This window comes from Lathamus discolor, chromosome 7 (assembly GCF_037157495.1).
Source record: "Lathamus discolor isolate bLatDis1 chromosome 7, bLatDis1.hap1, whole genome shotgun sequence".
NCBI classification, from domain to species: domain Eukaryota; kingdom Metazoa; phylum Chordata; class Aves; order Psittaciformes; family Psittacidae; genus Lathamus; species Lathamus discolor.
The window spans coordinates 23,515,290-23,659,468 of NC_088890.1; positions in this window are offsets into that span (position 1 = coordinate 23,515,290).

Here is a 144,179-nt window from a genome sequence, read left to right on the forward strand (position 1 = left end):
CTGGGCGTCTTCAGCACTCAGTGAGCTTTGCAAGGGTGACACACACATTGCTGTCTCTACTGTCTTTCTACCTGAAAGTGCATTTGAATCCAACATCTTTGGAGCCTGGTGCTCTCTCAGCACAGCAGAGTAAAGCACGAGCGTTTAAACACTGCTCCCACAGTAAAAGGGGCAGGAATGAAAGATGTTGCTGAGGATCTTCAGCACACAGGGAGCACTGCAAGGGTGACACACACATTGCTGTCTCTCCTCCCCTCCTACCTAAAAGTGCGTTTGAATCCAACATCTTTGGTGCCTGGTGCTCTCTGAGCACAGCAGAGTAAAGCACGAACGTTTGAACTCTGCTCCCACAGCCAAAGAGCCAGGAGTGAATGATCTCTCTCGCCAACTTCAGCACCCAGTGAGCTTTGCAAGGGTGACACACACATTGCTGTCTCTCCTCACTTTCCTACCTCAGAGTGCATTTGAATCCAACATCTTTGGTGCCTGGTGCTCTCAGAGCACAGCAGAGTAAAGCACGAACGTTTAAACTCTGCTCCTACCGGGAAAGAGGCAGGAATGAAAGATGTTGCATTGCAATTTCAGCAGACAGTGAGCTTTGAAGAGCGACACACACATTGCTGTCTCTCCTCAATCCCTACCTCAAAGTGCATTTGAATTCAATATCTCCGGTGCCTATTTCCAGCTGAGCACAGCAGAGTAAAGCACGAACGTTTGAACTCTGCTCCCAGAACCAAAGAGGCAGGAGTGAAAGATGTTGCTGGGCACCTTCAGCACACAGGGAGCACTGCAAGGGTGACACACTCATTGCTGTCTCTCCTCCCTTCCTACCTAAAAGTGCGTTTGAATCCAACATCTTTGGTGCCTGGTGCTCTCTGAGCACAGCAGAGTAAGGCACGAACGTTTGAACTCTGCTCCCACAGCCAAAGAGCCAGGAGTGAAAGATCTCTCTCGCCATCTTCAGCACCCAGTGAGCTTTGCAAGGGTGACACACACATTGCTGTTTTTCCTCACTTTCCTACCTCAAAGTGCATTTGAATCCAACATCTCCGTTTCCTGCCGTCGGCTGAGCTCAGCAGAGTGAAGCATAAACTTGTGAACTCTGCTCCCACAGGAAAAGAGGCAGGAGTGAAAGATGTGTCTGGGCATCTTCTGCACACAGTGCGCTTTCAAGGGTGACACACACATTGCTGTCACTCCTTACTTCCCTACCTCAAAGTGCATTTGAATCCGACATCCGTGGAGTCTGGAGCTGCCTGAGCAGAGCAGCGTAGGAAACGAATGTTTGAACTCTGCTCCCAGAGCAGAAGATCCAGGTGCGAATGATGTTTCTGGGCGTCTTCAGCACTCAGTGAGCTTTGCAAGGGTGACACACACATTGCTGTCTCTACTGTCTTTCTACCTTAAAGTGCATTTGAATCCATCATCTTTGGTGCCTGGTGCTCTCAGAGCACAGCAGAGTAAAGCACGAACGTTTTAACTCTGCTCCTACCGGAAAAGAGGCAGGAATGAAAGATGTTGCATTGCAATTTCAGCAGACAGTGAGCTTTGAAGAGCGACACACACATTGCTGTCTCTCCTCAATCCCTACCTCAAAGTGCATTTGAATTCAATATCTCCGGTGCCTATTTCCAGCTGAGCACAGCAGAGTAAAGCACGAACGTTTCAACTCTGCTCCCAGAACCAAAGAGGCAGGAGTGAAAGATGTTGCTGGGCACCTTCAGCACACAGGGAGCACTGCAAGGGTGACACACTCATTGCTGTCTCTCCTCCCTTCCTACCTAAAAGTGCGTTTGAATCCAACATCTCCGGTGCCTGGTGCTCTCTGAGCACAGCAGAGTAAGGCACGAACGTTTGAACTCTGCTCCCACAGCCAAAGAGCCAGGAGTGAAAGATCTCTCTCGCCATCTTCAGCACCCAGTGAGCTTTGCAAGGGTGACACACACATTGCTGTTTTTCCTCACTTTCCTACCTCAAAGTGCATTTGAATCCAACATCTCCGGTTCCTGCCGTCGGCTGAGCTCAGCAGAGTGAAGCATAAACTTGTGAACTCTGCTCCCACAGGAAAAGAGGCAGGAGTGAAAGATGTGTCTGGGCATCTTCTGCACACAGTGCGCTTTCAAGGGTGACACACACATTGCTGCCACTCCTTACTTCCCTACCTCAAAGTGCATTCGAATCCGACATCGGTGGAGTCTGGAGCTGCCTGAGCAGAGCAGCGTAGGAAACGAATGTTTGAACTCTGCTCCCAGAGCAGAAGATCCAGGTGCGAATGATGTTTCTGGGCGTCTTCAGCACTCAGTGAGCTTTGCAAGGGTGACAGACACATTGCTGTCTCTACTGTCTTTCTACCTGAAAGTGCATTTGAATCCAACATCTTTGGAGCCTGGTGCTCTCTCAGCACAGCAGAGTAAAGCACGAGCGTTTAAACACTGCTCCCACAGTAAAAGGGGCAGGAATGAAAGATGTTGCTGAGGATCTTCAGCACACAGGGAGCACTGCAAGGGTGACACACTCATTGCTGTCTCTCCTCCCTTCCTACCTAAAAGTGCGTTTGAATCCAACATCTTTGGTGCCTGGTGCTCTCTGAGCACAGCAGAGTAAAGCACGAACGTTTGAACTCTGCTCCCACAGCCAAAGAGCCAGGAGTGAATGATCTCTCTCGCCATCTTCAGCACCCAGTGAGCTTTGCAAGGGTGACACACACATTGCTGTCTCTCCTCACTTTCCTACCTCAGAGTGCATTTGAACCCAACATCTTTGGTGCCTGGTGCTCTCAGAGCACAGCAGAGTAAAGCACGAACGTTTTAACTCTGCTCCTACCGGAAAAGAGGCAGGAATGAAAGATGTTGCATTGCAATTTCAGCAGAGAGTGAGCTTTGAAGAGCGACACACACATTGCTGTCTCTCCTCAATCCCTACCTCAAAGTGCATTTGAATTCAATATCTCCGGTGCCTATTTCCAGCTGAGCACAGCAGAGTAAAGCACGAACGTTTGAACTCTGCTCCCAGAACCAAAGAGGCAGGAGTGAAAGATGTTGCTGGGCACCTTCAGCACACAGGGAGCACTGCAAGGGTGACACACTCATTGCTGTCTCTCCTCCCTTCCTACCTAAAAGTGCGTTTGAATCCAACATCTTTGGTGCCTGGTGCTCCCTGAGCACAGCAGAGTAAGGCACGAACGTTTGAACTCTGCTCCCACAGCCAAAGAGCCAGGAGTGAAAGATCTCTCTCGCCATCTTCAGCACCCAGTGAGCTTTGCAAGGGTGACACACACATTGCTGTTTTTCCTCACTTTCCTACCTCAAAGTGCATTTGAATCCAACATCTCCGGTTCCTGCCGTCGGCTGAGCTCAGCAGAGTGAAGCATAAACATGTGAACTCTGCTCCCACAGGAAAAGAGGCAGGAGTGAAAGATGTGTCTGGGCATCTTCTGCACACAGTGCGCTTTCAAGGGTGACACACACATTGCTGTCACTCCTTACTTCCCTACCTCAAAGTGCATTCGAATCCGACATCGGTGGAGTCTGGAGCTGCCTGAGCAGAGCAGCGTAGGAAACAAATGTTTGAACTCTGCTCCCAGAGCAGAAGATCCAGGTGCGAATGATGTTTCTGGGCGTCTTCAGCACTCAGTGAGCTTTGCAAGGGTGACACACACATTGCTGTCTCTACTGTCTTTCTACCTGAAAGTGCATTTGAATCCAACATCTTTGGAGCCTGGTGCTCTCTCAGCACAGCAGAGTAAAGCACGAGCGTTTAAACACTGCTCCCACAGTAAAAGGGGCAGGAATGAAAGATGTTGCTGAGGATCTTCAGCACACAGGGAGCACTGCAAGGGTGACACACTCATTGCTGTCTCTCCTCAATCCCTACCTCAAAGTGCGTTTGAATCCAACATCTTTGGTGCCTGGTGCTCTCTGAGCACAGCAGAGTAAAGCACGAACGTTTGAACTCTGCTCCCAGAACCAAAGAGGCAGGAGTGAAAGATGTTGCTGGGCACCTTCAGCACACAGGGAGCACTGCAAGGGTGACACACTCATTGCTGTCTCTCCTCCCTTCCTACCTAAAAGTGCGTTTGAATCCAACATCTTTGGTGCCTGGTGCTCTCTGAGCACAGCAGAGTAAGGCACGAACGTTTGAACTCTGCTCCCACAGCCAAAGAGCCAGGAGTGAAAGATCTCTCTCGCCATCTTCAGCACCCAGTGAGCTTTGCAAGGGTGACACACACATTGCTGTTTTTCCTCACTTTCCTACCTCAAAGTGCATTTGAATCCAACATCTCCGTTTCCTGCCGTCGGCTGAGCTCAGCAGAGTGAAGCATAAACATGTGAACTCTGCTCCCACAGGAAAAGAGGCAGGAGTGAAAGATGTGTCTGGGCATCTTCTGCACACAGTGCGCTTTCAAGGGTGACACACACATTGCTGTCACTCCTTACTTCCCTACCTCAAAGTGCATTCGAATCCGACATCCGTGGAGTCTGGAGCTGCCTGAGCAGAGCAACGTAGGAAACGAATGTTTGAACTCTGCTCCCAGAGCAGAAGATCCAGGTGCGAATGATGTTTCTGGGCGTCTTCAGCACTCAGTGAGCTTTGCAAGGGTGACACACACATTGCTGTCTCTACTGTCTTTCTACCTGAAAGTGCATTTGAATCCAACATCTTTGGAGCCTGGTGCTCTCTCAGCACAGCAGAGTAAAGCACGAGCGTTTAAACACTGCTCCCACAGTAAAAGGGGCAGGAATGAAAGATGTTGCTGAGGATCTTCAGCACACAGGGAGCACTGCAAGGGTGACACACTCATTGCTGTCTCTCCTCCCTTCCTACCTAAAAGTGCGTTTGAATCCAACATCTTTGGTGCCTGGTGCTCTCTGAGCACAGCAGAGTAAAGCACGAACGTTTGAACTCTGCTCCCACAGCCAAAGAGCCAGGAGTGAATGATCTCTCTCGCCATCTTCAGCACCCAGTGAGCTTTGCAAGGGTGACACACACATTGCTGTCTCTCCTCACTTTCCTACCTCAGAGTGCATTTGAACCCAACATCTTTGGTGCCTGGTGCTCTCAGAGCACAGCAGAGTAAAGCACGAACGTTTAAACTCTGCTCCTACCGGAAAAGAGGCAGGAATGAAAGGTGTTGCATTGCAATTTCAGCAGAGAGTGAGCTTTGAAGAGCGACACACACATTGCTGTCTCTCCTCAATCCCTACCTCAAAGTGCATTTGAATTCAATATCTCCGGTGCCTATTTCCAGCTGAGCACAGCAGAGTAAAGCACGAACGTTTGAACTCTGCTCCCAGAACCAAAGAGGCAGGAGTGAAAGATGTTGCTGGGCACCTTCAGCACACAGGGAGCACTGCAAGGGTGACACACTCATTGCTGTCTCTCCTCCCTTCCTACCTAAAAGTGCGTTTGAATCCAACATCTTTGGTGCCTGGTGCTCTCTGAGCACAGCAGAGTAAGGCACGAACGTTTGAACTCTGCTCCCACAGCCAAAGAGCCAGGAGTGAAAGATCTCTCTCGCCATCTTCAGCACCCAGTGAGCTTTGCAAGGGTGACACACACATTGCTGTTTTTCCTCACTTTCCTACCTTAAAGTGCATTTAAATCCAACATCTCCGTTTCCTGCCGTCGGCTGAGCTCAGCAGAGTGAAGCATAAACTTGTGAACTCTGCTCCCACAGGAAAAGAGGCAGGAGTGAAAGATGTGTCTGGGCATCTTCTGCACACAGTGCGCTTTCAAGGGTGACACACACATTGCTGTCACTCCTTACTTCCCTACCTCAAAGTGCATTCGAATCCGACATCCGTGGAGTCTGGAGCTGCCTGAGCAGAGCAACGTAGGAAACGAATGTTTGAACTCTGCTCCCAGAGCAGAAGATCCAGGTGCGAATGATGTTTCTGGGCGTCTTCAGCACTCAGTGAGCTTTGCAAGGGTGACACACACATTGCTGTCTCTACTGTCTTTCTACCTGAAAGTGCATTTGAATCCAACATCTTTGGAGCCTGGTGCTCTCTCAGCACAGCAGAGTAAAGCACGAGCGTTTAAACACTGCTCCCACAGTAAAAGGGGCAGGAATGAAAGATGTTGCTGAGGATCTTCAGCACACAGGGAGCACTGCAAGGGTGACACACTCATTGCTGTCTCTCCTCCCTTCCTACCTAAAAGTGCGTTTGAATCCAACATCTTTGGTGCCTGGTGCTCTCTGAGCACAGCAGAGTAAAGCACGAACGTTTGAACTCTGCTCCCACAGCCAAAGAGCCAGGAGTGAATGATCTCTCTCGCCATCTTCAGCACCCAGTGAGCTTTGCAAGGGTGACACACACATTGCTGTCTCTCCTCACTTTCCTACCTCAGAGTGCATTTGAACCCAACATCTTTGGTGCCTGGTGCTCTCAGAGCACAGCAGAGTAAAGCACGAACGTTTAAACTCTGCTCCTACCGGAAAAGAGGCAGGAATGAAAGGTGTTGCATTGCAATTTCAGCAGAGAGTGAGCTTTGAAGAGCGACACACACATTGCTGTCTCTCCTCAATCCCTACCTCAAAGTGCATTTGAATTCAATATCTCCGGTGCCTATTTCCAGCTGAGCACAGCAGAGTAAAGCACGAACGTTTGAACTCTGCTCCCAGAACCAAAGAGGCAGGAGTGAAAGATGTTGCTGGGCACCTTCAGCACACAGGGAGCACTGCAAGGGTGACACACTCATTGCTGTCTCTCCTCCCTTCCTACCTAAAAGTGCGTTTGAATCCAACATCTTTGGTGCCTGGTGCTCTCTGAGCACAGCAGAGTAAGGCACGAACGTTTGAACTCTGCTCCCACAGCCAAAGAGCCAGGAGTGAAAGATCTCTCTCGCCATCTTCAGCACCCAGTGAGCTTTGCAAGGGTGACACACACATTGCTGTTTTTCCTCACTTTCCTACCTTAAAGTGCATTTAAATCCAACATCTCCGTTTCCTGCCGTCGGCTGAGCTCAGCAGAGTGAAGCATAAACTTGTGAACTCTGCTCCCACAGGAAAAGAGGCAGGAGTGAAAGATGTGTCTGGGCATCTTCTGCACACAGTGCGCTTTCAAGGGTGACACACACATTGCTGTCACTCCTTACTTCCCTACCTCAAAGTGCATTCGAATCCGACATCCGTGGAGTCTGGAGCTGCCTGAGCAGAGCAACGTAGGAAACGAATGTTTGAACTCTGCTCCCAGAGCAGAAGATCCAGGTGCGAATGATGTTTCTGGGCGTCTTCAGCACTCAGTGAGCTTTGCAAGGGTGACACACACATTGCTGTCTCTACTGTCTTTCTACCTGAAAGTGCATTTGAATCCAACATCTTTGGAGCCTGGTGCTCTCTCAGCACAGCAGAGTAAAGCACGAGCGTTTAAACACTGCTCCCACAGTAAAAGGGGCAGGAATGAAAGATGTTGCTGAGGATCTTCAGCACACAGGGAGCACTGCAAGGGTGACACACTCATTGCTGTCTCTCCTCCCTTCCTACCTAAAAGTGCGTTTGAATCCAACATCTTTGGTGCCTGGTGCTCTCTGAGCACAGCAGAGTAAAGCACGAACGTTTGAACTCTGCTCCCACAGCCAAAGAGCCAGGAGTGAATGATCTCTCTCGCCATCTTCAGCACCCAGTGAGCTTTGCAAGGGTGACACACACATTGCTGTCTCTCCTCACTTTCCTACCTCAGAGTGCATTTGAACCCAACATCTTTGGTGCCTGGTGCTCTCAGAGCACAGCAGAGTAAAGCACGAACGTTTAAACTCTGCTCCTACCGGAAAAGAGGCAGGAATGAAAGGTGTTGCATTGCAATTTCAGCAGAGAGTGAGCTTTGAAGAGCGACACACACATTGCTGTCTCTCCTCAATCCCTACCTCAAAGTGCATTTGAATTCAATATCTCCGGTGCCTATTTCCAGCTGAGCACAGCAGAGTAAAGCACGAACGTTTGAACTCTGCTCCCAGAACCAAAGAGGCAGGAGTGAAAGATGTTGCTGGGCACCTTCAGCACACAGGGAGCACTGCAAGGGTGACACACTCATTGCTGTCTCTCCTCCCTTCCTACCTAAAAGTGCGTTTGAATCCAACATCTTTGGTGCCTGGTGCTCTCTGAGCACAGCAGAGTAAGGCACGAACGTTTGAACTCTGCTCCCACAGCCAAAGAGCCAGGAGTGAAAGATCTCTCTCGCCATCTTCAGCACCCAGTGAGCTTTGCAAGGGTGACACACACATTGCTGTTTTTCCTCACTTTCCTACCTTAAAGTGCATTTAAATCCAACATCTCCGTTTCCTGCCGTCGGCTGAGCTCAGCAGAGTGAAGCATAAACTTGTGAACTCTGCTCCCACAGGAAAAGAGGCAGGAGTGAAAGATGTGTCTGGGCATCTTCTGCACACAGTGCGCTTTCAAGGGTGACACACACATTGCTGTCACTCCTTACTTCCCTACCTCAAAGTGCATTCGAATCCGACATCGGTGGAGTCTGGAGCTGCCTGAGCAGAGCAGCGTAGGAAACGAATGTTTGAACTCTGCTCCCAGAGCAGAAGATCCAGGTGCGAATGATGTTTCTGGGCGTCTTCAGCACTCAGTGAGCTTTGCAAGGGTGACACACACATTGCTGTCTCTACTGTCTTTCTACCTGAAAGTGCATTTGAATCCAACATCTTTGGAGCCTGGTGCTCTCTCAGCACAGCAGAGTAAAGCACGAGCGTTTAAACACTGCTCCCACAGTAAAAGGGGCAGGAATGAAAGATGTTGCTGAGGATCTTCAGCACACAGGGAGCACTGCAAGGGTGACACACTCATTGCTGTCTCTCCTCCCTTCCTACCTAAAAGTGCGTTTGAATCCAACATCTTTGGTGCCTGGTGCTCTCTGAGCACAGCAGAGTAAAGCACGAACGTTTGAACTCTGCTCCCACAGCCAAAGAGCCAGGAGTGAATGATCTCTCTCGCCATCTTCAGCACCCAGTGAGCTTTGCAAGGGTGACACACACATTGCTGTCTCTCCTCACTTTCCTACCTCAGAGTGCATTTGAACCCAACATCTTTGGTGCCTGGTGCTCTCAGAGCACAGCAGAGTAAAGCACGAACGTTTAAACTCTGCTCCTACCGGAAAAGAGGCAGGAATGAAAGGTGTTGCATTGCAATTTCAGCAGAGAGTGAGCTTTGAAGAGCGACACACACATTGCTGTCTCTCCTCAATCCCTACCTCAAAGTGCATTTGAATTCAATATCTCCGGTGCCTATTTCCAGCTGAGCACAGCAGAGTAAAGCACGAACGTTTGAACTCTGCTCCCAGAACCAAAGAGGCAGGAGTGAAAGATGTTGCTGGGCACCTTCAGCACACAGGGAGCACTGCAAGGGTGACACACTCATTGCTGTCTCTCCTCCCTTCCTACCTAAAAGTGCGTTTGAATCCAACATCTTTGGTGCCTGGTGCTCTCTGAGCACAGCAGAGTAAGGCACGAACGTTTGAACTCTGCTCCCACAGCCAAAGAGCCAGGAGTGAAAGATCTCTCTCGCCATCTTCAGCACCCAGTGAGCTTTGCAAGGGTGACACACACATTGCTGTTTTTCCTCACTTTCCTACCTTAAAGTGCATTTAAATCCAACATCTCCGTTTCCTGCCGTCGGCTGAGCTCAGCAGAGTGAAGCATAAACTTGTGAACTCTGCTCCCACAGGAAAAGAGGCAGGAGTGAAAGATGTGTCTGGGCATCTTCTGCACACAGTGCGCTTTCAAGGGTGACACACACATTGCTGTCACTCCTTACTTCCCTACCTCAAAGTGCATTCGAATCCGACATCGGTGGAGTCTGGAGCTGCCTGAGCAGAGCAGCGTAGGAAACGAATGTTTGAACTCTGCTCCCAGAGCAGAAGATCCAGGTGCGAATGATGTTTCTGGGCGTCTTCAGCACTCAGTGAGCTTTGCAAGGGTGACACACACATTGCTGTCTCTACTGTCTTTCTACCTGAAAGTGCATTTGAATCCAACATCTTTGGAGCCTGGTGCTCTCTCAGCACAGCAGAGTAAAGCACGAACGTTTTAACTCTGCTCCTACCGGAAAAGAGGCAGGAATGAAAGATGTTGCATTGCAATTTCAGCAGACAGTGAGCTTTGAAGAGCGACACACACATTGCTTTCTCTCCTCAATCCCTACCTCAAAGTGCATTTGAATTCAATATCTCCGGTGCCTATTTCCAGCTGAGCACAGCAGAGTAAAGCACGAACGTTTGAACTCTGCTCCCAGAACCAAAGAGGCAGGAGTGAAAGATGTTGCTGGGCACCTTCAGCACACAGGGAGCACTGCAAGGGTGACACACTCATTGCTGTCTCTCCTCCCTTCCTACCTAAAAGTGCGTTTGAATCCAACATCTTTGGTGCCTGGTGCTCTCTGAGCACAGCAGAGTAAGGCACGAACGTTTGAACTCTGCTCCCACAGCCAAAGAGCCAGGAGTGAAAGATCTCTCTCGCCATCTTCAGCACCCAGTGAGCTTTGCAAGGGTGACACACACATTGCTGTTTTTCCTCACTTTCCTACCTTAAAGTGCATTTAAATCCAACATCTCCGTTTCCTGCCGTCGGCTGAGCTCAGCAGAGTGAAGCATAAACTTGTGAACTCTGCTCCCACAGGAAAAGAGGCAGGAGTGAAAGATGTGTCTGGGCATCTTCTGCACACAGTGCGCTTTCAAGGGTGACACACACATTGCTGTCACTCCTTACTTCCCTACCTCAAAGTGCATTCGAATCCGACATCGGTGGAGTCTGGAGCTGCCTGAGCAGAGCAGCGTAGGAAACGAATGTTTGAACTCTGCTCCCAGAGCAGAAGATCCAGGTGCGAATGATGTTTCTGGGCGTCTTCAGCACTCAGTGAGCTTTGCAAGGGTGACACACACATTGCTGTCTCTACTGTCTTTCTACCTGAAAGTGCATTTGAATCCAACATCTTTGGAGCCTGGTGCTCTCTCAGCACAGCAGAGTAAAGCACGAGCGTTTAAACACTGCTCCCACAGTAAAAGGGGCAGGAATGAAAGATGTTGCTGAGGATCTTCAGCACACAGGGAGCACTGCAAGGGTGACACACACATTGCTGTCTCTCCTCCCCTCCTACCTAAAAGTGCGTTTGAATCCAACATCTTTGGTGCCTGGTGCTCTCTGAGCACAGCAGAGTAAAGCACGAACGTTTGAACTCTGCTCCCACAGCCAAAGAGCCAGGAGTGAATGATCTCTCTCGCCAACTTCAGCACCCAGTGAGCTTTGCAAGGGTGACACACACATTGCTGTCTCTCCTCACTTTCCTACCTCAGAGTGCATTTGAATCCAACATCTTTGGTGCCTGGTGCTCTCAGAGCACAGCAGAGTAAAGCACGAACGTTTAAACTCTGCTCCTACCGGGAAAGAGGCAGGAATGAAAGATGTTGCATTGCAATTTCAGCAGACAGTGAGCTTTGAAGAGCGACACACACATTGCTGTCTCTCCTCAATCCCTACCTCAAAGTGCATTTGAATTCAATATCTCCGGTGCCTATTTCCAGCTGAGCACAGCAGAGTAAAGCACGAACGTTTGAACTCTGCTCCCAGAACCAAAGAGGCAGGAGTGAAAGATGTTGCTGGGCACCTTCAGCACACAGGGAGCACTGCAAGGGTGACACACTCATTGCTGTCTCTCCTCCCTTCCTACCTAAAAGTGCGTTTGAATCCAACATCTTTGGTGCCTGGTGCTCTCTGAGCACAGCAGAGTAAGGCACGAACGTTTGAACTCTGCTCCCACAGCCAAAGAGCCAGGAGTGAAAGATCTCTCTCGCCATCTTCAGCACCCAGTGAGCTTTGCAAGGGTGACACACACATTGCTGTTTTTCCTCACTTTCCTACCTCAAAGTGCATTTGAATCCAACATCTCCGTTTCCTGCCGTCGGCTGAGCTCAGCAGAGTGAAGCATAAACTTGTGAACTCTGCTCCCACAGGAAAAGAGGCAGGAGTGAAAGATGTGTCTGGGCATCTTCTGCACACAGTGCGCTTTCAAGGGTGACACACACATTGCTGTCACTCCTTACTTCCCTACCTCAAAGTGCATTTGAATCCGACATCCGTGGAGTCTGGAGCTGCCTGAGCAGAGCAGCGTAGGAAACGAATGTTTGAACTCTGCTCCCAGAGCAGAAGATCCAGGTGCGAATGATGTTTCTGGGCGTCTTCAGCACTCAGTGAGCTTTGCAAGGGTGACACACACATTGCTGTCTCTACTGTCTTTCTACCTTAAAGTGCATTTGAATCCATCATCTTTGGTGCCTGGTGCTCTCAGAGCACAGCAGAGTAAAGCACGAACGTTTTAACTCTGCTCCTACCGGAAAAGAGGCAGGAATGAAAGATGTTGCATTGCAATTTCAGCAGACAGTGAGCTTTGAAGAGCGACACACACATTGCTGTCTCTCCTCAATCCCTACCTCAAAGTGCATTTGAATTCAATATCTCCGGTGCCTATTTCCAGCTGAGCACAGCAGAGTAAAGCACGAACGTTTCAACTCTGCTCCCAGAACCAAAGAGGCAGGAGTGAAAGATGTTGCTGGGCACCTTCAGCACACAGGGAGCACTGCAAGGGTGACACACTCATTGCTGTCTCTCCTCCCTTCCTACCTAAAAGTGCGTTTGAATCCAACATCTCCGGTGCCTGGTGCTCTCTGAGCACAGCAGAGTAAGGCACGAACGTTTGAACTCTGCTCCCACAGCCAAAGAGCCAGGAGTGAAAGATCTCTCTCGCCATCTTCAGCACCCAGTGAGCTTTGAAAGGGTGACACACATATTGCTGTTTTTCCTCACTTTCCTACCTTAAAGTGCATTTGAATCCAACATCTCCGGTTCCTGCCGTCGGCTGAGCTCAGCAGAGTGAAGCATAAACTTGTGAACTCTGCTCCCACAGGAAAAGAGGCAGGAGTGAAAGATGTGTCTGGGCATCTTCTGCACACTGTGCGCTTTCAAGGGTGACACACACATTGCTGTCACTCCTTACTTCCCTACCTCAAAGTGCATTCGAATCCGACATCGGTGGAGTCTGGAGCTGCCTGAGCAGAGCAGCGTAGGAAACGAATGTTTGAACTCTGCTCCCAGAGTAGAAGATCCAGGTGCGAATGATGTTTCTGGGCGTCTTCAGCACTCAGTGAGCTTTCAAGGGTGACACACACATTGCTGTCTCTACTGTCTTTCTACCTGAAAGTGCATTTGAATCCAACATCTTTGGAGCCTGGTGCTCTCTCAGCACAGCAGAGTAAAGCACGAGCGTTTAAACACTGCTCCCACAGTAAAAGGGGCAGGAATGAAAGATGTTGCTGAGGATCTTCAGCACACAGGGAGCACTGCAAGGGTGACACACTCATTGCTGTCTCTCCTCCCTTCCTACCTAAAAGTGCGTTTGAATCCAACATCTTTGGTGCCTGGTGCTCTCTGAGCACAGCAGAGTAAAGCACGAACGTTTGAACTCTGCTCCCACAGCCAAAGAGCCAGGAGTGAATGATCTCTCTCGCCATCTTCAGCACCCAGTGAGCTTTGCAAGGGTGACACACACATTGCTGTCTCTCCTCACTTTCCTACCTCAGAGTGCATTTGAACCCAACATCTTTGGTGCCTGGTGCTCTCAGAGCACAGCAGAGTAAAGCACGAACGTTTTAACTCTGCTCCTACCGGAAAAGAGGCAGGAATGAAAGATGTTGCATTGCAATTTCAGCAGACAGTGAGCTTTGAAGAGCGACACACACATTGCTGTCTCTCCTCAATCCCTACCTCAAAGTGCATTTGAATTCAATATCTCCGGTGCCTATTTCCAGCTGAGCACAGCAGAGTAAAGCACGAACGTTTGAACTCTGCTCCCAGAACCAAAGAGGCAGGAGTGAAAGATGTTGCTGGGCACCTTCAGCACACAGGGAGCACTGCAAGGGTGACACACTCATTGCTGTCTCTCCTCCCTTCCTACCTAAAAGTGCGTTTGAATCCAACATCTTTGGTGCCTGGTGCTCTCTGAGCACAGCAGAGTAAGGCACGAACGTTTGAACTCTGCTCCCACAGCCAAAGAGCCAGGAGTGAAAGATCTCTCTCGCCATCTTCAGCACCCAGTGAGCTTTGCAAGGGTGACACACACATTGCTGTTTTTCCTCACTTACCTACCTTAAAGTGCATTTAAATCCAACATCTCCGTTTCCTGCCGTCGGCTGAGCTCAGCAGAGTGAAGCATAAACTTGTGAACTCTGCTCCCACAGGAAAAGAGGCAGGAGTGAAAGATGTGTCTGGGCATCTTCTGCACACAGTGCGCTTTCAAGGGTGACACACACATTGCTGACACTCCTTACTTCCCTACCTCAAAGTGCATTCGAATCCGACATCGGTGGAGTCTGGAGCTGCCTGAGCAGAGCAGCGTAGGAAACAAATGTTTGAACTCTGCTCCCAGAGCAGAAGATCCAGGTGCGAATGATGTTTCTGGGCGTCTTCAGCACTCAGTGAGCTTTGCAAGGGTGACACACACATTGCTGTCTCTACTGTCTTTCTACCTGAAAGTGCATTTGAATCCAACATCTTTGGAGCCTGGTGCTCTCTCAGCACAGCAGAGTAAAGCACGAGCGTTTAAACACTGCTCCCACAGTAAAAGGGGCAGGAATGAAAGATGTTGCTGAGGATCTTCAGCACACAGGGAGCACTGCAAGGGTGACACACTCATTGCTGTCTCTCCTCCCTTCCTACCTAAAAGTGCGTTTGAATCCAACATCTTTGGTGCCTGGTGCTCTCTGAGCACAGCAGAGTAAAGCACGAACGTTTGAACTCTGCTCCCACAGCCAAAGAGCCAGGAGTGAATGATCTCTCTCGCCATCTTCAGCACCCAGTGAGCTTTGCAAGGGTGACACACACATTGCTGTCTCTCCTCACTTTCCTACCTCAAAGTGCATTTGAATCCAACATCTTTGGTGCCTGGTGCTCTCAGAGCACAGCAGAGTAAAGCACGAACGTTTAAACTCTGCTCCTACCGGAAAAGAGGCAGGAATGAAAGATGTTGCATTGCAATTTCAGCAGACAGTGAGCTTTGAAGAGCGACACACACATTGCTGTCTCTCCTCAATCCCTACCTCAAAGTGCATTTGAATTCAATATCTCCGGTGCCTATTTCCAGCTGAGCACAGCAGAGTAAAGCACGAACGTTTGAACTCTGCTCCCAGAACCAAAGAGGCAGGAGTGAAAGATGTTGCTGGGCACCTTCAGCACACAGGGAGCACTGCAAGGGTGACACACTCATTGCTGTCTCTCCTCCCTTCCTACCTAAAAGTGCGTTTGAATCCAACATCTCCGGTGCCTGGTGCTCTCTGAGCACAGCAGAGTAAGGCACGAACGTTTGAACTCTGCTCCCACAGCCAAAGAGCCAGGAGTGAAAGATCTCTCTCGCCATCTTCAGCACCCAGTGAGCTTTGCAAGGGTGACACACACATTGCTGTTTTTCCTCACTTTCCTACCTCAAAGTGCATTTGAATCCAACATCTCCGTTTCCTGCCGTCGGCTGAGCTCAGCAGAGTGAAGCATAAACATGTGAACTCTGCTCCCACAGGAAAAGAGGCAGGAGTGAAAGATGTGTCTGGGCATCTTCTGCACACAGTGCGCTTTCAAGGGTGACACACACATTGCTGTCACTCCTTACTTCCCTACCTCAAAGTGCATTCGAATCCGACATCGGTGGAGTCTGGAGCTGCCTAAGCAGAGCAGCGTAGGAAACGAATGTTTGAACTCTGCTCCCAGAGCAGAAGATCCAGGTGCGAATGATGTTTCTGGGCGTCTTCAGCACTCAGTGAGCTTTGCAAGGGTGACACACACATTGCTGTCTCTACTGTCTTTCTACCTGAAAGTGCATTTGAATCCAACATCTTTGGAGCCTGGTGCTCTCTCAGCACAGCAGAGTAAAGCACGAGCGTTTAAACACTGCTCCCACAGTAAAAGGGGCAGGAATGAAAGATGTTGCTGAGGATCTTCAGCACACAGGGAGCACTGCAAGGGTGACACACTCATTGCTGTCTCTCCTCCCTTCCTACCTAAAAGTGCGTTTGAATCCAACATCTTTGGTGCCTGGTGCTCTCTGAGCACAGCAGAGTAAAGCACGAACGTTTGAACTCTGCTCCCACAGCCAAAGAGCCAGGAGTGAATGATCTCTCTCGCCATCTTCAGCACCCAGTGAGCTTTGCAAGGGTGACACACACATTGCTGTCTCTCCTCACTTTCCTACCTCAGAGTGCATTTGAACCCAACATCTTTGGTGCCTGGTGCTCTCAGAGCACAGCAGAGTAAAGCACGAACGTTTTAACTCTGCTCCTACCGGAAAAGAGGCAGGAATGAAAGATGTTGCATTGCAATTTCAGCAGACAGTGAGCTTTGAAGAGCGACACACACATTGCTGTCACTCCTCAATACCTACCTCAAAGTGCATTTGAATTCAATATCTCCGGTGCCTATTTCCAGCTGAGCACAGCAGAGTAAAGCACGAACGTTTGAACTCTGCTCCCAGAACCAAAGAGGCAGGAGTGAAAGATGTTGCTGGGCACCTTCAGCACACAGGGAGCACTGCAAGGGTGACACACTCATTGCTGTCTCTCCTCCCTTCCTACCTAAAAGTGCGTTTGAATCCAACATCTTTGGTGCCTGGTGCTCTCTGAGCACAGCAGAGTAAGGCACGAACGTTTGAACTCTGCTCCCACAGCCAAAGAGCCAGGAGTGAAAGATCTCTCTCGCCATCTTCAGCACCCAGTGAGCTTTGAAAGGGTGACACACACATTGCTGTTTTTCCTCACTTTCCTACCTCAAAGTGCATTTGAATCCAACATCTCCGGTTCCTGCCGTCGGCTGAGCTCAGCAGAGTGAAGCATAAACATGTGAACTCTGCTCCCACAGGAAAAGAGGCAGGAGTGAAAGATGTGTCTGGGCATCTTCTGCACACTGTACGCTTTCAAGGGTGACACACACATTGCTGTCACTCCTTACTTCCCTACCTCAAAGTGCATTCGAATCCGACATCGGTGGAGTCTGGAGCTGCCTGAGCAGAGCAGCGTAGGAAACAAATGTTTGAACTCTGCTCCCAGAGCAGAAGATCCAGGTGCGAATGATGTTTCTGGGCGTCTTCAGCACTCAGTGAGCTTTGCAAGGGTGACACACACATTGCTGTCTCTACTGTCTTTCTACCTGAAAGTGCATTTGAATCCAACATCTTTGGAGCCTGGTGCTCTCTCAGCACAGCAGAGTAAAGCACGAGCGTTTAAACACTGCTCCCACAGTAAAAGGGGCAGGAATGAAAGATGTTGCTGAGGATCTTCAGCACACAGGGAGCACTGCAAGGGTGACACACTCATTGCTGTCTCTCCTCAATCCCTACCTCAAAGTGCGTTTGAATCCAACATCTTTGGTGCCTGGTGCTCTCTGAGCACAGCAGAGTAAAGCACGAACGTTTGAACTCTGCTCCCAGAACCAAAGAGGCAGGAGTGAAAGATGTTGCTGGGCACCTTCAGCACACAGGGAGCACTGCAAGGGTGACACACTCATTGCTGTCTCTCCTCCCTTCCTACCTAAAAGTGCGTTTGAATCCAACATCTTTGGTGCCTGGTGCTCTCTGAGCACAGCAGAGTAAAGCACGAACGTTTGAACTCTGCTCCCACAGCCAAAGAGCCAGGAGTGAATGATCTCTCTCGCCATCTTCAGCACCCAGTGAGCTTTGCAAGGGTGACACACACATTGCTGTCTCTCCTCACTTTCCTACCTCAGAGTGCATTTGAACCCAACATCTTTGGTGCCTGGTGCTCTCAGAGCACAGCAGAGTAAAGCACGAACGTTTTAACTCTGCTCCTACCGGAAAAGAGGCAGGAATGAAAGATGTTGCATTGCAATTTCAGCAGACAGTGAGCTTTGAAGAGCGACACACACATTGCTGTCACTCCTCAATACCTACCTCAAAGTGCATTTGAATTCAATATCTCCGGTGCCTATTTCCAGCTGAGCACAGCAGAGTAAAGCACGAACGTTTGAACTCTGCTCCCAGAACCAAAGAGGCAGGAGTGAAAGATGTTGCTGGGCACCTTCAGCACACAGGGAGCACTGCAAGGGTGACACACTCATTGCTGTCTCTCCTCCCTTCCTACCTAAAAGTGCGTTTGAATCCAACATCTTTGGTGCCTGGTGCTCTCTGAGCACAGCAGAGTAAGGCACGAACGTTTGAACTCTGCTCCCACAGCCAAAGAGCCAGGAGTGAAAGATCTCTCTCGCCATCTTCAGCACCCAGTGAGCTTTGAAAGGGTGACACACACATTGCTGTTTTTCCTCACTTTCCTACCTCAAAGTGCATTTGAATCCAACATCTCCGTTTCCTGCCGTCGGCTGAGCTCAGCAGAGTGAAGCATAAACATGTGAACTCTGCTCCCACAGGAAAAGAGGCAGGAGTGAAAGATGTGTCTGGGCATCTTCTGCACACTGTACGCTTTCAAGGGTGACACACACATTGCTGTCACTCCTTACTTCCCTACCTCAAAGTGCATTCGAATCCGACATCGGTGGAGTCTGGAGCTGCCTGAGCAGAGCAGCGTAGGAAACAAATGTTTGAACTCTGCTCCCAGAGCAGAAGATCCAGGTGCGAATGATGTTTCTGGGCGTCTTCAGCACTCAGTGAGCTTTGCAAGGGTGACACACACATTGCTGTCTCTACTGTCTTTCTACCTGAAAGTGCATTTGAATCCAACATCTTTGGAGCCTGGTGCTCTCTCAGCACAGCAGAGTAAAGCACGAGCGTTTAAACACTGCTCCCACAGTAAAAGGGGCAGGAATGAAAGATGTTGCTGAGGATCTTCAGCACACAGGGAGCACTGCAAGGGTGACACACTCATTGCTGTCTCTCCTCAATCCCTACCTCAAAGTGCGTTTGAATCCAACATCTTTGGTGCCTGGTGCTCTCTGAGCACAGCAGAGTAAAGCACGAACGTTTGAACTCTGCTCCCAGAACCAAAGAGGCAGGAGTGAAAGATGTTGCTGGGCACCTTCAGCACACAGGGAGCACTGCAAGGGTGACACACTCATTGCTGTCTCTCCTCCCTTCCTACCTAAAAGTGCGTTTGAATCCAACATCTTTGGTGCCTGGTGCTCTCTGAGCACAGCAGAGTAAGGCACGAACGTTTGAACTCTGCTCCCACAGCCAAAGAGCCAGGAGTGAAAGATCTCTCTCGCCATCTTCAGCACCCAGTGAGCTTTGCAAGGGTGACACACACATTGCTGTTTTTCCTCACTTTCCTACCTCAAAGTGCATTTGAATCCAACATCTCCGTTTCCTGCCGTCGGCTGAGCTCAGCAGAGTGAAGCATAAACATGTGAACTCTGCTCCCACAGGAAAAGAGGCAGGAGTGAAAGATGTGTCTGGGCATCTTCTGCACACAGTGCGCTTTCAAGGGTGACACACACATTGCTGTCACTCCTTACTTCCCTACCTCAAAGTGCATTCGAATCCGACATCCGTGGAGTCTGGAGCTGCCTGAGCAGAGCAACGTAGGAAACGAATGTTTGAACTCTGCTCCCAGAGCAGAAGATCCAGGTGCGAATGATGTTTCTGGGCGTCTTCAGCACTCAGTGAGCTTTGCAAGGGTGACACACACATTGCTGTCTCTACTGTCTTTCTACCTGAAAGTGCATTTGAATCCAACATCTTTGGAGCCTGGTGCTCTCTCAGCACAGCAGAGTAAAGCACGAGCGTTTAAACACTGCTCCCACAGTAAAAGGGGCAGGAATGAAAGATGTTGCTGAGGATCTTCAGCACACAGGGAGCACTGCAAGGGTGACACACTCATTGCTGTCTCTCCTCCCTTCCTACCTAAAAGTGCGTTTGAATCCAACATCTTTGGTGCCTGGTGCTCTCTGAGCACAGCAGAGTAAAGCACGAACGTTTGAACTCTGCTCCCACAGCCAAAGAGCCAGGAGTGAATGATCTCTCTCGCCATCTTCAGCACCCAGTGAGCTTTGCAAGGGTGACACACACATTGCTGTCTCTCCTCACTTTCCTACCTCAGAGTGCATTTGAACCCAACATCTTTGGTGCCTGGTGCTCTCAGAGCACAGCAGAGTAAAGCACGAACGTTTAAACTCTGCTCCTACCGGAAAAGAGGCAGGAATGAAAGGTGTTGCATTGCAATTTCAGCAGAGAGTGAGCTTTGAAGAGCGACACACACATTGCTGTCTCTCCTCAATCCCTACCTCAAAGTGCATTTGAATTCAATATCTCCGGTGCCTATTTCCAGCTGAGCACAGCAGAGTAAAGCACGAACGTTTGAACTCTGCTCCCAGAACCAAAGAGGCAGGAGTGAAAGATGTTGCTGGGCACCTTCAGCACACAGGGAGCACTGCAAGGGTGACACACTCATTGCTGTCTCTCCTCCCTTCCTACCTAAAAGTGCGTTTGAATCCAACATCTTTGGTGCCTGGTGCTCTCTGAGCACAGCAGAGTAAGGCACGAACGTTTGAACTCTGCTCCCACAGCCAAAGAGCCAGGAGTGAAAGATCTCTCTCGCCATCTTCAGCACCCAGTGAGCTTTGCAAGGGTGACACACACATTGCTGTTTTTCCTCACTTTCCTACCTCAAAGTGCATTTGAATCCAACATCTCCGTTTCCTGCCGTCGGCTGAGCTCAGCAGAGTGAAGCATAAACTTGTGAACTCTGCTCCCACAGGAAAAGAGGCAGGAGTGAAAGATGTGTCTGGGCATCTTCTGCACACAGTGCGCTTTCAAGGGTGACACACACATTGCTGTCACTCCTTACTTCCCTACCTCAAAGTGCATTTGAATCCGACATCCGTGGAGTCTGGAGCTGCCTGAGCAGAGCAGCGTAGGAAACGAATGTTTGAACTCTGCTCCCAGAGCAGAAGATCCAGGTGCGAATGATGTTTCTGGGCGTCTTCAGCACTCAGTGAGCTTTGCAAGGGTGACACACACATTGCTGTCTCTACTGTCTTTCTACCTTAAAGTGCATTTGAATCCATCATCTTTGGTGCCTGGTGCTCTCAGAGCACAGCAGAGTAAAGCACGAACGTTTTAACTCTGCTCCTACCGGAAAAGAGGCAGGAATGAAAGATGTTGCATTGCAATTTCAGCAGACAGTGAGCTTTGAAGAGCGACACACACATTGCTGTCTCTCCTCAATCCCTACCTCAAAGTGCATTTGAATTCAATATCTCCGGTGCCTATTTCCAGCTGAGCACAGCAGAGTAAAGCACGAACGTTTCAACTCTGCTCCCAGAACCAAAGAGGCAGGAGTGAAAGATGTTGCTGGGCACCTTCAGCACACAGGGAGCACTGCAAGGGTGACACACTCATTGCTGTCTCTCCTCCCTTCCTACCTAAAAGTGCGTTTGAATCCAACATCTCCGGTGCCTGGTGCTCTCTGAGCACAGCAGAGTAAGGCACGAACGTTTGAACTCTGCTCCCACAGCCAAAGAGCCAGGAGTGAAAGATCTCTCTCGCCATCTTCAGCACCCAGTGAGCTTTGCAAGGGTGACACACACATTGCTGTTTTTCCTCACTTTCCTACCTCAAAGTGCATTTGAATCCAACATCTCCGTTTCCTGCCGTCGGCTGAGCTCAGCAGAGTGAAGCATAAACTTGTGAACTCTGCTCCCACAGGAAAAGAGGCAGGAGTGAAAGATGTGTCTGGGCATCTTCTGCACACAGTGCGCTTTCAAGGGTGACACACACATTGCTGCCACTCCTTACTTCCCTACCTCAAAGTGCATTCGAATCCGACATCGGTGGAGTATGGAGCTGCCTGAGCAGAGCAGCGTAGGAAACGAATGTTTGAACTCTGCTCCCAGAGCAGAAGATCCAGGTGCGAATGATGTTTCTGGGCGTCTTCAGCACTCAGTGAGCTTTGCAAGGGTGACACACACATTGCTGTCTCTACTGTCTTTCTACCTGAAAGTGCATTTGAATCCAACATCTTTGGTGCCTGGTGCTCTCAGAGCACAGCAGAGTAAAGCACGAACGTTTAAACTCTGCTCCTACCGGAAAAGAGGCAGGAATGAAAGATGTTGCTGAGGATCTTCAGCACACAGGGAGCACTGCAAGGGTGACACACTCATTGCTGTCTCTCCTCCCTTCCTACCTAAAAGTGCGTTTGAATCCAACATCTTTGGTGCCTGGTGCTCTCTGAGCACAGCAGAGTAAAGCACGAACGTTTGAACTCTGTTCCCACAGCCAAAGAGCCAGGAGTGAATGATCTCTCTCGCCATCTTCAGCACCCAGTGAGCTTTGCAAGGGTGACACACACATTGCTGTCTCTCCTCACTTTCCTACCTCAGAGTGCATTTGAACCCAACATCTTTGGTGCCTGGTGCTCTCAGAGCACAGCAGAGTAAAGCACGAACGTTTTAACTCTGCTCCTACCGGAAAAGAGGCAGGAATGAAAGATGTTGCATTGCAATTTCAGCAGACAGTGAGCTTTGAAGAGCGACACACACATTGCTGTCTCTCCTCAATCCCTACCTCAAAGTGCATTTGAATTCAATATCTCCGGTGCCTATTTCCAGCTGAGCACAGCAGAGTAAAGCACGAACGTTTGAACTCTGCTCCCAGAACCAAAGAGGCAGGAGTGAAAGATGTTGCTGGGCACCTTCAGCCCACAGGGAGCACTGCAAGGGTGACACACTCATTGCTGTCTCTCCTCCCTTCCTACCTAAAAGTGCGTTTGAATCCAACATCTTTGGTGCCTGGTGCTCTCTGAGCACAGCAGAGTAAGGCACGAACGTTTGAACTCTGCTCCCACAGCCAAAGAGCCAGGAGTGAAAGATCTCTCTCGCCATCTTCAGCACCCAGTGAGCTTTGCAAGGGTGACACACACATTGCTGTTTTTCCTCACTTTCCTACCTCAAAGTGCATTTGAATCCAACATCTCCGGTTCCTGCCGTCGGCTGAGCTCAGCAGAGTGAAGCATAAACTTGTGAACTCTGCTCCCACAGGAAAAGAGGCAGGAGTGAAAGATGTTGCTGAGGATCTTCAGCACACAGGGAGCACTGCAAGGGTGACACACTCATTGCTGTCTCTCCTCAATCCCTACCTCAAAGTGCGTTTGAATCCAACATCTTTGGTGCCTGGTGCTCTCTGAGCACAGCAGAGTAAAGCACGAACGTTTGAACTCTGCTCCCAGAACCAAAGAGGCAGGAGTGAAAGATGTTGCTGGGCACCTTCAGCACACAGGGAGCACTGCAAGGGTGACACACTCATTGCTGTCTCTCCTCCCTTCCTACCTAAAAGTGCGTTTGAATCCAACATCTTTGGTGCCTGGTGCTCTCTGAGCACAGCAGAGTAAAGCACGAACGTTTGAACTCTGCTCCCACAGCCAAAGAGCCAGGAGTGAATGATCTCTCTCGCCATCTTCAGCACCCAGTGAGCTTTGCAAGGGTGACACACACATTGCTGTCTCTCCTCACTTTCCTACCTCAGAGTGCATTTGAACCCAACATCTTTGGTGCCTGGTGCTCTCAGAGCACAGCAGAGTAAAGCACGAACGTTTTAACTCTGCTCCTACCGGAAAAGAGGCAGGAATGAAAGATGTTGCATTGCAATTTCAGCAGACAGTGAGCTTTGAAGAGCGACACACACATTGCTGTCACTCCTCAATACCTACCTCAAAGTGCATTTGAATTCAATATCTCCGGTGCCTATTTCCAGCTGAGCACAGCAGAGTAAAGCACGAACGTTTGAACTCTGCTCCCAGAACCAAAGAGGCAGGAGTGAAAGATGTTGCTGGGCACCTTCAGCACACAGGGAGCACTGCAAGGGTGACACACTCATTGCTGTCTCTCCTCCCTTCCTACCTAAAAGTGCGTTTGAATCCAACATCTTTGGTGCCTGGTGCTCTCTGAGCACAGCAGAGTAAGGCACGAACGTTTGAACTCTGCTCCCACAGCCAAAGAGCCAGGAGTGAAAGATCTCTCTCGCCATCTTCAGCACCCAGTGAGCTTTGAAAGGGTGACACACACATTGCTGTTTTTCCTCACTTTCCTACCTCAAAGTGCATTTGAATCCAACATCTCCGTTTCCTGCCGTCGGCTGAGCTCAGCAGAGTGAAGCATAAACATGTGAACTCTGCTCCCACAGGAAAAGAGGCAGGAGTGAAAGATGTGTCTGGGCATCTTCTGCACACTGTACGCTTTCAAGGGTGACACACACATTGCTGTCACTCCTTACTTCCCTACCTCAAAGTGCATTCGAATCCGACATCGGTGGAGTCTGGAGCTGCCTGAGCAGAGCAGCGTAGGAAACAAATGTTTGAACTCTGCTCCCAGAGCAGAAGATCCAGGTGCGAATGATGTTTCTGGGCGTCTTCAGCACTCAGTGAGCTTTGCAAGGGTGACACACACATTGCTGTCTCTACTGTCTTTCTACCTGAAAGTGCATTTGAATCCAACATCTTTGGAGCCTGGTGCTCTCTCAGCACAGCAGAGTAAAGCACGAGCGTTTAAACACTGCTCCCACAGTAAAAGGGGCAGGAATGAAAGATGTTGCTGAGGATCTTCAGCACACAGGGAGCACTGCAAGGGTGACACACTCATTGCTGTCTCTCCTCAATCCCTACCTCAAAGTGCGTTTGAATCCAACATCTTTGGTGCCTGGTGCTCTCTGAGCACAGCAGAGTAAAGCACGAACGTTTGAACTCTGCTCCCAGAACCAAAGAGGCAGGAGTGAAAGATGTTGCTGGGCACCTTCAGCACACAGGGAGCACTGCAAGGGTGACACACTCATTGCTGTCTCTCCTCCCTTCCTACCTAAAAGTGCGTTTGAATCCAACATCTTTGGTGCCTGGTGCTCTCTGAGCACAGCAGAGTAAAGCACGAACGTTTGAACTCTGCTCCCACAGCCAAAGAGCCAGGAGTGAATGATCTCTCTCGCCATCTTCAGCACCCAGTGAGCTTTGCAAGGGTGACACACACATTGCTGTCTCTCCTCACTTTCCTACCTCAGAGTGCATTTGAACCCAACATCTTTGGTGCCTGGTGCTCTCAGAGCACAGCAGAGTAAAGCACGAACGTTTTAACTCTGCTCCTACCGGAAAAGAGGCAGGAATGAAAGATGTTGCATTGCAATTTCAGCAGACAGTGAGCTTTGAAGAGCGACACACACATTGCTGTCACTCCTCAATACCTACCTCAAAGTGCATTTGAATTCAATATCTCCGGTGCCTATTTCCAGCTGAGCACAGCAGAGTAAAGCACGAACGTTTGAACTCTGCTCCCAGAACCAAAGAGGCAGGAGTGAAAGATGTTGCTGGGCACCTTCAGCACACAGGGAGCACTGCAAGGGTGACACACTCATTGCTGTCTCTCCTCCCTTCCTACCTAAAAGTGCGTTTGAATCCAACATCTTTGGTGCCTGGTGCTCTCTGAGCACAGCAGAGTAAGGCACGAACGTTTGAACTCTGCTCCCACAGCCAAAGAGCCAGGAGTGAAAGATCTCTCTCGCCATCTTCAGCACCCAGTGAGCTTTGAAAGGGTGACACACACATTGCTGTTTTTCCTCACTTTCCTACCTCAAAGTGCATTTGAATCCAACATCTCCGTTTCCTGCCGTCGGCTGAGCTCAGCAGAGTGAAGCATAAACATGTGAACTCTGCTCCCACAGGAAAAGAGGCAGGAGTGAAAGATGTGTCTGGGCATCTTCTGCACACTGTACGCTTTCAAGGGTGACACACACATTGCTGCCACTCCTTACTTCCCTACCTCAAAGTGCATTCGAATCCGACATCGGTGGAGTCTGGAGCTGCCTGAGCAGAGCAGCGTAGGAAACAAATGTTTGAACTCTGCTCCCAGAGCAGAAGATCCAGGTGCGAATGATGTTTCTGGGCGTCTTCAGCACTCAGTGAGCTTTGCAAGGGTGACACACACATTGCTGTCTCTACTGTCTTTCTACCTGAAAGTGCATTTGAATCCAACATCTTTGGAGCCTGGTGCTCTCTCAGCACAGCAGAGTAAAGCACGAGCGTTTAAACACTGCTCCCACAGTAAAAGGGGCAGGAATGAAAGATGTTGCTGAGGATCTTCAGCACACAGGGAGCACTGCAAGGGTGACACACTCATTGCTGTCTCTCCTCAATCCCTACCTCAAAGTGCGTTTGAATCCAACATCTTTGGTGCCTGGTGCTCTCTGAGCACAGCAGAGTAAAGCACGAACGTTTGAACTCTGCTCCCAGAACCAAAGAGGCAGGAGTGAAAGATGTTGCTGGGCACCTTCAGCACACAGGGAGCACTGCAAGGGTGACACACTCATTGCTGTCTCTCCTCCCTTCCTACCTAAAAGTGCGTTTGAATCCAACATCTTTGGTGCCTGGTGCTCTCTGAGCACAGCAGAGTAAGGCACGAACGTTTGAACTCTGCTCCCACAGCCAAAGAGCCAGGAGTGAAAGATCTCTCTCGCCATCTTCAGCACCCAGTGAGCTTTGCAAGGGTGACACACACATTGCTGTTTTTCCTCACTTTCCTACCTCAAAGTGCATTTGAATCCAACATCTCCGTTTCCTGCCGTCGGCTGAGCTCAGCAGAGTGAAGCATAAACATGTGAACTCTGCTCCCACAGGAAAAGAGGCAGGAGTGAAAGATGTGTCTGGGCATCTTCTGCACACAGTGCGCTTTCAAGGGTGACACACACATTGCTGTCACTCCTTACTTCCCTACCTCAAAGTGCATTCGAATCCGACATCCGTGGAGTCTGGAGCTGCCTGAGCAGAGCAACGTAGGAAACGAATGTTTGAACTCTGCTCCCAGAGCAGAAGATCCAGGTGCGAATGATGTTTCTGGGCGTCTTCAGCACTCAGTGAGCTTTGCAAGGGTGACACACACATTGCTGTCTCTACTGTCTTTCTACCTGAAAGTGCATTTGAATCCAACATCTTTGGAGCCTGGTGCTCTCTCAGCACAGCAGAGTAAAGCACGAGCGTTTAAACACTGCTCCCACAGTAAAAGGGGCAGGAATGAAAGATGTTGCTGAGGATCTTCAGCACACAGGGAGCACTGCAAGGGTGACACACTCATTGCTGTCTCTCCTCCCTTCCTACCTAAAAGTGCGTTTGAATCCAACATCTTTGGTGCCTGGTGCTCTCTGAGCACAGCAGAGTAAAGCACGAACGTTTGAACTCTGCTCCCACAGCCAAAGAGCCAGGAGTGAATGATCTCTCTCGCCATCTTCAGCACCCAGTGAGCTTTGCAAGGGTGACACACACATTGCTGTCTCTCCTCACTTTCCTACCTCAGAGTGCATTTGAACCCAACATCTTTGGTGCCTGGTGCTCTCAGAGCACAGCAGAGTAAAGCACGAACGTTTAAACTCTGCTCCTACCGGAAAAGAGGCAGGAATGAAAGGTGTTGCATTGCAATTTCAGCAGAGAGTGAGCTTTGAAGAGCGACACACACATTGCTGTCTCTCCTCAATCCCTACCTCAAAGTGCATTTGAATTCAATATCTCCGGTGCCTATTTCCAGCTGAGCACAGCAGAGTAAAGCACGAACGTTTGAACTCTGCTCCCAGAACCAAAGAGGCAGGAGTGAAAGATGTTGCTGGGCACCTTCAGCACACAGGGAGCACTGCAAGGGTGACACACTCATTGCTGTCTCTCCTCCCTTCCTACCTAAAAGTGCGTTTGAATCCAACATCTTTGGTGCCTGGTGCTCTCTGAGCACAGCAGAGTAAGGCACGAACGTTTGAACTCTGCTCCCACAGCCAAAGAGCCAGGAGTGAAAGATCTCTCTCGCCATCTTCAGCACCCAGTGAGCTTTGCAAGGGTGACACACACATTGCTGTTTTTCCTCACTTTCCTACCTCAAAGTGCATTTGAATCCAACATCTCCGTTTCCTGCCGTCGGCTGAGCTCAGCAGAGTGAAGCATAAACTTGTGAACTCTGCTCCCACAGGAAAAGAGGCAGGAGTGAAAGATGTGTCTGGGCATCTTCTGCACACAGTGCGCTTTCAAGGGTGACACACACATTGCTGTCACTCCTTACTTCCCTACCTCAAAGTGCATTCGAATCCGACATCCGTGGAGTCTGGAGCTGCCTGAGCAGAGCAGCGTAGGAAACGAATGTTTGAACTCTGCTCCCAGAGCAGAAGATCCAGGTGCGAATGATGTTTCTGGGCGTCTTCAGCACTCAGTGAGCTTTGCAAGGGTGACACACACATTGCTGTCTCTACTGTCTTTCTACCTTAAAGTGCATTTGAATCCATCATCTTTGGTGCCTGGTGCTCTCAGAGCACAGCAGAGTAAAGCACGAACGTTTTAACTCTGCTCCTACCGGAAAAGAGGCAGGAATGAAAGATGTTGCATTGCAATTTCAGCAGACAGTGAGCTTTGAAGAGCGACACACACATTGCTGTCTCTCCTCAATCCCTACCTCAAAGTGCATTTGAATTCAATATCTCCGGTGCCTATTTCCAGCTGAGCACAGCAGAGTAAAGCACGAACGTTTCAACTCTGCTCCCAGAACCAAAGAGGCAGGAGTGAAAGATGTTGCTGGGCACCTTCAGCACACAGGGAGCACTGCAAGGGTGACACACTCATTGCTGTCTCTCCTCCCTTCCTACCTAAAAGTGCGTTTGAATCCAACATCTCCGGTGCCTGGTGCTCTCTGAGCACAGCAGAGTAAGGCACGAACGTTTGAACTCTGCTCCCACAGCCAAAGAGCCAGGAGTGAAAGATCTCTCTCGCCATCTTCAGCACCCAGTGAGCTTTGCAAGGGTGACACACACATTGCTGTTTTTCCTCACTTTCCTACCTCAAAGTGCATTTGAATCCAACATCTCCGTTTCCTGCCGTCGGCTGAGCTCAGCAGAGTGAAGCATAAACTTGTGAACTCTGCTCCCACAGGAAAAGAGGCAGGAGTGAAAGATGTGTCTGGGCATCTTCTGCACACAGTGCGCTTTCAAGGGTGACACACACATTGCTGCCACTCCTTACTTCCCTACCTCAAAGTGCATTCGAATCCGACATCGGTGGAGTATGGAGCTGCCTGAGCAGAGCAGCGTAGGAAACGAATGTTTGAACTCTGCTCCCAGAGCAGAAGATCCAGGTGCGAATGATGTTTCTGGGCGTCTTCAGCACTCAGTGAGCTTTGCAAGGGTGACACACACATTGCTGTCTCTACTGTCTTTCTACCTGAAAGTGCATTTGAATCCAACATCTTTGGTGCCTGGTGCTCTCAGAGCACAGCAGAGTAAAGCACGAACGTTTAAACTCTGCTCCTACCGGAAAAGAGGCAGGAATGAAAGATGTTGCTGAGGATCTTCAGCACACAGGGAGCACTGCAAGGGTGACACACTCATTGCTGTCTCTCCTCCCTTCCTACCTAAAAGTGCGTTTGAATCCAACATCTTTGGTGCCTGGTGCTCTCTGAGCACAGCAGAGTAAAGCACGAACGTTTGAACTCTGTTCCCACAGCCAAAGAGCCAGGAGTGAATGATCTCTCTCGCCATCTTCAGCACCCAGTGAGCTTTGCAAGGGTGACACACACATTGCTGTCTCTCCTCACTTTCCTACCTCAGAGTGCATTTGAACCCAACATCTTTGGTGCCTGGTGCTCTCAGAGCACAGCAGAGTAAAGCACGAACGTTTTAACTCTGCTCCTACCGGAAAAGAGGCAGGAATGAAAGATGTTGCATTGCAATTTCAGCAGACAGTGAGCTTTGAAGAGCGACACACACATTGCTGTCTCTCCTCAATCCCTACCTCAAAGTGCATTTGAATTCAATATCTCCGGTGCCTATTTCCAGCTGAGCACAGCAGAGTAAAGCACGAACGTTTGAACTCTGCTCCCAGAACCAAAGAGGCAGGAGTGAAAGATGTTGCTGGGCACCTTCAGCCCACAGGGAGCACTGCAAGGGTGACACACTCATTGCTGTCTCTCCTCCCTTCCTACCTAAAAGTGCGTTTGAATCCAACATCTTTGGTGCCTGGTGCTCTCTGAGCACAGCAGAGTAAGGCACGAACGTTTGAACTCTGCTCCCACAGCCAAAGAGCCAGGAGTGAAAGATCTCTCTCGCCATCTTCAGCACCCAGTGAGCTTTGCAAGGGTGACACACACATTGCTGTTTTTCCTCACTTTCCTACCTCAAAGTGCATTTGAATCCAACATCTCCGGTTCCTGCCGTCGGCTGAGCTCAGCAGAGTGAAGCATAAACTTGTGAACTCTGCTCCCACAGGAAAAGAGGCAGGAGTGAAAGATGTGTCTGGGCATCTTCTGCACACAGTGCGCTTTCAAGGGTGACACACACATTGCTGCCACTCCTTACTTCCCTACCTCAAAGTGCATTCGAATCCGACATCGGTGGAGTATGGAGCTGCCGGAGCAGAGCAGCGTAGGAAACGAATGTTTGAACTCTGCTCCCAGAGCAGAAGATCCAGGTGCGAATGATGTTTCTGGGCGTCTTCAGCACTCAGTGAGCTTTGCAAGGGTGACACACACATTGCTGTCTCTCCTCATTTTCCTACCACAAAGTGCATTTGAATCATCTCTGGTGCCTGGTCATCTCTGAGCACAGCTGAGTAAAGCAGGAACGTTTGCACTCTGCTCCCACAGCCAAAGAGCCAGGAGTGAAAGATCTCTCTCGCCATCTTCAGCACCCAGTGAGCTTTGAAAGGGTGACACACACATTGCTGTTTTTCCTCACTTTCCTACCTTAAAGTGCATTTGAATCCAACATCTCCGGTTCCTGCCGTCGGCTGAGCTCAGCAGAGTGAAGCATAAACTTGTGAACTCTGCTCCCACAGGAAAAGAGGCAGGAGTGAAAGATGTGTCTGGGCATCTTCTGCACACTGTGCGCTTTGAAGGGTGACACACACATTGCTGTCACTCCTTACTTCCCTACCTCAAAGTGCATTCGAATCCGACATCGGTGGAGTCTGGAGCTGCCTGAGCAGAGCAGCGTAGGAAACGAATGTTTGAACTCTGCTCCCAGAGTAGAAGATCCAGGTGCGAATGATGTTTCTGGGCGTCTTCAGCACTCAGTGAGCTTTCAAGGGTGACACACACATTGCTGTCTCTACTGTCTTTCTACCTGAAAGTGCATTTGAATCCAACATCTTTGGAGCCTGGTGCTCTCTCAGCACAGCAGAGTAAAGCACGAGTGTTTAAACACTGCTCCCACAGTAAAAGGGGCAGGAATGAAAGATGTTGCTGAGGATCTTCAGCACACAGGGAGCACTGCAAGGGTGACACACTCATTGCTGTCTCTCCTCCCTTCCTACCTAAAAGTGCGTTTGAATCCAACATCTTTGGTGCCTGGTGCTCTCTGAGCACAGCAGAGTAAAGCACGAACGTTTGAACTCTGCTCCCACAGCCAAAGAGCCAGGAGTGAATGATCTCTCTCGCCATCTTCAGCACCCAGTGAGCTTTGCAAGGGTGACACACACATTGCTGTCTCTCCTCACTTTCCTACCTCAAAGTGCATTTGAATCCAACATCTTTGGTGCCTGGTGCTCTCAGAGCACAGCAGAGTAAAGCACGAACGTTTTAACTCTGCTCCTACCGGGAAAGAGGCAGGAATGAAAGATGTTGCATTGCAATTTCAGCAGACAGTGAGCTTTGAAGAGCGACACACACATTGCTGTCTCTCCTCAATCCCTACCTCAAAGTGCATTTGAATTCAATATCTCCGGTGCCTATTTCCAGCTGAGCACAGCAGAGTAAAGCACGAACGTTTGAACTCTGCTCCCAGAACCAAAGAGGCAGGAGTGAAAGATGTTGCTGGGCACCTTCAGCACACAGGGAGCACTGCAAGGGTGACACACTCATTGCTGTCTCTCCTCCCTTCCTACCTAAAAGTGCGTTTGAATCCAACATCTTTGGTGCCTGGTGCTCTCTGAGCACAGCAGAGTAAGGCACGAACGTTTGAACTCTGCTCCCACAGCCAAAGAGCCAGGAGTGAAAGATCTCTCTCGCCATCTTCAGCACCCAGTGAGCTTTGCAAGGGTGACACACACATTGCTGTTTTTCCTCACTTTCCTACCTCAAAGTGCATTTGAATCCAACATCTCCGGTTCCTGCCGTCGGCTGAGCTCAGCAGAGTGAAGCATAAACTTGTGAACTCTGCTCCCACAGGAAAAGAGGCAGGAGTGAAAGATGTGTCTGGGCATCTTCTGCACACAGTGCGCTTTCAAGGGTGACACACACATTGCTGCCACTCCTTACTTCCCTACCTCAAAGTGCATTCGAATCCGACATCGGTGGAGTCTGGAGCTGCCTGAGCAGAGCAGCGTAGGAAACGAATGTTTGAACTCTGCTCCCAGAGCAGAAGATCCAGGTGCGAATGATGTTTCTGGGCGTCTTCAGCACTCAGTGAGCTTTGCAAGGGTGACACACACATTGCTGTCTCTCCTCATTTTCCTACCACAAAGTGCATTTGAATCATCTCTGGTGCCTGGTCATCTCTGAGCACAGCTGAGTAAAGCAGGAACGTTTGAACTCTGCTCCCAGAGCCAAAGAGGCAGGAGTGAAAGATGTTGCTGAGGATCTTCAGCACACAGGGAGCACTGCAAGGGTGACACACTCATTGCTGTCTCTCCTCCCTTCCTACCTAAAAGTGCGTTTGAATCCAACATCTCCGGTGCCTGGTGCTCTCTGAGCACAGCAGAGTAAAGCACGAACGTTTGAACTCTGCTCCCACAGCCAAAGAGCCAGGAGTGAAAGATCTCTCTCGCCATCTTCAGCACCCAGTGAGCTTTGCAAGGGTGACACACACATTGCTGTTTTTCCTCACTTTCCTACCTTAAAGTGCATTTGAATCCAACATCTCCGGTTCCTGCCGTCGGCTGAGCTCAGCAGAGTGAAGCATAAACTTGTGAACTCTGCTCCCACAGGAAAAGAGGCAGGAGTGAAAGATGTGTCTGGGCATCTTCTGCACACAGTGCGCTTTCAAGGGTGACACACACATTGCTGCCACTCCTTACTTCCCTACCTCAAAGTGCATTCGAATCCGACATCGGTGGAGTCTGGAGCTGCCTGAGCAGAGCAGCGTAGGAAACGAATGTTTGAACTCTGCTCCCAGAGCAGAAGATCCAGGTGCGAATGATGTTTCTGGGCGTCTTCAGCACTCAGTGAGCTTTGCAAGGGTGACACACACATTGCTGTCTCTCCTCATTTTCCTACCACAAAGTGCATTTGAATCATCTCTGGTGCCTGGTCATCTCTGAGCACAGCTGAGTAAAGCAGGAACGTTTGAACTCTGCTCCCAGAGCCAAAGAGGCAGGAGTGAAAGATGTTGCTGAGGATCTTCAGCACACAGGGAGCACTGCAAGGGTGACACACTCATTGCTGTCTCTCCTCCCTTCCTACCTAAAAGTGCGTTTGAATCCAACATCTCCGGTGCCTGGTGCTCTCTGAGCACAGCAGAGTAAAGCACGAACGTTTGAACTCTGCTCCCACAGCCAAAGAGCCAGGAGTGAAAGATCTCTCTCGCCATCTTCAGCACCCAGTGAGCTTTGCAAGGGTGACACACACATTGCTGTTTTTCCTCACTTTCCTACCTTAAAGTGCATTTGAATCCAACATCTCCGGTTCCTGCCGTCGGCTGAGCTCAGCAGAGTGAAGCATAAACTTGTGAACTCTGCTCCCACAGGAAAAGAGGCAGGAGTGAAAGATGTGTCTGGGCATCTTCTGCACACAGTGCGCTTTCAAGGGTGACACACACATTGCTGTCACTCCTTACTTCCCTACCTCAAAGTGCATTCGAATCCGACATCCGTGGAGTCTGGAGCTGCCTGAGCAGAGCAGCGTAGGAAACGAATGTTTGAACTCTGATCCCAGAGCAGAAGATCCAGGTGCGAATGATGTTTCTGGGCGTCTTCAGCACTCAGTGAGCTTTGCAAGGGTGACACACACATTGCTGTCTCTACTGTCTTTCTACCTGAAAGTGCATTTGAATCCAACATCTTTGGAGCCTGGTGCTCTCTCAGCACAGCAGAGTAAAGCACGAGCGTTTAAACACTGCTCCCACAGTAAAAGGGGCAGGAATGAAAGATGTTGCTGAGGATCTTCAGCACACAGGGAGCACTGCAAGGGTGACACACTCATTGCTGTCTCTCCTCCCTTCCTACCTAAAAGTGCGTTTGAATCCAACATCTTTGGTGCCTGGTGCTCTCTGAGCACAGCAGAGTAAAGCACGAACGTTTGAACTCTGCTCCCACATCCAAAGAGGCAGGAGTGAATGATCTCTCTCGCCATCTTCAGCACACAGTGAGCTTTGCAAGGGTGACACACACATTGCTGTCTCTCCTCACTTTCCTACCTCAAAGTGCATTTGAATCCAACATCTTTGGTGCCTGGTGCTCTCAGAGCACAGCAGAGTAAAGCACGAACGTTTTAACTCTGCTCCTACCGGAAAAGAGGCAGGAATGAAAGATGTTGCATTGCAATTTCAGCAGAGAGTGAGCTTTGAAGAGCGACACACACATTGCTGTCTCTCCTCAATCCCTACCTCAAAGTGCATTTGAATTCAATATCTCCGGTGCCTATTTCCAGCTGAGCACAGCAGAGTAAAGCACGAGCGTTTGAACTCTGCTCCCAGAACCAAAGAGGCAGGAGTGAAAGATGTTGCTGGGCACCTTCAGCACACAGGGAGCACTGCAAGGGTGACACACTCATTGCTGTCTCTCCTCCCTTCCTACCTAAAAGTGCGTTTGAATCCAACATCTCCGGTGCCTGGTGCTCTCTGAGCACAGCAGAGTAAGGCACGAACGTTTGAACTCTGCTCCCACAGCCAAAGAGCCAGGAGTGAATGATCTCTCTCGCCATCTTCAGCACCCAGTGAGCTTTGCAAGGGTGACACACACATTGCTGTCTCTCCTCACTTTCCTACCTCAAAATGCATTTGAATCCAACATCTTTGGTGCCTGGTGCTCTCTGAGCACAGCAGAGTAAGGCACGAACGTTTGAACTCTGCTCCCACAGCCAAAGAGCCAGGAGTGAAAGATCTCTCTCGCCATCTTCAGCACCCAGTGAGCTTTGCAAGGGTGACACACACATTGCTGTTTTTCCTCACTTTCCTACCTCAAAGTGCATTTGAATCCAACATCTCCGGTTCCTGCCGTCGGCTGAGCTCAGCAGAGTGAAGCATAAACTTGTGAACTCTGCTCCCACAGGAAAAGAGGCAGGAGTGAAAGATGTGTCTGGGCATCTTCTGCACACAGTGCGCTTTCAAGGGTGACACACACATTGCTGCCACTCCTTACTTCCCTACCTCAAAGTGCATTCGAATCCGACATCGGTGGAGTCTGGAGCTGCCTGAGCAGAGCAGCGTAGGAAACGAATGTTTGAACTCTGCTCCCAGAGCAGAAGATCCAGGTGCGAATGATGTTTCTGGGCGTCTTCAGCACTCAGTGAGCTTTGCAAGGGTGACACACACATTGCTGTCTCTCCTCATTTTCCTACCACAAAGTGCATTTGAATCATCTCTGGTGCCTGGTCATCTCTGAGCACAGCTGAGTAAAGCAGGAACGTTTGAACTCTGCTCCCAGAGCCAAAGAGGCAGGAGTGAAAGATGTTGCTGAGGATCTTCAGCACACAGGGAGCACTGCAAGGGTGACACACTCATTGCTGTCTCTCCTCCCTTCCTACCTAAAAGTGCGTTTGAATCCAACATCTCCGGTGCCTGGTGCTCTCTGAGCACAGCAGAGTAAAGCACGAACGTTTGAACTCTGCTCCCACAGCCAAAGAGCCAGGAGTGAAAGATCTCTCTCGCCATCTTCAGCACCCAGTGAGCTTTGCAAGGGTGACACACACATTGCTGTTTTTCCTCACTTTCCTACCTCAAAGTGCATTTGAATCCAACATCTCCGGTTCCTGCCGTCGGCTGAGCTCAGCAGAGCGAAGCATAAACTTGTGAACTCTGCTCCCACAGGAAAAGAGGCAGGAGTGAAAGATGTGTCTGGGCATCTTCTGCACACAGTGCGCTTTCAAGGGTGACACACACATTGCTGTCACTCCTTACTTCCCTACCTCAAAGTGCATTCGAATCCGACATCCGTGGAGTCTGGAGCTGCCTGAGCAGAGCAGCGTAGGAAACGAATGTTTGAACTCTGCTCCCAGAGCAGAAGATCCAGGTGCGAATGATGTTTCTGGGCGTCTTCAGCACTCAGTGAGCTTTGCAAGGGTGACACACACATTGCTGTCTCTACTGTCTTTCTACCTGAAAGTGCATTTGAATCCAACATCTTTGGTGCCTGGTGCTCTCATAGCACAGCAGAGTAAAGCACGAACGTTTAAACTCTGCTCCTACCGGAAAAGAGGCAGGAATGAAAGATGTTGCATTGCAATTTCAGCAGACAGTGAGCTTTGAAGAGCGACACACACATTGCTGTCTCTCCTCAATCCCTACCTCAAAGTGCATTTGAATTCAATATCTCCGGTGCCTATTTCCAGCTGAGCACAGCAGAGTAAAGCACGAACGTTTGAACTCTGCTCCCAGAACCAAAGAGGCAGGAGTGAAAGATGTTGCTGGGCACCTTCAGCACACAGGGAGCACTGCAAGGGTGACACACTCATTGCTGTCTCTCCTCCCTTCCTACCTAAAAGTGCGTTTGAATCCAACATCTCCGGTGCCTGGTGCTCTCTGAGCACAGCAGAGTAAGGCACGAACGTTTGAACTCTGCTCCCACAGCCAAAGAGCCAGGAGTGAAAGATCTCTCTCGCCATCTTCAGCACCCAGTGAGCTTTGCAAGGGTGACACACACATTGCTGTTTTTCCTCACTTTCCTACCTTAAAGTGCATTTGAATCCAACATCTCCGGTTCCTGCCGTCGGCTGAGCTCAGCAGAGTGAAGCATAAACATGTGAACTCTGCTCCCACAGGAAAAGAGGCAGGAGTGAAAGATGTGTCTGGGCATCTTCTGCACACAGTGCGCTTTCAAGGGTGACACACACATTGCTGTCACTCCTTACTTCCCTACCTCAAAGTGCATTCGAATCCGACATCGGTGGAGTCTGGAGCTGCCTGAGCAGAGCAGCGTAGGAAACGAATGTTTGAACTCTGCTCCCAGAGCAGAAGATCCAGGTGCGAATGATGTTTCTGGGCGTCTTCAGCACTCAGTGAGCTTTGCAAGGGTGACACACACATTGCTGTCTCTACTGTCTTTCTACCTGAAAGTGCATTTGAATCCAACATCTTTGGTGCCTGGTGCTCTCAGAGCACAGCAGAGTAAAGCACGAACGTTTAAACTCTGCTCCTACCGGAAAAGAGGCAGGAATGAAAGATGTTGCATTGCAATTTCAGCAGACAGTGAGCTTTGAAGAGCGACACACACATTGCTGTCTCTCCTCAATCCCTACCTCAAAGTGCATTTGAATTCAATATCTCCGGTGCCTATTTCCAGCTGAGCACAGCAGAGTAAAGCACGAACGTTTCAACTCTGCTCCCAGAACCAAAGAGGCAGGAGTGAAAGATGTTGCTGGGCACCTTCAGCACACAGGGAGCACTGCAAGGGTGACACACTCATTGCTGTCTCTCCTCCCTTCCTACCTAAAAGTGCGTTTGAATCCAACATTTTTGGTGCCTGGTGCTCTCTGAGCACAGCAGAGTAAGGCACGAACGTTTGAACTCTGCTCCCACAGCCAAAGAGCCAGGAGTGAAAGATCTCTCTCGCCATCTTCAGCACCCAGTGAGCTTTGCAAGGGTGACACACACATTGCTGTTTTTCCTCACTTTCCTACCTTAAAGTGCATTTGAATCCAACATCTCCGGTTCCTGCCGTCGGCTGAGCTCAGCAGAGTGAAGCATAAACATGTGAACTCTGCTCCCACAGGAAAAGAGGCAGGAGTGAAAGATGTGTCTGGGCATCTTCTGCACACAGTGCGCTTTCAAGGGTGACACACACATTGCTGTCTCTCCTCAATCCCTACCTCAAAGTGCATTTGAATTCAATATCTCCGGTGCCTATTTCCAGCTGAGCACAGCAGAGTAAAGCACGAACGTTTGAACTCTGCTCCCAGAACCAAAGAGGCAGGAGTGAAAGATGTTGCTGGGCACCTTCAGCACACAGGGAGCACTGCAAGGGTGACACACTCATTGCTGTCTCTCCTCCCTTCCTACCTAAAAGTGCGTTTGAATCCAACATCTCCGGTGCCTGGTGCTCTCTGAGCACAGCAGAGTAAGGCACGAACGTTTGAACTCTGCTCCCACAGCCAAAGAGCCAGGAGTGAAAGATCTCTCTCGCCATCTTCAGCACCCAGTGAGCTTTGCAAGGGTGACACACACATTGCTGTTTTTCCTCACTTTCCTACCTTAAAGTGCATTTGAATCCAACATCTCCGGTTCCTGCCGTCGGCTGAGCTCAGCAGAGTGAAGCATAAACATGTGAACTCTGCTCCCACAGGAAAAGAGGCAGGAGTGAAAGATGTGTCTGGGCATCTTCTGCACACAGTGCGCTTTCAAGGGTGACACACACATTGCTGTCACTCCTTACTTCCCTACCTCAAAGTGCATTCGAATCCGACATCGGTGGAGTCTGGAGCTGCCTGAGCAGAGCAGCGTAGGAAACGAATGTTTGAACTCTGCTCCCAGAGCAGAAGATCCAGGTGCGAATGATGTTTCTGGGCGTCTTCAGCACTCAGTGAGCTTTGCAAGGGTGACACACACATTGCTGTCTCTACTGTCTTTCTACCTGAAAGTGCATTTGAATCCAACATCTTTGGTGCCTGGTGCTCTCAGAGCACAGCAGAGTAAAGCACGAACGTTTAAACTCTGCTCCTACCGGAAAAGAGGCAGGAATGAAAGATGTTGCATTGCAATTTCAGCAGACAGTGAGCTTTGAAGAGCGACACACACATTGCTGTCTCTCCTCAATCCCTACCTCAAAGTGCATTTGAATTCAATATCTCCGGTGCCTATTTCCAGCTGAGCACAGCAGAGTAAAGCACGAACGTTTCAACTCTGCTCCCAGAACCAAAGAGGCAGGAGTGAAAGATGTTGCTGGGCACCTTCAGCACACAGGGAGCACTGCAAGGGTGACACACTCATTGCTGTCTCTCCTCCCTTCCTACCTAAAAGTGCGTTTGAATCCAACATTTTTGGTGCCTGGTGCTCTCTGAGCACAGCAGAGTAAGGCACGAACGTTTGAACTCTGCTCCCACAGCCAAAGAGCCAGGAGTGAAAGATCTCTCTCGCCATCTTCAGCACCCAGTGAGCTTTGCAAGGGTGACACACACATTGCTGTTTTTCCTCACTTTCCTACCTTAAAGTGCATTTGAATCCAACATCTCCGGTTCCTGCCGTCGGCTGAGCTCAGCAGAGTGAAGCATAAACATGTGAACTCTGCTCCCACAGGAAAAGAGGCAGGAGTGAAAGATGTGTCTGGGCATCTTCTGCACACAGTGCGCTTTCAAGGGTGACACACACATTGCTGTCACTCCTTACTTCCCTACCTCAAAGTGCATTCGAATCCGACATCCGTGGAGTCTGGAGCTGCCTGAGCAGAGCAGCGTAGGAAACGAATGTTTGAACTCTGCTCCCAGAGCAGAAGATCCAGGTGCGAATGATGTTTCTGGGCGTCTTCAGCACTCAGTGAGCTTTGCAAGGGTGACACACTCATTGCTGTCTCTCCTCCCTTCCTACCTAAAAGTGCGTTTGAATCCAACATCTCCGGTGCCTGGTGCTCTCTGAGCACAGCAGAGTAAGGCACGAACGTTTGAACTCTGCTCCCACAGCCAAAGAGCCAGGAGTGAAAGATCTCTCTCGCCATCTTCAGCACCCAGTGAGCTTTGCAAGGGTGACACACACATTGCTGTTTTTCCTCACTTTCCTACCTTAAAGTGCATTTGAATCCAACATCTCCGGTTCCTGCCGTCGGCTGAGCTCAGCAGAGTGAAGCATAAACATGTGAACTCTGCTCCCACAGGAAAAGAGGCAGGAGTGAAAGATGTGTCTGGGCATCTTCTGCACACAGTGCGCTTTCAAGGGTGACACACACATTGCTGTCACTCCTTACTTCCCTACCTCAAAGTGCATTCGAATCCGACATCGGTGGAGTCTGGAGCTGCCTGAGCAGAGCAGCGTAGGAAACGAATGTTTGAACTCTGCTCCCAGAGCAGAAGATCCAGGTGCGAATGATGTTTCTGGGCGTCTTCAGCACTCAGTGAGCTTTGCAAGGGTGACACACACATTGCTGTCTCTACTGTCTTTCTACCTGAAAGTGCATTTGAATCCAACATCTTTGGTGCCTGGTGCTCTCAGAGCACAGCAGAGTAAAGCACGAACGTTTAAACTCTGCTCCTACCGGAAAAGAGGCAGGAATGAAAGATGTTGCATTGCAATTTCAGCAGACAGTGAGCTTTGAAGAGCGACACACACATTGCTGTCTCTCCTCAATCCCTACCTCAAAGTGCATTTGAATTCAATATCTCCGGTGCCTATTTCCAGCTGAGCACAGCAGAGTAAAGCACGAACGTTTCAACTCTGCTCCCAGAACCAAAGAGGCAGGAGTGAAAGATGTTGCTGGGCACCTTCAGCACACAGGGAGCACTGCAAGGGTGACACACTCATTGCTGTCTCTCCTCCCTTCCTACCTAAAAGTGCGTTTGAATCCAACATCTCCGGTGCCTGGTGCTCTCTGAGCACAGCAGAGTAAGGCACGAACGTTTGAACTCTGCTCCCACAGCCAAAGAGCCAGGAGTGAAAGATCTCTCTCGCCATCTTCAGCACCCAGTGAGCTTTGCAAGGGTGACACACACATTGCTGTTTTTCCTCACTTTCCTACCTTAAAGTGCATTTGAATCCAACATCTCCGGTTCCTGCCGTCGGCTGAGCTCAGCAGAGTGAAGCATAAACATGTGAACTCTGCTCCCACAGGAAAAGAGGCAGGAGTGAAAGATGTGTCTGGGCATCTTCTGCACACAGTGCGCTTTCAAGGGTGACACACACATTGCTGTCACTCCTTACTTCCCTACCTCAAAGTGCATTCGAATCTGACATCGGTGGAGTCTGGAGCTGCCTGAGCAGAGCAGCGTAGGAAACGAATGTTTGAACTCTGCTCCCAGAGCAGAAGATCCAGGTGCGAATGATGTTTCTGGGCGTCTTCAGCACTCAGTGAGCTTTGCAAGGGTGACACACACATTGCTGTCTCTCCTCATTTTCCTACCACAAAGTGCATTTGAATCATCTCTGGTGCCTGGTCATCTCTGAGCACAGCTGAGTAAAGCAGGAACGTTTGAACTCTGCTCCCAGAGCCAAAGAGGCAGGAGTGAAAGATGTTGCTGAGGATCTTCAGCACACAGGGAGCACTGCAAGGGTGACACACTCATTGCTGTCTCTCCTCCCTTCCTACCTAAAAGTGCGTTTGAATCCAACATCTCCGGTGCCTGGTGCTCTCTGAGCACAGCAGAGTAAAGCACGAACGTTTGAACTCTGCTCCCACAGCCAAAGAGCCAGGAGTGAAAGATCTCTCTCGCCATCTTCAGCACCCAGTGAGCTTTGCAAGGGTGACACACACATTGCTGTTTTTCCTCACTTTCCTACCTTAAAGTGCATTTGAATCCAACATCTCCGGTTCCTGCCGTCGGCTGAGCTCAGCAGAGTGAAGCATAAACTTGTGAACTCTGCTCCCACAGGAAAAGAGGCAGGAGTGAAAGATGTGTCTGGGCATCTTCTGCACACAGTGCGCTTTCAAGGGTGACACACACATTGCTGCCACTCCTTACTTCCCTACCTCAAAGTGCATTCGAATCCGACATCGGTGGAGTCTGGAGCTGCCTGAGCAGAGCAGCGTAGGAAACGAATGTTTGAACTCTGCTCCCAGAGCAGAAGATCCAGGTGCGAATGATGTTTCTGGGCGTCTTCAGCACTCAGTGAGCTTTGCAAGGGTGACACACACATTGCTGTCTCTACTGTCTTTCTACCTGAAAGTGCATTTGAATCCAACATCTTTGGTGCCTGGTGCTCTCAGAGCACAGCAGAGTAAAGCACGAACGTTTAAACTCTGCTCCTACCGGAAAAGAGGCAGGAATGAAAGATGTTGCATTGCAATTTCAGCAGACAGTGAGCTTTGAAGAGCGACACACACATTGCTGTCTCTCCTCAATCCCTACCTCAAAGTGCATTTGAATTCAATATCTCCGGTGCCTATTTCCAGCTGAGCACAGCAGAGTAAAGCACGAACGTTTCAACTCTGCTCCCAGAACCAAAGAGGCAGGAGTGAAAGATGTTGCTGGGCACCTTCAGCACACAGGGAGCACTGCAAGGGTGACACACTCATTGCTGTCTCTCCTCCCTTCCTACCTAAAAGTGCGTTTGAATCCAACATTTTTGGTGCCTGGTGCTCTCTGAGCACAGCAGAGTAAGGCACGAACGTTTGAACTCTGCTCCCACAGCCAAAGAGCCAGGAGTGAAAGATCTCTCTCGCCATCTTCAGCACCCAGTGAGCTTTGCAAGGGTGACACACACATTGCTGTTTTTCCTCACTTTCCTACCTTAAAGTGCATTTGAATCCAACATCTCCGGTTCCTGCCGTCGGCTGAGCTCAGCAGAGTGAAGCATAAACATGTGAACTCTGCTCCCACAGGAAAAGAGGCAGGAGTGAAAGATGTGTCTGGGCATCTTCTGCACACAGTGCGCTTTCAAGGGTGACACACACATTGCTGTCACTCCTTACTTCCCTACCTCAAAGTGCATTCGAATCCGACATCCGTGGAGTCTGGAGCTGCCTGAGCAGAGCAGCGTAGGAAACGAATGTTTGAACTCTGCTCCCAGAGCAGAAGATCCAGGTGCGAATGATGTTTCTGGGCGTCTTCAGCACTCAGTGAGCTTTGCAAGGGTGACACACACATTGCTGTCTCTCCTCATTTTCCTACCACAAAGTGCATTTGAATCATCTCTGGTGCCTGGTCATCTCTGAGCACAGCTGAGTAAAGCAGGAACGTTTGAACTCTGCTCCCAGAGCCAAAGAGGCAGGAGTGAAAGATGTTGCTGAGGATCTTCAGCACACAGGGAGCACTGCAAGGGTGACACACTCATTGCTGTCTCTCCTCCCTTCCTACCTAAAAGTGCGTTTGAATCCAACATCTCCGGTGCCTGGTGCTCTCTGAGCACAGCAGAGTAAAGCACGAACGTTTGAACTCTGCTCCCACAGCCAAAGAGCCAGGAGTGAAAGATCTCTCTCGCCATCTTCAGCACCCAGTGAGCTTTGCAAGGGTGACACACACATTGCTGTTTTTCCTCACTTTCCTACCTTAAAGTGCATTTGAATCCAACATCTCCGGTTCCTGCCGTCGGCTGAGCTCAGCAGAGTGAAGCATAAACTTGTGAACTCTGCTCCCACAGGAAAAGAGGCAGGAGTGAAAGATGTGTCTGGGCATCTTCTGCACACAGTGCGCTTTCAAGGGTGACACACACATTGCTGTCACTCCTTACTTCCCTACCTCAAAGTGCATTCGAATCCGACATCGGTGGAGTCTGGAGCTGCCTGAGCAGAGCAGCGTAGGAAACGAATGTTTGAACTCTGCTCCCAGAGCAGAAGATCCAGGTGCGAATGATGTTTCTGGGCGTCTTCAGCACTCAGTGAGCTTTGCAAGGGTGACACACACATTGCTGTCTCTACTGTCTTTCTACCTGAAAGTGCATTTGAATCCAACATCTTTGGTGCCTGGTGCTCTCAGAGCACAGCAGAGTAAAGCACGAACGTTTAAACTCTGCTCCTACCGGAAAAGAGGCAGGAATGAAAGATGTTGCATTGCAATTTCAGCAGACAGTGAGCTTTGAAGAGCGACACACACATTGCTGTCTCTCCTCAATCCCTACCTCAAAGTGGATTTGAATTCAATATCTCCGGTGCCTATTTCCAGCTGAGCACAGCAGAGTAAAGCACGAACGTTTCAACTCTGCTCCCAGAACCAAAGAGGCAGGAGTGAAAGATGTTGCTGGGCACCTTCAGCACACAGGGAGCACTGCAAGGGTGACACACTCATTGCTGTCTCTCCTCCCTTCCTACCTAAAAGTGCGTTTGAATCCAACATTTTTGGTGCCTGGTGCTCTCTGAGCACAGCAGAGTAAGGCACGAACGTTTGAACTCTGCTCCCACAGCCAAAGAGCCAGGAGTGAAAGATCTCTCTCGCCATCTTCAGCACCCAGTGAGCTTTGCAAGGGTGACACACACATTGCTGTTTTTCCTCACTTTCCTACCTTAAAGTGCATTTGAATCCAACATCTCCGGTTCCTGCCGTCGGCTGAGCTCAGCAGAGTGAAGCATAAACATGTGAACTCTGCTCCCACAGGAAAAGAGGCAGGAGTGAAAGATGTGTCTGGGCATCTTCTGCACACAGTGCGCTTTCAAGGGTGACACACACATTGCTGTCACTCCTTACTTCCCTACCTCAAGGTGCATTCGAATCCGACATCGGTGGAGTCTGGAGCTGCCTGAGCAGAGCAGCGTAGGAAACGAATGTTTGAACTCTGCTCCCAGAGCAGAAGATCCAGGTGCGAATGATGTTTCTGGGCGTCTTCAGCACTCAGTGAGCTTTGCAAGGGTGACACACACATTGCTGTCTCTCCTCATTTTCCTACCACAAAGTGCATTTGAATCATCTCTGGTGCCTGGTCATCTCTGAGCACAGCTGAGTAAAGCAGGAACGTTTGAACTCTGCTCCCAGAGCCAAAGAGGCAGGAGTGAAAGATGTTGCTGAGGATCTTCAGCACACAGGGAGCACTGTAAGGGTGACACACTCATTGCTGTCTCTCCTCCCTTCCTACCTAAAAGTGCGTTTGAATCCAACATCTCCGGTGCCTGGTGCTCTCTGAGCACAGCAGAGTAAAGCACGAACGTTTGAACTCTGCTCCCACAGCCAAAGAGCCAGGAGTGAAAGATCTCTCTCGCCATCTTCAGCACCCAGTGAGCTTTGCAAGGGTGACACACACATTGCTGTTTTTCCTCACTTTCCTACCTTAAAGTGCATTTGAATCCAACATCTCCGGTTCCTGCCGTCGGCTGAGCTCAGCAGAGTGAAGCATAAACATGTGAACTCTGCTCCCACAGGAAAAGAGGCAGGAGTGAAAGATGTGTCTGGGCATCTTCTGCACACAGTGCGCTTTCAAGGGTGACACACACATTGCTGTCACTCCTTACTTCCCTACCTCAAAGTGCATTCGAATCCGACATCGGTGGAGTCTGGAGCTGCCTGAGCAGAGCAGCGTAGGAAACGAATGTTTGAACTCTGCTCCCAGAGCAGAAGATCCAGGTGCGAATGATGTTTCTGGGCGTCTTCAGCACTCAGTGAGCTTTGCAAGGGTGACACACACATTGCTGTCTCTACTGTCTTTCTACCTGAAAGTGCATTTGAATCCAACATCTTTGGTGCCTGGTGCTCTCAGAGCACAGCAGAGTAAAGCACGAACGTTTAAACTCTGCTCCTACCGGAAAAGAGGCAGGAATGAAAGATGTTGCATTGCAATTTCAGCAGACAGTGAGCTTTGAAGAGCGACACACACATTGCTGTCTCTCCTCAATCCCTACCTCAAAGTGCATTTGAATTCAATATCTCCGGTGCCTATTTCCAGCTGAGCACAGCAGAGTAAAGCACGAACGTTTCAACTCTGCTCCCAGAACCAAAGAGGCATGAGTGAAAGATGTTGCTGGGCAACTTCAGCACACAGGGAGCACTGCAAGGGTGACACACTCATTGCTGTCTCTCCTCCCTTCCTACCTAAAAGTGCGTTTGAATCCAACATTTTTGGTGCCTGGTGCTCTCTGAGCACAGCAGAGTAAGGCACGAACGTTTGAACTCTGCTCCCACAGCCAAAGAGCCAGGAGTGAAAGATCTCTCTCGCCATCTTCAGCACCCAGTGAGCTTTGCAAGGGTGACACACACATTGCTGTTTTTCCTCACTTTCCTACCTTAAAGTGCATTTGAATCCAACATCTCCGGTTCCTGCCGTCGGCTGAGCTCAGCAGAGTGAAGCATAAACTTGTGAACTCTGCTCCCACAGGAAAAGAGGCAGGAGTGAAAGATGTGTCTGGGCATCTTCTGCACACAGTGCGCTTTCAAGGGTGACACACACATTGCTGTCACTCCTTACTTCCCTACCTCAAAGTGCATTCGAATCCGACATCGGTGGAGTCTGGAGCTGCCTGAGCAGAGCAGCGTAGGAAACGAATGTTTGAACTCTGCTCCCAGAGCAGAAGATCCAGGTGCGAATGATGTTTCTGGGCGTCTTCAGCACTCAGTGAGCTTTGCAAGGGTGACACACACATTGCTGTCTCTACTGTCTTTCTACCTGAAAGTGCATTTGAATCCAACATCTTTGGTGCCTGGTGCTCTCAGAGCACAGCAGAGTAAAGCACGAACGTTTAAACTCTGCTCCTACCGGAAAAGAGGCAGGAATGAAAGATGTTGCATTGCAATTTCAGCAGACAGTGAGCTTTGAAGAGCGACACACACATTGCTGTCTCTCCTCAATCCCTACCTCAAAGTGGATTTGAATTCAATATCTCCGGTGCCTATTTCCAGCTGAGCACAGCAGAGTAAAGCACGAACGTTTCAACTCTGCTCCCAGAACCAAAGAGGCAGGAGTGAAAGATGTTGCTGGGCACCTTCAGCACACAGGGAGCACTGCAAGGGTGACACACTCATTGCTGTCTCTCCTCCCTTCCTACCTAAAAGTGCGTTTGAATCCAACATTTTTGGTGCCTGGTGCTCTCTGAGCACAGCAGAGTAAGGCACGAACGTTTGAACTCTGCTCCCACAGCCAAAGAGCCAGGAGTGAAAGATCTCTCTCGCCATCTTCAGCACCCAGTGAGCTTTGCAAGGGTGACACACACATTGCTGTTTTTCCTCACTTTCCTACCTTAAAGTGCATTTGAATCCAACATCTCCGGTTCCTGCCGTCGGCTGAGCTCAGCAGAGTGAAGCATAAACATGTGAACTCTGCTCCCACAGGAAAAGAGGCAGGAGTGAAAGATGTGTCTGGGCATCTTCTGCACACAGTGCGCTTTCAAGGGTGACACACACATTGCTGTCACTCCTTACTTCCCTACCTCAAGGTGCATTCGAATCCGACATCGGTGGAGTCTGGAGCTGCCTGAGCAGAGCAGCGTAGGAAACGAATGTTTGAACTCTGCTCCCAGAGCAGAAGATCCAGGTGCGAATGATGTTTCTGGGCGTCTTCAGCACTCAGTGAGCTTTGCAAGGGTGACACACACATTGCTGTCTCTCCTCATTTTCCTACCACAAAGTGCATTTGAATCATCTCTGGTGCCTGGTCATCTCTGAGCACAGCTGAGTAAAGCAGGAACGTTTGAACTCTGCTCCCAGAGCCAAAGAGGCAGGAGTGAAAGATGTTGCTGAGGATCTTCAGCACACAGGGAGCACTGTAAGGGTGACACACTCATTGCTGTCTCTCCTCCCTTCCTACCTAAAAGTGCGTTTGAATCCAACATCTCCGGTGCCTGGTGCTCTCTGAGCACAGCAGAGTAAAGCACGAACGTTTGAACTCTGCTCCCACAGCCAAAGAGCCAGGAGTGAAAGATCTCTCTCGCCATCTTCAGCACCCAGTGAGCTTTGCAAGGGTGACACACACATTGCTGTTTTTCCTCACTTTCCTACCTTAAAGTGCATTTGAATCCAACATCTCCGGTTCCTGCCGTCGGCTGAGCTCAGCAGAGTGAAGCATAAACATGTGAACTCTGCTCCCACAGGAAAAGAGGCAGGAGTGAAAGATGTGTCTGGGCATCTTCTGCACACAGTGCGCTTTCAAGGGTGACACACACATTGCTGTCACTCCTTACTTCCCTACCTCAAAGTGCATTCGAATCCGACATCGGTGGAGTCTGGAGCTGCCTGAGCAGAGCAGCGTAGGAAACGAATGTTTGAACTCTGCTCCCAGAGCAGAAGATCCAGGTGCGAATGATGTTTCTGGGCGTCTTCAGCACTCAGTGAGCTTTGCAAGGGTGACACACACATTGCTGTCTCTACTGTCTTTCTACCTGAAAGTGCATTTGAATCCAACATCTTTGGTGCCTGGTGCTCTCAGAGCACAGCAGAGTAAAGCACGAACGTTTAAACTCTGCTCCTACCGGAAAAGAGGCAGGAATGAAAGATGTTGCATTGCAATTTCAGCAGACAGTGAGCTTTGAAGAGCGACACACACATTGCTGTCTCTCCTCAATCCCTACCTCAAAGTGCATTTGAATTCAATATCTCCGGTGCCTATTTCCAGCTGAGCACAGCAGAGTAAAGCACGAACGTTTCAACTCTGCTCCCAGAACCAAAGAGGCATGAGTGAAAGATGTTGCTGGGCAACTTCAGCACACAGGGAGCACTGCAAGGGTGACACACTCATTGCTGTCTCTCCTCCCTTCCTACCTAAAAGTGCGTTTGAATCCAACATTTTTGGTGCCTGGTGCTCTCTGAGCACAGCAGAGTAAGGCACGAACGTTTGAACTCTGCTCCCACAGCCAAAGAGCCAGGAGTGAAAGATCTCTCTCGCCATCTTCAGCACCCAGTGAGCTTTGCAAGGGTGACACACACATTGCTGTTTTTCCTCACTTTCCTACCTCAAAGTGCATTTGAATCCAACATCTCCGGTTCCTGCCGTCGGCTGAGCTCAGCAGAGTGAAGCATAAACATGTGAACTCTGCTCCCACAGGAAAAGAGGCAGGAGTGAAAGATGTGTCTGGGCATCTTCTGCACACAGTGCGCTTTCAAGGGTGACACACACATTGCTGTCACTCCTTACTTCCCTACCTCAAAGTGCATTCGAATCCGACATCGGTGGAGTCTGGAGCTGCCTGAGCAGAGCAGCGTAGGAAACGAATGTTTGAACTCTGCTCCCAGAGCAGAAGATCCAGGTGCGAATGATGTTTCTGGGCGTCTTCAGCACTCAGTGAGCTTTGCAAGGGTGACACACACATTGCTGTCTCTCCTCATTTTCCTACCACAAAGTGCATTTGAATCATCTCTGGTGCCTGGTCATCTCTGAGCACAGCTGAGTAAAGCAGGAACGTTTGAACTCTGCTCCCAGAGCCAAAGAGGCAGGAGTGAAAGATGTTGCTGAGGATCTTCAGCACACAGGGAGCACTGCAAGGGTGACACACTCATTGCTGTCTCTCCTCCCTTCCTACCTAAAAGTGCGTTTGAATCCAACATCTCCGGTGCCTGGTGCTCTCTGAGCACAGCAGAGTAAAGCACGAACGTTTGAACTCTGCTCCCACAGCCAAAGAGCCAGGAGTGAAAGATCTCTCTCGCCATCTTCAGCACCCAGTGAGCTTTGCAAGGGTGACACACACATTGCTGTTTTTCCTCACTTTCCTACCTTAAAGTGCATTTGAATCCAACATCTCCGGTTCCTGCCGTCGGCTGAGCTCAGCAGAGTGAAGCATAAACTTGTGAACTCTGCTCCCACAGGAAAAGAGGCAGGAGTGAAAGATGTGTCTGGGCATCTTCTGCACACAGTGCGCTTTCAAGGGTGACACACACATTGCTGTCACTCCTTACTTCCCTACCTCAAAGTGCATTCGAATCCGACATCGGTGGAGTCTGGAGCTGCCTGAGCAGAGCAGCGTAGGAAACGAATGTTTGAACTCTGCTCCCAGAGCAGAAGATCCAGGTGCGAATGATGTTTCTGGGCGTCTTCAGCACTCAGTGAGCTTTGCAAGGGTGACACACACATTGCTGTCTCTACTGTCTTTCTACCTGAAAGTGCATTTGAATCCAACATCTTTGGTGCCTGGTGCTCTCAGAGCACAGCAGAGTAAAGCACGAACGTTTAAACTCTGCTCCTACCGGAAAAGAGGCAGGAATGAAAGATGTTGCATTGCAATTTCAGCAGACAGTGAGCTTTGAAGAGCGACACACACATTGCTGTCTCTCCTCAATCCCTACCTCAAAGTGGATTTGAATTCAATATCTCCGGTGCCTATTTCCAGCTGAGCACAGCAGAGTAAAGCACGAACGTTTCAACTCTGCTCCCAGAACCAAAGAGGCAGGAGTGAAAGATGTTGCTGGGCACCTTCAGCACACAGGGAGCACTGCAAGGGTGACACACTCATTGCTGTCTCTCCTCCCTTCCTACCTAAAAGTGCGTTTGAATCCAACATTTTTGGTGCCTGGTGCTCTCTGAGCACAGCAGAGTAAGGCACGAACGTTTGAACTCTGCTCCCACAGCCAAAGAGCCAGGAGTGAAAGATCTCTCTCGCCATCTTCAGCACCCAGTGAGCTTTGCAAGGGTGACACACACATTGCTGTTTTTCCTCACTTTCCTACCTTAAAGTGCATTTGAATCCAACATCTCCGGTTCCTGCCGTCGGCTGAGCTCAGCAGAGTGAAGCATAAACATGTGAACTCTGCTCCCACAGGAAAAGAGGCAGGAGTGAAAGATGTGTCTGGGCATCTTCTGCACACAGTGCGCTTTCAAGGGTGACACACACATTGCTGTCACTCCTTACTTCCCTACCTCAAAGTGCATTCGAATCCGACATCGGTGGAGTCTGGAGCTGCCTGAGCAGAGCAGCGTAGGAAACGAATGTTTGAACTCTGCTCCCAGAGCAGAAGATCCAGGTGCGAATGATGTTTCTGGGCGTCTTCAGCACTCAGTGAGCTTTGCAAGGGTGACACACACATTGCTGTCTCTCCTCATTTTCCTACCACAAAGTGCATTTGAATCATCTCTGGTGCCTGGTCATCTCTGAGCACAGCTGAGTAAAGCAGGAACGTTTGAACTCTGCTCCCAGAGCCAAAGAGGCAGGAGTGAAAGATGTTGCTGAGGATCTTCAGCACACAGGGAGCACTGTAAGGGTGACACACTCATTGCTGTCTCTCCTCCCTTCCTACCTAAAAGTGCGTTTGAATCCAACATCTCCGGTGCCTGGTGCTCTCTGAGCACAGCAGAGTAAAGCACGAACGTTTGAACTCTGCTCCCACAGCCAAAGAGCCAGGAGTGAAAGATCTCTCTCGCCATCTTCAGCACCCAGTGAGCTTTGCAAGGGTGACACACACATTGCTGTTTTTCCTCACTTTCCTACCTTAAAGTGCATTTGAATCCAACATCTCCGGTTCCTGCCGTCGGCTGAGCTCAGCAGAGTGAAGCATAAACATGTGAACTCTGCTCCCACAGGAAAAGAGGCAGGAGTGAAAGATGTGTCTGGGCATCTTCTGCACACAGTGCGCTTTCAAGGGTGACACACACATTGCTGTCACTCCTTACTTCCCTACCTCAAAGTGCATTCGAATCCGACATCGGTGGAGTCTGGAGCTGCCTGAGCAGAGCAGCGTAGGAAACGAATGTTTGAACTCTGCTCCCAGAGCAGAAGATCCAGGTGCGAATGATGTTTCTGGGCGTCTTCAGCACTCAGTGAGCTTTGCAAGGGTGACACACACATTGCTGTCTCTACTGTCTTTCTACCTGAAAGTGCATTTGAATCCAACATCTTTGGTGCCTGGTGCTCTCAGAGCACAGCAGAGTAAAGCACGAACGTTTAAACTCTGCTCCTACCGGAAAAGAGGCAGGAATGAAAGATGTTGCATTGCAATTTCAGCAGACAGTGAGCTTTGAAGAGCGACACACACATTGCTGTCTCTCCTCAATCCCTACCTCAAAGTGCATTTGAATTCAATATCTCCGGTGCCTATTTCCAGCTGAGCACAGCAGAGTAAAGCACGAACGTTTCAACTCTGCTCCCAGAACCAAAGAGGCAGGAGTGAAAGATGTTGCTGGGCAACTTCAGCACACAGGGAGCACTGCAAGGGTGACACACTCATTGCTGTCTCTCCTCCCTTCCTACCTAAAAGTGCGTTTGAATCCAACATTTTTGGTGCCTGGTGCTCTCTGAGCACAGCAGAGTAAGGCACGAACGTTTGAACTCTGCTCCCACAGCCAAAGAGCCAGGAGTGAAAGATCTCTCTCGCCATCTTCAGCACCCAGTGAGCTTTGCAAGGGTGACACACACATTGCTGTTTTTCCTCACTTTCCTACCTTAAAGTGCATTTGAATCCAACATCTCCGGTTCCTGCCGTCGGCTGAGCTCAGCAGAGTGAAGCATAAACATGTGAACTCTGCTCCCACAGGAAAAGAGGCAGGAGTGAAAGATGTGTCTGGGCATCTTCTGCACACAGTGCGCTTTCAAGGGTGACACACACATTGCTGTCACTCCTTACTTCCCTACCTCAAAGTGCATTCGAATCCGACATCGGTGGAGTCTGGAGCTGCCTGAGCAGAGCAGCGTAGGAAACGAATGTTTGAACTCTGCTCCCAGAGCAGAAGATCCAGGTGCGAATGATGTTTCTGGGCGTCTTCAGCACTCAGTGAGCTTTGCAAGGGTGACACACACATTGCTGTCTCTCCTCATTTTCCTACCACAAAGTGCATTTGAATCATCTCTGGTGCCTGGTCATCTCTGAGCACAGCTGAGTAAAGCAGGAACGTTTGAACTCTGCTCCCAGAGCCAAAGAGGCAGGAGTGAAAGATGTTGCTGAGGATCTTCAGCACACAGGGAGCACTGTAAGGGTGACACACTCATTGCTGTCTCTCCTCCCTTCCTACCTAAAAGTGCGTTTGAATCCAACATCTCCGGTGCCTGGTGCTCTCTGAGCACAGCAGAGTAAAGCACGAACGTTTGAACTCTGCTCCCACAGCCAAAGAGCCAGGAGTGAAAGATCTCTCTCGCCATCTTCAGCACCCAGTGAGCTTTGCAAGGGTGACACACACATTGCTGTTTTTCCTCACTTTCCTACCTTAAAGTGCATTTGAATCCAACATCTCCGGTTCCTGCCGTCGGCTGAGCTCAGCAGAGTGAAGCATAAACATGTGAACTCTGCTCCCACAGGAAAAGAGGCAGGAGTGAAAGATGTGTCTGGGCATCTTCTGCACACAGTGCGCTTTCAAGGGTGACACACACATTGCTGTCACTCCTTACTTCCCTACCTCAAAGTGCATTCGAATCCGACATCGGTGGAGTCTGGAGCTGCCTGAGCAGAGCAGCGTAGGAAACGAATGTTTGAACTCTGCTCCCAGAGCAGAAGATCCAGGTGCGAATGATGTTTCTGGGCGTCTTCAGCACTCAGTGAGCTTTGCAAGGGTGACACACACATTGCTGTCTCTACTGTCTTTCTACCTGAAAGTGCATTTGAATCCAACATCTTTGGTGCCTGGTGCTCTCAGAGCACAGCAGAGTAAAGCACGAACGTTTAAACTCTGCTCCTACCGGAAAAGAGGCAGGAATGAAAGATGTTGCATTGCAATTTCAGCAGACAGTGAGCTTTGAAGAGCGACACACACATTGCTGTCTCTCCTCAATCCCTACCTCAAAGTGCATTTGAATTCAATATCTCCGGTGCCTATTTCCAGCTGAGCACAGCAGAGTAAAGCACGAACGTTTCAACTCTGCTCCCAGAACCAAAGAGGCAGGAGTGAAAGATGTTGCTGGGCAACTTCAGCACACAGGGAGCACTGCAAGGGTGACACACTCATTGCTGTCTCTCCTCCCTTCCTACCTAAAAGTGCGTTTGAATCCAACATTTTTGGTGCCTGGTGCTCTCTGAGCACAGCAGAGTAAGGCACGAACGTTTGAACTCTGCTCCCACAGCCAAAGAGCCAGGAGTGAAAGATCTCTCTCGCCATCTTCAGCACCCAGTGAGCTTTGCAAGGGTGACACACACATTGCTGTTTTTCCTCACTTTCCTACCTTAAAGTGCATTTGAATCCAACATCTCCGGTTCCTGCCGTCGGCTGAGCTCAGCAGAGTGAAGCATAAACATGTGAACTCTGCTCCCACAGGAAAAGAGGCAGGAGTGAAAGATGTGTCTGGGCATCTTCTGCACACAGTGCGCTTTCAAGGGTGACACACACATTGCTGTCACTCCTTACTTCCCTACCTCAAAGTGCATTCGAATCCGACATCGGTGGAGTCTGGAGCTGCCTGAGCAGAGCAGCGTAGGAAACGAATGTTTGAACTCTGCTCCCAGAGCAGAAGATCCAGGTGCGAATGATGTTTCTGGGCGTCTTCAGCACTCAGTGAGCTTTGCAAGGGTGACACACACATTGCTGTCTCTCCTCATTTTCCTACCACAAAGTGCATTTGAATCATCTCTGGTGCCTGGTCATCTCTGAGCACAGCTGAGTAAAGCAGGAACGTTTGAACTCTGCTCCCAGAGCCAAAGAGGCAGGAGTGAAAGATGTTGCTGAGGATCTTCAGCACACAGGGAGCACTGCAAGGGTGACACACTCATTGCTGTCTCTCCTCCCTTCCTACCTAAAAGTGCGTTTGAATCCAACATCTCCGGTGCCTGGTGCTCTCTGAGCACAGCAGAGTAAAGCACGAACGTTTGAACTCTGCTCCCACAGCCAAAGAGCCAGGAGTGAAAGATCTCTCTCGCCATCTTCAGCACCCAGTGAGCTTTGCAAGGGTGACACACACATTGCTGTTTTTCCTCACTTTCCTACCTTAAAGTGCATTTGAATCCAACATCTCCGGTTCCTGCCGTCGGCTGAGCTCAGCAGAGTGAAGCATAAACTTGTGAACTCTGCTCCCACAGGAAAAGAGGCAGGAGTGAAAGATGTGTCTGGGCATCTTCTGCACACAGTGCGCTTTCAAGGGTGACACACACATTGCTGTCACTCCTTACTTCCCTACCTCAAAGTGCATTCGAATCCGACATCGGTGGAGTCTGGAGCTGCCTGAGCAGAGCAGCGTAGGAAACGAATGTTTGAACTCTGCTCCCAGAGCAGAAGATCCAGGTGCGAATGATGTTTCTGGGCGTCTTCAGCACTCAGTGAGCTTTGCAAGGGTGACACACACATTGCTGTCTCTACTGTCTTTCTACCTGAAAGTGCATTTGAATCCAACATCTTTGGTGCCTGGTGCTCTCAGAGCACAGCAGAGTAAAGCACGAACGTTTAAACTCTGCTCCTACCGGAAAAGAGGCAGGAATGAAAGATGTTGCATTGCAATTTCAGCAGACAGTGAGCTTTGAAGAGCGACACACACATTGCTGTCTCTCCTCAATCCCTACCTCAAAGTGCATTTGAATTCAATATCTCCGGTGCCTATTTCCAGCTGAGCACAGCAGAGTAAAGCACGAACGTTTCAACTCTGCTCCCAGAACCAAAGAGGCAGGAGTGAAAGATGTTGCTGGGCACCTTCAGCACACAGGGAGCACTGCAAGGGTGACACACTCATTGCTGTCTCTCCTCCCTTCCTACCTAAAAGTGCGTTTGAATCCAACATCTCCGGTGCCTGGTGCTCTCTGAGCACAGCAGAGTAAGGCACGAACGTTTGAACTCTGCTCCCACAGCCAAAGAGCCAGGAGTGAAAGATCTCTCTCGCCATCTTCAGCACCCAGTGAGCTTTGCAAGGGTGACACACACATTGCTGTTTTTCCTCACTTTCCTACCTTAAAGTGCATTTGAATCCAACATCTCCGGTTCCTGCCGTCGGCTGAGCTCAGCAGAGTGAAGCATAAACATGTGAACTCTGCTCCCACAGGAAAAGAGGCAGGAGTGAAAGATGTGTCTGGGCATCTTCTGCACACAGTGCGCTTTCAAGGGTGACACACACATTGCTGTCACTCCTTACTTCCCTACCTCAAAGTGCATTCGAATCCGACATCGGTGGAGTCTGGAGCTGCCTGAGCAGAGCAGCGTAGGAAACGAATGTTTGAACTCTGCTCCCAGAGCAGAAGATCCAGGTGCGAATGATGTTTCTGGGCGTCTTCAGCACTCAGTGAGCTTTGCAAGGGTGACACACACATTGCTGTCTCTCCTCATTTTCCTACCACAAAGTGCATTTGAATCATCTCTGGTGCCTGGTCATCTCTGAGCACAGCTGAGTAAAGCAGGAACGTTTGAACTCTGCTCCCAGAGCCAAAGAGGCAGGAGTGAAAGATGTTGCTGAGGATCTTCAGCACACAGGGAGCACTGCAAGGGTGACACACTCATTGCTGTCTCTCCTCCCTTCCTACCTAAAAGTGCGTTTGAATCCAACATCTCCGGTGCCTGGTGCTCTCTGAGCACAGCAGAGTAAAGCACGAACGTTTGAACTCTGCTCCCACAGCCAAAGAGCCAGGAGTGAAAGATCTCTCTCGCCATCTTCAGCACCCAGTGAGCTTTGCAAGGGTGACACACACATTGCTGTTTTTCCTCACTTTCCTACCTTAAAGTGCATTTGAATCCAACATCTCCGGTTCCTGCCGTCGGCTGAGCTCAGCAGAGTGAAGCATAAACTTGTGAACTCTGCTCCCACAGGAAAAGAGGCAGGAGTGAAAGATGTGTCTGGGCATCTTCTGCACACAGTGCGCTTTCAAGGGTGACACACACATTGCTGTCACTCCTTACTTCCCTACCTCAAAGTGCATTCGAATCCGACATCGGTGGAGTCTGGAGCTGCCTGAGCAGAGCAGCGTAGGAAACGAATGTTTGAACTCTGCTCCCAGAGCAGAAGATCCAGGTGCGAATGATGTTTCTGGGCGTCTTCAGCACTCAGTGAGCTTTGCAAGGGTGACACACACATTGCTGTCTCTACTGTCTTTCTACCTGAAAGTGCATTTGAATCCAACATCTTTGGTGCCTGGTGCTCTCAGAGCACAGCAGAGTAAAGCACGAACGTTTAAACTCTGCTCCTACCGGAAAAGAGGCAGGAATGAAAGATGTTGCATTGCAATTTCAGCAGACAGTGAGCTTTGAAGAGCGACACACACATTGCTGTCTCTCCTCAATCCCTACCTCAAAGTGCATTTGAATTCAATATCTCCGGTGCCTATTTCCAGCTGAGCACAGCAGAGTAAAGCACGAACGTTTCAACTCTGCTCCCAGAACCAAAGAGGCAGGAGTGAAAGATGTTGCTGGGCACCTTCAGCACACAGGGAGCACTGCAAGGGTGACACACTCATTGCTGTCTCTCCTCCCTTCCTACCTAAAAGTGCGTTTGAATCCAACATTTTTGGTGCCTGGTGCTCTCTGAGCACAGCAGAGTAAGGCACGAACGTTTGAACTCTGCTCCCACAGCCAAAGAGCCAGGAGTGAAAGATCTCTCTCGCCATCTTCAGCACCCAGTGAGCTTTGCAAGGGTGACACACACATTGCTGTTTTTCCTCACTTTCCTACCTTAAAGTGCATTTGAATCCAACATCTCCGGTTCCTGCCGTCGGCTGAGCTCAGCAGAGTGAAGCATAAACATGTGAACTCTGCTCCCACAGGAAAAGAGGCAGGAGTGAAAGATGTGTCTGGGCATCTTCTGCACACAGTGCGCTTTCAAGGGTGACACACACATTGCTGTCACTCCTTACTTCCCTACCTCAAAGTGCATTCGAATCCGACATCGGTGGAGTCTGGAGCTGCCTGAGCAGAGCAGCGTAGGAAACGAATGTTTGAACTCTGCTCCCAGAGCAGAAGATCCAGGTGCGAATGATGTTTCTGGGCGTCTTCAGCACTCAGTGAGCTTTGCAAGGGTGACACACACATTGCTGTCTCTCCTCATTTTCCTACCACAAAGTGCATTTGAATCATCTCTGGTGCCTGGTCATCTCTGAGCACAGCTGAGTAAAGCAGGAACGTTTGAACTCTGCTCCCAGAGCCAAAGAGGCAGGAGTGAAAGATGTTGCTGAGGATCTTCAGCACACAGGGAGCACTGCAAGGGTGACACACTCATTGCTGTCTCTCCTCCCTTCCTACCTAAAAGTGCGTTTGAATCCAACATCTCCGGTGCCTGGTGCTCTCTGAGCACAGCAGAGTAAGGCACGAACGTTTGAACTCTGCTCCCACAGCCAAAGAGCCAGGAGTGAAAGATCTCTCTCGCCATCTTCAGCACCCAGTGAGCTTTGCAAGGGTGACACACACATTGCTGTTTTTCCTCACTTTCCTACCTTAAAGTGCATTTGAATCCAACATCTCCGGTTCCTGCCGTCGGCTGAGCTCAGCAGAGTGAAGCATAAACATGTGAACTCTGCTCCCACAGGAAAAGAGGCAGGAGTGAAAGATGTGTCTGGGCATCTTCTGCACACAGTGCGCTTTCAAGGGTGACACACACATTGCTGTCACTCCTTACTTCCCTACCTCAAAGTGCATTCGAATCCGACATCGGTGGAGTCTGGAGCTGCCTGAGCAGAGCAGCGTAGGAAACGAATGTTTGAACTCTGCTCCCAGAGCAGAAGATCCAGGTGCGAATGATGTTTCTGGGCGTCTTCAGCACTCAGTGAGCTTTGCAAGGGTGACACACACATTGCTGTCTCTCCTCATTTTCCTACCACAAAGTGCATTTGAATCATCTCTGGTGCCTGGTCATCTCTGAGCACAGCTGAGTAAAGCAGGAAGGTTTGAACTCTGCTCCCAGAGCCAAAGAGGCAGGAGTGAAAGATGTTGCTGAGGATCTTCAGCACACAGGGAGCACTGCAAGGGTGACACACTCATTGCTGTCTCTCCTCCCTTCCTACCTAAAAGTGCGTTTGAATCCAACATCTCCGGTGCCTGGTGCTCTCTGAGCACAGCAGAGTAAAGCACGAACGTTTGAACTCTGCTCCCACAGCCAAAGAGCCAGGAGTGAAAGATCTCTCTCGCCATCTTCAGCACCCAGTGAGCTTTGCAAGGGTGACACACACATTGCTGTTTTTCCTCACTTTCCTACCTTAAAGTGCATTTGAATCCAACATCTCCGGTTCCTGCCGTCGGCTGAGCTCAGCAGAGTGAAGCATAAACTTGTGAACTCTGCTCCCACAGGAAAAGAGGCAGGAGTGAAAGATGTGTCTGGGCATCTTCTGCACACAGTGCGCTTTCAAGGGTGACACACACATTGCTGTCACTCCTTACTTCCCTACCTCAAAGTGCATTCGAATCCGACATCGGTGGAGTCTGGAGCTGCCTGAGCAGAGCAGCGTAGGAAACGAATGTTTGAACTCTGCTCCCAGAGCAGAAGATCCTGGTGCGAATGATGTTTCTGGGCGTCTTCAGCACTCAGTGAGCTTTGCAAGGGTGACACACACATTGCTGTCTCTACTGTCTTTCTACCTGAAAGTGCATTTGAATCCAACATCTTTGGTGCCTGGTGCTCTCAGAGCACAGCAGAGTAAAGCACGAACGTTTAAACTCTGCTCCTACCGGAAAAGAGGCAGGAATGAAAGATGTTGCATTGCAATTTCAGCAGACAGTGAGCTTTGAAGAGCGACACACACATTGCTGTCTCTCCTCAATCCCTACCTCAAAGTGCATTTGAATTCAATATCTCCGGTGCCTATTTCCAGCTGAGCACAGCAGAGTAAAGCACGAACGTTTCAACTCTGCTCCCAGAACCAAAGAGGCAGGAGTGAAAGATGTTGCTGGGCACCTTCAGCACACAGGGAGCACTGCAAGGGTGACACACTCATTGCTGTCTCTCCTCCCTTCCTACCTAAAAGTGCGTTTGAATCCAACATTTTTGGTGCCTGGTGCTCTCTGAGCACAGCAGAGTAAGGCACGAACGTTTGAACTCTGCTCCCACAGCCAAAGAGCCAGGAGTGAAAGATCTCTCTCGCCATCTTCAGCACCCAGTGAGCTTTGCAAGGGTGACACACACATTGCTGTTTTTCCTCACTTTCCTACCTTAAAGTGCATTTGAATCCAACATCTCCGGTTCCTGCCGTCGGCTGAGCTCAGCAGAGTGAAGCATAAACATGTGAACTCTGCTCCCACAGGAAACGAGGCAGGAGTGAAAGATGTGTCTGGGCATCTTCTGCACACAGTGCGCTTTCAAGGGTGACACACACATTGCTGTCACTCCTTACTTCCCTACCTCAAAGTGCATTCGAATCCGACATCCGTGGAGTCTGGAGCTGCCTGAGCAGAGCAGCGTAGGAAACGAATGTTTGAACTCTGCTCCCAGAGCAGAAGATCCAGGTGCGAATGATGTTTCTGGGCGTCTTCAGCACTCAGTGAGCTTTGCAAGGGTGACACACTCATTGCTGTCTCTCCTCCCTTCCTACCTAAAAGTGCGTTTGAATCCAACATCTCCGGTGCCTGGTGCTCTCTGAGCACAGCAGAGTAAGGCACGAACGTTTGAACTCTGCTCCCACAGCCAAAGAGCCAGGAGTGAAAGATCTCTCTCGCCATCTTCAGCACCCAGTGAGCTTTGCAAGGGTGACACACACATTGCTGTTTTTCCTCACTTTCCTACCTTAAAGTGCATTTGAATCCAACATCTCCGGTTCCTGCCGTCGGCTGAGCTCAGCAGAGTGAAGCATAAACATGTGAACTCTGCTCCCACAGGAAAAGAGGCAGGAGTGAAAGATGTGTCTGGGCATCTTCTGCACACAGTGCGCTTTCAAGGGTGACACACACATTGCTGTCACTCCTTACTTCCCTACCTCAAAGTGCATTCGAATCCGACATCGGTGGAGTCTGGAGCTGCCTGAGCAGAGCAGCGTAGGAAACGAATGTTTGAACTCTGCTCCCAGAGCAGAAGATCCAGGTGCGAATGATGTTTCTGGGCGTCTTCAGCACTCAGTGAGCTTTGCAAGGGTGACACACACATTGCTGTCTCTACTGTCTTTCTACCTGAAAGTGCATTTGAATCCAACATCATTGGTGCCTGGTGCTCTCAGAGCACAGCAGAGTAAAGCACGAACGTTTAAACTCTGCTCCTACCGGAAAAGAGGCAGGAATGAAAGATGTTGCATTGCAATTTCAGCAGACAGTGAGCTTTGAAGAGCGACACACACATCGCTGTCTCTCCTCAATCCCTACCTCAAAGTGCATTTGAATTCAATATCTCCGGTGCCTATTTCCAGCTGAGCACAGCAGAGTAAAGCACGAACGTTTCAACTCTGCTCCCAGAACCAAAGAGGCAGGAGTGAAAGATGTTGCTGGGCACCTTCAGCACACAGGGAGCACTGCAAGGGTGACACACTCATTGCTGTCTCTCCTCCCTTCCTACCTAAAAGTGCGTTTGAATCCAACATTTTTGGTGCCTGGTGCTCTCTGAGCACAGCAGAGTAAGGCACGAACGTTTGAACTCTGCTCCCACAGCCAAAGAGCCAGGAGTGAAAGATCTCTCTCGCCATCTTCAGCACCCAGTGAGCTTTGCAAGGGTGACACACACATTGCTGTTTTTCCTCACTTTCCTACCTTAAAGTGCATTTGAATCCAACATCTCCGGTTCCTGCCGTCGGCTGAGCTCAGCAGAGTGAAGCATAAACATGTGAACTCTGCTCCCACAGGAAAAGAGGCAGGAGTGAAAGATGTGTCTGGGCATCTTCTGCACACAGTGCGCTTTGAAGGGTGACACACACATTGCTGTCACTCCTTACTTCCCTACCTCAAAGTGCATTCGAATCCGACATCGGTGGAGTCTGGAGCTGCCTGAGCAGAGCAGCGTAGGAAACGAATGTTTGAACTCTGCTCCCAGAGCAGAAGATCCAGGTGCGAATGATGTTTCTGGGCGTCTTCAGCACTCAGTGAGCTTTGCAAGGGTGACACACACATTGCTGTCTCTCCTCATTTTCCTACCACAAAGTGCATTTGAATCATCTCTGGTGCCTGGTCATCTCTGAGCACAGCTGAGTAAAGCAGGAACGTTTGAACTCTGCTCCCAGAGCCAAAGAGGCAGGAGTGAAAGATGTTGCTGAGGATCTTCAGCACACAGGGAGCACTGCAAGGGTGACACACTCATTGCTGTCTCTCCTCCCTTCCTACCTAAAAGTGCGTTTGAATCCAACATCTCCGGTGCCTGGTGCTCTCTGAGCACAGCAGAGTAAAGCACGAACGTTTGAACTCTGCTCCCACAGCCAAAGAGCCAGGAGTGAAAGATCTCTCTCGCCATCTTCAGCACCCAGTGAGCTTTGCAAGGGTGACACACACATTGCTGTTTTTCCTCACTTTCCTACCTTAAAGTGCATTTGAATCCAACATCTCCGGTTCCTGCCGTCGGCTGAGCTCAGCAGAGTGAAGCATAAACTTGTGAACTCTGCTCCCACAGGAAAAGAGGCAGGAGTGAAAGATGTGTCTGGGCATCTTCTGCACACAGTGCGCTTTCAAGGGTGACACACACATTGCTGTCACTCCTTACTTCCCTACCTCAAAGTGCATTCGAATCCGACATCGGTGGAGTCTGGAGCTGCCTGAGCAGAGCAGCGTAGGAAACGAATGTTTGAACTCTGCTCCCAGAGCAGAAGATCCAGGTGCGAATGATGTTTCTGGGCGTCTTCAGCACTCAGTGAGCTTTGCAAGGGTGACACACACATTGCTGTCTCTACTGTCTTTCTACCTGAAAGTGCATTTGAATCCAACATCTTTGGAGCCTGGTGCTCTCTCAGCACAGCAGAGTAAAGCACGAGCGTTTAAACACTGCTCCCACAGTAAAAGGGGCAGGAATGAAAGATGTTGCTGAGGATCTTCAGCACACAGGGAGCACTGCAAGGGTGACACACTCATTGCTGTCTCTCCTCCCCTCCTACCTAAAAGTGCGTTTGAATCCAACATCTTTGGTGCCTGGTGCTCTCTGAGCACAGCAGAGTAAAGCACGAACGTTTGAACTCTGCTCCCACAGCCAAAGAGCCAGGAGTGAATGATCTCTCTCGCCAACTTCAGCACCCAGTGAGCTTTGCAAGGGTGACACACACATTGCTGTCTCTCCTCACTTTCCTACCTCAGAGTGCATTTGAATCCAACATCTTTGGTGCCTGGTGCTCTCAGAGCACAGCAGAGTAAAGCACGAACGTTTAAACTCTGCTCCTACCGGGAAAGAGGCAGGAATGAAAGATGTTGCATTGCAATTTCAGCAGACAGTGAGCTTTGAAGAGCGACACACACATTGCTGTCTCTCCTCAATCCCTACCTCAAAGTGCATTTGAATTCAATATCTCCGGTGCCTATTTCCAGCTGAGCACAGCAGAGTAAAGCACGAACGTTTCAACTCTGCTCCCAGAACCAAAGAGGCAGGAGTGAAAGATGTTGCTGGGCACCTTCAGCACACAGGGAGCACTGCAAGGGTGACACACTCATTGCTGTCTCTCCTCCCTTCCTACCTAAAAGTGCGTTTGAATCCAACATCTCCGGTGCCTGGTGCTCTCTGAGCACAGCAGAGTAAGGCACGAACGTTTGAACTCTGCTCCCACAGCCAAAGAGCCAGGAGTGAAAGATCTCTCTCGCCATCTTCAGCACCCAGTGAGCTTTGCAAGGGTGACACACACATTGCTGTTTTTCCTCACTTTCCTACCTTAAAGTGCATTTGAATCCAACATCTCCGGTTCCTGCCGTCGGCTGAGCTCAGCAGAGTGAAGCATAAACATGTGAACTCTGCTCCCACAGGAAAAGAGGCAGGAGTGAAAGATGTGTCTGGGCATCTTCTGCACACAGTGCGCTTTCAAGGGTGACACACACATTGCTGTCACTCCTTACTTCCCTACCTCAAAGTGCATTCGAATCCGACATCGGTGGAGTCTGGAGCTGCCTGAGCAGAGCAGCGTAGGAAACGAATGTTTGAACTCTGCTCCCAGAGCAGAAGATCCAGGTGCGAATGATGTTTCTGGGCGTCTTCAGCACTCAGTGAGCTTTGCAAGGGTGACACACACATTGCTGTCTCTCCTCATTTTCCTACCACAAAGTGCATTTGGATCATCTCTGGTGCCTGGTCATCTCTGAGCACAGCTGAGTAAAGCAGGAACGTTTGAACTCTGCTCCCAGAGCCAAAGAGGCAGGAGTGAAAGATGTTGCTGAGGATCTTCAGCACACAGGGAGCACTGCAAGGGTGACACACTCATTGCTGTCTCTCCTCCCTTCCTACCTAAAAGTGCGTTTGAATCCAACATCTCCGGTGCCTGGTGCTCTCTGAGCACAGCAGAGTAAAGCACGAACGTTTGAACTCTGCTCCCACAGCCAAAGAGCCAGGAGTGAAAGATCTCTCTCGCCATCTTCAGCACCCAGTGAGCTTTGCAAGGGTGACACACACATTGCTGTTTTTCCTCACTTTCCTACCTTAAAGTGCATTTGAATCCAACATCTCCGGTTCCTGCCGTCGGCTGAGCTCAGCAGAGTGAAGCATAAACTTGTGAACTCTGCTCCCACAGGAAAAGAGGCAGGAGTGAAAGATGTGTCTGGGCATCTTCTGCACACAGTGCGCTTTCAAGGGTGACACACACATTGCTGTCACTCCTTACTTCCCTACCTCAAAGTGCATTCGAATCCGACATCGGTGGAGTCTGGAGCTGCCTGAGCAGAGCAGCGTAGGAAACGAATGTTTGAACTCTGCTCCCAGAGCAGAAGATCCAGGTGCGAATGATGTTTCTGGGCGTCTTCAGCACTCAGTGAGCTTTGCAAGGGTGACACACACATTGCTGTCTCTACTGTCTTTCTACCTGAAAGTGCATTTGAATCCAACATCTTTGGTGCCTGGTGCTCTCAGAGCACAGCAGAGTAAAGCACGAACGTTTAAACTCTGCTCCTACCGGAAAAGAGGCAGGAATGAAAGATGTTGCATTGCAATTTCAGCAGACAGTGAGCTTTGAAGAGCGACACACACATTGCTGTCTCTCCTCAATCCCTACCTCAAAGTGCATTTGAATTCAATATCTCCGGTGCCTATTTCCAGCTGAGCACAGCAGAGTAAAGCACGAACGTTTCAACTCTGCTCCCAGAACCAAAGAGGCAGGAGTGAAAGATGTTGCTGGGCACCTTCAGCACACAGGGAGCACTGCAAGGGTGACACACTCATTGCTGTCTCTCCTCCCTTCCTACCTAAAAGTGCGTTTGAATCCAACATTTTTGGTGCCTGGTGCTCTCTGAGCACAGCAGAGTAAGGCACGAACGTTTGAACTCTGCTCCCACAGCCAAAGAGCCAGGAGTGAAAGATCTCTCTCGCCATCTTCAGCACCCAGTGAGCTTTGCAAGGGTGACACACACATTGCTGTTTTTCCTCACTTTCCTACCTTAAAGTGCATTTGAATCCAACATCTCCGGTTCCTGCCGTCGGCTGAGCTCAGCAGAGTGAAGCATAAACATGTGAACTCTGCTCCCACAGGAAAAGAGGCAGGAGTGAAAGATGTGTCTGGGCATCTTCTGCACACAGTGCGCTTTCAAGGGTGACACACACATTGCTGTCACTCCTTACTTCCCTACCTCAAAGTGCATTCGAATCCGACATCCGTGGAGTCTGGAGCTGCCTGAGCAGAGCAGCGTAGGAAACGAATGTTTGAACTCTGCTCCCAGAGCAGAAGATCCAGGTGCGAATGATGTTTCTGGGCGTCTTCAGCACTCAGTGAGCTTTGCAAGGGTGACACACTCATTGCTGTCTCTCCTCCCTTCCTACCTAAAAGTGCGTTTGAATCCAACATCTCCGGTGCCTGGTGCTCTCTGAGCACAGCAGAGTAAGGCACGAACGTTTGAACTCTGCTCCCACAGCCAAAGAGCCAGGAGTGAAAGATCTCTCTCGCCATCTTCAGCACCCAGTGAGCTTTGCAAGGGTGACACACACATTGCTGTTTTTCCTCACTTTCCTACCTTAAAGTGCATTTGAATCCAACATCTCCGGTTCCTGCCGTCGGCTGAGCTCAGCAGAGTGAAGCATAAACATGTGAACTCTGCTCCCACAGGAAAAGAGGCAGGAGTGAAAGATGTGTCTGGGCATCTTCTGCACACAGTGCGCTTTCAAGGGTGACACACACATTGCTGTCACTCCTTACTTCCCTACCTCAAAGTGCATTCGAATCCGACATCGGTGGAGTCTGGAGCTGCCTGAGCAGAGCAGCGTAGGAAACGAATGTTTGAACTCTGCTCCCAGAGCAGAAGATCCAGGTGCGAATGATGTTTCTGGGCGTCTTCAGCACTCAGTGAGCTTTGCAAGGGTGACACACACATTGCTGTCTCTACTGTCTTTCTACCTGAAAGTGCATTTGAATCCAACATCTTTGGTGCCTGGTGCTCTCAGAGCACAGCAGAGTAAAGCACGAACGTTTAAACTCTGCTCCTACCGGAAAAGAGGCAGGAATGAAAGATGTTGCATTGCAATTTCAGCAGACAGTGAGCTTTGAAGAGCGACACACACATCGCTGTCTCTCCTCAATCCCTACCTCAAAGTGCATTTGAATTCAATATCTCCGGTGCCTATTTCCAGCTGAGCACAGCAGAGTAAAGCACGAACGTTTCAACTCTGCTCCCAGAACCAAAGAGGCAGGAGTGAAAGATGTTGCTGGGCACCTTCAGCACACAGGGAGCACTGCAAGGGTGACACACTCATTGCTGTCTCTCCTCCCTTCCTACCTAAAAGTGCGTTTGAATCCAACATTTTTGGTGCCTGGTGCTCTCTGAGCACAGCAGAGTAAGGCACGAACGTTTGAACTCTGCTCCCACAGCCAAAGAGCCAGGAGTGAAAGATCTCTCTCGCCATCTTCAGCACCCAGTGAGCTTTGCAAGGGTGACACACACATTGCTGTTTTTCCTCACTTTCCTACCTTAAAGTGCATTTGAATCCAACATCTCCGGTTCCTGCCGTCGGCTGAGCTCAGCAGAGTGAAGCATAAACATGTGAACTCTGCTCCCACAGGAAAAGAGGCAGGAGTGAAAGATGTGTCTGGGCATCTTCTGCACACAGTGCGCTTTGAAGGGTGACACACACATTGCTGTCACTCCTTACTTCCCTACCTCAAAGTGCATTCGAATCCGACATCCGTGGAGTCTGGAGCTGCCTGAGCAGAGCAGCGTAGGAAACGAATGTTTGAACTCTGCTCCCAGAGCAGAAGATCCAGGTGCGAATGATGTTTCTGGGCGTCTTCAGCACTCAGTGAGCTTTGCAAGGGTGACACACACATTGCTGTCTCTCCTCATTTTCCTACCACAAAGTGCATTTGAATCATCTCTGGTGCCTGGTCATCTCTGAGCACAGCTGAGTAAAGCAGGAACGTTTGAACTCTGCTCCCAGAGCCAAAGAGGCAGGAGTGAAAGATGTTGCTGAGGATCTTCAGCACACAGGGAGCACTGCAAGGGTGACACACTCATTGCTGTCTCTCCTCCCTTCCTACCTAAAAGTGCGTTTGAATCCAACATCTCCGGTGCCTGGTGCTCTCTGAGCACAGCAGAGTAAAGCACGAACGTTTGAACTCTGCTCCCACAGCCAAAGAGCCAGGAGTGAAAGATCTCTCTCGCCATCTTCAGCACCCAGTGAGCTTTGCAAGGGTGACACACACATTGCTGTTTTTCCTCACTTTCCTACCTTAAAGTGCATTTGAATCCAACATCTCCGGTTCCTGCCGTCGGCTGAGCTCAGCAGAGTGAAGCATAAACTTGTGAACTCTGCTCCCACAGGAAAAGAGGCAGGAGTGAAAGATGTGTCTGGGCATCTTCTGCACACAGTGCGCTTTCAAGGGTGACACACACATTGCTGCCACTCCTTACTTCCCTACCTCAAAGTGCATTCGAATCCGACATCGGTGGAGTCTGGAGCTGCCTGAGCAGAGCAGCGTAGGAAACGAATGTTTGAACTCTGCTCCCAGAGCAGAAGATCCAGGTGCGAATGATGTTTCTGGGCGTCTTCAGCACTCAGTGAGCTTTGCAAGGGTGACACACACATTGCTGTCTCTACTGTCTTTCTACCTGAAAGTGCATTTGAATCCAACATCTTTGGTGCCTGGTGCTCTCAGAGCACAGCAGAGTAAAGCACGAACGTTTAAACTCTGCTCCTACCGGAAAAGAGGCAGGAATGAAAGATGTTGCATTGCAATTTCAGCAGACAGTGAGCTTTGAAGAGCGACACACACATTGCTGTCTCTCCTCAATCCCTACCTCAAAGTGCATTTGAATTCAATATCTCCGGTGCCTATTTCCAGCTGAGCACAGCAGAGTAAAGCACGAACGTTTCAACTCTGCTCCCAGAACCAAAGAGGCAGGAGTGAAAGATGTTGCTGGGCACCTTCAGCACACAGGGAGCACTGCAAGGGTGACACACTCATTGCTGTCTCTCCTCCCTTCCTACCTAAAAGTGCGTTTGAATCCAACATTTTTGGTGCCTGGTGCTCTCTGAGCACAGCAGAGTAAGGCACGAACGTTTGAACTCTGCTCCCACAGCCAAAGAGCCAGGAGTGAAAGATCTCTCTCGCCATCTTCAGCACCCAGTGAGCTTTGCAAGGGTGACACACACATTGCTGTTTTTCCTCACTTTCCTACCTTAAAGTGCATTTGAATCCAACATCTCCGGTTCCTGCCGTCGGCTGAGCTCAGCAGAGTGAAGCATAAACATGTGAACTCTGCTCCCACAGGAAAAGAGGCAGGAGTGAAAGATGTGTCTGGGCATCTTCTGCACACAGTGCGCTTTCAAGGGTGACACACACATTGCTGTCACTCCTTACTTCCCTACCTCAAAGTGCATTCGAATCCGACATCCGTGGAGTCTGGAGCTGCCTGAGCAGAGCAGCGTAGGAAACGAATGTTTGAACTCTGCTCCCAGAGCAGAAGATCCAGGTGCGAATGATGTTTCTGGGCGTCTTCAGCACTCAGTGAGCTTTGCAAGGGTGACACACACATTGCTGTCTCTCCTCATTTTCCTACCACAAAGTGCATTTGAATCATCTCTGGTGCCTGGTCATCTCTGAGCACAGCTGAGTAAAGCAGGAACGTTTGAACTCTGCTCCCAGAGCCAAAGAGGCAGGAGTGAAAGATGTTGCTGAGGATCTTCAGCACACAGGGAGCACTGCAAGGGTGACACACTCATTGCTGTCTCTCCTCCCTTCCTACCTAAAAGTGCGTTTGAATCCAACATCTCCGGTGCCTGGTGCTCTCTGAGCACAGCAGAGTAAAGCACGAACGTTTGAACTCTGCTCCCACAGCCAAAGAGCCAGGAGTGAAAGATCTCTCTCGCCATCTTCAGCACCCAGTGAGCTTTGCAAGGGTGACACACACATTGCTGTTTTTCCTCACTTTCCTACCTTAAAGTGCATTTGAATCCAACATCTCCGGTTCCTGCCGTCGGCTGAGCTCAGCAGAGTGAAGCATAAACTTGTGAACTCTGCTCCCACAGGAAAAGAGGCAGGAGTGAAAGATGTGTCTGGGCATCTTCTGCACACAGTGCGCTTTCAAGGGTGACACACACATTGCTGCCACTCCTTACTTCCCTACCTCAAAGTGCATTCGAATCCGACATCGGTGGAGTCTGGAGCTGCCTGAGCAGAGCAGCGTAGGAAACGAATGTTTGAACTCTGCTCCCAGAGCAGAAGATCCAGGTGCGAATGATGTTTCTGGGCGTCTTCAGCACTCAGTGAGCTTTGCAAGGGTGACACACACATTGCTGTCTCTACTGTCTTTCTACCTGAAAGTGCATTTGAATCCAACATCTTTGGTGCCTGGTGCTCTCAGAGCACAGCAGAGTAAAGCACGAACGTTTAAACTCTGCTCCTACCGGGAAAGAGGCAGGAATGAAAGATGTTGCATTGCAATTTCAGCAGACAGTGAGCTTTGAAGAGCGACACACACATTGCTGTCTCTCCTCAATCCCTACCTCAAAGTGGATTTGAATTCAATATCTCCGGTGCCTATTTCCAGCTGAGCACAGCAGAGTAAAGCACGAACGTTTCAACTCTGCTCCCAGAACCAAAGAGGCAGGAGTGAAAGATGTTGCTGGGCACCTTCAGCACACAGGGAGCACTGCAAGGGTGACACACTCATTGCTGTCTCTCCTCCCTTCCTACCTAAAAGTGCGTTTGAATCCAACATTTTTGGTGCCTGGTGCTCTCTGAGCACAGCAGAGTAAGGCACGAACGTTTGAACTCTGCTCCCACAGCCAAAGAGCCAGGAGTGAAAGATCTCTCTCGCCATCTTCAGCACCCAGTGAGCTTTGCAAGGGTGACACACACATTGCTGTTTTTCCTCACTTTCCTACCTTAAAGTGCATTTGAATCCAACATCTCCGGTTCCTGCCGTCGGCTGAGCTCAGCAGAGTGAAGCATAAACATGTGAACTCTGCTCCCACAGGAAAAGAGGCAGGAGTGAAAGATGTGTCTGGGCATCTTCTGCACACAGTGCGCTTTCAAGGGTGACACACACATTGCTGTCACTCCTTACTTCCCTACCTCAAAGTGCATTCGAATCCGACATCGGTGGAGTCTGGAGCTGCCTGAGCAGAGCAGCGTAGGAAACGAATGTTTGAACTCTGCTCCCAGAGCAGAAGATCCAGGTGCGAATGATGTTTCTGGGCGTCTTCAGCACTCAGTGAGCTTTGCAAGGGTGACACACACATTGCTGTCTCTCCTCATTTTCCTACCACAAAGTGCATTTGAATCATCTCTGGTGCCTGGTCATCTCTGAGCACAGCTGAGTAAAGCAGGAACGTTTGAACTCTGCTCCCAGAGCCAAAGAGGCAGGAGTGAAAGATGTTGCTGAGGATCTTCAGCACACAGGGAGCACTGTAAGGGTGACACACTCATTGCTGTCTCTCCTCCCTTCCTACCTAAAAGTGCGTTTGAATCCAACATCTCCGGTGCCTGGTGCTCTCTGAGCACAGCAGAGTAAAGCACGAACGTTTGAACTCTGCTCCCACAGCCAAAGAGCCAGGAGTGAAAGATCTCTCTCGCCATCTTCAGCACCCAGTGAGCTTTGCAAGGGTGACACACACATTGCTGTTTTTCCTCACTTTCCTACCTTAAAGTGCATTTGAATCCAACATCTCCGGTTCCTGCCGTCGGCTGAGCTCAGCAGAGTGAAGCATAAACATGTGAACTCTGCTCCCACAGGAAAAGAGGCAGGAGTGAAAGATGTGTCTGGGCATCTTCTGCACACAGTGCGCTTTCAAGGGTGACACACACATTGCTGTCACTCCTTACTTCCCTACCTCAAAGTGCATTCGAATCCGACATCGGTGGAGTCTGGAGCTGCCTGAGCAGAGCAGCGTAGGAAACGAATGTTTGAACTCTGCTCCCAGAGCAGAAGATCCAGGTGCGAATGATGTTTCTGGGCGTCTTCAGCACTCAGTGAGCTTTGCAAGGGTGACACACACATTGCTGTCTCTCCTCATTTTCCTACCACAAAGTGCATTTGAATCATCTCTGGTGCCTGGTCATCTCTGAGCACAGCTGAGTAAAGCAGGAACGTTTGAACTCTGCTCCCAGAGCCAAAGAGGCAGGAGTGAAAGATGTTGCTGAGGATCTTCAGCACACAGGGAGCACTGTAAGGGTGACACACTCATTGCTGTCTCTCCTCCCTTCCTACCTAAAAGTGCGTTTGAATCCAACATCTCCGGTGCCTGGTGCTCTCTGAGCACAGCAGAGTAAAGCACGAACGTTTGAACTCTGCTCCCACAGCCAAAGAGCCAGGAGTGAAAGATCTCTCTCGCCATCTTCAGCACCCAGTGAGCTTTGCAAGGGTGACACACACATTGCTGTTTTTCCTCACTTTCCTACCTTAAAGTGCATTTGAATCCAACATCTCCGGTTCCTGCCGTCGGCTGAGCTCAGCAGAGTGAAGCATAAACATGTGAACTCTGCTCCCACAGGAAAAGAGGCAGGAGTGAAAGATGTGTCTGGGCATCTTCTGCACACAGTGCGCTTTCAAGGGTGACACACACATTGCTGTCACTCCTTACTTCCCTACCTCAAAGTGCATTCGAATCCGACATCGGTGGAGTCTGGAGCTGCCTGAGCAGAGCAGCGTAGGAAACGAATGTTTGAACTCTGCTCCCAGAGCAGAAGATCCAGGTGCGAATGATGTTTCTGGGCGTCTTCAGCACTCAGTGAGCTTTGCAAGGGTGACACACACATTGCTGTCTCTACTGTCTTTCTACCTGAAAGTGCATTTGAATCCAACATCTTTGGTGCCTGGTGCTCTCAGAGCACAGCAGAGTAAAGCACGAACGTTTAAACTCTGCTCCTACCGGGAAAGAGGCAGGAATGAAAGATGTTGCATTGCAATTTCAGCAGACAGTGAGCTTTGAAGAGCGACACACACATTGCTGTCTCTCCTCAATCCCTACCTCAAAGTGCATTTGAATTCAATATCTCCGGTGCCTATTTCCAGCTGAGCACAGCAGAGTAAAGCACGAACGTTTCAACTCTGCTCCCAGAACCAAAGAGGCAGGAGTGAAAGATGTTGCTGGGCACCTTCAGCACACAGGGAGCACTGCAAGGGTGACACACTCATTGCTGTCTCTCCTCCCTTCCTACCTAAAAGTGCGTTTGAATCCAACATTTTTGGTGCCTGGTGCTCTCTGAGCACAGCAGAGTAAGGCACGAACGTTTGAACTCTGCTCCCACAGCCAAAGAGCCAGGAGTGAAAGATCTCTCTCGCCATCTTCAGCACCCAGTGAGCTTTGCAAGGGTGACACACACATTGCTGTTTTTCCTCACTTTCCTACCTTAAAGTGCATTTGAATCCAACATCTCCGGTTCCTGCCGTCGGCTGAGCTCAGCAGAGTGAAGCATAAACATGTGAACTCTGCTCCCACAGGAAAAGAGGCAGGAGTGAAAGATGTGTCTGGGCATCTTCTGCACACAGTGCGCTTTCAAGGGTGACACACACATTGCTGTCACTCCTTACTTCCCTACCTCAAAGTGCATTCGAATCCGACATCGGTGGAGTCTGGAGCTGCCTGAGCAGAGCAGCGTAGGAAACGAATGTTTGAACTCTGCTCCCAGAGCAGAAGATCCAGGTGCGAATGATGTTTCTGGGCGTCTTCAGCACTCAGTGAGCTTTGCAAGGGTGACACACACATTGCTGTCTCTCCTCATTTTCCTACCACAAAGTGCATTTGAATCATCTCTGGTGCCTGGTCATCTCTGAGCACAGCTGAGTAAAGCAGGAACGTTTGAACTCTGCTCCCAGAGCCAAAGAGGCAGGAGTGAAAGATGTTGCTGAGGATCTTCAGCACACAGGGAGCACTGCAAGGGTGACACACTCATTGCTGTCTCTCCTCCCTTCCTACCTAAAAGTGCGTTTGAATCCAACATCTCCGGTGCCTGGTGCTCTCTGAGCACAGCAGAGTAAAGCACGAACGTTTGAACTCTGCTCCCACAGCCAAAGAGCCAGGAGTGAAAGATCTCTCTCGCCATCTTCAGCACCCAGTGAGCTTTGCAAGGGTGACACACACATTGCTGTTTTTCCTCACTTTCCTACCTTAAAGTGCATTTGAATCCAACATCTCCGGTTCCTGCCGTCGGCTGAGCTCAGCAGAGTGAAGCATAAACTTGTGAACTCTGCTCCCACAGGAAAAGAGGCAGGAGTGAAAGATGTGTCTGGGCATCTTCTGCACACAGTGCGCTTTCAAGGGTGACACACACATTGCTGTCACTCCTTACTTCCCTACCTCAAAGTGCATTCGAATCCGACATCGGTGGAGTCTGGAGCTGCCTGAGCAGAGCAGCGTAGGAAACGAATGTTTGAACTCTGCTCCCAGAGCAGAAGATCCAGGTGCGAATGATGTTTCTGGGCGTCTTCAGCACTCAGTGAGCTTTGCAAGGGTGACACACACATTGCTGTCTCTACTGTCTTTCTACCTGAAAGTGCATTTGAATCCAACATCTTTGGTGCCTGGTGCTCTCAGAGCACAGCAGAGTAAAGCACGAACGTTTAAACTCTGCTCCTACCGGAAAAGAGGCAGGAATGAAAGATGTTGCATTGCAATTTCAGCAGACAGTGAGCTTTGAAGAGCGACACACACATTGCTGTCTCTCCTCAATCCCTACCTCAAAGTGCATTTGAATTCAATATCTCCGGTGCCTATTTCCAGCTGAGCACAGCAGAGTAAAGCACGAACGTTTCAACTCTGCTCCCAGAACCAAAGAGGCAGGAGTGAAAGATGTTGCTGGGCACCTTCAGCACACAGGGAGCACTGCAAGGGTGACACACTCATTGCTGTCTCTCCTCCCTTCCTACCTAAAAGTGCGTTTGAATCCAACATTTTTGGTGCCTGGTGCTCTCTGAGCACAGCAGAGTAAGGCACGAACGTTTGAACTCTGCTCCCACAGCCAAAGAGCCAGGAGTGAAAGATCTCTCTCGCCATCTTCAGCACCCAGTGAGCTTTGCAAGGGTGACACACACATTGCTGTTTTTCCTCACTTTCCTACCTTAAAGTGCATTTGAATCCAACATCTCCGGTTCCTGCCGTCGGCTGAGCTCAGCAGAGTGAAGCATAAACATGTGAACTCTGCTCCCACAGGAAAAGAGGCAGGAGTGAAAGATGTGTCTGGGCATCTTCTGCACACAGTGCGCTTTCAAGGGTGACACACACATTGCTGTCACTCCTTACTTCCCTACCTCAAAGTGCATTCGAATCCGACATCGGTGGAGTCTGGAGCTGCCTGAGCAGAGCAGCGTAGGAAACGAATGTTTGAACTCTGCTCCCAGAGCAGAAGATCCTGGTGCGAATGATGTTTCTGGGCGTCTTCAGCACTCAGTGAGCTTTGCAAGGGTGACACACACATTGCTGTCTCTCCTCATTTTCCTACCACAAAGTGCATTTGAATCATCTCTGGTGCCTGGTCATCTCTGAGCACAGCTGAGTAAAGCAGGAACGTTTGAACTCTGCTCCCAGAGCCAAAGAGGCAGGAGTGAAAGATGTTGCTGAGGATCTTCAGCACACAGGGAGCACTGTAAGGGTGACACACTCATTGCTGTCTCTCCTCCCTTCCTACCTAAAAGTGCGTTTGAATCCAACATCTCCGGTGCCTGGTGCTCTCTGAGCACAGCAGAGTAAAGCACGAACGTTTGAACTCTGCTCCCACAGCCAAAGAGCCAGGAGTGAAAGATCTCTCTCGCCATCTTCAGCACCCAGTGAGCTTTGCAAGGGTGACACACACATTGCTGTTTTTCCTCACTTTCCTACCTTAAAGTGCATTTGAATCCAACATCTCCGGTTCCTGCCGTCGGCTGAGCTCAGCAGAGTGAAGCATAAACATGTGAACTCTGCTCCCACAGGAAAAGAGGCAGGAGTGAAAGATGTGTCTGGGCATCTTCTGCACACAGTGCGCTTTCAAGGGTGACACACACATTGCTGTCACTCCTTACTTCCCTACCTCAAAGTGCATTCGAATCCGACATCGGTGGAGTCTGGAGCTGCCTGAGCAGAGCAGCGTAGGAAACGAATGTTTGAACTCTGCTCCCAGAGCAGAAGATCCAGGTGCGAATGATGTTTCTGGGCGTCTTCAGCACTCAGTGAGCTTTGCAAGGGTGACACACACATTGCTGTCTCTACTGTCTTTCTACCTGAAAGTGCATTTGAATCCAACATCTTTGGTGCCTGGTGCTCTCAGAGCACAGCAGAGTAAAGCACGAACGTTTAAACTCTGCTCCTACCGGAAAAGAGGCAGGAATGAAAGATGTTGCATTGCAATTTCAGCAGACAGTGAGCTTTGAAGAGCGACACACACATTGCTGTCTCTCCTCAATCCCTACCTCAAAGTGCATTTGAATTCAATATCTCCGGTGCCTATTTCCAGCTGAGCACAGCAGAGTAAAGCACGAACGTTTCAACTCTGCTCCCAGAACCAAAGAGGCATGAGTGAAAGATGTTGCTGGGCACCTTCAGCACACAGGGAGCACTGCAAGGGTGACACACTCATTGCTGTCTCTCCTCCCTTCCTACCTAAAAGTGCGTTTGAATCCAACATTTTTGGTGCCTGGTGCTCTCTGAGCACAGCAGAGTAAGGCACGAACGTTTGAACTCTGCTCCCACAGCCAAAGAGCCAGGAGTGAAAGATCTCTCTCGCCATCTTCAGCACCCAGTGAGCTTTGCAAGGGTGACACACACATTGCTGTTTTTCCTCACTTTCCTACCTTAAAGTGCATTTGAATCCAACATCTCCGGTTCCTGCCGTCGGCTGAGCTCAGCAGAGTGAAGCATAAACATGTGAACTCTGCTCCCACAGGAAAAGAGGCAGGAGTGAAAGATGTGTCTGGGCATCTTCTGCACACAGTGCGCTTTCAAGGGTGACACACACATTGCTGTCACTCCTTACTTCCCTACCTCAAAGTGCATTCGAATCCGACATCGGTGGAGTCTGGAGCTGCCTGAGCAGAGCAGCGTAGGAAACGAATGTTTGAACTCTGCTCCCAGAGCAGAAGATCCAGGTGCGAATGATGTTTCTGGGCGTCTTCAGCACTCAGTGAGCTTTGCAAGGGTGACACACACATTGCTGTCTCTCCTCATTTTCCTACCACAAAGTGCATTTGAATCATCTCTGGTGCCTGGTCATCTCTGAGCACAGCTGAGTAAAGCAGGAACGTTTGAACTCTGCTCCCAGAGCCAAAGAGGCAGGAGTGAAAGATGTTGCTGAGGATCTTCAGCACACAGGGAGCACTGCAAGGGTGACACACTCATTGCTGTCTCTCCTCCCTTCCTACCTAAAAGTGCGTTTGAATCCAACATCTCCGGTGCCTGGTGCTCTCTGAGCACAGCAGAGTAAGGCACGAACGTTTGAACTCTGCTCCCACAGCCAAAGAGCCAGGAGTGAAAGATCTCTCTCGCCATCTTCAGCACCCAGTGAGCTTTGCAAGGGTGACACACACATTGCTGTTTTTCCTCACTTTCCTACCTTAAAGTGCATTTGAATCCAACATCTCCGGTTCCTGCCGTCGGCTGAGCTCAGCAGAGTGAAGCATAAACTTGTGAACTCTGCTCCCACAGGAAAAGAGGCAGGAGTGAAAGATGTGTCTGGGCATCTTCTGCACACAGTGCGCTTTCAAGGGTGACACACACATTGCTGTCACTCCTTACTTCCCTACCTCAAAGTGCATTCGAATCCGACATCGGTGGAGTCTGGAGCTGCCTGAGCAGAGCAGCGTAGGAAACGAATGTTTGAACTCTGCTCCCAGAGCAGAAGATCCAGGTGCGAATGATGTTTCTGGGCGTCTTCAGCACTCAGTGAGCTTTGCAAGGGTGACACACACATTGCTGTCTCTACTGTCTTTCTACCTGAAAGTGCATTTGAATCCAACATCTTTGGTGCCTGGTGCTCTCAGAGCACAGCAGAGTAAAGCACGAACGTTTAAACTCTGCTCCTACCGGAAAAGAGGCAGGAATGAAAGATGTTGCATTGCAATTTCAGCAGACAGTGAGCTTTGAAGAGCGACACACACATTGCTGTCTCTCCTCAATCCCTACCTCAAAGTGCATTTGAATTCAATATCTCCGGTGCCTATTTCCAGCTGAGCACAGCAGAGTAAAGCACGAACGTTTCAACTCTGCTCCCAGAACCAAAGAGGCAGGAGTGAAAGATGTTGCTGGGCACCTTCAGCACACAGGGAGCACTGCAAGGGTGACACACTCATTGCTGTCTCTCCTCCCTTCCTACCTAAAAGTGCGTTTGAATCCAACATTTTTGGTGCCTGGTGCTCTCTGAGCACAGCAGAGTAAGGCACGAACGTTTGAACTCTGCTCCCACAGCCAAAGAGCCAGGAGTGAAAGATCTCTCTCGCCATCTTCAGCACCCAGTGAGCTTTGCAAGGGTGACACACACATTGCTGTTTTTCCTCACTTTCCTACCTTAAAGTGCATTTGAATCCAACATCTCCGGTTCCTGCCGTCGGCTGAGCTCAGCAGAGTGAAGCATAAACATGTGAACTCTGCTCCCACAGGAAAAGAGGCAGGAGTGAAAGATGTGTCTGGGCATCTTCTGCACACAGTGCGCTTTCAAGGGTGACACACACATTGCTGTCACTCCTTACTTCCCTACCTCAAAGTGCATTCGAATCCGACATCGGTGGAGTCTGGAGCTGCCTGAGCAGAGCAGCGTAGGAAACGAATGTTTGAACTCTGCTCCCAGAGCAGAAGATCCTGGTGCGAATGATGTTTCTGGGCGTCTTCAGCACTCAGTGAGCTTTGCAAGGGTGACACACACATTGCTGTCTCTCCTCATTTTCCTACCACAAAGTGCATTTGAATCATCTCTGGTGCCTGGTCATCTCTGAGCACAGCTGAGTAAAGCAGGAACGTTTGAACTCTGCTCCCAGAGCCAAAGAGGCAGGAGTGAAAGATGTTGCTGAGGATCTTCAGCACACAGGGAGCACTGTAAGGGTGACACACTCATTGCTGTCTCTCCTCCCTTCCTACCTAAAAGTGCGTTTGAATCCAACATCTCCGGTGCCTGGTGCTCTCTGAGCACAGCAGAGTAAAGCACGAACGTTTGAACTCTGCTCCCACAGCCAAAGAGCCAGGAGTGAAAGATCTCTCTCGCCATCTTCAGCACCCAGTGAGCTTTGCAAGGGTGACACACACATTGCTGTTTTTCCTCACTTTCCTACCTTAAAGTGCATTTGAATCCAACATCTCCGGTTCCTGCCGTCGGCTGAGCTCAGCAGAGTGAAGCATAAACATGTGAACTCTGCTCCCACAGGAAAAGAGGCAGGAGTGAAAGATGTGTCTGGGCATCTTCTGCACACAGTGCGCTTTCAAGGGTGACACACACATTGCTGTCACTCCTTACTTCCCTACCTCAAAGTGCATTCGAATCCGACATCCGTGGAGTCTGGAGCTGCCTGAGCAGAGCAGCGTAGGAAACGAATGTTTGAACTCTGCTCCCAGAGCAGAAGATCCAGGTGCGAATGATGTTTCTGGGCGTCTTCAGCACTCAGTGAGCTTTGCAAGGGTGACACACACATTGCTGTCTCTACTGTCTTTCTACCTGAAAGTGCATTTGAATCCAACATCTTTGGTGCCTGGTGCTCTCAGAGCACAGCAGAGTAAAGCACGAACGTTTAAACTCTGCTCCTACCGGAAAAGAGGCAGGAATGAAAGATGTTGCATTGCAATTTCAGCAGACAGTGAGCTTTGAAGAGCGACACACACATTGCTGTCTCTCCTCAATCCCTACCTCAAAGTGCATTTGAATTCAATATCTCCGGTGCCTATTTCCAGCTGAGCACAGCAGAGTAAAGCACGAACGTTTCAACTCTGCTCCCAGAACCAAAGAGGCAGGAGTGAAAGATGTTGCTGGGCACCTTCAGCACACAGGGAGCACTGCAAGGGTGACACACTCATTGCTGTCTCTCCTCCCTTCCTACCTAAAAGTGCGTTTGAATCCAACATTTTTGGTGCCTGGTGCTCTCTGAGCACAGCAGAGTAAGGCACGAACGTTTGAACTCTGCTCCCACAGCCAAAGAGCCAGGAGTGAAAGATCTCTCTCGCCATCTTCAGCACCCAGTGAGCTTTGCAAGGGTGACACACACATTGCTGTTTTTCCTCACTTTCCTACCTTAAAGTGCATTTGAATCCAACATCTCCGGTTCCTGCCGTCGGCTGAGCTCAGCAGAGTGAAGCATAAACATGTGAACTCTGCTCCCACAGGAAAAGAGGCAGGAGTGAAAGATGTGTCTGGGCATCTTCTGCACACAGTGCGCTTTCAAGGGTGACACACACATTGCTGTCACTCCTTACTTCCCTACCTCAAAGTGCATTCGAATCCGACATCGGTGGAGTCTGGAGCTGCCTGAGCAGAGCAGCGTAGGAAACGAATGTTTGAACTCTGCTCCCAGAGCAGAAGATCCAGGTGCGAATGATGTTTCTGGGCGTCTTCAGCACTCAGTGAGCTTTGCAAGGGTGACACACACATTGCTGTCTCTCCTCATTTTCCTACCACAAAGTGCATTTGAATCATCTCTGGTGCCTGGTCATCTCTGAGCACAGCTGAGTAAAGCAGGAACGTTTGAACTCTGCTCCCAGAGCCAAAGAGGCAGGAGTGAAAGATGTTGCTGAGGATCTTCAGCACACAGGGAGCACTGCAAGGGTGACACACTCATTGCTGTCTCTCCTCCCTTCCTACCTAAAAGTGCGTTTGAATCCAACATCTCCGGTGCCTGGTGCTCTCTGAGCACAGCAGAGTAAGGCACGAACGTTTGAACTCTGCTCCCACAGCCAAAGAGCCAGGAGTGAAAGATCTCTCTCGCCATCTTCAGCACCCAGTGAGCTTTGCAAGGGTGACACACACATTGCTGTTTTTCCTCACTTTCCTACCTTAAAGTGCATTTGAATCCAACATCTCCGGTTCCTGCCGTCGGCTGAGCTCAGCAGAGTGAAGCATAAACTTGTGAACTCTGCTCCCACAGGAAAAGAGGCAGGAGTGAAAGATGTGTCTGGGCATCTTCTGCACACAGTGCGCTTTCAAGGGTGACACACACATTGCTGTCACTCCTTACTTCCCTACCTCAAAGTGCATTCGAATCCGACATCGGTGGAGTCTGGAGCTGCCTGAGCAGAGCAGCGTAGGAAACGAATGTTTGAACTCTGCTCCCAGAGCAGAAGATCCAGGTGCGAATGATGTTTCTGGGCGTCTTCAGCACTCAGTGAGCTTTGCAAGGGTGACACACACATTGCTGTCTCTACTGTCTTTCTACCTGAAAGTGCATTTGAATCCAACATCTTTGGTGCCTGGTGCTCTCAGAGCACAGCAGAGTAAAGCACGAACGTTTAAACTCTGCTCCTACCGGAAAAGAGGCAGGAATGAAAGATGTTGCATTGCAATTTCAGCAGACAGTGAGCTTTGAAGAGCGACACACACATTGCTGTCTCTCCTCAATCCCTACCTCAAAGTGCATTTGAATTCAATATCTCCGGTGCCTATTTCCAGCTGAGCACAGCAGAGTAAAGCACGAACGTTTCAACTCTGCTCCCAGAACCAAAGAGGCAGGAGTGAAAGATGTTGCTGGGCACCTTCAGCACACAGGGAGCACTGCAAGGGTGACACACTCATTGCTGTCTCTCCTCCCTTCCTACCTAAAAGTGCGTTTGAATCCAACATTTTTGGTGCCTGGTGCTCTCTGAGCACAGCAGAGTAAGGCACGAACGTTTGAACTCTGCTCCCACAGCCAAAGAGCCAGGAGTGAAAGATCTCTCTCGCCATCTTCAGCACCCAGTGAGCTTTGCAAGGGTGACACACACATTGCTGTTTTTCCTCACTTTCCTACCTTAAAGTGCATTTGAATCCAACATCTCCGGTTCCTGCCGTCGGCTGAGCTCAGCAGAGTGAAGCATAAACATGTGAACTCTGCTCCCACAGGAAAAGAGGCAGGAGTGAAAGATGTGTCTGGGCATCTTCTGCACACAGTGCGCTTTCAAGGGTGACACACACATTGCTGTCACTCCTTACTTCCCTACCTCAAAGTGCATTCGAATCCGACATCGGTGGAGTCTGGAGCTGCCTGAGCAGAGCAGCGTAGGAAACGAATGTTTGAACTCTGCTCCCAGAGCAGAAGATCCTGGTGCGAATGATGTTTCTGGGCGTCTTCAGCACTCAGTGAGCTTTGCAAGGGTGACACACACATTGCTGTCTCTCCTCATTTTCCTACCACAAAGTGCATTTGAATCATCTCTGGTGCCTGGTCATCTCTGAGCACAGCTGAGTAAAGCAGGAACGTTTGAACTCTGCTCCCAGAGCCAAAGAGGCAGGAGTGAAAGATGTTGCTGAGGATCTTCAGCACACAGGGAGCACTGTATGGGTGACACACTCATTGCGGTCTCTCCTCCCTTCCTACCTAAAAGTGCGTTTGAATCCAACATCTCCGGTGCCTGGTGCTCTCTGAGCACAGCAGAGTAAAGCACGAACGTTTGAACTCTGCTCCCACAGCCAAAGAGCCAGGAGTGAAAGATCTCTCTCGCCATCTTCAGCACCCAGTGAGCTTTGCAAGGGTGACACACACATTGCTGTTTTTCCTCACTTTCCTACCTTAAAGTGCATTTGAATCCAACATCTCCGGTTCCTGCCGTCGGCTGAGCTCAGCAGAGTGAAGCATAAACATGTGAACTCTGCTCCCACAGGAAAAGAGGCAGGAGTGAAAGATGTGTCTGGGCATCTTCTGCACACAGTGCGCTTTCAAGGGTGACACACACATTGCTGTCACTCCTTACTTCCCTACCTCAAAGTGCATTCGAATCCGACATCCGTGGAGTCTGGAGCTGCCTGAGCAGAGCAGCGTAGGAAACGAATGTTTGAACTCTGCTCCCAGAGCAGAAGATCCAGGTGCGAATGATGTTTCTGGGCGTCTTCAGCACTCAGTGAGCTTTGCAAGGGTGACACACACATTGCTGTCTCTACTGTCTTTCTACCTGAAAGTGCATTTGAATCCAACATCTTTGGTGCCTGGTGCTCTCAGAGCACAGCAGAGTAAAGCACGAACGTTTAAACTCTGCTCCTACCGGGAAAGAGGCAGGAATGAAAGATGTTGCATTGCAATTTCAGCAGACAGTGAGCTTTGAAGAGCGACACACACATTGCTGTCTCTCCTCAATCCCTACCTCAAAGTGCATTTGAATTCAATATCTCCGGTGCCTATTTCCAGCTGAGCACAGCAGAGTAAAGCACGAACGTTTCAACTCTGCTCCCAGAACCAAAGAGGCAGGAGTGAAAGATGTTGCTGGGCACCTTCAGCACACAGGGAGCACTGCAAGGGTGACACACTCATTGCTGTCTCTCCTCCCTTCCTACCTAAAAGTGCGATTGAATCCAACATCTTTGGTGCCTGGTGCTCTCTGAGCGCAGCAGAGTAAGGCACGAACGTTTGAACTCTGCTCCCACAGCCAAAGAGCCAGGAGTGAAAGATCTCTCTCGCCATCTTCAGCACCCAGTGAGCTTTGCAAGGGTGACACACACATTGCTGTTTTTCCTCACTTTCCTACCTTAAAGTGCATTTGAATCCAACATCTCCGGTTCCTGCCGTCGGCTGAGCTCAGCAGAGTGAAGCATAAACATGTGAACTCTGCTCCCACAGGAAAAGAGGCAGGAGTGAAAGATGTGTCTGGGCATCTTCTGCACACAGTGCGCTTTCAAGGGTGACACACACATTGCTGTCACTCCTTACTTCCCTACCTCAAAGTGCATTCGAATCCGACATCGGTGGAGTCTGGAGCTGCCTGAGCAGAGCAGCGTAGGAAACGAATGTTTGAACTCTGCTCCCAGAGCAGAAGATCCAGGTGCGAATGATGTTTCTGGGCGTCTTCAGCACTCAGTGAGCTTTGCAAGGGTGACACACACATTGCTGTCTCTCCTCATTTTCCTACCACAAAGTGCATTTGAATCATCTCTGGTGCCTGGTCATCTCTGAGCACAGCTGAGTAAAGCAGGAACGTTTGAACTCTGCTCCCAGAGCCAAAGAGGCAGGAGTGAAAGATGTTGCTGAGGATCTTCAGCACACAGGGAGCACTGCAAGGGTGACACACTCATTGCTGTCTCTCCTCCCTTCCTACCTAAAAGTGCGTTTGAATCCAACATCTCCGGTGCCTGGTGCTCTCTGAGCACAGCAGAGTAAAGCACGAACCTTTGAACTCTGCTCCCACAGCCAAAGAGCCAGGAGTGAAAGATCTCTCTCGCCATCTTCAGCACCCAGTGAGCTTTGCAAGGGTGACACACACATTGCTGTTTTTCCTCACTTTCCTACCTTAAAGTGCATTTGAATCCAACATCTCCGGTTCCTGCCGTCGGCTGAGCTCAGCAGAGTGAAGCATAAACATGTGAACTCTGCTCCCACAGGAAAAGAGGCAGGAGTGAAAGATGTGTCTGGGCATCTTCTGCACACAGTGCGCTTTCAAGGGTGACACACACATTGCTGTCACTCCTTACTTCCCTACCTCAAAGTGCATTCGAATCCGACATCCGTGGAGTCTGGAGCTGCCTGAGCAGAGCAGCGTAGGAAACGAATGTTTGAACTCTGCTCCCAGAGCAGAAGATCCAGGTGCGAATGATGTTTCTGGGCGTCTTCAGCACTCAGTGAGCTTTGCAAGGGTGACACACACATTGCTGTCTCTACTGTCTTTCTACCTGAAAGTGCATTTGAATCCAACATCTTTGGTGCCTGGTGCTCTCAGAGCACAGCAGAGTAAAGCACGAACGTTTAAACTCTGCTCCTACCGGGAAAGAGGCAGGAATGAAAGATGTTGCATTGCAATTTCAGCAGACAGTGAGCTTTGAAGAGCGACACACACATTGCTGTCTCTCCTCAATCCCTACCTCAAAGTGCATTTGAATTCAATATCTCCGGTGCCTATTTCCAGCTGAGCACAGCAGAGTAAAGCACGAACGTTTCAACTCTGCTCCCAGAACCAAAGAGGCAGGAGTGAAAGATGTTGCTGGGCACCTTCAGCACACAGGGAGCACTGCAAGGGTGACACACTCATTGCTGTCTCTCCTCCCTTCCTACCTAAAAGTGCGATTGAATCCAACATCTTTGGTGCCTGGTGCTCTCTGAGCGCAGCAGAGTAAGGCACGAACGTTTGAACTCTGCTCCCACAGCCAAAGAGCCAGGAGTGAAAGATCTCTCTCGCCATCTTCAGCACCCAGTGAGCTTTGCAAGGGTGACACACACATTGCTGTTTTTCCTCACTTTCCTACCTTAAAGTGCATTTGAATCCAACATCTCCGGTTCCTGCCGTCGGCTGAGCTCAGCAGAGTGAAGCATAAACATGTGAACTCTGCTCCCACAGGAAAAGAGGCAGGAGTGAAAGATGTGTCTGGGCATCTTCTGCACACAGTGCGCTTTCAAGGGTGACACACACATTGCTGTCACTCCTTACTTCCCTACCTCAAAGTGCATTCGAATCCGACATCGGTGGAGTCTGGAGCTGCCTGAGCAGAGCAGCGTAGGAAACGAATGTTTGAACTCTGCTCCCAGAGCAGAAGATCCAGGTGCGAATGATGTTTCTGGGCGTCTTCAGCACTCAGTGAGCTTTGCAAGGGTGACACACACATTGCTGTCTCTCCTCATTTTCCTACCACAAAGTGCATTTGAATCATCTCTGGTGCCTGGTCATCTCTGAGCACAGCTGAGTAAAGCAGGAACGTTTGAACTCTGCTCCCAGAGCCAAAGAGGCAGGAGTGAAAGATGTTGCTGAGGATCTTCAGCACACAGGGAGCACTGCAAGGGTGACACACTCATTGCTGTCTCTCCTCCCTTCCTACCTAAAAGTGCGTTTGAATCCAACATCTCCGGTGCCTGGTGCTCTCTGAGCACAGCAGAGTAAAGCACGAACGTTTGAACTCTGCTCCCACAGCCAAAGAGCCAGGAGTGAAAGATCTCTCTCGCCATCTTCAGCACCCAGTGAGCTTTGCAAGGGTGACACACACATTGCTGTTTTTCCTCACTTTCCTACCTTAAAGTGCATTTGAATCCAACATCTCCGGTTCCTGCCGTCGGCTGAGCTCAGCAGAGTGAAGCATAAACTTGTGAACTCTGCTCCCACAGGAAAAGAGGCAGGAGTGAAAGATGTGTCTGGGCATCTTCTGCACACAGTGCGCTTTCAAGGGTGACACACACATTGCTGTCACTCCTTACTTCCCTACCTCAAAGTGCATTCGAATCCGACATCGGTGGAGTCTGGAGCTGCCTGAGCAGAGCAGCGTAGGAAACGAATGTTTGAACTCTGCTCCCAGAGCAGAAGATCCAGGTGCGAATGATGTTTCTGGGCGTCTTCAGCACTCAGTGAGCTTTGCAAGGGTGACACACACATTGCTGTCTCTACTGTCTTTCTACCTGAAAGTGCATTTGAATCCAACATCTTTGGTGCCTGGTGCTCTCAGAGCACAGCAGAGTAAAGCACGAACGTTTAAACTCTGCTCCTACCGGGAAAGAGGCAGGAATGAAAGATGTTGCATTGCAATTTCAGCAGACAGTGAGCTTTGAAGAGCGACACACACATTGCTGTCTCTCCTCAATCCCTACCTCAAAGTGCATTTGAATTCAATATCTCCGGTGCCTATTTCCAGCTGAGCACAGCAGAGTAAAGCACGAACGTTTCAACTCTGCTCCCAGAACCAAAGAGGCAGGAGTGAAAGATGTTGCTGGGCACCTTCAGCACACAGGGAGCACTGCAAGGGTGACACACTCATTGCTGTCTCTCCTCCCTTCCTACCTAAAAGTGCGATTGAATCCAACATCTTTGGTGCCTGGTGCTCTCTGAGCGCAGCAGAGTAAGGCACGAACGTTTGAACTCTGCTCCCACAGCCAAAGAGCCAGGAGTGAAAGATCTCTCTCGCCATCTTCAGCACCCAGTGAGCTTTGCAAGGGTGACACACACATTGCTGTTTTTCCTCACTTTCCTACCTTAAAGTGCATTTGAATCCAACATCTCCGGTTCCTGCCGTCGGCTGAGCTCAGCAGAGTGAAGCATAAACATGTGAACTCTGCTCCCACAGGAAAAGAGGCAGGAGTGAAAGATGTGTCTGGGCATCTTCTGCACACAGTGCGCTTTCAAGGGTGACACACACATTGCTGTCACTCCTTACTTCCCTACCTCAAAGTGCATTCGAATCCGACATCGGTGGAGTCTGGAGCTGCCTGAGCAGAGCAGCGTAGGAAACGAATGTTTGAACTCTGCTCCCAGAGCAGAAGATCCAGGTGCGAATGATGTTTCTGGGCGTCTTCAGCACTCAGTGAGCTTTGCAAGGGTGACACACACATTGCTGTCTCTCCTCATTTTCCTACCACAAAGTGCATTTGAATCATCTCTGGTGCCTGGTCATCTCTGAGCACAGCTGAGTAAAGCAGGAACGTTTGAACTCTGCTCCCAGAGCCAAAGAGGCAGGAGTGAAAGATGTTGCTGAGGATCTTCAGCACACAGGGAGCACTGCAAGGGTGACACACTCATTGCTGTCTCTCCTCCCTTCCTACCTAAAAGTGCGTTTGAATCCAACATCTCCGGTGCCTGGTGCTCTCTGAGCACAGCAGAGTAAAGCACGAACGTTTGAACTCTGCTCCCACAGCCAAAGAGCCAGGAGTGAAAGATCTCTCTCGCCATCTTCAGCACCCAGTGAGCTTTGCAAGGGTGACACACACATTGCTGTTTTTCCTCACTTTCCTACCTTAAAGTGCATTTGAATCCAACATCTCCGGTTCCTGCCGTCGGCTGAGCTCAGCAGAGTGAAGCATAAACTTGTGAACTCTGCTCCCACAGGAAAAGAGGCAGGAGTGAAAGATGTGTCTGGGCATCTTCTGCACACAGTGCGCTTTCAAGGGTGACACACACATTGCTGTCACTCCTTACTTCCCTACCTCAAAGTGCATTCGAATCCGACATCGGTGGAGTCTGGAGCTGCCTGAGCAGAGCAGCGTAGGAAACGAATGTTTGAACTCTGCTCCCAGAGCAGAAGATCCAGGTGCGAATGATGTTTCTGGGCGTCTTCAGCACTCAGTGAGCTTTGCAAGGGTGACACACACATTGCTGTCTCTACTGTCTTTCTACCTGAAAGTGCATTTGAATCCAACATCTTTGGTGCCTGGTGCTCTCAGAGCACAGCAGAGTAAAGCACGAACGTTTAAACTCTGCTCCTACCGGGAAAGAGGCAGGAATGAAAGATGTTGCATTGCAATTTCAGCAGACAGTGAGCTTTGAAGAGCGACACACACATTGCTGTCTCTCCTCAATCCCTACCTCAAAGTGCATTTGAATTCAATATCTCCGGTGCCTATTTCCAGCTGAGCACAGCAGAGTAAAGCACGAACGTTTCAACTCTGCTCCCAGAACCAAAGAGGCAGGAGTGAAAGATGTTGCTGGGCACCTTCAGCACACAGGGAGCACTGCAAGGGTGACACACTCATTGCTGTCTCTCCTCCCTTCCTACCTAAAAGTGCGATTGAATCCAACATCTTTGGTGCCTGGTGCTCTCTGAGCGCAGCAGAGTAAGGCACGAACGTTTGAACTCTGCTCCCACAGCCAAAGAGCCAGGAGTGAAAGATCTCTCTCGCCATCTTCAGCACCCAGTGAGCTTTGCAAGGGTGACACACACATTGCTGTTTTTCCTCACTTTCCTACCTTAAAGTGCATTTGAATCCAACATCTCCGGTTCCTGCCGTCGGCTGAGCTCAGCAGAGTGAAGCATAAACATGTGAACTCTGCTCCCACAGGAAAAGAGGCAGGAGTGAAAGATGTGTCTGGGCATCTTCTGCACACAGTGCGCTTTCAAGGGTGACACACACATTGCTGTCACTCCTTACTTCCCTACCTCAAAGTGCATTCGAATCCGACATCGGTGGAGTCTGGAGCTGCCTGAGCAGAGCAGCGTAGGAAACGAATGTTTGAACTCTGCTCCCAGAGCAGAAGATCCAGGTGCGAATGATGTTTCTGGGCGTCTTCAGCACTCAGTGAGCTTTGCAAGGGTGACACACACATTGCTGTCTCTACTGTCTTTCTACCTGAAAGTGCATTTGAATCCAACATCTTTGGTGCCTGGTGCTCTCAGAGCACAGCAGAGTAAAGCACGAACGTTTAAACTCTGCTCCTACCGGGAAAGAGGCAGGAATGAAAGATGTTGCATTGCAATTTCAGCAGACAGTGAGCTTTGAAGAGCGACACACACATTGCTGTCTCTCCTCAATCCCTACCTCAAAGTGCATTTGAATTCAATATCTCCGGTGCCTATTTCCAGCTGAGCACAGCAGAGTAAAGCACGAACGTTTCAACTCTGCTCCCAGAACCAAAGAGGCAGGAGTGAAAGATGTTGCTGGGCACCTTCAGCACACAGGGAGCACTGCAAGGGTGACACACTCATTGCTGTCTCTCCTCCCTTCCTACCTAAAAGTGCGATTGAATCCAACATCTTTGGTGCCTGGTGCTCTCTGAGCGCAGCAGAGTAAGGCACGAACGTTTGAACTCTGCTCCCACAGCCAAAGAGCCAGGAGTGAAAGATCTCTCTCGCCATCTTCAGCACCCAGTGAGCTTTGCAAGGGTGACACACACATTGCTGTTTTTCCTCACTTTCCTACCTTAAAGTGCATTTGAATCCAACATCTCCGGTTCCTGCCGTCGGCTGAGCTCAGCAGAGTGAAGCATAAACATGTGAACTCTGCTCCCACAGGAAAAGAGGCAGGAGTGAAAGATGTGTCTGGGCATCTTCTGCACACAGTGCGCTTTCAAGGGTGACACACACATTGCTGTCACTCCTTACTTCCCTACCTCAAAGTGCATTCGAATCCGACATCGGTGGAGTCTGGAGCTGCCTGAGCAGAGCAGCGTAGGAAACGAATGTTTGAACTCTGCTCCCAGAGCAGAAGATCCAGGTGCGAATGATGTTTCTGGGCGTCTTCAGCACTCAGTGAGCTTTGCAAGGGTGACACACACATTGCTGTCTCTACTGTCTTTCTACCTGAAAGTGCATTTGAATCCAACATCTTTGGTGCCTGGTGCTCTCAGAGCACAGCAGAGTAAAGCACGAACGTTTAAACTCTGCTCCTACCGGGAAAGAGGCAGGAATGAAAGATGTTGCATTGCAATTTCAGCAGACAGTGAGCTTTGAAGAGCGACACACACATTGCTGTCTCTCCTCAATCCCTACCTCAAAGTGCATTTGAATTCAATATCTCCGGTGCCTATTTCCAGCTGAGCACAGCAGAGTAAAGCACGAACGTTTCAACTCTGCTCCCAGAACCAAAGAGGCAGGAGTGAAAGATGTTGCTGGGCACCTTCAGCACACAGGGAGCACTGCAAGGGTGACACACTCATTGCTGTCTCTCCTCCCTTCCTACCTAAAAGTGCGATTGAATCCAACATCTTTGGTGCCTGGTGCTCTCTGAGCGCAGCAGAGTAAGGCACGAACGTTTGAACTCTGCTCCCACAGCCAAAGAGCCAGGAGTGAAAGATCTCTCTCGCCATCTTCAGCACCCAGTGAGCTTTGCAAGGGTGACACACACATTGCTGTTTTTCCTCACTTTCCTACCTTAAAGTGCATTTGAATCCAACATCTCCGGTTCCTGCCGTCGGCTGAGCTCAGCAGAGTGAAGCATAAACATGTGAACTCTGCTCCCACAGGAAAAGAGGCAGGAGTGAAAGATGTGTCTGGGCATCTTCTGCACACAGTGCGCTTTCAAGGGTGACACACACATTGCTGTCACTCCTTACTTCCCTACCTCAAAGTGCATTCGAATCCGACATCGGTGGAGTCTGGAGCTGCCTGAGCAGAGCAGCGTAGGAAACGAATGTTTGAACTCTGCTCCCAGAGCAGAAGATCCAGGTGCGAATGATGTTTCTGGGCGTCTTCAGCACTCAGTGAGCTTTGCAAGGGTGACACACACATTGCTGTCTCTCCTCATTTTCCTACCACAAAGTGCATTTGAATCATCTCTGGTGCCTGGTCATCTCTGAGCACAGCTGAGTAAAGCAGGAACGTTTGAACTCTGCTCCCAGAGCCAAAGAGGCAGGAGTGAAAGATGTTGCTGAGGATCTTCAGCACACAGGGAGCACTGCAAGGGTGACACACTCATTGCTGTCTCTCCTCCCTTCCTACCTAAAAGTGCGTTTGAATCCAACATCTCCGGTGCCTGGTGCTCTCTGAGCACAGCAGAGTAAAGCACGAACCTTTGAACTCTGCTCCCACAGCCAAAGAGCCAGGAGTGAAAGATCTCTCTCGCCATCTTCAGCACCCAGTGAGCTTTGCAAGGGTGACACACACATTGCTGTTTTTCCTCACTTTCCTACCTTAAAGTGCATTTGAATCCAACATCTCCGGTTCCTGCCGTCGGCTGAGCTCAGCAGAGTGAAGCATAAACTTGTGAACTCTGCTCCCACAGGAAAAGAGGCAGGAGTGAAAGATGTGTCTGGGCATCTTCTGCACACAGTGCGCTTTCAAGGGTGACACACACATTGCTGTCACTCCTTACTTCCCTACCTCAAAGTGCATTCGAATCCGACATCGGTGGAGTCTGGAGCTGCCTGAGCAGAGCAGCGTAGGAAACGAATGTTTGAACTCTGCTCCCAGAGCAGAAGATCCAGGTGCGAATGATGTTTCTGGGCGTCTTCAGCACTCAGTGAGCTTTGCAAGGGTGACACACACATTGCTGTCTCTACTGTCTTTCTACCTGAAAGTGCATTTGAATCCAACATCTTTGGTGCCTGGTGCTCTCAGAGCACAGCAGAGTAAAGCACGAACGTTTAAACTCTGCTCCTACCGGGAAAGAGGCAGGAATGAAAGATGTTGCATTGCAATTTCAGCAGACAGTGAGCTTTGAAGAGCGACACACACATTGCTGTCTCTCCTCAATCCCTACCTCAAAGTGCATTTGAATTCAATATCTCCGGTGCCTATTTCCAGCTGAGCACAGCAGAGTAAAGCACGAACGTTTCAACTCTGCTCCCAGAACCAAAGAGGCAGGAGTGAAAGATGTTGCTGGGCACCTTCAGCACACAGGGAGCACTGCAAGGGTGACACACTCATTGCTGTCTCTCCTCCCTTCCTACCTAAAAGTGCGATTGAATCCAACATCTTTGGTGCCTGGTGCTCTCTGAGCGCAGCAGAGTAAGGCACGAACGTTTGAACTCTGCTCCCACAGCCAAAGAGCCAGGAGTGAAAGATCTCTCTCGCCATCTTCAGCACCCAGTGAGCTTTGCAAGGGTGACACACACATTGCTGTTTTTCCTCACTTTCCTACCTTAAAGTGCATTTGAATCCAACATCTCCGGTTCCTGCCGTCGGCTGAGCTCAGCAGAGTGAAGCATAAACATGTGAACTCTGCTCCCACAGGAAAAGAGGCAGGAGTGAAAGATGTGTCTGGGCATCTTCTGCACACAGTGCGCTTTCAAGGGTGACACACACATTGCTGTCACTCCTTACTTCCCTACCTCAAAGTGCATTCGAATCCGACATCGGTGGAGTCTGGAGCTGCCTGAGCAGAGCAGCGTAGGAAACGAATGTTTGAACTCTGCTCCCAGAGCAGAAGATCCAGGTGCGAATGATGTTTCTGGGCGTCTTCAGCACTCAGTGAGCTTTGCAAGGGTGACACACACATTGCTGTCTCTACTGTCTTTCTACCTGAAAGTGCGTTTGAATCCAACATCTTTGGTGCCTGGTGCTCTCTGAGCACAGCAGAGTAAAGCACGAGCGTTTAAACACTGCTCCCACAGAAAAAGAGGCAGGAGTGAAAGATGTTGCTGAGGATCTTCAGCACACAGGGAGCACTGCAAGGGTGACACACTCATTGCGGTCTCTCCTCCCTTCCTACCTAAAAGTGCGTTTGAATCCAACATCTCCGGTGCCTGGTGCTCTCTGAGCACAGCAGAGTAAGGCACGAACCTTTGAACTCTGCTCCCACAGCCAAAGAGCCAAGAGTGAAAGATCTCTCTCGCCATCTTCAGCACCCAGTGAGCTTTGCAAGGGTGACACACACATTGCTGTTTTTCCTCACTTTCCTACCTTAAAGTGCATTTGAATCCAACATCTCCGGTTCCTGCCGTCGGCTGAGCTCAGCAGAGTGAAGCATAAACATGTGAACTCTGCTCCCACAGGAAAAGAGGCAGGAGTGAAAGATGTGTCTGGGCATCTTCTGCACACAGTGCGCTTTCAAGGGTGACACACACATTGCTGTCACTCCTTACTTCCCTACCTCAAAGTGCATTCGAATCCGACATCGGTGGAGTCTGGAGCCGCCTGAGCAGAGCAGCGTAGGAAACGAATGTTTGAACTCTGCTCCCAGAGCAGAAGATCCAGGTGCGAATGATGTTTCTGGGCGTCTTCAGCACTCAGTGAGCTTTGCAAGGGTGACACACACATTGCTGTCTCTACTGTCTTTCTACCTGAAAGTGCATTTGAATCCAACATCTTTGGTGCCTGGTGCTCTCAGAGCACAGCAGAGTAAAGCACGAACGTTTAAACTCTGCTCCTACCGGGAAAGAGGCAGGAATGAAAGATGTTGCATTGCAATTTCAGCAGACAGTGAGCTTTGAAGAGCGACACACACATTGCTGTCTCTCCTCAATCCCTACCTCAAAGTGCATTTGAATTCAATATCTCCGGTGCCTATTTCCAGCTGAGCACAGCTGAGTAAAGCACGAACGTTTCAACTCTGCTCCCAGAACCAAAGAGGCAGGAGTGAAAGATGTTGCTGGGCACCTTCAGCACACAGGGAGCACTGCAAGGGTGACACACTCATTGCTGTCTCTCCTCCCTTCCTACCTAAAAGTGCGTTTGAATCCAACATCTTTGGTGCCTGGTGCTCTCTGAGCACAGCAGAGTAAGGCACGAACGTTTGAACTCTGCTCCCACAGCCAAAGAGCCAGGAGTGAAAGATCTCTCTCGCCATCTTCAGCACCCAGTGAGCTTTGCAAGGGTGACACACACATTGCTGTTTTTCCTCACTTTCCTACCTTAAAGTGCATTTGAATCCAACATCTCCGGTTCCTGCCGTCGGCTGAGCTCAGCAGAGTGAAGCATAAACATGTGAACTCTGCTCCCACAGGAAAAGAGGCAGGAGTGAAAGATGTGTCTGGGCATCTTCTGCACACAGTGCGCTTTCAAGGGTGACACACACATTGCTGTCACTCCTTACTTCCCTACCTCAAAGTGCATTCGAATCCGACATCGGTGGAGTCTGGAGCTGCCTGAGCAGAGCAGCGTAGGAAACGAATGTTTGAACTCTGCTCCCAGAGCAGAAGATCCAGGTGCGAATGATGTTTCTGGGCGTCTTCAGCACTCAGTGAGCTTTGCAAGGGTGACACACACATTGCTGTCTCTACTGTCTTTCTACCTGAAAGTGCGTTTGAATCCAACATCTTTGGTGCCTGGTGCTCTCTGAGCACAGCAGAGTAAAGCACGAGCGTTTAAACACTGCTCCCACAGTAAAAGAGGCAGGAGTGAAAGATGTTGCTGAGGATCTTCAGCACACAGGGAGCACTGCAAGGGTGACACACTCATTGCTGTCTCTCCTCCCTTCCTACCTAAAAGTGCGTTTGAATCCAACATCTCCGGTGCCTGGTGCTCTCTGAGCACAGCAGAGTAAAGCACGAACGTTTGAACTCTGCTCCCACAGCCAAAGAGCCAGGAGTGAATGATCTCTCTCGCCATCTTCAGCACACAGTGAGCTTTGCAAGGGTGACACACACATTGCTGTCTCTCCTCATTTTCCTACCACAAAGTGCATTTGAATCATCTCTGGTGCCTGGTCATCTCTGAGCACAGCTGAGTAAAGCAGGAACGTTTGAACTCTGCTCCCAGAGCCAAAGAGGCAGGAGTGAAAGATGTTGCTGAGGATCTTCAGCACACAGGGAGCACTGCAAGGGTGACACACTCATTGCTGTCTCTCCTCCCTTCCTACCTAAAAGTGCGTTTGAATCCAACATCTCCGGTGCCTGGTGCTCTCTGAGCACAGCAGAGTAAGGCACGAACCTTTGAACTCTGCTCCCACAGCCAAAGAGCCAAGAGTGAAAGATCTCTCTCGCCATCTTCAGCACCCAGTGAGCTTTGCAAGGGTGACACACACATTGCTGTTTTTCCTCACTTTCCTACCTTAAAGTGCATTTGAATCCAACATCTCCGGTTCCTGCCGTCGGCTGAGCTCAGCAGAGTGAAGCATAAACATGTGAACTCTGCTCCCACAGGAAAAGAGGCAGGAGTGAAAGATGTGTCTGGGCATCTTCTGCACACAGTGCGCTTTCAAGGGTGACACACACATTGCTGTCACTCCTTACTTCCCTACCTCAAAGTGCATTCGAATCCGACATCGGTGGAGTCTGGAGCTGCCTGAGCAGAGCAGCGTAGGAAACGAATGTTTGAACTCTGCTCCCAGAGCAGAAGATCCAGGTGCGAATGATGTTTCTGGGCGTCTTCAGCACTCAGTGAGCTTTGCAAGGGTGACACACACATTGCTGTCTCTACTGTCTTTCTACCTGAAAGTGCATTTGAATCCAACATCTTTGGTGCCTGGTGCTCTCAGAGCACAGCAGAGTAAAGCACGAACGTTTAAACTCTGCTCCTACCGGGAAAGAGGCAGGAATGAAAGATGTTGCATTGCAATTTCAGCAGACAGTGAGCTTTGAAGAGCGACACACACATTGCTGTCTCTCCTCAATCCCTACCTCAAAGTGCATTTGAATTCAATATCTCCGGTGCCTATTTCCAGCTGAGCACAGCAGAGTAAAGCACGAACGTTTCAACTCTGCTCCCAGAACCAAAGAGGCAGGAGTGAAAGATGTTGCTGGGCACCTTCAGCACACAGGGAGCACTGCAAGGGTGACACACTCATTGCTGTCTCTCCTCCCTTCCTACCTAAAAGTGCGATTGAATCCAACATCTTTGGTGCCTGGTGCTCTCTGAGCGCAGCAGAGTAAGGCACGAACGTTTGAACTCTGCTCCCACAGCCAAAGAGCCAGGAGTGAAAGATCTCTCTCGCCATCTTCAGCACCCAGTGAGCTTTGCAAGGGTGACACACACATTGCTGTTTTTCCTCACTTTCCTACCTTAAAGTGCATTTGAATCCAACATCTCCGGTTCCTGCCGTCGGCTGAGCTCAGCAGAGTGAAGCATAAACATGTGAACTCTGCTTCCACAGGAAACGAGGCAGGAGTGAAAGATGTGTCTGGGCATCTTCTGCACACAGTGCGCTTTCAAGGGTGACACACACATTGCTGTCACTCCTTACTTCCCTACCTCAAAGTGCATTCGAATCCGACATCGGTGGAGTCTGGAGCTGCCTGAGCAGAGCAGCGTAGGAAACGAATGTTTGAACTCTGCTCCCAGAGCAGAAGATCCAGGTGCGAATGATGTTTCTGGGCGTCTTCAGCACTCAGTGAGCTTTGCAAGGGTGACACACACATTGCTGTCTCTACTGTCTTTCTACCTGAAAGTGCGTTTGAATCCAACATCTTTGGTGCCTGGTGCTCTCAGAGCACAGCAGAGTAAAGCACGAGCGTTTAAACACTGCTCCCACAGTAAAAGGGGCAGGAATGAAAGATGTTGCTGAGGATCTTCAGCACACAGGGAGCACTGCAAGGGTGACACACTCATTGCTGTCTCTCCTCCCTTCCTACCTAAAAGTGCGTTTGAATCCAACATCTTTGGTGCCTGGTGCTCTCTGAGCACAGCAGAGTAAAGCACGAACGTTTGAACTCTGCTCCCACAGCCAAAGAGCCAGGAGTGAATGATCTCTCTCGCCATCTTCAGCACACAGTGAGCTTTGCAAGGGTGACACACACATTGCTGTCTCTCCTCACTTTCCTACCTCAAAGTGCATTTGAATCCAACATCTTTGGTGCCTGGTGCTCTCAGAGCACAGCAGAGTAAAGCACGAACGTTTTAACTCTGCTCCTACCGGAAAAGAGGCAGGAATGAAAGATGTTGCATTGCAATTTCAGCAGAGAGTGAGCTTTGAAGAGCGACACACACATTGCTGTCTCTCCTCAATCCCTACCTCAAAGTGCATTTGAATTCAATATCTCCGGTGCCTATTTCCAGCTGAGCACAGCAGAGTAAAGCACGAACGTTTCAACTCTGCTCCCAGAACCAAAGAGGCAGGAGTGAAAGATGTTGCTGGGCACCTTCAGCACACAGGGAGCACTGCAAGGGTGACACACTCATTGCTGTCTCTCCTCCCTTCCTACCTAAAAGTGCGTTTGAATCCAACATCTTTGGTGCCTGGTGCTCTCTGAGCACAGCAGAGTAAGGCACGAACGTTTGAACTCTGCTCCCACAGCCAAAGAGCCAGGAGTGAAAGATCTCTCTCGCCATCTTCAGCACCCAGTGAGCTTTGCAAGGGTGACACACACATTGCTGTCTCTCCTCACTTTCCTACCTCAAAGTGCATTTGAATCCAACATCTCCGGTTCCTGCCGTCGGCTGAGCTCAGCAGAGTGAAGCATATACATGTGAACTCTGCTCCCACAGGAAAAGAGGCAGGAGTGAAAGATGTGTCTGGGCATCTTCTGCACACAGTGCGCTTTCAAGGGTGACACACACATTGCTGTCACTCCTTACTTCCCTACCTCAAAGTGCATTCGAATCCGACATCGGTGGAGTCTGGAGCTGCCTGAGCAGAGCAGCGTAGGAAAAGAATGTTTGAACTCTGCTCCCAGAGCAGAAGATCCAGGTGCGAATGATGTTTCTGGGCGTCTTCAGCACTCAGTGAGCTTTGCAAGGGTGACACACACATTGCTGTCTCTACTGTCTTTCTACCTGAAAGTGCGTTTGAATCCAACATCTTTGGTGCCTGGTGCTCTCTGAGCACAGCAGAGTAAAGCACGAGCGTTTAAACACTGCTCCCACAGTAAAAGGGGCAGGAATGAAAGATGTTGCTGAGGATCTTCAGCACACAGGGAGCACTGCAAGGGTGACACACTCATTGCTGTCTCTCCTCCCTTCCTACCTAAAAGTGCGTTTGAATCCAACATCTTTGGTGCCTGGTGCTCTCTGAGCACAGCAGAGTAAAGCACGAACATTTGAACTCTGCTCCCACAGCCAAAGAGCCAGGAGTGAATGATCTCTCTCGCCATCTTCAGCACACAGTGAGCTTTGCAAGGGTGACACACACATTGATGTCTCTCCTCACTTTCCTACCTCAAAGTGCATTTGAATCCAACATCTTTGGTGCCTGGTGCTCTCAGAGCACAGCAGAGTAAAGCACGAACGTTTTAACTCTGCTCCTACCGGAAAAGAGGCAGGAATGAAAGATGTTGCATTGCAATTTCAGCAGAGAGTGAGCTTTGAAGAGCGACACACACATTGCTGTCTCTCCTCAATCCCTACCTCAAAGTGCATTTGAATTCAATATCTCCGGTGCCTATTTCCAGCTGAGCACAGCAGAGTAAAGCACGAACGTTTCAACTCTGCTCCCAGAACCAAAGAGGCAGGAGTGAAAGATGTTGCTGGGCACCTTCAGCACACAGGGAGCACTGCAAGGGTGACACACTCATTGCTGTCTCTCCTCCCTTCCTACCTAAAAGTGCGATTGAATCCAACATCTTTGGTGCCTGGTGCTCTCTGAGCGCAGCAGAGTAAGGCACGAACGTTTGAACTCTGCTCCCACAGCCAAAGAGCCAGGAGTGAAAGATCTCTCTCGCCATCTTCAGCACCCAGTGAGCTTTGCAAGGGTGACACACACATTGCTGTTTTTCCTCACTTTCCTACCTTAAAGTGCATTTGAATCCAACATCTCCGGTTCCTGCCGTCGGCTGAGCTCAGCAGAGTGAAGCATAAACATGTGAACTCTGCTCCCACAGGAAAAGAGGCAGGAGTGAAAGATGTGTCTGGGCATCTTCTGCACACAGTGCGCTTTCAAGGGTGACACACACATTGCTGTCACTCCTTACTTCCCTACCTCAAAGTGCATTCGAATCCGACATCGGTGGAGTCTGGAGCTGCCTGAGCAGAGCAGCGTAGGAAACGAATGTTTGAACTCTGCTCCCAGAGCAGAAGATCCAGGTGCGAATGATGTTTCTGGGCGTCTTCAGCACTCAGTGAGCTTTGCAAGGGTGACACACACATTGCTGTCTCTACTGTCTTTCTACCTGAAAGTGCGTTTGAATCCAACATCTTTGGTGCCTGGTGCTCTCTGAGCAGAGCAGAGTAAAGCACGAGCGTTTAAACACTGCTCCCACAGTAAAAGAGGCAGGAGTGAAAGATGTTCCTGAGGATCTTCAGCACACAGGGAGCACTGCAAGGGTGACACACTCATTGCTGTCTCTCCTCCCTTCCTACCTAAAAGTGCGTTTGAATCCAACATCTCCGGTGCCTGGTGCTCTCTGAGCACAGCAGAGTAAAGCACGAACGTTTGAACTCTGCTCCCACAGCCAAAGAGCCAGGAGTGAATGATCTCTCTCGCCATCTTCAGCACACAGTGAGCTTTGCAAGGGTGACACACACATTGCTGTCTCTCCTCATTTTCCTACCACAAAGTGCATTTGAATCATCTCTGGTGCCTGGTCATCTCTGAGCACAGCTGAGTAAAGCAGGAACGTTTGAACTCTGCTCCCAGAGCCAAAGAGGCAGGAGTGAAAGATGTTGCTGAGGATCTTCAGCACACAGGGAGCACTGCAAGGGTGACACACTCATTGCTGTCTCTCCTCCCTTCCTACCTAAAAGTGCGTTTGAATCCAACATCTCCGGTGCCTGGTGCTCTCTGAGCACAGCAGAGTAAGGCACGAACCTTTGAACTCTGCTCCCACAGCCAAAGAGCCAAGAGTGAAAGATCTCTCTCGCCATCTTCAGCACCCAGTGAGCTTTGCAAGGGTGACACACACATTGCTGTTTTTCCTCACTTTCCTACCTTAAAGTGCATTTGAATCCAACATCTCCGGTTCCTGCCGTCGGCTGAGCTCAGCAGAGTGAAGCATAAACATGTGAACTCTGCTCCCACAGGAAAAGAGGCAGGAGTGAAAGATGTGTCTGGGCATCTTCTGCACACAGTGCGCTTTCAAGGGTGACACACACATTGCTGTCACTCCTTACTTCCCTACCTCAAAGTGCATTCGAATCCGACATCGGTGGAGTCTGGAGCTGCCTGAGCAGAGCAGCGTAGGAAACGAATGTTTGAACTCTGCTCCCAGAGCAGAAGATCCAGGTGCGAATGATGTTTCTGGGCGTCTTCAGCACTCAGTGAGCTTTGCAAGGGTGACACACACATTGCTGTCTCTACTGTCTTTCTACCTGAAAGTGCGTTTGAATCCAACATCTTTGGTGCCTGGTGCTCTCTGAGCACAGCAGAGTAAGGCACGAACGTTTGAACTCTGCTCCCACAGCCAAAGAGCCAGGAGTGAAAGATCTCTCTCGCCATCTTCAGCACCCAGTGAGCTTTGCAAGGGTGACACACACATTGCTGTCTCTCCTCACTTTCCTACCTCAAAGTGCATTTGAATCCAACATCTCCGGTTCCTGCCGTCGGCTGAGCTCAGCAGAGTGAAGCATATACATGTGAACTCTGCTCCCACAGGAAAAGAGGCAGGAGTGAAAGATGTGTCTGGGCATCTTCTGCACACAGTGCGCTTTCAAGGGTGACACACACATTGCTGTCACTCCTTACTTCCCTACCTCAAAGTGCATTCGAATCCGACATCGGTGGAGTCTGGAGCTGCCTGAGCAGAGCAGCGTAGGAAAAGAATGTTTGAACTCTGCTCCCAGAGCAGAAGATCCAGGTGCGAATGATGTTTCTGGGCGTCTTCAGCACTCAGTGAGCTTTGCAAGGGTGACACACACATTGCTGTCTCTACTGTCTTTCTACCTGAAAGTGCGTTTGAATCCAACATCTTTGGTGCCTGGTGCTCTCTGAGCACAGCAGAGTAAAGCACGAGCGTTTAAACACTGCTCCCACAGTAAAAGGGGCAGGAATGAAAGATGTTGCTGAGGATCTTCAGCACACAGGGAGCACTGCAAGGGTGACACACTCATTGCTGTCTCTCCTCCCTTCCTACCTAAAAGTGAGTTTGAATCCAACATCTTTGGTGCCTGGTGCTCTCTGAGCACAGCAGAGTAAAGCACGAACGTTTGAACTCTGCTCCCACAGCCAAAGAGCCAGGAGTGAATGATCTCTCTCGCCATCTTCAGCACCCAGTGAGCTTTGCAAGGGTGACACACACATTGATGTCTCTCCTCACTTTCCTACCTCAAAGTGCATTTGAATCCAACATCTTTGGTGCCTGGTGCTCTCAGAGCACAGCAGAGTAAAGCACGAACGTTTTAACTCTGCTCCTACCGGAAAAGAGGCAGGAATGAAAGATGTTGCATTGCAATTTCAGCAGAGAGTGAGCTTTGAAGAGCGACACACACATTGCTGTCTCTCCTCAATCCCTACCTCAAAGTGCATTTGAATTCAATATCTCCGGTGCCTATTTCCAGCTGAGCACAGCAGAGTAAAGCACGAACGTTTCAACTCTGCTCCCAGAACCAAAGAGGCAGGAGTGAAAGATGTTGCTGGGCACCTTCAGCACACAGGGAGCACTGCAAGGGTGACACACTCATTGCTGTCTCTCCTCCCTTCCTACCTAAAAGTGCGTTTGAATCCAACATCTTTGGTGCCTGGTGCTCTCTGAGCACAGCAGAGTAAGGCACGAACGTTTGAACTCTGCTCCCACAGCCAAAGAGCCAGGAGTGAAAGATCTCTCTCGCCATCTTCAGCACCCAGTGAGCTTTGCAAGGGTGACACACACATTGCTGTCTCTCCTCACTTTCCTACCTCAAAGTGCATTTGAATCCAACATCTCCGGTTCCTGCCGTCGGCTGAGCTCAGCAGAGTGAAGCATATACATGTGAACTCTGCTCCCACAGGAAAAGAGGCAGGAGTGAAAGATGTGTCTGGGCATCTTCTGCACACAGTGCGCTTTCAAGGGTGACACACACATTGCTGTCACTCCTTACTTCCCTACCTCAAAGTGCATTCGAATCCGACATCGGTGGAGTCTGGAGCTGCCTGAGCAGAGCAGCGTAGGAAAAGAATGTTTGAACTCTGCTCCCAGAGCAGAAGATCCAGGTGCGAATGATGTTTCTGGGCGTCTTCAGCACTCAGTGAGCTTTGCAAGGGTGACACACACATTGCTGTCTCTACTGTCTTTCTACCTGAAAGTGCGTTTGAATCCAACATCTTTGGTGCCTGGTGCTCTCTGAGCACAGCAGAGTAAAGCACGAGCGTTTAAACACTGCTCCCACAGTAAAAGGGGCAGGAATGAAAGATGTTGCTGAGGATCTTCAGCACACAGGGAGCACTGCAAGGGTGACACACTCATTGCTGTCTCTCCTCCCTTCCTACCTAAAAGTGCGTTTGAATCCAACATCTTTGGTGCCTGGTGCTCTCAGAGCACAGCAGAGTAAAGCACGAACGTTTAAACTCTGCTCCTACCGGAAAAGAGGCAGGAATGAAAGATGTTGCATTGCAATTTCAGCAGACAGTGAGCTTTGAAGAGCGACACACACATTGCTGTCTCTCCTCAATCCCTACCTCAAAGTGCATTTGAATTCAATATCTCCGGTGCCTATTTCCAGCTGAGCACAGCAGAGTAAAGCACGAACGTTTCAACTCTGCTCCCAGAACCAAAGAGGCAGGAGTGAAAGATGTTGCTGGGCACCTTCAGCACACAGGGAGCACTGCAAGGGTGACACACTCATTGCTGTCTCTCCTCCCTTCCTACCTAAAAGTGCGTTTGAATCCAACATTTTTGGTGCCTGGTGCTCTCTGAGCACAGCAGAGTAAGGCACGAACGTTTGAACTCTGCTCCCACAGCCAAAGAGCCAGGAGTGAAAGATCTCTCTCGCCATCTTCAGCACCCAGTGAGCTTTGCAAGGGTGACACACACATTGCTGTTTTTCCTCACTTTCCTACCTTAAAGTGCATTTGAATCCAACATCTCCGGTTCCTGCCGTCGGCTGAGCTCAGCAGAGTGAAGCATAAACATGTGAACTCTGCTCCCACAGGAAAAGAGGCAGGAGTGAAAGATGTGTCTGGGCATCTTCTGCACACAGTGCGCTTTCAAGGGTGACACACACATTGCTGTCACTCCTTACTTCCCTACCTCAAAGTGCATTCGAATCCGACATCGGTGGAGTCTGGAGCTGCCTGAGCAGAGCAGCGTAGGAAACGAATGTTTGAACTCTGCTCCCAGAGCAGAAGATCCAGGTGCGAATGATGTTTCTGGGCGTCTTCAGCACTCAGTGAGCTTTGCAAGGGTGACACACACATTGCTGTCTCTCCTCATTTTCCTACCACAAAGTGCATTTGAATCATCTCTGGTGCCTGGTCATCTCTGAGCACAGCTGAGTAAAGCAGGAACGTTTGAACTCTGCTCCCAGAGCCAAAGAGGCAGGAGTGAAAGATGTTGCTGAGGATCTTCAGCACACAGGGAGCACTGTAAGGGTGACACACTCATTGCTGTCTCTCCTCCCTTCCTACCTAAAAGTGCGTTTGAATCCAACATCTCCGGTGCCTGGTGCTCTCTGAGCACAGCAGAGTAAAGCACGAACGTTTGAACTCTGCTCCCACAGCCAAAGAGCCAGGAGTGAAAGATCTCTCTCGCCATCTTCAGCACCCAGTGAGCTTTGCAAGGGTGACACACACATTGCTGTTTTTCCTCACTTTCCTACCTTAAAGTGCATTTGAATCCAACATCTCCGGTTCCTGCCGTCGGCTGAGCTCAGCAGAGTGAAGCATAAACATGTGAACTCTGCTCCCACAGGAAACGAGGCAGGAGTGAAAGATGTGTCTGGGCATCTTCTGCACACAGTGCGCTTTCAAGGGTGACACACACATTGCTGTCACTCCTTACTTCCCTACCTCAAAGTGCATTCGAATCCGACATCCGTGGAGTCTGGAGCTGCCTGAGCAGAGCAGCGTAGGAAACGAATGTTTGAACTCTGCTCCCAGAGCAGAAGATCCAGGTGCGAATGATGTTTCTGGGCGTCTTCAGCACTCAGTGAGCTTTGCAAGGGTGACACACACATTGCTGTCTCTACTGTCTTTCTACCTGAAAGTGCATTTGAATCCAACATCTTTGGTGCCTGGTGCTCTCAGAGCACAGCAGAGTAAAGCACGAACGTTTAAACTCTGCTCCTACCGGAAAAGAGGCAGGAATGAAAGATGTTGCATTGCAATTTCAGCAGACAGTGAGCTTTGAAGAGCGACACACACATTGCTGTCTCTCCTCAATCCCTACCTCAAAGTGCATTTGAATTCAATATCTCCGGTGCCTATTTCCAGCTGAGCACAGCAGAGTAAAGCACGAACGTTTCAACTCTGCTCCCAGAACCAAAGAGGCATGAGTGAAAGATGTTGCTGGGCACCTTCAGCACACAGGGAGCACTGCAAGGGTGACACACTCATTGCTGTCTCTCCTCCCTTCCTACCTAAAAGTGCGTTTGAATCCAACATCTTTGGTGCCTGGTGCTCTCTGAGCACAGCAGAGTAAGGCACGAACGTTTGAACTCTGCTCCCACAGCCAAAGAGCCAGGAGTGAAAGATCTCTCTCGCCATCTTCAGCACCCAGTGAGCTTTGCAAGGGTGACACACACATTGCTGTCTCTCCTCACTTTCCTACCTCAAAGTGCATTTGAACCCAACATCTTTGGAGCCTGGTGCTCTCAGAGCACAGCAGAGTAAAGCACGAACGTTTTAACTCTGCTCCTACCGGAAAAGAGGCAGGAATGAAAGATGTTGCATTGCAATTTCAGCAGACAGTGAGCTTTGAAGAGCGACACACACATTGCTGTCTCTCCTCAATCCCTACCTCAAAGTGCATTTGAATTCAATATCTCCGGTGCCTATTTCCAGCTGAGCACAGCAGAGTAAAGCACGAACGTTTCAACTCTGCTCCCAGAACCAAAGAGGCAGGAGTGAAAGATGTTGCTGGGCACCTTCAGCACACAGGGAGCACTGCAAGGGTGACACACTCATTGCTGTCTCTCCTCCCTTCCTACCTAAAAGTGCGTTTGAATCCAACATCTTTGGTGCCTGGTGCTCTCTGAGCACAGCAGAGTAAGGCACGAACGTTTGAACTCTGCTCCCACAGCCAAAGAGCCAGGAGTGAAAGATCTCTCTCGCCATCTTCAGCACCCAGTGAGCTTTGCAAGGGTGACACACACATTGCTGTCTCTCCTCACTTTCCTACCTCAAAGTGCATTTGAATCCAACATCTCCGGTTCCTGCCGTCGGCTGAGCTCAGCAGAGTGAAGCATATACATGTGAACTCTGCTCCCACAGGAAAAGAGGCAGGAGTGAAAGATGTGTCTGGGCATCTTCTGCACACAGTGCGCTTTCAAGGGTGACACACACATTGCTGTCACTCCTTACTTCCCTACCTCAAAGTGCATTCGAATCCGACATCGGTGGAGTCTGGAGCTGCCTGAGCAGAGCAGCGTAGGAAACGAATGTTTGAACTCTGCTCCCAGAGCAGAAGATCCAGGTGCGAATGATGTTTCTGGGCGTCTTCAGCACTCAGTGAGCTTTGCAAGGGTGACACACACATTGCTGTCTCTCCTCATTTTCCTACCACAAAGTGCATTTGAATCATCTCTGGTGCCTGGTCATCTCTGAGCACAGCTGAGTAAAGCAGGAACGTTTGAACTCTGCTCCCAGAGCCAAAGAGGCAGGAGTGAAAGATGTTGCTGAGGATCTTCAGCACACAGGGAGCACTGTAAGGGTGACACACTCATTGCTGTCTCTCCTCCCTTCCTACCTAAAAGTGAGTTTGAATCCAACATCTCCGGTGCCTGGTGCTCTCTGAGCACAGCAGAGTAAAGCACGAACGTTTGAACTCTGCTCCCACAGCCAAAGAGCCAGGAGTGAAAGATCTCTCTCGCCATCTTCAGCACCCAGTGAGCTTTGCAAGGGTGACACACACATTGCTGTTTTTCCTCACTTTCCTACCTTAAAGTGCATTTGAATCCAACATCTCCGGTTCCTGCCGTCGGCTGAGCTCAGCAGAGTGAAGCATAAACATGTGAACTCTGCTCCCACAGGAAACGAGGCAGGAGTGAAAGATGTGTCTGGGCATCTTCTGCACACAGTGCGCTTTCAAGGGTGACACACACATTGCTGTCACTCCTTACTTCCCTACCTCAAAGTGCATTCGAATCCGACATCGGTGGAGTCTGGAGCTGCCTGAGCAGAGCAGCGTAGGAAACGAATGTTTGAACTCTGCTCCCAGAGCAGAAGATCCAGGTGCGAATGATGTTTCTGGGCGTCTTCAGCACTCAGTGAGCTTTGCAAGGGTGACACACACATTGCTGTCTCTACTGTCTTTCTACCTGAAAGTGCATTTGAATCCAACATCTTTGGTGCCTGGTGCTCTCAGAGCACAGCAGAGTAAAGCACGAACGTTTAAACTCTGCTCCTACCGGGAAAGAGGCAGGAATGAAAGATGTTGCATTGCAATTTCAGCAGACAGTGAGCTTTGAAGAGCGACACACACATTGCTGTCTCTCCTCAATCCCTACCTCAAAGTGCATTTGAATTCAATATCTCCGGTGCCTATTTCCAGCTGAGCACAGCAGAGTAAAGCACGAACGTTTCAACTCTGCTCCCAGAACCAAAGAGGCATGAGTGAAAGATGTTGCTGGGCACCTTCAGCACACAGGGAGCACTGCAAGGGTGACACACTCATTGCTGTCTCTCCTCCCTTCCTACCTAAAAGTGCGTTTGAATCCAACATTTTTGGTGCCTGGTGCTCTCTGAGCACAGCAGAGTAAGGCACGAACGTTTGAACTCTGCTCCCACAGCCAAAGAGCCAGGAGTGAAAGATCTCTCTCGCCATCTTCAGCACCCAGTGAGCTTTGCAAGGGTGACACACACATTGCTGTTTTTCCTCACTTTCCTACCTTAAAGTGCATTTGAATCCAACATCTCCGGTTCCTGCCGTCGGCTGAGCTCAGCAGAGTGAAGCATAAACATGTGAACTCTGCTCCCACAGGAAAAGAGGCAGGAGTGAAAGATGTGTCTGGGCATCTTCTGCACACAGTGCGCTTTCAAGGGTGACACACACATTGCTGTCACTCCTTACTTCCCTACCTCAAAGTGCATTCGAATCCGACATCGGTGGAGTCTGGAGCTGCCTGAGCAGAGCAGCGTAGGAAACGAATGTTTGAACTCTGCTCCCAGAGCAGAAGATCCAGGTGCGAATGATGTTTCTGGGCGTCTTCAGCACTCAGTGAGCTTTGCAAGGGTGACACACACATTGCTGTCTCTACTGTCTTTCTACCTGAAAGTGCATTTGAATCCAACATCTTTGGTGCCTGGTGCTCTCAGAGCACAGCAGAGTAAAGCACGAACGTTTTAACTCTGCTCCTACCGGAAAAGAGGCAGGAATGAAAGATGTTGCATTGCAATTTCAGCAGACAGTGAGCTTTGAAGAGCGACACACACATTGCTGTCTCTCCTCAATCCCTACCTCAAAGTGCATTTGAATTCAATATCTCCGGTGCCTATTTCCAGCTGAGCACAGCAGAGTAAAGCACGAACGTTTCAACTCTGCTCCCAGAACCAAAGAGGCATGAGTGAAAGATGTTGCTGGGCACCTTCAGCACACAGGGAGCACTGCAAGGGTGACACACTCATTGCTGTCTCTCCTCCCTTCCTACCTAAAAGTGCGTTTGAATCCAACATCTTTGGTGCCTGGTGCTCTCTGAGCACAGCAGAGTAAGGCACGAACGTTTGAACTCTGCTCCCACAGCCAAAGAGCCAGGAGTGAATGATCTCTCTCGCCATCTTCAGCACCCAGTGAGCTTTGCAAGGGTGACACACACATTGCTGTCTCTCCTCACTTTCTTACCTCAAAGTGCATTTGAACCCAACATCTTTGGAGCCTGGTGCTCTCAGAGCACAGCAGAGTAAAGCACGAACGTTTTAACTCTGCTCCTACCGGAAAAGAGGCAGGAATGAAAGATGTTGCATTGCAATTTCAGCAGACAGTGAGCTTTGAAGAGCGACACACACATTGCTGTCTCTCCTCAATCCCTACCTCAAAGTGCATTTGAATTCAATATCTCCGGTGCCTATTTCCAGCTGAGCACAGCAGAGTAAAGCACGAACGTTTCAACTCTGCTCCCAGAACCAAAGAGGCAGGAGTGAAAGATGTTGCTGGGCACCTTCAGCACACAGGGAGCACTGCAAGGGTGACACACTCATTGCTGTCTCTCCTCCCTTCCTACCTAAAAGTGCGTTTGAATCCAACATCTTTGGTGCCTGGTGCTCTCTGAGCACAGCAGAGTAAGGCACGAACGTTTGAACTCTGCTCCCACAGCCAAAGAGCCAGGAGTGAAAGATCTCTCTCGCCATCTTCAGCACCCAGTGAGCTTTGCAAGGGTGACACACACATTGCTGTTTTTCCTCACTTTCCTACCTCAAAGTGCATTTGAATCCAACATCTCCGGTTCCTGCCGTCGGCTGAGCTCAGCAGAGTGAAGCATATACATGTGAACTCTGCTCCCACAGGAAAAGAGGCAGGAGTGAAAGATGTGTCTGGGCATCTTCTGCACACAGTGCGCTTTCAAGGGTGACACACACATTGCTGTCACTCCTTACTTCCCTACCTCAAAGTGCATTCGAATCCGACATCGGTGGAGTCTGGAGCTGCCTGAGCAGAGCAGCGTAGGAAACGAATGTTTGAACTCTGCTCCCAGAGCAGAAGATCCAGGTGCGAATGATGTTTCTGGGCGTCTTCAGCACTCAGTGAGCTTTGCAAGGGTGACACACACATTGCTGTCTCTACTGTCTTTCAACCTGAAAGTGCGTTTGAATCCAACATCTTTGGTGCCTGGTGCTCTCTGAGCACAGCAGAGTAAAGCACGAGCGTTTAAACACTGCTCCCACAGTAAAAGGGGCAGGAATGAAAGATGTTGCTGAGGATCTTCAGCACACAGGGAGCACTGCAAGGGTGACACACTCATTGCTGTCTCTCCTCCCTTCCTACCTAAAAGTGCGTTTGAATCCAACATCTTTGGTGCCTGGTGCTCTCTGAGCACAGCAGAGTAAAGCACGAACGTTTGAACTCTGCTCCCACAGCCAAAGAGCCAGGAGTGAATGATCTCTCTCGCCATCTTCAGCACACAGTGAGCTTTGCAAGGGTGACACACACATTGCTGTCTCTCCTCACTTTCCTACCTCAAAGTGCATTTGAATCCAACATCTTTGGTGCCTGGTGCTCTCAGAGCACAGCAGAGTAAAGCACGAACGTTTTAACTCTGCTCCTACCGGAAAAGAGGCAGGAATGAAAGATGTTGCATTGCAATTTCAGCAGAGAGTGAGCTTTGAAGAGCGACACACACATTGCTGTCTCTCCTCAATCCCTACCTCAAAGTGCATTTGAATTCAATATCTCCGGTGCCTATTTCCAGCTGAGCACAGCAGAGTAAAGCACGAACGTTTCAACTCTGCTCCCAGAACCAAAGAGGCAGGAGTGAAAGATGTTGCTGGGCACCTTCAGCACACAGGGAGCACTGCAAGGGTGACACACTCATTGCTGTCTCTCCTCCCTTCCTACCTAAAAGTGCGTTTGAATCCAACATCTTTGGTGCCTGGTGCTCTCTGAGCACAGCAGAGTAAGGCACGAACGTTTGAACTCTGCTCCCACAGCCAAAGAGCCAGGAGTGAAAGATCTCTCTCGCCATCTTCAGCACCCAGTGAGCTTTGCAAGGGTGACACACACATTGCTGTCTCTCCTCACTTTCCTACCTCAAAGTGCATTTGAATCCAACATCTCCGGTTCCTGCCGTCGGCTGAGCTCAGCAGAGTGAAGCATATACATGTGAACTCTGCTCCCACAGGAAACGAGGCAGGAGTGAAAGATGTGTCTGGGCATCTTCTGCACACAGTGCGCTTTCAAGGGTGACACACACATTGCTGTCACTCCTTACTTCCCTACCTCAAAGTGCATTCGAATCCGACATCGGTGGAGTCTGGAGCTGCCTGAGCAGAGCAGCGTAGGAAACGAATGTTTGAACTCTGCTCCCAGAGCAGAAGATCCAGGTGCGAATGATGTTTCTGGGCGTCTTCAGCACTCAGTGAGCTTTGCAAGGGTGACACACACATTGCTGTCTCTCCTCATTTTCCTACCACAAAGTGCATTTGAATCATCTCTGGTGCCTGGTCATCTCTGAGCACAGCTGAGTAAAGCAGGAACGTTTGAACTCTGCTACCAGAGCCAAAGAGGCAGGAGTGAAAGATGTTGCTGAGGATCTTCAGCACACAGGGAGCACTGTAAGGGTGACACACTCATTGCTGTCTCTCCTCCCTTCCTACCTAAAAGTGAGTTTGAATCCAACATCTCCGGTGCCTGGTGCTCTCTGAGCACAGCAGAGTAAAGCACGAACGTTTGAACTCTGCTCCCACAGCCAAAGAGCCAGGAGTGAAAGATCTCTCTCGCCATCTTCAGCACCCAGTGAGCTTTGCAAGGGTGACACACACATTGCTGTTTTTCCTCACTTTCCTACCTTAAAGTGCATTTGAATCCAACATCTCCGGTTCCTGCCGTCGGCTGAGCTCAGCAGAGTGAAGCATAAACATGTGAACTCTGCTCCCACAGGAAACGAGGCAGGAGTGAAAGATGTGTCTGGGCATCTTCTGCACACAGTGCGCTTTCAAGGGTGACACACACATTGCTGTCACTCCTTACTTCCCTACCTCAAAGTGCATTCGAATCCGACATCGGTGGAGTCTGGAGCTGCCTGAGCAGAGCAGCGTAGGAAACGAATGTTTGAACTCTGCTCCCAGAGCAGAAGATCCAGGTGCGAATGATGTTTCTGGGCGTCTTCAGCACTCAGTGAGCTTTGCAAGGGTGACACACACATTGCTGTCTCTACTGTCTTTCTACCTGAAAGTGCATTTGAATCCAACATCTTTGGTGCCTGGTGCTCTCAGAGCACAGCAGAGTAAAGCACGAACGTTTAAACTCTGCTCCTACCGGAAAAGAGGCAGGAATGAAAGATGTTGCATTGCAATTTCAGCAGACAGTGAGCTTTGAAGAGCGACACACACATTGCTGTCTCTCCTCAATCCCTACCTCAAAGTGCATTTGAATTCAATATCTCCGGTGCCTATTTCCAGCTGAGCACAGCAGAGTAAAGCACGAACGTTTCAACTCTGCTCCCAGAACCAAAGAGGCATGAGTGAAAGATGTTGCTGGGCACCTTCAGCACACAGGGAGCACTGCAAGGGTGACACACTCATTGCTGTCTCTCCTCCCTTCCTACCTAAAAGTGCGTTTGAATCCAACATTTTTGGTGCCTGGTGCTCTCTGAGCACAGCAGAGTAAGGCACGAACGTTTGAACTCTGCTCCCACAGCCAAAGAGCCAGGAGTGAAAGATCTCTCTCGCCATCTTCAGCACCCAGTGAGCTTTGCAAGGGTGACACACACATTGCTGTTTTTCCTCACTTTCCTACCTTAAAGTGCATTTGAATCCAACATCTCCGGTTCCTGCCGTCGGCTGAGCTCAGCAGAGTGAAGCATAAACATGTGAACTCTGCTCCCACAGGAAAAGAGGCAGGAGTGAAAGATGTGTCTGGGCATCTTCTGCACACAGTGCGCTTTCAAGGGTGACACACACATTGCTGTCACTCCTTACTTCCCTACCTCAAAGTGCATTCGAATCCGACATCGGTGGAGTCTGGAGCTGCCTGAGCAGAGCAGCGTAGGAAACGAATGTTTGAACTCTGCTCCCAGAGCAGAAGATCCAGGTGCGAATGATGTTTCTGGGCGTCTTCAGCACTCAGTGAGCTTTGCAAGGGTGACACACACATTGCTGTCTCTACTGTCTTTCTACCTGAAAGTGCATTTGAATCCAACATCTTTGGTGCCTGGTGCTCTCAGAGCACAGCAGAGTAAAGCACGAACGTTTTAACTCTGCTCCTACCGGAAAAGAGGCAGGAATGAAAGATGTTGCATTGCAATTTCAGCAGACAGTGAGCTTTGAAGAGCGACACACACATTGCTGTCTCTCCTCAATCCCTACCTCAAAGTGCATTTGAATTCAATATCTCCGGTGCCTATTTCCAGCTGAGCACAGCAGAGTAAAGCACGAACGTTTCAACTCTGCTCCCAGAACCAAAGAGGCATGAGTGAAAGATGTTGCTGGGCACCTTCAGCACACAGGGAGCACTGCAAGGGTGACACACTCATTGCTGTCTCTCCTCCCTTCCTACCTAAAAGTGCGTTTGAATCCAACATCTTTGGTGCCTGGTGCTCTCTGAGCACAGCAGAGTAAGGCACGAACGTTTGAACTCTGCTCCCACAGCCAAAGAGCCAGGAGTGAATGATCTCTCTCGCCATCTTCAGCACCCAGTGAGCTTTGCAAGGGTGACACACACATTGCTGTCTCTCCTCACTTTCTTACCTCAAAGTGCATTTGAACCCAACATCTTTGGAGCCTGGTGCTCTCAGAGCACAGCAGAGTAAAGCACGAACGTTTAAACTCTGCTCCTACCGGAAAAGAGGCAGGAATGAAAGATGTTGCATTGCAATTTCAGCAGACAGTGAGCTTTGAAGAGCGACACACACATTGCTGTCTCTCCTCAATCCCTACCTCAAAGTGCATTTGAATTCAATATCTCCGGTGCCTATTTCCAGCTGAGCACAGCAGAGTAAAGCACGAACGTTTCAACTCTGCTCCCAGAACCAAAGAGGCAGGAGTGAAAGATGTTGCTGGGCACCTTCAGCACACAGGGAGCACTGCAAGGGTGACACACTCATTGCTGTCTCTCCTCCCTTCCTACCTAAAAGTGCGTTTGAATCCAACATCTTTGGTGCCTGGTGCTCTCTGAGCACAGCAGAGTAAGGCACGAACGTTTGAACTCTGCTCCCACAGCCAAAGAGCCAGGAGTGAAAGATCTCTCTCGCCATCTTCAGCACCCAGTGAGCTTTGCAAGGGTGACACACACATTGCTGTTTTTCCTCACTTTCCTACCTCAAAGTGCATTTGAATCCAACATCTCCGGTTCCTGCCGTCGGCTGAGCTCAGCAGAGTGAAGCATATACATGTGAACTCTGCTCCCACAGGAAAAGAGGCAGGAGTGAAAGATGTGTCTGGGCATCTTCTGCACACAGTGCGCTTTCAAGGGTGACACACACATTGCTGTCACTCCTTACTTCCCTACCTCAAAGTGCATTCGAATCCGACATCGGTGGAGTCTGGAGCTGCCTGAGCAGAGCAGCGTAGGAAACGAATGTTTGAACTCTGCTCCCAGAGCAGAAGATCCAGGTGCGAATGATGTTTCTGGGCGTCTTCAGCACTCAGTGAGCTTTGCAAGGGTGACACACACATTGCTGTCTCTACTGTCTTTCAACCTGAAAGTGCGTTTGAATCCAACATCTTTGGTGCCTGGTGCTCTCTGAGCACAGCAGAGTAAAGCACGAGCGTTTAAACACTGCTCCCACAGTAAAAGGGGCAGGAATGAAAGATGTTGCTGAGGATCTTCAGCACACAGGGAGCACTGCAAGGGTGACACACTCATTGCTGTCTCTCCTCCCTTCCTACCTAAAAGTGCGTTTGAATCCAACATCTTTGGTGCCTGGTGCTCTCTGAGCACAGCAGAGTAAAGCACGAACGTTTGAACTCTGCTCCCACAGCCAAAGAGCCAGGAGTGAATGATCTCTCTCGCCATCTTCAGCACACAGTGAGCTTTGCAAGGGTGACACACACATTGCTGTCTCTCCTCACTTTCCTACCTCAAAGTGCATTTGAATCCAACATCTTTGGTGCCTGGTGCTCTCAGAGCACAGCAGAGTAAAGCACGAACGTTTAAACTCTGCTCCTACCGGAAAAGAGGCAGGAATGAAAGATGTTGCATTGCAATTTCAGCAGACAGTGAGCTTTGAAGAGCGACACACACATTGCTGTCTCTCCTCAATCCCTACCTCAAAGTGCATTTGAATTCAATATCTCCGGTGCCTATTTCCAGCTGAGCACAGCAGAGTAAAGCACGAACGTTTCAACTCTGCTCCCAGAACCAAAGAGGCAGGAGTGAAAGATGTTGCTGGGCACCTTCAGCACACAGGGAGCACTGCAAGGGTGACACACTCATTGCTGTCTCTCCTCCCTTCCTACCTAAAAGTGCGTTTGAATCCAACATTTTTGGTGCCTGGTGCTCTCTGAGCACAGCAGAGTAAGGCACGAACGTTTGAACTCTGCTCCCACAGCCAAAGAGCCAGGAGTGAAAGATCTCTCTCGCCATCTTCAGCACCCAGTGAGCTTTGCAAGGGTGACACACACATTGCTGTTTTTCCTCACTTTCCTACCTTAAAGTGCATTTGAATCCAACATCTCCGGTTCCTGCCGTCGGCTGAGCTCAGCAGAGTGAAGCATAAACATGTGAACTCTGCTCCCACAGGAAAAGAGGCAGGAGTGAAAGATGTGTCTGGGCATCTTCTGCACACAGTGCGCTTTCAAGGGTGACACACACATTGCTGTCACTCCTTACTTCCCTACCTCAAAGTGCATTCGAATCCGACATCGGTGGAGTCTGGAGCTGCCTGAGCAGAGCAGCGTAGGAAACGAATGTTTGAACTCTGCTCCCAGAGCAGAAGATCCAGGTGCGAATGATGTTTCTGGGCGTCTTCAGCACTCAGTGAGCTTTGCAAGGGTGACACACACATTGCTGTCTCTCCTCATTTTCCTACCACAAAGTGCATTTGAAACATCTCTGGTGCCTGGTCATCTCTGAGCACAGCTGAGTAAAGCAGGAACGTTTGAACTCTGCTCCCAGAGCCAAAGAGGCAGGAGTGAAAGATGTTGCTGAGGATCTTCAGCACACAGGGAGCACTGTAAGGGTGACACACTCATTGCTGTCTCTCCTCCCTTCCTACCTAAAAGTGCGTTTGAATCCAACATCTCCGGTGCCTGGTGCTCTCTGAGCACAGCAGAGTAAAGCACGAACGTTTGAACTCTGCTCCCACAGCCAAAGAGCCAGGAGTGAAAGATCTCTCTCGCCATCTTCAGCACCCAGTGAGCTTTGCAAGGGTGACACACACATTGCTGTTTTTCCTCACTTTCCTACCTTAAAGTGCATTTGAATCCAACATCTCCGGTTCCTGCCGTCGGCTGAGCTCAGCAGAGTGAAGCATAAACATGTGAACTCTGCTCCCACAGGAAAAGAGGCAGGAGTGAAAGATGTGTCTGGGCATCTTCTGCACACAGTGCGCTTTCAAGGGTGACACACACATTGCTGTCACTCCTTACTTCCCTACCTCAAAGTGCATTCGAATCCGACATCGGTGGAGTCTGGAGCTGCCTGAGCAGAGCAGCGTAGGAAACGAATGTTTGAACTCTGCTCCCAGAGCAGAAGATCCAGGTGCGAATGATGTTTCTGGGCGTCTTCAGCACTCAGTGAGCTTTGCAAGGGTGACACACACATTGCTGTCTCTACTGTCTTTCTACCTGAAAGTGCATTTGAATCCAACATCTTTGGTGCCTGGTGCTCTCAGAGCACAGCAGAGTAAAGCACGAACGTTTAAACTCTGCTCCTACCGGAAAAGAGGCAGGAATGAAAGATGTTGCATTGCAATTTCAGCAGACAGTGAGCTTTGAAGAGCGACACACACATTGCTGTCTCTCCTCAATCCCTACCTCAAAGTGCATTTGAATTCAATATCTCCGGTGCCTATTTCCAGCTGAGCACAGCAGAGTAAAGCACGAACGTTTCAACTCTGCTCCCAGAACCAAAGAGGCAGGAGTGAAAGATGTTGCTGGGCACCTTCAGCACACAGGGAGCACTGCAAGGGTGACACACTCATTGCTGTCTCTCCTCCCTTCCTACCTAAAAGTGCGTTTGAATCCAACATCTTTGGTGCCTGGTGCTCTCTGAGCACAGCAGAGTAAGGCACGAACGTTTGAACTCTGCTCCCACAGCCAAAGAGCCAGGAGTGAAAGATCTCTCTCGCCATCTTCAGCACCCAGTGAGCTTTGCAAGGGTGACACACACATTGCTGTTTTTCCTCACTTTCCTACCTCAAAGTGCATTTGAATCCAACATCTCCGGTTCCTGCCGTCGGCTGAGCTCAGCAGAGTGAAGCATATACATGTGAACTCTGCTCCCACAGGAAAAGAGGCAGGAGTGAAAGATGTGTCTGGGCATCTTCTGCACACAGTGCGCTTTCAAGGGTGACACACACATTGCTGTCACTCCTTACTTCCCTACCTCAAAGTGCATTCGAATCCGACATCGGTGGAGTCTGGAGCTGCCTGAGCAGAGCAGCGTAGGAAACGAATGTTTGAACTCTGCTCCCAGAGCAGAAGATCCAGGTGCGAATGATGTTTCTGGGCGTCTTCAGCACTCAGTGAGCTTTGCAAGGGTGACACACACATTGCTGTCTCTACTGTCTTTCTACCTGAAAGTGCATTTGAATCCAACATCTTTGGTGCCTGGTGCTCTCAGAGCACAGCAGAGTAAAGCACGAACGTTTAAACTCTGCTCCTACCGGAAAAGAGGCAGGAATGAAAGATGTTGCATTGCAATTTCAGCAGACAGTGAGCTTTGAAGAGCGACACACACATTGCTGTCTCTCCTCAATCCCTACCTCAAAGTGCATTTGAATTCAATATCTCCGGTGCCTATTTCCAGCTGAGCACAGCAGAGTAAAGCACGAACGTTTCAACTCTGCTCCCAGAACCAAAGAGGCAGGAGTGAAAGATGTTGCTGGGCACCTTCAGCACACAGGGAGCACTGCAAGGGTGACACACTCATTGCTGTCTCTCCTCCCTTCCTACCTAAAAGTGCGTTTGAATCCAACATCTTTGGTGCCTGGTGCTCTCTGAGCACAGCAGAGTAAGGCACGAACGTTTGAACTCTGCTCCCACAGCCAAAGAGCCAGGAGTGAAAGATCTCTCTCGCCATCTTCAGCACCCAGTGAGCTTTGCAAGGGTGACACACACATTGCTGTTTTTCCTCACTTTCCTACCTTAAAGTGCATTTGAATCCAACATCTCCGGTTCCTGCCGTCGGCTGAGCTCAGCAGAGTGAAGCATAAACATGTGAACTCTGCTCCCACAGGAAAAGAGGCAGGAGTGAAAGATGTGTCTGGGCATCTTCTGCACACAGTGCGCTTTCAAGGGTGACACACACATTGCTGTCACTCCTTACTTCCCTACCTCAAAGTGCATTCGAATCCGACATCGGTGGAGTCTGGAGCTGCCTGAGCAGAGCAGCGTAGGAAACGAATGTTTGAACTCTGCTCCCAGAGCAGAAGATCCAGGTGCGAATGATGTTTCTGGGCGTCTTCAGCACTCAGTGAGCTTTGCAAGGGTGACACACACATTGCTGTCTCTCCTCATTTTCCTACCACAAAGTGCATTTGAATCATCTCTGGTGCCTGGTCATCTCTGAGCACAGCTGAGTAAAGCAGGAACGTTTGAACTCTGCTCCCAGAGCCAAAGAGGCAGGAGTGAAAGATGTTGCTGAGGATCTTCAGCACACAGGGAGCACTGTAAGGGTGACACACTCATTGCTGTCTCTCCTCCCTTCCTACCTAAAAGTGCGTTTGAATCCAACATCTCCGGTGCCTGGTGCTCTCTGAGCACAGCAGAGTAAAGCACGAACGTTTGAACTCTGCTCCCACAGCCAAAGAGCCAGGAGTGAAAGATCTCTCTCGCCATCTTCAGCACCCAGTGAGCTTTGCAAGGGTGACACACACATTGCTGTTTTTCCTCACTTTCCTACCTTAAAGTGCATTTGAATCCAACATCTCCGGTTCCTGCCGTCGGCTGAGCTCAGCAGAGTGAAGCATAAACATGTGAACTCTGCTCCCACAGGAAAAGAGGCAGGAGTGAAAGATGTGTCTGGGCATCTTCTGCACACAGTGCGCTTTCAAGGGTGACACACACATTGCTGTCACTCCTTACTTCCCTACCTCAAAGTGCATTCGAATCCGACATCGGTGGAGTCTGGAGCTGCCTGAGCAGAGCAGCGTAGGAAACGAATGTTTGAACTCTGCTCCCAGAGCAGAAGATCCAGGTGCGAATGATGTTTCTGGGCGTCTTCAGCACTCAGTGAGCTTTGCAAGGGTGACACACACATTGCTGTCTCTACTGTCTTTCTACCTGAAAGTGCATTTGAATCCAACATCTTTGGTGCCTGGTGCTCTCAGAGCACAGCAGAGTAAAGCACGAACGTTTAAACTCTGCTCCTACCGGAAAAGAGGCAGGAATGAAAGATGTTGCATTGCAATTTCAGCAGACAGTGAGCTTTGAAGAGCGACACACACATTGCTGTCTCTCCTCAATCCCTACCTCAAAGTGCATTTGAATTCAATATCTCCGGTGCCTATTTCCAGCTGAGCACAGCAGAGTAAAGCACGAACGTTTCAACTCTGCTCCCAGAACCAAAGAGGCAGGAGTGAAAGATGTTGCTGGGCACCTTCAGCACACAGGGAGCACTGCAAGGGTGACACACTCATTGCTGTCTCTCCTCCCTTCCTACCTAAAAGTGCGTTTGAATCCAACATTTTTGGTGCCTGGTGCTCTCTGAGCACAGCAGAGTAAGGCACGAACGTTTGAACTCTGCTCCCACAGCCAAAGAGCCAGGAGTGAAAGATCTCTCTCGCCATCTTCAGCACCCAGTGAGCTTTGCAAGGGTGACACACACATTGCTGTTTTTCCTCACTTTCCTACCTTAAAGTGCATTTGAATCCAACATCTCCGGTTCCTGCCGTCGGCTGAGCTCAGCAGAGTGAAGCATAAACATGTGAACTCTGCTCCCACAGGAAAAGAGGCAGGAGTGAAAGATGTGTCTGGGCATCTTCTGCACACAGTGCGCTTTCAAGGGTGACACACACATTGCTGTCACTCCTTACTTCCCTACCTCAAAGTGCATTCGAATCCGACATCGGTGGAGTCTGGAGCTGCCTGAGCAGAGCAGCGTAGGAAACGAATGTTTGAACTCTGCTCCCAGAGCAGAAGATCCAGGTGCGAATGATGTTTCTGGGCGTCTTCAGCACTCAGTGAGCTTTGCAAGGGTGACACACACATTGCTGTCTCTCCTCATTTTCCTACCACAAAGTGCATTTGAATCATCTCTGGTGCCTGGTCATCTCTGAGCACAGCTGAGTAAAGCAGGAACGTTTGAACTCTGCTCCCAGAGCCAAAGAGGCAGGAGTGAAAGATGTTGCTGAGGATCTTCAGCACACAGGGAGCACTGTAAGGGTGACACACTCATTGCTGTCTCTCCTCCCTTCCTACCTAAAAGTGCGTTTGAATCCAACATCTCCGGTGCCTGGTGCTCTCTGAGCACAGCAGAGTAAAGCACAAACGTTTGAACTCTGCTCCCACAGCCAAAGAGCCAGGAGTGAAAGATCTCTCTCGCCATCTTCAGCACCCAGTGAGCTTTGCAAGGGTGACACACACATTGCTGTTTTTCCTCACTTTCCTACCTTAAAGTGCATTTGAATCCAACATCTCCGGTTCCTGCCGTCGGCTGAGCTCAGCAGAGTGAAGCATAAACATGTGAACTCTGCTCCCACAGGAAACGAGGCAGGAGTGAAAGATGTGTCTGGGCATCTTCTGCACACAGTGCGCTTTCAAGGGTGACACACACATTGCTGTCACTCCTTACTTCCCTACCTCAAAGTGCATTCGAATCCGACATCGGTGGAGTCTGGAGCTGCCTGAGCAGAGCAGCGTAGGAAACGAATGTTTGAACTCTGCTCCCAGAGCAGAAGATCCAGGTGCGAATGATGTTTCTGGGCGTCTTCAGCACTCAGTGAGCTTTGCAAGGGTGACACACACATTGCTGTCTCTACTGTCTTTCTACCTGAAAGTGCATTTGAATCCAACATCTTTGGTGCCTGGTGCTCTCAGAGCACAGCAGAGTAAAGCACGAACGTTTAAACTCTGCTCCTACCGGAAAAGAGGCAGGAATGAAAGATGTTGCATTGCAATTTCAGCAGACAGTGAGCTTTGAAGAGCGACACACACATTGCTGTCTCTCCTCAATCCCTACCTCAAAGTGCATTTGAATTCAATATCTCCGGTGCCTATTTCCAGCTGAGCACAGCAGAGTAAAGCACGAACGTTTCAACTCTGCTCCCAGAACCAAAGAGGCATGAGTGAAAGATGTTGCTGGGCACCTTCAGCACACAGGGAGCACTGCAAGGGTGACACACTCATTGCTGTCTCTCCTCCCTTCCTACCTAAAAGTGCGATTGAATCCAACATCTTTGGTGCCTGGTGCTCTCTGAGCGCAGCAGAGTAAGGCACGAACGTTTGAACTCTGCTCCCACAGCCAAAGAGCCAGGAGTGAAAGATCTCTCTCGCCATCTTCAGCACCCAGTGAGCTTTGCAAGGGTGACACACACATTGCTGTTTTTCCTCACTTTCCTACCTTAAAGTGCATTTGAATCCAACATCTCCGGTTCCTGCCGTCGGCTGAGCTCAGCAGAGTGAAGCATAAACATGTGAACTCTGCTCCCACAGGAAACGAGGCAGGAGTGAAAGATGTGTCTGGGCATCTTCTGCACACAGTGCGCTTTCAAGGGTGACACACACATTGCTGTCACTCCTTACTTCCCTACCTCAAAGTGCATTCGAATCCGACATCGGTGGAGTCTGGAGCTGCCTGAGCAGAGCAGCGTAGGAAACGAATGTTTGAACTCTGCTCCCAGAGCAGAAGATCCAGGTGCGAATGATGTTTCTGGGCGTCTTCAGCACTCAGTGAGCTTTGCAAGGGTGACACACACATTGCTGTCTCTACTGTCTTTCTACCTGAAAGTGCATTTGAATCCAACATCTTTGGTGCCTGGTGCTCTCAGAGCACAGCAGAGTAAAGCACGAACGTTTTAACTCTGCTCCTACCGGAAAAGAGGCAGGAATGAAAGATGTTGCATTGCAATTTCAGCAGACAGTGAGCTTTGAAGAGCGACACACACATTGCTGTCTCTCCTCAATCCCTACCTCAAAGTGCATTTGAATTCAATATCTCCGGTGCCTATTTCCAGCTGAGCACAGCAGAGTAAAGCACGAACGTTTCAACTCTGCTCCCAGAACCAAAGAGGCATGAGTGAAAGATGTTGCTGGGCACCTTCAGCACACAGGGAGCACTGCAAGGGTGACACACTCATTGCTGTCTCTCCTCCCTTCCTACCTAAAAGTGCGTTTGAATCCAACATCTTTGGTGCCTGGTGCTCTCTGAGCACAGCAGAGTAAGGCACGAACATTTGAACTCTGCTCCCACAGCCAAAGAGCCAGGAGTGAAAGATCTCTCTCGCCATCTTCAGCACCCAGTGAGCTTTGCAAGGGTGACACACACATTGCTGTTTTTCCTCACTTTCCTACCTCAAAGTGCATTTGAATCCAACATCTCCGGTTCCTGCCGTCGGCTGAGCTCAGCAGAGTGAAGCATATACATGTGAACTCTGCTCCCACAGGAAAAGAGGCAGGAGTGAAAGATGTGTCTGGGCATCTTCTGCACACAGTGCGCTTTCAAGGGTGACACACACATTGCTGTCACTCCTTACTTCCCTACCTCAAAGTGCATTCGAATCCGACATCGGTGGAGTCTGGAGCTGCCTGAGCAGAGCAGCGTAGGAAACGAATGTTTGAACTCTGCTCCCAGAGCAGAAGATCCAGGTGCGAATGATGTTTCTGGGCGTCTTCAGCACTCAGTGAGCTTTGCAAGGGTGACACACACATTGCTGTCTCTACTGTCTTTCTACCTGAAAGTGCATTTGAATCCAACATCTTTGGTGCCTGGTGCTCTCAGAGCACAGCAGAGTAAAGCACGAACGTTTAAACTCTGCTCCTACCGGAAAAGAGGCAGGAATGAAAGATGTTGCATTGCAATTTCAGCAGACAGTGAGCTTTGAAGAGCGACACACACATTGCTGTCTCTCCTCAATCCCTACCTCAAAGTGCATTTGAATTCAATATCTCCGGTGCCTATTTCCAGCTGAGCACAGCAGAGTAAAGCACGAACGTTTCAACTCTGCTCCCAGAACCAAAGAGGCAGGAGTGAAAGATGTTGCTGGGCACCTTCAGCACACAGGGAGCACTGCAAGGGTGACACACTCATTGCTGTCTCTCCTCCCTTCCTACCTAAAAGTGCGTTTGAATCCAACATCTCCGGTGCCTGGTGCTCTCTGAGCACAGCAGAGTAAAGCACGAACGTTTGAACTCTGCTCCCACAGCCAAAGAGCCAGGAGTGAAAGATCTCTCTCGCCATCTTCAGCACCCAGTGAGCTTTGCAAGGGTGACACACACATTGCTGTTTTTCCTCACTTTCCTACCTTAAAGTGCATTTGAATCCAACATCTCCGGTTCCTGCCGTCGGCTGAGCTCAGCAGAGTGAAGCATAAACATGTGAACTCTGCTCCCACAGGAAAAGAGGCAGGAGTGAAAGATGTGTCTGGGCATCTTCTGCACACAGTGCGCTTTCAAGGGTGACACACACATTGCTGTCACTCCTTACTTCCCTACCTCAAAGTGCATTCGAATCCGACATCGGTGGAGTCTGGAGCTGCCTGAGCAGAGCAGCGTAGGAAACGAATGTTTGAACTCTGCTCCCAGAGCAGAAGATCCAGGTGCGAATGATGTTTCTGGGCGTCTTCAGCACTCAGTGAGCTTTGCAAGGGTGACACACACATTGCTGTCTCTCCTCATTTTCCTACCACAAAGTGCATTTGAATCATCTCTGGTGCCTGGTCATCTCTGAGCACAGCTGAGTAAAGCAGGAACGTTTGAACTCTGCTCCCAGAGCCAAAGAGGCAGGAGTGAAAGATGTTGCTGAGGATCTTCAGCACACAGGGAGCACTGTAAGGGTGACACACTCATTGCTGTCTCTCCTCCCTTCCTACCTAAAAGTGCGTTTGAATCCAACATCTCCGGTGCCTGGTGCTCTCTGAGCACAGCAGAGTAAAGCACGAACGTTTGAACTCTGCTCCCACAGCCAAAGAGCCAGGAGTGAAAGATCTCTCTCGCCATCTTCAGCACCCAGTGAGCTTTGCAAGGGTGACACACACATTGCTGTTTTTCCTCACTTTCCTACCTTAAAGTGCATTTGAATCCAACATCTCCGGTTCCTGCCGTCGGCTGAGCTCAGCAGAGTGAAGCATAAACATGTGAACTCTGCTCCCACAGGAAACGAGGCAGGAGTGAAAGATGTGTCTGGGCATCTTCTGCACACAGTGCGCTTTCAAGGGTGACACACACATTGCTGTCACTCCTTACTTCCCTACCTCAAAGTGCATTCGAATCCGACATCGGTGGAGTCTGGAGCTGCCTGAGCAGAGCAGCGTAGGAAACGAATGTTTGAACTCTGCTCCCAGAGCAGAAGATCCAGGTGCGAATGATGTTTCTGGGCGTCTTCAGCACTCAGTGAGCTTTGCAAGGGTGACACACACATTGCTGTCTCTACTGTCTTTCTACCTGAAAGTGCATTTGAATCCAACATCTTTGGTGCCTGGTGCTCTCAGAGCACAGCAGAGTAAAGCACGAACGTTTAAACTCTGCTCCTACCGGAAAAGAGGCAGGAATGAAAGATGTTGCATTGCAATTTCAGCAGACAGTGAGCTTTGAAGAGCGACACACACATTGCTGTCTCTCCTCAATCCCTACCTCAAAGTGCATTTGAATTCAATATCTCCGGTGCCTATTTCCAGCTGAGCACAGCAGAGTAAAGCACGAACGTTTCAACTCTGCTCCCAGAACCAAAGAGGCAGGAGTGAAAGATGTTGCTGGGCACCTTCAGCACACAGGGAGCACTGCAAGGGTGACACACTCATTGCTGTCTCTCCTCCCTTCCTACCTAAAAGTGCGTTTGAATCCAACATTTTTGGTGCCTGGTGCTCTCTGAGCACAGCAGAGTAAGGCACGAACGTTTGAACTCTGCTCCCACAGCCAAAGAGCCAGGAGTGAAAGATCTCTCTCGCCATCTTCAGCACCCAGTGAGCTTTGCAAGGGTGACACACACATTGCTGTTTTTCCTCACTTTCCTACCTTAAAGTGCATTTGAATCCAACATCTCCGGTTCCTGCCGTCGGCTGAGCTCAGCAGAGTGAAGCATAAACATGTGAACTCTGCTCCCACAGGAAAAGAGGCAGGAGTGAAAGATGTGTCTGGGCATCTTCTGCACACAGTGCGCTTTCAAGGGTGACACACACATTGCTGTCACTCCTTACTTCCCTACCTCAAAGTGCATTCGAATCCGACATCGGTGGAGTCTGGAGCTGCCTGAGCAGAGCAGCGTAGGAAACGAATGTTTGAACTCTGCTCCCAGAGCAGAAGATCCAGGTGCGAATGATGTTTCTGGGCGTCTTCAGCACTCAGTGAGCTTTGCAAGGGTGACACACACATTGCTGTCTCTACTGTCTTTCTACCTGAAAGTGCATTTGAATCCAACATCTTTGGTGCCTGGTGCTCTCAGAGCACAGCAGAGTAAAGCACGAACGTTTAAACTCTGCTCCTACCGGAAAAGAGGCAGGAATGAAAGATGTTGCATTGCAATTTCAGCAGACAGTGAGCTTTGAAGAGCGACACACACATTGCTGTCTCTCCTCAATCCCTACCTCAAAGTGCATTTGAATTCAATATCTCCGGTGCCTATTTCCAGCTGAGCACAGCAGAGTAAAGCATGAACGTTTCAACTCTGCTCCCAGAACCAAAGAGGCAGGAGTGAAAGATGTTGCTGGGCACCTTCAGCACACAGGGAGCACTGCAAGGGTGACACACTCATTGCTGTCTCTCCTCCCTTCCTACCTAAAAGTGCGTTTGAATCCAACATCTTTGGTGCCTGGTGCTCTCTGAGCACAGCAGAGTAAGGCACGAACATTTGAACTCTGCTCCCACAGCCAAAGAGCCAGGAGTGAAAGATCTCTCTCGCCATCTTCAGCACCCAGTGAGCTTTGCAAGGGTGACACACACATTGCTGTTTTTCCTCACTTTCCTACCTCAAAGTGCATTTGAATCCAACATCTCCGGTTCCTGCCGTCGGCTGAGCTCAGCAGAGTGAAGCATATACATGTGAACTCTGCTCCCACAGGAAAAGAGGCAGGAGTGAAAGATGTGTCTGGGCATCTTCTGCACACAGTGCGCTTTCAAGGGTGACACACACATTGCTGTCACTCCTTACTTCCCTACCTCAAAGTGCATTCGAATCCGACATCGGTGGAGTCTGGAGCTGCCTGAGCAGAGCAGCGTAGGAAACGAATGTTTGAACTCTGCTCCCAGAGCAGAAGATCCAGGTGCGAATGATGTTTCTGGGCGTCTTCAGCACTCAGTGAGCTTTGCAAGGGTGACACACACATTGCTGTCTCTACTGTCTTTCTACCTGAAAGTGCATTTGAATCCAACATCTTTGGTGCCTGGTGCTCTCAGAGCACAGCAGAGTAAAGCACGAACGTTTAAACTCTGCTCCTACCGGAAAAGAGGCAGGAATGAAAGATGTTGCATTGCAATTTCAGCAGACAGTGAGCTTTGAAGAGCGACACACACATTGCTGTCTCTCCTCAATCCCTACCTCAAAGTGCATTTGAATTCAATATCTCCGGTGCCTATTTCCAGCTGAGCACAGCAGAGTAAAGCACGAACGTTTCAACTCTGCTCCCAGAACCAAAGAGGCAGGAGTGAAAGATGTTGCTGGGCACCTTCAGCACACAGGGAGCACTGCAAGGGTGACACACTCATTGCTGTCTCTCCTCCCTTCCTACCTAAAAGTGCGTTTGAATCCAACATCTCCGGTGCCTGGTGCTCTCTGAGCACAGCAGAGTAAAGCACGAACGTTTGAACTCTGCTCCCACAGCCAAAGAGCCAGGAGTGAAAGATCTCTCTCGCCATCTTCAGCACCCAGTGAGCTTTGCAAGGGTGACACACACATTGCTGTTTTTCCTCACTTTCCTACCTTAAAGTGCATTTGAATCCAACATCTCCGGTTCCTGCCGTCGGCTGAGCTCAGCAGAGTGAAGCATAAACATGTGAACTCTGCTCCCACAGGAAAAGAGGCAGGAGTGAAAGATGTGTCTGGGCATCTTCTGCACACAGTGCGCTTTCAAGGGTGATACACACATTGCTGTCACTCCTTACTTCCCTACCTCAAAGTGCATTCGAATCCGACATCGGTGGAGTCTGGAGCTGCCTGAGCAGAGCAGCGTAGGAAACGAATGTTTGAACTCTGCTCCCAGAGCAGAAGATCCAGGTGCGAATGATGTTTCTGGGCGTCTTCAGCACTCAGTGAGCTTTGCAAGGGTGACACACACATTGCTGTCTCTCCTCATTTTCCTACCACAAAGTGCATTTGAATCATCTCTGGTGCCTGGTCATCTCTGAGCACAGCTGAGTAAAGCAGGAACGTTTGAACTCTGCTCCCAGAGCCAAAGAGGCAGGAGTGAAAGATGTTGCTGAGGATCTTCAGCACACAGGGAGCACTGTAAGGGTGACACACTCATTGCTGTCTCTCCTCCCTTCCTACCTAAAAGTGCGTTTGAATCCAACATCTCCGGTGCCTGGTGCTCTCTGAGCACAGCAGAGTAAAGCACGAACGTTTGAACTCTGCTCCCACAGCCAAAGAGCCAGGAGTGAAAGATCTCTCTCGCCATCTTCAGCACCCAGTGAGCTTTGCAAGGGTGACACACACATTGCTGTTTTTCCTCACTTTCCTACCTTAAAGTGCATTTGAATCCAACATCTCCGGTTCCTGCCGTCGGCTGAGCTCAGCAGAGTGAAGCATAAACATGTGAACTCTGCTCCCACAGGAAACGAGGCAGGAGTGAAAGATGTGTCTGGGCATCTTCTGCACACAGTGCGCTTTCAAGGGTGACACACACATTGCTGTCACTCCTTACTTCCCTACCTCAAAGTGCATTCGAATCCGACATCGGTGGAGTCTGGAGCTGCCTGAGCAGAGCAGCGTAGGAAACGAATGTTTGAACTCTGCTCCCAGAGCAGAAGATCCAGGTGCGAATGATGTTTCTGGGCGTCTTCAGCACTCAGTGAGCTTTGCAAGGGTGACACACACATTGCTGTCTCTACTGTCTTTCTACCTGAAAGTGCATTTGAATCCAACATCTTTGGTGCCTGGTGCTCTCAGAGCACAGCAGAGTAAAGCACGAACGTTTAAACTCTGCTCCTACCGGAAAAGAGGCAGGAATGAAAGATGTTGCATTGCAATTTCAGCAGACAGTGAGCTTTGAAGAGCGACACACACATTGCTGTCTCTCCTCAATCCCTACCTCAAAGTGCATTTGAATTCAATATCTCCGGTGCCTATTTCCAGCTGAGCACAGCAGAGTAAAGCACGAACGTTTCAACTCTGCTCCCAGAACCAAAGAGGCAGGAGTGAAAGATGTTGCTGGGCACCTTCAGCACACAGGGAGCACTGCAAGGGTGACACACTCATTGCTGTCTCTCCTCCCTTCCTACCTAAAAGTGCGTTTGAATCCAACATTTTTGGTGCCTGGTGCTCTCTGAGCACAGCAGAGTAAGGCACGAACGTTTGAACTCTGCTCCCACAGCCAAAGAGCCAGGAGTGAAAGATCTCTCTCGCCATCTTCAGCACCCAGTGAGCTTTGCAAGGGTGACACACACATTGCTGTTTTTCCTCACTTTCCTACCTTAAAGTGCATTTGAATCCAACATCTCCGGTTCCTGCCGTCGGCTGAGCTCAGCAGAGTGAAGCATAAACATGTGAACTCTGCTCCCACAGGAAAAGAGGCAGGAGTGAAAGATGTGTCTGGGCATCTTCTGCACACAGTGCGCTTTCAAGGGTGACACACACATTGCTGTCACTCCTTACTTCCCTACCTCAAAGTGCATTCGAATCCGACATCGGTGGAGTCTGGAGCTGCCTGAGCAGAGCAGCGTAGGAAACGAATGTTTGAACTCTGCTCCCAGAGCAGAAGATCCAGGTGCGAATGATGTTTCTGGGCGTCTTCAGCACTCAGTGAGCTTTGCAAGGGTGACACACACATTGCTGTCTCTCCTCATTTTCCTACCACAAAGTGCATTTGAATCATCTCTGGTGCCTGGTCATCTCTGAGCACAGCTGAGTAAAGCAGGAACGTTTGAACTCTGCTCCCAGAGCCAAAGAGGCAGGAGTGAAAGATGTTGCTGAGGATCTTCAGCACACAGGGAGCACTGTAAGGGTGACACACTCATTGCTGTCTCTCCTCCCTTCCTACCTAAAAGTGCGTTTGAATCCAACATCTCCGGTGCCTGGTGCTCTCTGAGCACAGCAGAGTAAAGCACGAACGTTTGAACTCTGCTCCCACAGCCAAAGAGCCAGGAGTGAAAGATCTCTCTCGCCATCTTCAGCACCCAGTGAGCTTTGCAAGGGTGACACACACATTGCTGTTTTTCCTCACTTTCCTACCTTAAAGTGCATTTGAATCCAACATCTCCGGTTCCTGCCGTCGGCTGAGCTCAGCAGAGTGAAGCATAAACATGTGAACTCTGCTCCCACAGGAAACGAGGCAGGAGTGAAAGATGTGTCTGGGCATCTTCTGCACACAGTGCGCTTTCAAGGGTGACACACACATTGCTGTCACTCCTTACTTCCCTACCTCAAAGTGCATTCGAATCCGACATCGGTGGAGTCTGGAGCTGCCTGAGCAGAGCAGCGTAGGAAACGAATGTTTGAACTCTGCTCCCAGAGCAGAAGATCCAGGTGCGAATGATGTTTCTGGGCGTCTTCAGCACTCAGTGAGCTTTGCAAGGGTGACACACACATTGCTGTCTCTACTGTCTTTCTACCTGAAAGTGCATTTGAATCCAACATCTTTGGTGCCTGGTGCTCTCAGAGCACAGCAGAGTAAAGCACGAACGTTTAAACTCTGCTCCTACCGGAAAAGAGGCAGGAATGAAAGATGTTGCATTGCAATTTCAGCAGACAGTGAGCTTTGAAGAGCGACACACACATTGCTGTCTCTCCTCAATCCCTACCTCAAAGTGCATTTGAATTCAATATCTCCGGTGCCTATTTCCAGCTGAGCACAGCAGAGTAAAGCACGAACGTTTCAACTCTGCTCCCAGAACCAAAGAGGCAGGAGTGAAAGATGTTGCTGGGCACCTTCAGCACACAGGGAGCACTGCAAGGGTGACACACTCATTGCTGTCTCTCCTCCCTTCCTACCTAAAAGTGCGTTTGAATCCAACATCTCCGGTGCCTGGTGCTCTCTGAGCACAGCAGAGTAAAGCACGAACGTTTGAACTCTGCTCCCACAGCCAAAGAGCCAGGAGTGAAAGATCTCTCTCGCCATCTTCAGCACCCAGTGAGCTTTGCAAGGGTGACACACACATTGCTGTTTTTCCTCACTTTCCTACCTCAAAGTGCATTTGAATCCAACATCTCCGGTTCCTGCCGTCGGCTGAGCTCAGCAGAGTGAAGCATAAACATGTGAACTCTGCTCCCACAGGAAAAGAGGCAGGAGTGAAAGATGTGTCTGGGCATCTTCTGCACACAGTGCGCTTTCAAGGGTGACACACACATTGCTGTCACTCCTTACTTCCCTACCTCAAAGTGCATTCGAATCCGACATCGGTGGAGTCTGGAGCTGCCTGAGCAGAGCAGCGTAGGAAACGAATGTTTGAACTCTGCTCCCAGAGCAGAAGATCCAGGTGCGAATGATGTTTCTGGGCGTCTTCAGCACTCAGTGAGCTTTGCAAGGGTGACACACACATTGCTGTCTCTCCTCATTTTCCTACCACAAAGTGCATTTGAATCATCTCTGGTGCCTGGTCATCTCTGAGCACAGCTGAGTAAAGCAGGAACGTTTGAACTCTGCTCCCAGAGCCAAAGAGGCAGGAGTGAAAGATGTTGCTGAGGATCTTCAGCACACAGGGAGCACTGTAAGGGTGACACACTCATTGCTGTCTCTCCTCCCTTCCTACCTAAAAGTGCGTTTGAATCCAACATCTCCGGTGCCTGGTGCTCTCTGAGCACAGCAGAGTAAAGCACGAACGTTTGAACTCTGCTCCAACAGCCAAAGAGCCAGGAGTGAAAGATCTCTCTCGCCATCTTCAGCACCCAGTGAGCTTTGCAAGGGTGACACACACATTGCTGTTTTTCCTCACTTTCCTACCTTAAAGTGCATTTGAATCCAACATCTCCGGTTCCTGCCGTCGGCTGAGCTCAGCAGAGTGAAGCATAAACATGTGAACTCTGCTCCCACAGGAAACGAGGCAGGAGTGAAAGATGTGTCTGGGCATCTTCTGCACACAGTGCGCTTTCAAGGGTGACACACACATTGCTGTCACTCCTTACTTCCCTACCTCAAAGTGCATTCGAATCCGACATCCGTGGAGTCTGGAGCTGCCTGAGCAGAGCAGCGTAGGAAACGAATGTTTGAACTCTGCTCCCAGAGCAGAAGATCCAGGTGCGAATGATGTTTCTGGGCGTCTTCAGCACTCAGTGAGCTTTGCAAGGGTGACACACACATTGCTGTCTCTACTGTCTTTCTACCTGAAAGTGCATTTGAATCCAACATCTTTGGTGCCTGGTGCTCTCAGAGCACAGCAGAGTAAAGCACGAGCGTTTAAACTCTGCTCCTACCGGAAAAGAGGCAGGAATGAAAGATGTTGCATTGCAATTTCAGCAGACAGTGAGCTTTGAAGAGCGACACACACATTGCTGTCTCTCCTCAATCCCTACCTCAAAGTGCATTTGAATTCAATATCTCCGGTGCCTATTTCCAGCTGAGCACAGCAGAGTAAAGCACGAACGTTTCAACTCTGCTCCCAGAACCAAAGAGGCAGGAGTGAAAGATGTTGCTGGGCACCTTCAGCACACAGGGAGCACTGCAAGGGTGACACACTCATTGCTGTCTCTCCTCCCTTCCTACCTAAAAGTGCGATTGAATCCAACATCTTTGGTGCCTGGTGCTCTCTGAGCGCAGCAGAGTAAGGCACGAACGTTTGAACTCTGCTCCCACAGCCAAAGAGCCAGGAGTGAAAGATCTCTCTCGCCATCTTCAGCACCCAGTGAGCTTTGCAAGGGTGACACACACATTGCTGTTTTTCCTCACTTTCCTACCTTAAAGTGCATTTGAATCCAACATCTCCGGTTCCTGCCGTCGGCTGAGCTCAGCAGAGTGAAGCATAAACATGTGAACTCTGCTCCCACAGGAAAAGAGGCAGGAGTGAAAGATGTGTCTGGGCATCTTCTGCACACAGTGCGCTTTCAAGGGTGACACACACATTGCTGTCACTCCTTACTTCCCTACCTCAAAGTGCATTCGAATCCGACATCGGTGGAGTCTGGAGCTGCCTGAGCAGAGCAGCGTAGGAAACGAATGTTTGAACTCTGCTCCCAGAGCAGAAGATCCAGGTGCGAATGATGTTTCTGGGCGTCTTCAGCACTCAGTGAGCTTTGCAAGGGTGACACACACATTGCTGTCTCTCCTCATTTTCCTACCACAAAGTGCATTTGAATCATCTCTGGTGCCTGGTCATCTCTGAGCACAGCTGAGTAAAGCAGGAACGTTTGAACTCTGCTCCCAGAGCCAAAGAGGCAGGAGTGAAAGATGTTGCTGAGGATCTTCAGCACACAGGGAGCACTGTAAGGGTGACACACTCATTGCTGTCTCTCCTCCCTTCCTACCTAAAAGTGCGTTTGAATCCAACATCTCCGGTGCCTGGTGCTCTCTGAGCACAGCAGAGTAAAGCACGAACGTTTGAACTCTGCTCCCACAGCCAAAGAGCCAGGAGTGAAAGATCTCTCTCGCCATCTTCAGCACCCAGTGAGCTTTGCAAGGGTGACACACACATTGCTGTTTTTCCTCACTTTCCTACCTTAAAGTGCATTTGAATCCAACATCTCCGGTTCCTGCCGTCGGCTGAGCTCAGCAGAGTGAAGCATAAACATGTGAACTCTGCTCCCACAGGAAACGAGGCAGGAGTGAAAGATGTGTCTGGGCATCTTCTGCACACAGTGCGCTTTCAAGGGTGACACACACATTGCTGTCACTCCTTACTTCCCTACCTCAAAGTGCATTCGAATCCGACATCGGTGGAGTCTGGAGCTGCCTGAGCAGAGCAGCGTAGGAAACGAATGTTTGAACTCTGCTCCCAGAGCAGAAGATCCAGGTGCGAATGATGTTTCTGGGCGTCTTCAGCACTCAGTGAGCTTTGCAAGGGTGACACACACATTGCTGTCTCTACTGTCTTTCTACCTGAAAGTGCATTTGAATCCAACATCTTTGGTGCCTGGTGCTCTCAGAGCACAGCAGAGTAAAGCACGAACGTTTAAACTCTGCTCCTACCGGAAAAGAGGCAGGAATGAAAGATGTTGCATTGCAATTTCAGCAGACAGTGAGCTTTGAAGAGCGACACACACATTGCTGTCTCTCCTCAATCCCTACCTCAAAGTGCATTTGAATTCAATATCTCCGGTGCCTATTTCCAGCTGAGCACAGCAGAGTAAAGCACGAACGTTTCAACTCTGCTCCCAGAACCAAAGAGGCAGGAGTGAAAGATGTTGCTGGGCACCTTCAGCACACAGGGAGCACTGCAAGGGTGACACACTCATTGCTGTCTCTCCTCCCTTCCTACCTAAAAGTGCGTTTGAATCCAACATCTCCGGTGCCTGGTGCTCTCTGAGCACAGCAGAGTAAAGCACGAACGTTTGAACTCTGCTCCCACAGCCAAAGAGCCAGGAGTGAAAGATCTCTCTCGCCATCTTCAGCACCCAGTGAGCTTTGCAAGGGTGACACACACATTGCTGTTTTTCCTCACTTTCCTACCTTAAAGTGCATTTGAATCCAACATCTCCGGTTCCTGCCGTCGGCTGAGCTCAGCAGAGTGAAGCATAAACATGTGAACTCTGCTCCCACAGGAAAAGAGGCAGGAGTGAAAGATGTGTCTGGGCATCTTCTGCACACAGTGCGCTTTCAAGGGTGACACACACATTGCTGTCACTCCTTACTTCCCTACCTCAAAGTGCATTCGAATCCGACATCGGTGGAGTCTGGAGCTGCCTGAGCAGAGCAGCGTAGGAAACGAATGTTTGAACTCTGCTCCCAGAGCAGAAGATCCAGGTGCGAATGATGTTTCTGGGCGTCTTCAGCACTCAGTGAGCTTTGCAAGGGTGACACACACATTGCTGTTTTTCCTCACTTTCCTACCTTAAAGTGCATTTGAATCCAACATCTCCGGTTCCTGCCGTCGGCTGAGCTCAGCAGAGTGAAGCATAAACATGTGAACTCTGCTCCCACAGGAAACGAGGCAGGAGTGAAAGATGTGTCTGGGCATCTTCTGCACACAGTGCGCTTTCAAGGGTGACACACACATTGCTGTCACTCCTTACTTCCCTACCTCAAAGTGCATTCGAATCCGACATCGGTGGAGTCTGGAGCTGCCTGAGCAGAGCAGCGTAGGAAACGAATGTTTGAACTCTGCTCCCAGAGCAGAAGATCCAGGTGCGAATGATGTTTCTGGGCGTCTTCAGCACTCAGTGAGCTTTGCAAGGGTGACACACACATTGCTGTCTCTACTGTCTTTCTACCTGAAAGTGCATTTGAATCCAACATCTTTGGTGCCTGGTGCTCTCAGAGCACAGCAGAGTAAAGCACGAACGTTTAAACTCTGCTCCTACCGGAAAAGAGGCAGGAATGAAAGATGTTGCATTGCAATTTCAGCAGACAGTGAGCTTTGAAGAGCGACACACACATTGCTGTCTCTCCTCAATCCCTACCTCAAAGTGCATTTGAATTCAATATCTCCGGTGCCTATTTCCAGCTGAGCACAGCAGAGTAAAGCACGAACGTTTCAACTCTGCTCCCAGAACCAAAGAGGCAGGAGTGAAAGATGTTGCTGGGCACCTTCAGCACACAGGGAGCACTGCAAGGGTGACACACTCATTGCTGTCTCTCCTCCCTTCCTACCTAAAAGTGCGTTTGAATCCAACATCTCCGGTGCCTGGTGCTCTCTGAGCACAGCAGAGTAAAGCACAAACGTTTGAACTCTGCTCCCACAGCCAAAGAGCCAGGAGTGAAAGATCTCTCTCGCCATCTTCAGCACCCAGTGAGCTTTGCAAGGGTGACACACACATTGCTGTTTTTCCTCACTTTCCTACCTCAAAGTGCATTTGAATCCAACATCTCCGGTTCCTGCCGTCGGCTGAGCTCAGCAGAGTGAAGCATAAACATGTGAACTCTGCTCCCACAGGAAAAGAGGCAGGAGTGAAAGATGTGTCTGGGCATCTTCTGCACACAGTGCGCTTTCAAGGGTGACACACACATTGCTGTCACTCCTTACTTCCCTACCTCAAAGTGCATTCGAATCCGACATCGGTGGAGTCTGGAGCTGCCTGAGCAGAGCAGCGTAGGAAACGAATGTTTGAACTCTGCTCCCAGAGCAGAAGATCCAGGTGCGAATGATGTTTCTGGGCGTCTTCAGCACTCAGTGAGCTTTGCAAGGGTGACACACACATTGCTGTCTCTCCTCATTTTCCTACCACAAAGTGCATTTGAATCATCTCTGGTGCCTGGTCATCTCTGAGCACAGCTGAGTAAAGCAGGAACGTTTGAACTCTGCTCCCAGAGCCAAAGAGGCAGGAGTGAAAGATGTTGCTGAGGATCTTCAGCACACAGGGAGCACTGTAAGGGTGACACACTCATTGCTGTCTCTCCTCCCTTCCTACCTAAAAGTGCGTTTGAATCCAACATCTCCGGTGCCTGGTGCTCTCTGAGCACAGCAGAGTAAAGCACGAACGTTTGAACTCTGCTCCAACAGCCAAAGAGCCAGGAGTGAAAGATCTCTCTCGCCATCTTCAGCACCCAGTGAGCTTTGCAAGGGTGACACACACATTGCTGTTTTTCCTCACTTTCCTACCTTAAAGTGCATTTGAATCCAACATCTCCGGTTCCTGCCGTCGGCTGAGCTCAGCAGAGTGAAGCATAAACATGTGAACTCTGCTCCCACAGGAAACGAGGCAGGAGTGAAAGATGTGTCTGGGCATCTTCTGCACACAGTGCGCTTTCAAGGGTGACACACACATTGCTGTCACTCCTTACTTCCCTACCTCAAAGTGCATTCGAATCCGACATCGGTGGAGTCTGGAGCTGCCTGAGCAGAGCAGCGTAGGAAACGAATGTTTGAACTCTGCTCCCAGAGCAGAAGATCCAGGTGCGAATGATGTTTCTGGGCGTCTTCAGCACTCAGTGAGCTTTGCAAGGGTGACACACACATTGCTGTCTCTACTGTCTTTCTACCTGAAAGTGCATTTGAATCCAACATCTTTGGTGCCTGGTGCTCTCAGAGCACAGCAGAGTAAAGCACGAACGTTTAAACTCTGCTCCTACCGGGAAAGAGGCAGGAATGAAAGATGTTGCATTGCAATTTCAGCAGACAGTGAGCTTTGAAGAGCGACACACACATTGCTGTCTCTCCTCAATCCCTACCTCAAAGTGCATTTGAATTCAATATCTCCGGTGCCTATTTCCAGCTGAGCACAGCAGAGTAAAGCACGAACGTTTCAACTCTGCTCCCAGAACCAAAGAGGCATGAGTGAAAGATGTTGCTGGGCACCTTCAGCACACAGGGAGCACTGCAAGGGTGACACACTCATTGCTGTCTCTCCTCCCTTCCTACCTAAAAGTGCGATTGAATCCAACATCTTTGGTGCCTGGTGCTCTCTGAGCGCAGCAGAGTAAGGCACGAACGTTTGAACTCTGCTCCCACAGCCAAAGAGCCAGGAGTGAAAGATCTCTCTCGCCATCTTCAGCACCCAGTGAGCTTTGCAAGGGTGACACACACATTGCTGTTTTTCCTCACTTTCCTACCTTAAAGTGCATTTGAATCCAACATCTCCGGTTCCTGCCGTCGGCTGAGCTCAGCAGAGTGAAGCATAAACATGTGAACTCTGCTCCCACAGGAAAAGAGGCAGGAGTGAAAGATGTGTCTGGGCATCTTCTGCACACAGTGCGCTTTCAAGGGTGACACACACATTGCTGTCACTCCTTACTTCCCTACCTCAAAGTGCATTCGAATCCGACATCGGTGGAGTCTGGAGCTGCCTGAGCAGAGCAGCGTAGGAAACGAATGTTTGAACTCTGCTCCCAGAGCAGAAGATCCAGGTGCGAATGATGTTTCTGGGCGTCTTCAGCACTCAGTGAGCTTTGCAAGGGTGACACACACATTGCTGTCTCTCCTCATTTTCCTACCACAAAGTGCATTTGAATCATCTCTGGTGCCTGGTCATCTCTGAGCACAGCTGAGTAAAGCAGGAACGTTTGAACTCTGCTCCCAGAGCCAAAGAGGCAGGAGTGAAAGATGTTGCTGAGGATCTTCAGCACACAGGGAGCACTGTAAGGGTGACACACTCATTGCTGTCTCTCCTCCCTTCCTACCTAAAAGTGCGTTTGAATCCAACATCTCCGGTGCCTGGTGCTCTCTGAGCACAGCAGAGTAAAGCACGAACGTTTGAACTCTGCTCCCACAGCCAAAGAGCCAGGAGTGAAAGATCTCTCTCGCCATCTTCAGCACCCAGTGAGCTTTGCAAGGGTGACACACACATTGCTGTTTTTCCTCACTTTCCTACCTTAAAGTGCATTTGAATCCAACATCTCCGGTTCCTGCCGTCGGCTGAGCTCAGCAGAGTGAAGCATAAACATGTGAACTCTGCTCCCACAGGAAACGAGGCAGGAGTGAAAGATGTGTCTGGGCATCTTCTGCACACAGTGCGCTTTCAAGGGTGACACACACATTGCTGTCACTCCTTACTTCCCTACCTCAAAGTGCATTCGAATCCGACATCGGTGGAGTCTGGAGCTGCCTGAGCAGAGCAGCGTAGGAAACGAATGTTTGAACTCTGCTCCCAGAGCAGAAGATCCAGGTGCGAATGATGTTTCTGGGCGTCTTCAGCACTCAGTGAGCTTTGCAAGGGTGACACACACATTGCTGTCTCTACTGTCTTTCTACCTGAAAGTGCATTTGAATCCAACATCTTTGGTGCCTGGTGCTCTCAGAGCACAGCAGAGTAAAGCACGAACGTTTAAACTCTGCTCCTACCGGGAAAGAGGCAGGAATGAAAGATGTTGCATTGCAATTTCAGCAGACAGTGAGCTTTGAAGAGCGACACACACATTGCTGTCTCTCCTCAATCCCTACCTCAAAGTGCATTTGAATTCAATATCTCCGGTGCCTATTTCCAGCTGAGCACAGCAGAGTAAAGCACGAACGTTTCAACTCTGCTCCCAGAACCAAAGAGGCAGGAGTGAAAGATGTTGCTGGGCACCTTCAGCACACAGGGAGCACTGCAAGGGTGACACACTCATTGCTGTCTCTCCTCCCTTCCTACCTAAAAGTGCGATTGAATCCAACATCTTTGGTGCCTGGTGCTCTCTGAGCGCAGCAGAGTAAGGCACGAACGTTTGAACTCTGCTCCCACAGCCAAAGAGCCAGGAGTGAAAGATCTCTCTCGCCATCTTCAGCACCCAGTGAGCTTTGCAAGGGTGACACACACATTGCTGTTTTTCCTCACTTTCCTACCTTAAAGTGCATTTGAATCCAACATCTCCGGTTCCTGCCGTCGGCTGAGCTCAGCAGAGTGAAGCATAAACATGTGAACTCTGCTCCCACAGGAAAAGAGGCAGGAGTGAAAGATGTGTCTGGGCATCTTCTGCACACAGTGCGCTTTCAAGGGTGACACACACATTGCTGTCACTCCTTACTTCCCTACCTCAAAGTGCATTCGAATCCGACATCGGTGGAGTCTGGAGCTGCCTGAGCAGAGCAGCGTAGGAAACGAATGTTTGAACTCTGCTCCCAGAGCAGAAGATCCAGGTGCGAATGATGTTTCTGGGCGTCTTCAGCACTCAGTGAGCTTTGCAAGGGTGACACACACATTGCTGTCTCTCCTCATTTTCCTACCACAAAGTGCATTTGAATCATCTCTGGTGCCTGGTCATCTCTGAGCACAGCTGAGTAAAGCAGGAACGTTTGAACTCTGCTCCCAGAGCCAAAGAGGCAGGAGTGAAAGATGTTGCTGAGGATCTTCAGCACACAGGGAGCACTGTAAGGGTGACACACTCATTGCTGTCTCTCCTCCCTTCCTACCTAAAAGTGCGTTTGAATCCAACATCTCCGGTGCCTGGTGCTCTCTGAGCACAGCAGAGTAAAGCACGAACGTTTGAACTCTGCTCCCACAGCCAAAGAGCCAGGAGTGAAAGATCTCTCTCGCCATCTTCAGCACCCAGTGAGCTTTGCAAGGGTGACACACACATTGCTGTTTTTCCTCACTTTCCTACCTTAAAGTGCATTTGAATCCAACATCTCCGGTTCCTGCCGTCGGCTGAGCTCAGCAGAGTGAAGCATAAACATGTGAACTCTGCTCCCACAGGAAACGAGGCAGGAGTGAAAGATGTGTCTGGGCATCTTCTGCACACAGTGCGCTTTCAAGGGTGACACACACATTGCTGTCACTCCTTACTTCCCTACCTCAAAGTGCATTCGAATCCGACATCGGTGGAGTCTGGAGCTGCCTGAGCAGAGCAGCGTAGGAAACGAATGTTTGAACTCTGCTCCCAGAGCAGAAGATCCAGGTGCGAATGATGTTTCTGGGCGTCTTCAGCACTCAGTGAGCTTTGCAAGGGTGACACACACATTGCTGTCTCTACTGTCTTTCTACCTGAAAGTGCATTTGAATCCAACATCTTTGGTGCCTGGTGCTCTCAGAGCACAGCAGAGTAAAGCACGAACGTTTAAACTCTGCTCCTACCGGGAAAGAGGCAGGAATGAAAGATGTTGCATTGCAATTTCAGCAGACAGTGAGCTTTGAAGAGCGACACACACATTGCTGTCTCTCCTCAATCCCTACCTCAAAGTGCATTTGAATTCAATATCTCCGGTGCCTATTTCCAGCTGAGCACAGCAGAGTAAAGCACGAACGTTTCAACTCTGCTCCCAGAACCAAAGAGGCATGAGTGAAAGATGTTGCTGGGCACCTTCAGCACACAGGGAGCACTGCAAGGGTGACACACTCATTGCTGTCTCTCCTCCCTTCCTACCTAAAAGTGCGATTGAATCCAACATCTTTGGTGCCTGGTGCTCTCTGAGCGCAGCAGAGTAAGGCACGAACGTTTGAACTCTGCTCCCACAGCCAAAGAGCCAGGAGTGAAAGATCTCTCTCGCCATCTTCAGCACCCAGTGAGCTTTGCAAGGGTGACACACACATTGCTGTTTTTCCTCACTTTCCTACCTTAAAGTGCATTTGAATCCAACATCTCCGGTTCCTGCCGTCGGCTGAGCTCAGCAGAGTGAAGCATAAACATGTGAACTCTGCTCCCACAGGAAAAGAGGCAGGAGTGAAAGATGTGTCTGGGCATCTTCTGCACACAGTGCGCTTTCAAGGGTGACACACACATTGCTGTCACTCCTTACTTCCCTACCTCAAAGTGCATTCGAATCCGACATCGGTGGAGTCTGGAGCTGCCTGAGCAGAGCAGCGTAGGAAACGAATGTTTGAACTCTGCTCCCAGAGCAGAAGATCCAGGTGCGAATGATGTTTCTGGGCGTCTTCAGCACTCAGTGAGCTTTGCAAGGGTGACACACACATTGCTGTCTCTCCTCATTTTCCTACCACAAAGTGCATTTGAATCATCTCTGGTGCCTGGTCATCTCTGAGCACAGCTGAGTAAAGCAGGAACGTTTGAACTCTGCTCCCAGAGCCAAAGAGGCAGGAGTGAAAGATGTTGCTGAGGATCTTCAGCACACAGGGAGCACTGTAAGGGTGACACACTCATTGCTGTCTCTCCTCCCTTCCTACCTAAAAGTGCGTTTGAATCCAACATCTCCGGTGCCTGGTGCTCTCTGAGCACAGCAGAGTAAAGCACGAACGTTTGAACTCTGCTCCCACAGCCAAAGAGCCAGGAGTGAAAGATCTCTCTCGCCATCTTCAGCACCCAGTGAGCTTTGCAAGGGTGACACACACATTGCTGTTTTTCCTCACTTTCCTACCTTAAAGTGCATTTGAATCCAACATCTCCGGTTCCTGCCGTCGGCTGAGCTCAGCAGAGTGAAGCATAAACATGTGAACTCTGCTCCCACAGGAAACGAGGCAGGAGTGAAAGATGTGTCTGGGCATCTTCTGCACACAGTGCGCTTTCAAGGGTGACACACACATTGCTGTCACTCCTTACTTCCCTACCTCAAAGTGCATTCGAATCCGACATCGGTGGAGTCTGGAGCTGCCTGAGCAGAGCAGCGTAGGAAACGAATGTTTGAACTCTGCTCCCAGAGCAGAAGATCCAGGTGCGAATGATGTTTCTGGGCGTCTTCAGCACTCAGTGAGCTTTGCAAGGGTGACACACACATTGCTGTCTCTACTGTCTTTCTACCTGAAAGTGCATTTGAATCCAACATCTTTGGTGCCTGGTGCTCTCAGAGCACAGCAGAGTAAAGCACGAACGTTTAAACTCTGCTCCTACCGGGAAAGAGGCAGGAATGAAAGATGTTGCATTGCAATTTCAGCAGACAGTGAGCTTTGAAGAGCGACACACACATTGCTGTCTCTCCTCAATCCCTACCTCAAAGTGCATTTGAATTCAATATCTCCGGTGCCTATTTCCAGCTGAGCACAGCAGAGTAAAGCACGAACGTTTCAACTCTGCTCCCAGAACCAAAGAGGCATGAGTGAAAGATGTTGCTGGGCACCTTCAGCACACAGGGAGCACTGCAAGGGTGACACACTCATTGCTGTCTCTCCTCCCTTCCTACCTAAAAGTGCGATTGAATCCAACATCTTTGGTGCCTGGTGCTCTCTGAGCGCAGCAGAGTAAGGCACGAACGTTTGAACTCTGCTCCCACAGCCAAAGAGCCAGGAGTGAAAGATCTCTCTCGCCATCTTCAGCACCCAGTGAGCTTTGCAAGGGTGACACACACATTGCTGTTTTTCCTCACTTTCCTACCTTAAAGTGCATTTGAATCCAACATCTCCGGTTCCTGCCGTCGGCTGAGCTCAGCAGAGTGAAGCATAAACATGTGAACTCTGCTCCCACAGGAAAAGAGGCAGGAGTGAAAGATGTGTCTGGGCATCTTCTGCACACAGTGCGCTTTCAAGGGTGACACACACATTGCTGTCACTCCTTACTTCCCTACCTCAAAGTGCATTCGAATCCGACATCGGTGGAGTCTGGAGCTGCCTGAGCAGAGCAGCGTAGGAAACGAATGTTTGAACTCTGCTCCCAGAGCAGAAGATCCAGGTGCGAATGATGTTTCTGGGCGTCTTCAGCACTCAGTGAGCTTTGCAAGGGTGACACACACATTGCTGTCTCTCCTCATTTTCCTACCACAAAGTGCATTTGAATCATCTCTGGTGCCTGGTCATCTCTGAGCACAGCTGAGTAAAGCAGGAACGTTTGAACTCTGCTCCCAGAGCCAAAGAGGCAGGAGTGAAAGATGTTGCTGAGGATCTTCAGCACACAGGGAGCACTGTAAGGGTGACACACTCATTGCTGTCTCTCCTCCCTTCCTACCTAAAAGTGCGTTTGAATCCAACATCTCCGGTGCCTGGTGCTCTCTGAGCACAGCAGAGTAAAGCACGAACGTTTGAACTCTGCTCCCACAGCCAAAGAGCCAGGAGTGAAAGATCTCTCTCGCCATCTTCAGCACCCAGTGAGCTTTGCAAGGGTGACACACACATTGCTGTTTTTCCTCACTTTCCTACCTTAAAGTGCATTTGAATCCAACATCTCCGGTTCCTGCCGTCGGCTGAGCTCAGCAGAGTGAAGCATAAACATGTGAACTCTGCTCCCACAGGAAACGAGGCAGGAGTGAAAGATGTGTCTGGGCATCTTCTGCACACAGTGCGCTTTCAAGGGTGACACACACATTGCTGTCACTCCTTACTTCCCTACCTCAAAGTGCATTCGAATCCGACATCCGTGGAGTCTGGAGCTGCCTGAGCAGAGCAGCGTAGGAAACGAATGTTTGAACTCTGCTCCCAGAGCAGAAGATCCAGGTGCGAATGATGTTTCTGGGCGTCTTCAGCACTCAGTGAGCTTTGCAAGGGTGACACACACATTGCTGTCTCTACTGTCTTTCTACCTGAAAGTGCATTTGAATCCAACATCTTTGGTGCCTGGTGCTCTCAGAGCACAGCAGAGTAAAGCACGAACGTTTAAACTCTGCTCCTACCGGGAAAGAGGCAGGAATGAAAGATGTTGCATTGCAATTTCAGCAGACAGTGAGCTTTGAAGAGCGACACACACATTGCTGTCTCTCCTCAATCCCTACCTCAAAGTGCATTTGAATTCAATATCTCCGGTGCCTATTTCCAGCTGAGCACAGCAGAGTAAAGCACGAACGTTTCAACTCTGCTCCCAGAACCAAAGAGGCATGAGTGAAAGATGTTGCTGGGCACCTTCAGCACACAGGGAGCACTGCAAGGGTGACACACTCATTGCTGTCTCTCCTCCCTTCCTACCTAAAAGTGCGATTGAATCCAACATCTTTGGTGCCTGGTGCTCTCTGAGCGCAGCAGAGTAAGGCACGAACGTTTGAACTCTGCTCCCACAGCCAAAGAGCCAGGAGTGAAAGATCTCTCTCGCCATCTTCAGCACCCAGTGAGCTTTGCAAGGGTGACACACACATTGCTGTTTTTCCTCACTTTCCTACCTTAAAGTGCATTTGAATCCAACATCTCCGGTTCCTGCCGTCGGCTGAGCTCAGCAGAGTGAAGCATAAACATGTGAACTCTGCTCCCACAGGAAAAGAGGCAGGAGTGAAAGATGTGTCTGGGCATCTTCTGCACACAGTGCGCTTTCAAGGGTGACACACACATTGCTGTCACTCCTTACTTCCCTACCTCAAAGTGCATTCGAATCCGACATCGGTGGAGTCTGGAGCTGCCTGAGCAGAGCAGCGTAGGAAACGAATGTTTGAACTCTGCTCCCAGAGCAGAAGATCCAGGTGCGAATGATGTTTCTGGGCGTCTTCAGCACTCAGTGAGCTTTGCAAGGGTGACACACACATTGCTGTCTCTCCTCATTTTCCTACCACAAAGTGCATTTGAATCATCTCTGGTGCCTGGTCATCTCTGAGCACAGCTGAGTAAAGCAGGAACGTTTGAACTCTGCTCCCAGAGCCAAAGAGGCAGGAGTGAAAGATGTTGCTGAGGATCTTCAGCACACAGGGAGCACTGTAAGGGTGACACACTCATTGCTGTCTCTCCTCCCTTCCTACCTAAAAGTGCGTTTGAATCCAACATCTCCGGTGCCTGGTGCTCTCTGAGCACAGCAGAGTAAAGCACGAACGTTTGAACTCTGCTCCCACAGCCAAAGAGCCAGGAGTGAAAGATCTCTCTCGCCATCTTCAGCACCCAGTGAGCTTTGCAAGGGTGACACACACATTGCTGTTTTTCCTCACTTTCCTACCTTAAAGTGCATTTGAATCCAACATCTCCGGTTCCTGCCGTCGGCTGAGCTCAGCAGAGTGAAGCATAAACATGTGAACTCTGCTCCCACAGGAAACGAGGCAGGAGTGAAAGATGTGTCTGGGCATCTTCTGCACACAGTGCGCTTTCAAGGGTGACACACACATTGCTGTCACTCCTTACTTCCCTACCTCAAAGTGCATTCGAATCCGACATCGGTGGAGTCTGGAGCTGCCTGAGCAGAGCAGCGTAGGAAACGAATGTTTGAACTCTGCTCCCAGAGCAGAAGATCCAGGTGCGAATGATGTTTCTGGGCGTCTTCAGCACTCAGTGAGCTTTGCAAGGGTGACACACACATTGCTGTCTCTACTGTCTTTCTACCTGAAAGTGCATTTGAATCCAACATCTTTGGTGCCTGGTGCTCTCAGAGCACAGCAGAGTAAAGCACGAACGTTTAAACTCTGCTCCTACCGGGAAAGAGGCAGGAATGAAAGATGTTGCATTGCAATTTCAGCAGACAGTGAGCTTTGAAGAGCGACACACACATTGCTGTCTCTCCTCAATCCCTACCTCAAAGTGCATTTGAATTCAATATCTCCGGTGCCTATTTCCAGCTGAGCACAGCAGAGTAAAGCACGAACGTTTCAACTCTGCTCCCAGAACCAAAGAGGCATGAGTGAAAGATGTTGCTGGGCACCTTCAGCACACAGGGAGCACTGCAAGGGTGACACACTCATTGCTGTCTCTCCTCCCTTCCTACCTAAAAGTGCGATTGAATCCAACATCTTTGGTGCCTGGTGCTCTCTGAGCGCAGCAGAGTAAGGCACGAACGTTTGAACTCTGCTCCCACAGCCAAAGAGCCAGGAGTGAAAGATCTCTCTCGCCATCTTCAGCACCCAGTGAGCTTTGCAAGGGTGACACACACATTGCTGTTTTTCCTCACTTTCCTACCTTAAAGTGCATTTGAATCCAACATCTCTGGTTCCTGCCGTCGGCTGAGCTCAGCAGAGTGAAGCATAAACATGTGAACTCTGCTCCCACAGGAAACGAGGCAGGAGTGAAAGATGTGTCTGGGCATCTTCTGCACACAGTGCGCTTTCAAGGGTGACACACACATTGCTGTCACTCCTTACTTCCCTACCTCAAAGTGCATTCGAATCCGACATCGGTGGAGTCTGGAGCTGCCTGAGCAGAGCAGCGTAGGAAACGAATGTTTGAACTCTGCTCCCAGAGCAGAAGATCCAGGTGCGAATGATGTTTCTGGGCGTCTTCAGCACTCAGTGAGCTTTGCAAGGGTGACACACACATTGCTGTCTCTACTGTCTTTCTACCTGAAAGTGCATTTGAATCCAACATCTTTGGTGCCTGGTGCTCTCAGAGCACAGCAGAGTAAAGCACGAACGTTTAAACTCTGCTCCTACCGGGAAAGAGGCAGGAATGAAAGATGTTGCATTGCAATTTCAGCAGACAGTGAGCTTTGAAGAGCGACACACACATTGCTGTCTCTCCTCAATCCCTACCTCAAAGTGCATTTGAATTCAATATCTCCGGTGCCTATTTCCAGCTGAGCACAGCAGAGTAAAGCACGAACGTTTCAACTCTGCTCCCAGAACCAAAGAGGCAGGAGTGAAAGATGTTGCTGGGCACCTTCAGCACACAGGGAGCACTGCAAGGGTGACACACTCATTGCTGTCTCTCCTCCCTTCCTACCTAAAAGTGCGTTTGAATCCAACATTTTTGGTGCCTGGTGCTCTCTGAGCACAGCAGAGTAAGGCACGAACGTTTGAACTCTGCTCCCACAGCCAAAGAGCCAGGAGTGAAAGATCTCTCTCGCCATCTTCAGCACCCAGTGAGCTTTGCAAGGGT